A 136,344-nucleotide genomic window follows, 5' to 3' on the forward strand; every position below is an offset into this window, starting at 1 on the left:
ACTCCCCAAATCACAGCAATGGCTGGAACTGAGCCAATCTGAAACCTGGAGCCTCATCTGGCTCTGTCATACAGGTGCAGACGCAAGGATTTGGGGTATTCTCTGTTGATTTCCCAGGCAACAAATTAACATTCATATGGGATGCTGGTGCTTATAGGTGGAAGATGAGTCCATTGACCCATCACATCCCGCAAAACAAACAATTAAAAAAAATTATTTTTATTGCAAAATCAGATATACAGAGGAGGAGAGACAGAGAGGAAGATCTTCTGTCCAATGATTCACTTTCCCAAGTGATTACAGCGGCTGGTGCTGCACTGATCTGAAGTCAGGAGCCAGGAACTTCCTCCAGGTCTCCTATGTGGGTGCAGGGTCCCAAGGCTTTGGGCTGTCCTCAACTGCTTTCCCAGGCCACAAACAGGGAGCTAGCTGGATGAGAATGGGGGCCACCGGAATTAGAAGTGGCGCCCACGTGGGATCCTAGTGTGTGCAAGGTGAGGGCTTGAGCAGCTAGACAACCACGCCAGGCCCCAAAACAAGTAATTTTTTAAAGCTCCAAACTGCGCAGTAAAAATGAAAACAACCAGCTTTCCAAAGATACCAGGGTGACAAACAAGTACATACACACTCAATAAATCAGAGTGGCTAAAGTTAGCCAGAGTAACCAAATCAAGTGTTAGAATGCAGAGAAGCCAGAACTTGGATTTGCTCCTTGTGCACTTATAGAATGGCACCAATGGCTCAGGGAAGAGCTTGGCAGCATGTGCATGCCAGCATCCTGCTTAGGCACTGATTTCTTGGCACAGCTGCTCCACTTCTGATTTAGCTCCCTACTATTAGCCTAGGAAAAGCAGGTGAAGATGGTGCCAAGTATTTGGACCCCTATTAGCCATATTTACCTATTTTCTTTGAAAGTCAAGAGTTATTGAGACAAAGACAATTCTTCCATCCTGTGGTTCACTTCCCAAATGGCTGCTGTGGCTGGAGCTGTGCAGGTTTGAAGTCAGGAGTCAAAAGGTTCTTGTGGTTGCAGGCCTCAAGCACCTGGGCCATCATCTTCCACTGCTTTCTCAGACACAACTAGCAAGAAACCAGACTGGAGATCCAAACCAGGCCCATTGGGTGCTGGCACTGTAGGCCAACAGCTATGTCCTCTGCAGCACAGTGCTTGCCCCTCTTTGAACTTGACAGCCCCTGGGAAATACACAGGTCATCAAAGAGGAAGCTGCAACGCAGTGTTTGGAAGGACAGCTTGTGGAGCCTGGCTGCCCCAGCAGCAATCACACAAATCACACACCTGCTCCTCACCTCAGCAACCCTGAGCCTCCGTGATTTCCTCCGAAAAAGCAACTTACAATGGGACCTTGCCTCAGGCTGTTATCCCATGTGCTAATCGTAAAAACGAAAGCAAGGTCTTACTGCCAGCAAAACTCACACTGGGTTGCCACTTCCTGCCTGTGGCACCATGGGGCAAAGGCAAGCAATTTACTGTGGGTGGGGCTGAGCCCAGAACTTTTGTGTCAGGCAAGGAACTGCATCCCCTGAGCCTTTTGCGCGGGTGGGAGACCACAGACCACTGGGCTTGGAGAGAAACCACGCAGCTCAGCCCACTTGGGGGAGCTGGTCTTGCTGCACACCCAACCCTTGCATGAGACTCAACAACAGGACAATGGCATTTTTATTTACAAGTGGATAAAAAAAAAAAAAAGACATACAAGCATTTCTTTGTAATTAAAAATAATGACGATGATTTAAAAAGTCAGAAAAATCGACGAAGTTTGAACTCTTTAAGGAAGAACCCCACTCCCCCCAGAAGATAATCTCTTAGAGGAAAAAAAAAAAATCCAAAACTTGAATGAACAAAAGATTCCAATATCATCCTCTACTGTTTGGGCTCCCTGTTCTCCAACCTGACTCTTGGCGGATGCCACCGGGCGCTTGTGGAGTCACTATGAGGCAAGATTGAGAAGTTCACTGGTTTGATGAATGATTGATGGGGACCTGGGAGGGCTACTGTGAGGGTGTGGGTGGTCGGGGCTGGGCTGTGTTCCTGGAATAACCAGCATCTCGAGCTCTGTCTGGTGGTGGAAGTTTTAAATGGGCTGGAGTAAGGGTGAGGGGCTGGAACAGAACTCTATCCCGGGGGGATTTGGTCTCTTGCAACTTAAGAGCACGTTTCTTCCCTGTGTTGCAAGTGAACAGGACGCGGGAGGACGGGGAGTTTACAGAAGAGCCAGGCCTGCCTTGACACCCCCTTCTTTCTAATTTGGGGATGCCAGGCTTCTTGTCCCCTCCTGGCAACTGGGGAAGGAATGACAGAACTTACCTTTCATCTTCCTTTTCACAAGTAGTTTTCTGAGCATCCCCAAAATGAGGCGACATGAAGTTGGGTGAGAAATGGGAGGGTTTGGGTCTGGCTAAAAGAAATGGGTGTAAATATGGAGGCCAGGAGACATCAGGAGAATGCCCCTGCCTAGCCACCTAAGCAAAGTGACCCAAAGTCTGGGCCTCCTCCACGTTTCATCCTGGCAGTTGGAGAGAAGAGGGCCCCCCACCAGCACACGTTGAGGGGAGAGGTCCCCGGCAACCTTAGTTCCTTCTCAGACACACAAGACATATGGATGCTGGCTTCAGAAACACACGGCCCCAGGTCTGGGGTTTCTTGGCACAGAATCATCAGTTCACTGCAAGTCTCTGCTCTTTGTCCTCGTAGGGCCAAAATCCAGCTGCTCAGAAGACAGGGGACTCCTGCTGTCCTGGGGAGCCCTGCCCTCTGGTACTTCCCGAGGGCTTCCTTGGAGCAGCTCTTTGTGAGAACAAGACCCAGAGCCCGGCTGCAGGCTGGCCACAGCTGGGCCTGGTGGGAGGCTGGGGAGGAGAATAGAGGGAGCCAGAGGGGCTGGCAGAGGCTGGCTGGCATCAGGAGGCTGTCCAGGCTAGATCTGTGCTTTGTTGCGGCACTGAGGGTGAGGTTGAGCGGCAAGAAACTCAGACACCTCACTGAGGCCCTGGGGCTTCCTCTTCTGGTTGGTCGTGGGGCGGCCATCAGCTCTGAGAAACCGAAATGCAGACACTGACCAGAACCCACTGTTTCAGTGGATTCATCCATCTTGGATCCATTTGTTTAAAAACGTTGAGAAGGGAAAACAAAGCACCCAAAAAGCAACCCAAATGGAAACTAAACCTGAATAAACAGGTCAGAGTTCCTGTTGAATGGAACTTTTTTAGCACTGAGGAAAAAACAACCCACAAAAGCTCATTCCCCACAGAACTGGAATAAGATGAAGAAAATGCAAGATTTATCTACAGGCCCTCCCGCCCCACACAGCCCAGGACCCAGGAACACCGTGCCAGGAGGCACATTCCAAACGAGCAGGAGTTACTTTATTTCACGTGCCTGCAGTTTCCCACGAAGGGTGGCTTCCTGTCCGAGGACGGAGCGGGCCTGGCCATGGTCCACCCCAATCAGTCAATCTTCACGGCAGCATATATCTTGCGGACAAACATGTAGGCTGCATAGAAGCCAATGGTGCCCGTGAGCAGCCAGAAGGACAGAACCATGAGGGCCGTGTAGCCGAAGTACAGGAGAGAGGGGATGAACTCAACGATGTCCAGCTGGGGCAGAGAGTGGGGAGAGAAAAAACAGACGGATGCTTAGTGCCAGGCCATTGCAGCCAACTCATTGATCGCACAGTAGGCTCTGTAGTTAGAGTTCAAGAGGCGTGGGCAGAAGCCTAGGGCCCTGTGGTATGGAGGTTTGTGGGACAAAGGAAGCTAATATGGAACCCTGCTCTTAGGATCACCAGTACACTGAGGCCTAAGTGCGGCCAATTTCAGGGTTCATGGTCACAAAATTCCAGCAGCCCAGAAGCAAACAAGACAGAAAACCACGAGGTTCACCACCTGACACCATCTCCTAAACTGGAGGGATAAAGGCCACATCTTCAAATTCAACACCTTGTCTCTATGAGTATTCTCGCGTCTGGAAACAAGGGGACAGAGAATGAGTGGTCAAACCAGGAAAGGACAGAGAGGGCAAGGCAGCCCCCAGCTGTCATGTCACTGACAAGGCAGGAAGGAGGAAGGATGGGAGGCTGAGATACCATCTCTAGTTTTTGTTGCCAAACACTGTTTCCTGTCGTCCATCTCCTAGGGGTTTTGAGGAACACGGTGGTTACTGTGTGGTCGTCCTGTGTGGGCCATCAGTTTGAGTACAACCTAACCTTTCCCATTCTGTTGGGCCTAGCAAGCACTGAGCAACAAGGCATGACCGGAGCGGTCCAGGGAGGTCTTCCCAGGAATAGATATACAGTGGTAGAGGAGAGACCTTCTCTCGGTCCACTAGGACTGCCACTGACCACATTCCTACTTTATGGAAATGGAAAGATTCTGTCTGAAGACTGAGGCCACAAGATAATGCCCAGAGCTAGGGGCAGATGTACAGCCCTGGATCTAACATGCCTGACTCTACAAGTCTGACTTTATACACTTTTCAGTTAATTCAGCCAACAAACTGTTTTTCCTTAAGCTAGTTTGAACTGTGATTTTGGTCATCTGCTATTGCCAGGAGTTCTGTGAATGGGCTGTAGAGAAGGGGGATTGCATTTGCTCTGACCAACAATTAAGACTGAGGTCTGGGGCCCAGCACATTAGCCTAGCTGCAGAAGTCCTCGCCTTGCATGTGCTGGGATCCCACATGGGTGCCTGGTCTAATTCCGGTGGTCCTGCTTCCTATCTGGCTCCCTGCTTGTGGTCTGGGAAAGCAGTCGAGGACAGCCCAAAGCCTTGATTGAGACCCTGCACCCATGTGGGAGACATGGAAGAGGCTCCAGGCTCCTGGCTTTGGACCAGCACAGCTCTGGCCATTGCAGCTGCTTAGGGAGTGAATCAATGGATGAAAGATCTTCCTCTCTGTCTCTCCATCTCTCTGTGTATCTGGCTTTCAAATAAATCTTAAAAAAAAAAAAAAAAGTTAAAAAAAAAAAAGACTGAGGTCTGAAGTTGGAAGCTTTGGGGAAGCAGATCAAGGTGCAGATGTGAAGGATCTTGACAGTGACAGGAGCTGTCCAGAGAGAATGGGAGGTGGGGGTAGCGCCTGTCACTTGATGTGCTGAGGCAGGGATTAGGAAACCTTTTTCTAGAGGGTTAAATATTTTCAGTTTTATGGGTCGAATGGTCTCTGTGGCAACTATTTGACTCTGCCAAGGCAGTGTGAGAGCAGGTGCAGCCACTATATATTTTTTTTTTTTAAAGATTTATTTTTATTATTTGTTTTTTATTGGAAAGGCGGATATACAGAGAGGAGAGACAGAGAGGAAGATCTTCCATCCGATGATTCACCCCCCAAGTGAGCACAACGGGCCGATACTATGCCGATCCGAAGCCAGGAGCCTCTTCCGGGTCTCCCACGCGGGTGCAGGGTCCCAAAGCTTTGGGCCGTCCTCGACTGCTTTCCCAGGCCACAAGCAGGGAGCTGGAAGGGAAGCGGGGCTGCCGGGATTAGAACCGGCGCCCATATGGGATCCCGGGCGTGCAAGGCGAGGACTTAACCACTTGCGCCACCGCGCCGGGCCCAGCCACTATATTAACATAGGAACATGGCTGTGCTCCAACAAAACTTATTTTAATGAAACAGGCCTGCTAGTCCCATACCGCTAGGTGATCTCTGGTCATCTGGGGCTGGGACAAAGGAAGACATGGTCACCAGACTGAAAGCAGAGATGGAGCGATGCACTGAGACTCTTCAAGTCTTTTCCAACCCGAAGTCTGGGACAGGGCACTGCAAGCTCCAGGCCACTGAGATAGAATTCCAGATTACAAGTACATATGTACCCTGGCTACACTGGACAACTGGTTGAACTTCGGAGCCCCAAGGCACATGAGGTGGAAGTCTTTGGCACTGGTCTTGGAGCTGAGGAGTCCATCAGTGCCCCTCTGCCCCGTTCTCCATGGCCCACATGGTTCACATGCTATGCACAGAATCCATCAAAATGGTCAGGGGATCTGTCTGCATTCTTTGGAAGTGGTAAGCCAGGACCATGCTCACTAGGAGCCCACAAGAGCTCTGTGCCTCACATAGCAAGGCTTCGGAGATGCTAGTGAAGGCCTTGCGCCCGCTCTTCTGCCTCTGCAGGACAGAACAGTCCTTGCGGTGAAGGAGCCAAGAGAGCCTCCGGGGATGGAGACCTCAGGCCCCAGGGCCTGAATTTAGTTCTGATGGTTTTTCAGTACTTCCGTTCTCATCTTTATTAACTCCTTTTATCTCTACTTTTTAATGCTACTATTCCTTTTATTCAGTTTCTTGAAGTAAACACTGTATTAGCACTCCTTTATTTCCTAATTAAAGCAATGGAACTGACATACTGCCTTTAGGTTCTTCATTGCATAGGTTTTGAATGCAGGAGTCTCACTGTCATTTATCCGAAAGCATTTGTTCTCATGTACACAGAATTTAAGAGTCTCTCTTTTCCAGAGGTAGGCATCTGGCCTAGTGGCTAAGACGCCCAGGGCCCACATTGGAGGACCTAAGTTTTAACTCCTGGCTCCTGACTCCAGCTTCCTGCCAAAGCAGACACTGAGAGGCAACACTAATGGCTTAAGTAATGGGGTTGTTGGCATTCGTGTGGGAGAGCTGGATTGAGTTACCAGTTCCTGGCCTTGGCCTTGGCCTAGACCCAGTCATTGAGGGTGTTTGGGAGGGAAACTATTGCCTTCTCTCAAAAACATATATTTATGTTCTAGAGAGAAGCAGTTCTGGATGGTACTGGTCTACTCACTTTGGGAGGGAAGTAAACTCAGACAATTGGGCTTTTGTCCTAGCGTTCTCCTCTTGACCAGCCTGCCCGAAAAGGACCAAGCGGAGTCTCTGAAAGGGAGCAGTACCTTGTTGACGAAGTAGAAGATGGCGTAGACCAGAACGTAGAATGCAGATCCCCCGGAGACCAGGAAATTCCTCCACCACCAGCGGTAGTCCTGAGGGGGAAGCAGAGTGATGGCGGTGCCGTCTCAGGCAGAAGCCTTTCCTGCCAAATTTCATGGTGGCCTCAGCAGTTTAAGACGTAGGTAAGAGTAGTAACATTTGGGTGACAGAAATGCTTTTTACCATTTGTCTACGGTGGTTACACAACTGTACGTGGTTGTCAGTTACACAGTTGTAGGCTACAAAGTGTCAGCTTTAGAAATTATACTTCAATTAAAAAAGAGTAACACAAAAGAATCACCAACATTTCTTCAGTAAATCTGATCATGCCAGGCGGCACCTGTGAAACAGCTCAGTGAGTTGCTGTGGCAGCCAGTGGGCTGGCTCCTATCCTATCAATCCTGTCTCACTGAGAAGGAATAGAAGGCCATGGCAAACCACCTGCCCAAGACAAATCTGTCTTTCCAGCAAGTTGTGGTGATCACTGTCCAATGGTGCCAAGGCAGCTAACTGTAACCTCAACAGACAGCCAAGTACACAGAGGCTTGGAGAGAGAAGCTATGTAATGGTCCAAGACCTTGCCAACAGAATTGGGCCAGGGCACAGGGGCCCCAGCCTCTTGGTACAGGCCCAGTGATCCAATGCTGGATGCAGCTCTCCCAACCCCACTCCAGCTCTGCCGTCCTCACCTCTGCACACAGTTGGAAGTACACCATGACAATGCTGATCTGTGAGCAGGACACCACCAGGATGATGAAAACAAGGAACAGGAAGCCAAAAAGGTAGTAGAACTGATTTTCCCAGATGGCCTGTAGGAACATCAGAGCAGGCCTTCAGCCAGCCTTGTCACACTGCCTGCAGGTTCTCGGGGCCTGGCACTCAAGTTCTGATTGGCTTCATTTCCCTAGACTAGCAGGTGAACCACTTGGGCATCAGGAGAGCAGCTGGGGCACGCTGCCCTTGCTCCACGTGGGCTCCAGCCCCAACTCGTTCTAATCAACATCACAGCTAACTCCTGAATTACAAGAGTTTGAATTATAGGTCTACTTACATATGGCATCTTTTTTTCTTTTTGGTTATATTTTTATTTTGAATTTTGTGGTACAATTTCATATAGACTGGCATTCCCCCAAACACCCACCCCCCCGACAGATTATCCCCATGTTGCTACAATAGTATAGTCCTTCATAAGGAGTCATAATTCCATCAGTCTCTTATTTAAGTGTGCCGTGACATTGGTACAGACAATGTCAGGCAGTCCAGCACCTCATTGTCTACACATTTCCAAAAGTTTTATTGGGAGTCCATCTTTTGTTTGGAAGCAGGAATGCATGTTGCATTGTACCCCCACATCTGGATTATATATGGCTTTTAAGAGTGTAAGATTGGAGACCATTTGAGAAAACTTACAGATGAACTTTATAGCCTAGAATATCAAAAACTTAAGAAAAAAAAAGGAGTGGCATAAATGCATGAGACATGTAGATAATGGTCTAGTTCATCATTTACTCCCATAAAATACATGCAAATTGACTATGGAAGGTTAAAATGTCTCAACATTTATGCACACAGACTATTCAAGGCACCTGTGGCAGTGGAGAGAAGTACAAGCAAAACTAAGCACAGTGTGAAGTCACAGCTGTATGTGGGGCACGTATGTGTAGGGATTTTGCAGCCACCTCCCCGGGCTCTGTGGGGAGTTCTGGGCTTGCAGTGGATCACTGAAAGCATTGTGCAATGCCCATCATCTCCACGTGAGGACTTTGTCTTTCCAGCAGTCATATTGCAGTGAAAAGTGAATTCTGCATTCTTGTGTTTCTCACTGTACACAGTACTGCTAAGTACCGAATGGGTGCACTGTTGTCAGTGAGGCTTTTGGTCAACAGCAGACTGTCATCAGTGTTGAGAGGGGCTCAACACGCTACTCGCGGGATTTTCATTGTGTTGCTGCTGTTCAAGGGTTAGCTGTACAAGGGTGTCATAACCACTCAGGTGCACCTTGTCACATGTCATGGGCTGTGCTACATAAGTTATATTTTCCCACACATATGAAGTTTAAACTTGGCCTTTTGGGTCTAGCATGGTAGCCTAGTGGCTAAAGAGCTCGCCTTGCACACATTGGTTTGTACTCCCATCCAGCTCCTGGCCTGGGAAAGCAGTCGAGGATGGCCCAAAGCCTTGGGGCCCTGCACTCACATAGGAGACCTGTATGCTCCTAGCTTTAGATGGGCTCAGTTCTGGCCATTATGGCCACTTGGGGAATGAATCAGTAGATGGAAAAAATTTTTTTTCTTTGTCTTCTCTCTGTAAATCAGCCTTTCAAATAAACAAACAAACAAACAAACAAATAAATAAACCTTAAACAAAAACTTGGCCTTTCATTGCCGAGGCAGCAAAGGCTTGGAGTGGCTAGTGACTGGCACAGTCTCACAGGAGGGTGCCCCTGGGGGTGCACAGCAGGCAAAGGGCAGTCAACAACACTTGGGAGGAAGGCCTGGCAGAGTGGGGGAGTTTCTGCAGGGAGGGCCTTCACTGCTCTGGACTAGCACATACCTGTCCTGGATGGCCTGGCTGCAGGAGGCTGGATGCGCCAGGCCCCGAGGGGAGTGGCCCACACTTGCAAGGCCCCCAGGAGCTCGCCTGTCAACTCTCACCTTGAGGTTCCCTAGTGCAATCACGATGGTAGCAACGGCATTTCCTGAACACCAAACACCTTGACAGGTATTACTCCATGCTGGCCACACAGTGATCCTCACAATTTTGGATTATTCTCCTTTTCTGCGAGCTCGGAGTGCTCACCAGCCCTCCGCACATCTGGCAGCACCCTCAAGGCTGTCCTAGGAAGCAGCGCCATTACTGGAGCCGAGCGTGAAGGATGGGGCAGAACACTGGGTGGGGGGAAGCCCAGGCCTGCGCGGCTGAGGCTGCATGACCGAAGGGTGGACACACACGGACGGCAGTACTCACACTGAAGATGAAGAAGAGTTCGATGAACATGGCGCCGAAGGGCAGGATCCCGGCCATGAGGATGCTGCCGCGGAAAGAGAGGGTCAATGCTGCCCCGAGCCCCAGGTCCCCAGGAAGCCCCATGCTCCCTCCTGAAGCACAATGAGACTGAGTGCCAAGGGGTTCTAGCTTTCCAGCACGCTTCTGTAGACCACTGCCTCTTGAAAAGTGACCGGGTAGGTGTCATTGTCCCCACTTCAAAGAACACTGTGGTTCAGAGAGGTGAGGGTCTAAACCTGCCGAGCCCCTCCCCATCCCCACTGCCCGTGTTCCTGGCCTCCACCTGGTCCTCTTTATTCTTCATTGACATGAGGCCTATCAGAGCCACTGATACTGCCTGAACACTGATCCTGGCATCCCTGTGCAGGGTGGACCCTCTTCCATGTCCTCTAAGGGAAATGATTCAGGGGAGCTCTCCTGATCTTGTCCTGCTGAAAGACTCACCCCACAAATCGGTTCATGTACCACCGCTGTTCGGGGATCTGCCGGGGAATCTGGTTGGTGCGCACTGGGTTGTCATAGGGCTGCTTGCGGAAGCCGAAGTAGTAGCCCAAGTAGACGAGTGGCAGGGAGATGCCGAACCACATGCACAGCAGGGCCACCATGGTGGGGAAGGGCACCTACGGATCACAGCACTGTGAGGCTCCAGGAGCCCGAGGCCCAGGGTGAGGGCTCTGCCAGGGCATGGCATGCCTGCTGGGCTCCAGGGAGGGCAGTCCATGTGCACAGCAAAGCCACCACGGCAAGAAGGCCTTGCACAGGCCTCAAATGTGCCCCTGCCCCATTCTGCCTACTATGGTGCTCATGACCAGGACTGATCCCAGCACTGGAGCAAGGGAAGGGGATACATGGCGCCATTGGGGCTCCCAGTGAAGAGGAACCCCAGTATCCCAGAGGAGCCCAGCACCCACAGAAGAAGTGCGGAAGGGCAGGGAAGGAAGGAAGCACAAACGGGAAACAAAGTGGCTACGATGAAGGAATTTACATGGTAATTCAGCAAAGAAAGAAGAGTGAAAACATGCACATAAGGATTCCACTTTAATGAAAACACAACATCGTATGTCTGTGTGCTTTTACACAGACCTGCACCTACGTTAATAGTACTTCCCTGGAGGAGACACAGGAGACTGGAAGTAATTTATTATAAGACTCATGTAAAAAGAGGAAATTAATATAAGAATAGTGGTAAGAACAGTACTTACAGCAAAGTAAGCATCAAGTGAGTGTCTGTTGCTTCAAAAAATATTTTTTTAAATAATCACTGAATTCTATTTCAGATGTGTCTATAAAAAGGCAGAAAGACTGGAAGGACATATACTAAAGATCCCGATGGTCTTTATCTGGGTGGCTGGGCTCTAAGTTATTTTTAACTTCTCTGTACTTTCCAAAATGTGTACAGAGAGTACTGATGGTGAGCCACTGGAGATGGGAGGAAAATGTTGAAAGAGAGGAGGAACACAGATAGAAGGAAAGAGGAAGTGAAAGGAACAACACAACCCCCTGCTGAACGACAGCTTCTCCAGCCGCGTGGGACCCAGTCACCCACTGCCTGACTTGAAGCCTCCTCCCAGAATTCTAACAGGTGGCTCCACCTGCTCAGGCTGGGATGGCAAACTCCTGCCCACCTCTACCCTACTAACCGACCCTACTAACCAACCATCATGTGAGTTCAAACTCCTACCTGGTGAGACCTGGGCAGCTGCTAACTACAAAACAGCCCGGGACCAGCAGAACCCCATTCTAAAAACAACAAAACCTCCATCTCTCTCTTGTCTCCCCTTCAGTGGCTGGTGGAAGGCAGCCACAGACATGCTGGGAGAGCCCTACTTAATGATATTGCCCTAACATTCCCACTTTAGGCGGCTCTCAATTGAAACAAAGGGAAATTCCCCAGTTGGCTCCCATACTATGCAGACCTTCCTTTAGAGAAGTGAACGCTGACCAACTATCTGAGTCCACAGGAAGGCCAGGGCCAGGGCATGGGCAGCACAGGGGAAGTCCCAGCTAGCCCTCAGCCCCTCCCAGGCCTTGGGACAGAACTTTGGGAACTTCGAAGGGGGAAGGGAACAGCAGGAAGTGACTCTGCGGAGTGGGTTGAACACGCTGTGTTCAGGGAGGGGACTGGGCACTTACCGCTCCTGATGAGTGCTTTCCCCAGATGAAGCAATTCAGTATGAAGCAGATGCCAAAAACCACGCCAGGGTACAGTGTTGCCGTCTGGGAGTGAGAGGGTCAGATTGAGGAGCTGGATGCAGGGAGCTCTGAGACCAAAGGTTTCAAACCCTTGGTGTCCTCCAGAACTCAGCACAAGTATTACTTTTGCAGGAGGCCGACAGGACAGGACTCCCATCCCACGGCTCTCCCAACCCTGAAACGACCCCTTCCTCGCTTTCTTCCCAAGCAGATGTAATTACAGACAGTCAGCAACTTAATGAAAATTCAAGTTCCATTTTCCAACTTTAGGATGGTGTGCAAAGTGACGCCCATGCAGTAGAAAGCATAATGTGATATTCAGTAGATTGTGCAAAGCATTTCTGCTTAGGATATTTTCAGCTTACCACAGGTTTGTGGGACATAACCCTTGCAGAAGTCGAACAGTCTCAGTCTGTATGAGTGTTCCCTGACCAATATCTGCTTCTCCCCAACAGACTGAGCTCTGAGGGAACACTGTGTCCACCCCATGCTCTAGTGTTCCCATACTCAGAACATAGAAACTACTCAATAAACATGTCAAGTGAATAAAACATTTCTTCAAAGCGTGCATGCTTGGGCCCCCCACATCAAAGCACCCAGAAATGATGGTTAGGCATGAGCATGTCTGAGGGACGGCCGATGCTGGGCTCTGCCTGCCCTATCTGGCCTGATCCTCACTGCAGCCCTGGAAGGGCAGGACTCTGCCCCTGGGATGTCGAGGCTTGGCTGTCCTAACTGCCTGCTTCTCTCAGCTTCTTAGTCCATCAAGGAGCAACCGAGGATTACACCCGGGCAGCCTGACCTTAGAGCCCACGCCCTTGACCTACTATGGAGTCGTCTAGGTAGTCAGAATCTCATGGAGAGGGGTCCAGGCACAGGGAACAAGCCCTAGACTTCCAGTTAAGCCTGCTCTATGCTACAAGCAATGATAGGGTCACAGACTACTTAGGTAAGCCACGACAACTCAATGTCTGCTGCCAGTGCAATCTCTGGCCTGCTGCTACAGGCCTCCTCGGCTGACTGCTTCTGCCTTCAGGTGGACCATTAGCACTTTAGGGTTATCCAGTCCCTGTGTACCAAGGGCCTTACAAGCTCAGTCTCCTTCCACCTATACAACCTTTAAAGCTGGATGCAACTCTCCCCAAGGGAGAGATGAAGTCACTGAGACTGAGTGTTGTTCAAGGTCATCAAACAACACTGAGAGTAGGATGCAGGTAGTTCTAGAGCCTGAGGGCTCCTGCAGGCCGAGTCCTTCCTTGGAACTCTCCTCTCTAAAATCTAAAATCCAGTTCAGGTGTCCTTCATGTTGCTTTTTTCATGTAGCAGGTAATTCTTCACCTGCTTTCCTGGCTCAGGGTTAGACATGGGAATATGAACAGGGACAAAAATTCCAGGGAAAAAGACTTCAAATGGAAAACACAGTGCGAGGCAGAGTGTACAGGCATTGCCCAGCTCCTCTGGAGTGCTAGGGAGGACCAGAAGTCTGGACGTGGGAAGGAGGCTTCTCAAAGAGTGATGGTGGAACTAAGACTGAAGAGATGAGGCAGTGCCAGCCAGGGGAGGGGGGAGGCACAGGGCAAGCCTGCAGCAGAGAACGGCCATCCTCAACACCACCGTGGGCTACAGAAGACGCCCACCTGTGCAGGAGACCACGGAGGACCTGGAAAGTTCAAGTAAGAGACACATACACCTCAGCCTGGGCCAGAACCTTAGCGAATGAGACATGGAGGGGAAATCCACAGTACACTGGATGTCTTAAAGAGGAAAGGGATGAGAGGGATGAGGAGGAAAGGATGTGCTCATGTTTCTGGCTTGGGAGCCTAGGCAAGTGTTGCAAGGGGATGTTTGGCTAAGAGGTAGCTTTGGTGCAGGTCACTGAGGGAGATTCTTGCAGGTGGGGGGCGGTAACCTCACCAATGCAGAATTTCATCAGGGGAAGTGAGTGGTGGGTTTTATCCCTCTACGACCCTCACTCTTGGTACACAGTGCCTGAAGAAAATGCTGTCTTGGATCCTTCAGCATCACAGCTCTTTATTGGGGGCATGCTGTATGCTGGTGGGCAGAAGCAACAAGGACACAGCCTGAGCTCTTGGCAGCTGCAAGAATGGTTTTATACACTGAGATGAGAGGCTGCACCCGGCAGTGTTACTGGTCTTCTATGGGACTCATTTATTCTGCCAGGCTGGGTATTCTCCCCGTAGCTTGGCCATCTGAATCCAGTCATTCTGATTCTCTATTTCTTCTCTTGCTTCAGTCATCAGAAATTATGGCTAAATTCAAATCCCTCATTTTACGGCTGTGACCACAAAGGCCCTAAGAGGCACTGCTCCACCTGCTGTTGCTCAGCCTGTGGGTCAGGCTGTACTCCTGAGGAGCGCAGGAGGAGGGGCCTCAGGTCCCCAACTAACTGGCAGGAGGAGTGAGACACTTACACAAAAGGCTCCTTTTTTCCATCGGTGGCCTTTGAGGGTGCGGTAGAGACGGCCAGCAGAAAAGCCACCAAACACCCTGTGGGGGAAGAGATCCACAGCAAGGGTGCCTGTTAGTGCTGGGAAGAGACTTGTGCCTGCCCCCGGGACCTCCTCTGATACACCTACCCCATGAACATGAAGAGGAAGCAGGCTGTGGTCATGAGAGCTCCCCGGCTTGAGGGTGACAGCATCCCAAGCATGGCTACGACTGTGGAGGCAGGGGGCAGAGAGTCAGGATGGCTGATTGCCAGGCCCCTGGTTTTCACTTTGGTGACGGCCCTAGGCCCTGGGCAGATGGAGCTACATGAGGCTCCCTTCTCCCTTGGCCTTTTCAATAGTACAGTCCTTTCCCTCTATGGGACAAGCCGGGGTTTAGCTGGGACACAGAAGGGTACAGCAATAGCTGGGCCTTGATTGGCTGCATTTCAACAGCCACTTCCAGAGCACAGAGCACTTGCTTATTACAAACGCCAGCTCACTGAATGTGCTTTGTTACCTCTGCAAGGTGGGGACTTATTCTCCCATTTTTCAGACAAGGAATTGATGTCCATAGAGGTTAAATAAATGTCTTGTTTAAGGTAATAGAGCTTGGAGGCTTGAGACTGAGGTACAAATTTAGGCAGACTAACTCCAGAGCTCTAGCACCAATGTTTGTCCCTTGTTTAACAAAAAAGAGCTGACTGCAGTCTTAATCCTGGTGCCGCCTCTGAGTAAGTCACTCAACCAGCCAAGGCAGAAGGACACTAACCATGTACAGGGCCTGGGGCTGTGGCACTTATGGGGAGCTGTTTGGCCCAGAGGTGTGCATGTGGCATCTAGTGCAGAGTGCTTGGTCCCTTCTCCAAGAGGAAAACCCATCCTTTCCCCGCTTAAGGCACATGCCCCTGGACCAGGCCCATGCTGGCATAGGGACTGGACCCTACACCAGGCTACCCAGTTCACTCACAGATGACAATGAGGATCATACAGAAGAGCTGAATGCCTGAGCCAAGCAGGGAGCTGAGGATCATGGGGTACTGGGGGGGTCTGAAGACATCTCCGTGCACCAACTTCCATCCAGACTCCTCCATCGTGTCTTCCTGCAGAAGAGAGTCAGAGTGAGGCTGATTCTTAAGGATGGTGGCGGCTCCCACAGGCATCACTCCAGGGACCCCGACTTCCTGATCTGAACTTAACGGTCCCACAACTGTCAACCAACTCTGCCCTGACACAGATGTGAGTGGCAAGGAGAAAGTGCTTCTCAGGGCTGGTGCTGTGGCATCATAAACCAAACCTACACCTGTGATACTGGCATCCTATATGAGCATTTGTTTGTATTCCAGCTGCTCTATATCTGATTCAGCTCTCAGACTGTGGCCTGGAAATGCCACAGTGGAGAATGGTCAAAAGCCCTAGTCCCTTGCACATGGAAGACCCAGAGGAAATCCCTGACTTCTGGATTTGGATTGGCTCAGCTATGGCCATTGTGGTCATCTGCAGAGTGAACCCTTAGGTACAAGATTTCTCTGTGTCTCTCCAACTCTGTGTAACTGCCTTTTGAATACAAATAATGTAAATAATGTACAAATAATGTACAAATAAAAATACAAATAACGTAAATAAGATTTACAGAAAGAGAGACAGAGAAAGATCTTCCATCCACTGGTTCACTCCCCAGGTGGATGCAAAGGCTAGAGCTGAGCTGATCCAAAGTCAGGAGACATGAGCTTTTTCCAGGTTTCCCTCATGGGAGAAGGATCCCAAGACATAAGGCCATTCTCGACTGCTTTCCCAGACCACAAGCAGGAAGCTGGAAAGGAAGTGGAGCAGCTGGGACACGAATTGGTGCGCACATGGGATCATCCTGGCACATGCAAAGTGAAGAATTTAATTACTAGGCTACCACGTCAGGCCCATAAAATAATTTTGAAAAAATCTTTATTTCATTTTTATTAGAAAGTCAGAGATACAGAGAGGAGGAAAGACAGGAATATCGTCCATCCGATGATTCACTCTCCAAGTGACTGCAATAGCTGGAGCTGCACCAATCTGAAGCCAAGAGCCAGGAGCTTCTTCTGGGCTTCCCATCCAGGCGCAGGATCCCAAGTTCTTGGGCCGTCCCCAGCTGCTTTCCCAGACCACAAGCAGGGAGCTAGATGGGAAGTGGGACTGCCAGGATTAGAACCAGTACCCATACGGGATCCCAGGGCTTGCAAGGTAAGGACTTTAGCCACTAAGCTACAGTGCCAGGCCCCATAAAATAAATTTAAAAAAAGAAAGTACTTCTCAGAGGACTGTCATGTAGGAAGAGGCTACAGCATGATTCTTGGGGCAAGTGTCCTGGTGCAGCAAGCTGAGCTGCTGCCCACAAGGCTGGCATGCATGTCATCCTGAGCAAGGTTCGAGTTCTGGATGCTCTGCTCCCAATCCACTTCCCTGCTAATGCACCTGGGAAAGCACAAGATGGCCCAGGGGCTTGGGCCCCTGCCACCCATGTGGGAGACCCCGATAGAATTCCTAGTTTTACCTGGCCCAGGCCTGGCTATTGCGGCTGTTTGGGGAATGAATCAGCAGCCTGAAGACCCCTCTTTGTCACTGCCTTTTACATAAAAAAATCAAGTTTAAAAAACAAAACATGACAGTTACAGCTGCATAAAAGGGAGACAGGATAATTCTACAAATATAGTGCATGGAAAAATAACAAGCACACAGAAACACAAACATGTTACTTACAGCAGTTCTTCAGGGCCTGGCACAGTAGCCTAGTAACTAAATCCTCTCCTTGCAAGTGCTAGGATCCCATATGGGCATTGGTGCATGTCCCAGCTGCTCCACTTCCCTTCCAGCTCCCTGCTTGTGGCCTGGGAAAATACTCGAGGACGGCCCAAAGCCTTGGGACCCTGCACCCGTGTGGGAGACCCGGAAGAGGCCCCAGGCTCCTGGCTTCGAATTGGTGCAGTTGTGGCTATTGTGGCCATTTGGGGAGTGAACCACGAGATGGAAGATCTTTCTCTTTCTCCTTCTCTCTGAAAATCTGATTTTCCAATAAAAATAAAATTTTTTAAAGATTTATTTATTTATTTATTTATTTATTTTTATTGCAAAGAGGATAAGAGACAAAGAGGAAGATCTTCCACCCAATGGTTCACTCACCAAGTGGCCACAACGGCTGGAGCTGAGCTGATCTGAAGCCAGAAGCCAGGAGCTTCTTCTGTGTTTCCCCATGCGGGTGCAGTGTACCAAACCTTTGGGTACCTGCTTTCTGAGCCAGCCCACAAGCAAGGAGCTGGATGGGAAGCGAGGCCGTCAGGACTAGAACCGGTGCCCAACGGGATCCTGGAATGTTCAAGGTGATGATTTTAGCCACTAGGCTACTGTACTGGGCCCAAAAACAAATAAAATCTTAAAAAATAAAAAAGAAAAGGAATGATACAGAATGGATGCTTCAATGGTAAGGCACCTGGGTCTGACTCCCACTTCTAGCTTCCTGCCACTCTGGAACCTAGGAAGCAGCAGGTGTTGTCCGCACGGACTGGGCTCTGCCACCATGTAAGAGATCTGGCCTGAGCGCTGGACCCTGTCTTCTGGGCAGCCCAGTCCTGGCTACTGCTGGCATTTGAGGGTAAAGCAGTGGATGAAGACTTCTCTATGTGGACTTTCTATGAACTTTTTTTTTTTTAAATTTTTTTGAAAGGCAGAGTTAAAGAGAGGAGAAGACAGAGACAGCAATCTTGATCAGAAGTAGAGCAGCTAACACACAAACTGGCACTCACTCAGGGTACTGGTGTTACAGGTGGCAACTTAACCCACTGCATCACAACAGCGGCCCCTGTATGGGCTGAGCCAATCCAAAGCCAGGAGCCTCTTCTGGGTCTCCCACGCGGGTGCAGGGTCCCAAGGCTTTGGGCCGTCCTCGGCTGCTTTCCCAGGCCACAAGCAGGGAGCTGGATGGGAAGTGGAGCCATTGGGATTAGAACCGGTGCCTATATGGGATCCTGGTGTGTTCAAGGTGAGGACTTCAGCTGCTATGCTAACATGCCAGGCCCTAAGAATTTATATTTTTTTATCCTTTCCTAAGAAACTCTAGAATTGCGGTGCAGAAAGTTACCTATTTTACAAAGCCTGACATGAATTAACCATAGTTTTCTGAAAATGAGTAAAAGGTACCCCCAATTTTACCTGTCTCACATGAAACTTGCCAAACAATTAAAAACAAACAAATGGCATAATTTCATGTTCCCAAATTATCTTACAATGGCTTGGTACTGTTTTTTGGGGGGGGGATTAAACAGTGTTTCATGTGTTTGCATGTGTAGGGTGTGTGTAGTTCTTTACCTGTAAATTTTTTTTCTGCTGTTTTGGTTTCATTTTCACTTACTTATTGGAGAGGCAGAAGGAGACATGGCAAATCAGACCTGTCCTTTCTGCTGGTTCATTCCTTGCATGTGACTGGGCATGAGCTGGCCTGCAGCAAAGAGCTAAGAACTAAATCCACGTCTTCAAATGAGTGACAAGAACTTATTTACTTGAGTTCCCACTGTTGTATTTCGGGTCTGCATTCACAGGAGTTGCAGTCTGGAGCCGGAACTGGGAACTGAACCGAGGTGCTCTCACAGCACTTGGGCCTGTTAAGTGCATCCTCTCTCTCTCTCTTTTTTTTACATTTTTAATTTTTATTGCAAAGTCAGATATATAGAGAGGAGGAAAGACAGAGAGGAAGATTTTCTGTCTGATGGTTCACTCCCCAAGTCACCGCAACAGCTGGTGCTGCGTTGATCTGAAGCCAGGAACCAGGAACTTCCTCCAGGTCTCCCACAGTTTTGGGCCAGTTCAACTGCTTTCCCAGGCCACAAGCAGGGAGCTAGATAGGAAGTGGAGCTGCTGGGATTAGAACTGGCACCTATATGAGATCCTGGCGCATTCAAGGCAAGGATTTTAGCCACTAGGCCATCATGCCGGGTCCAAGTGCATTTTCTAATTGTTAATATGACTTACTGTGAAGTCAAGAGTTAGAGAATCTTCCATTCATTGACTCATTCCCCAGCTAGCCACAAGGGGCAGCACTGGGCTGGCTGAAGCCAGGCACTTCATCTGGTCTTCCACTTGGGTCTAGGGGATCAGGCATTTGGATCATTCTGCTGCTTTCCCAGGCCATTAGCAGGGAGCTGGATGGCAAGTGAGCAGCCAGGACATGGACCAATGCCCACAGGGCATGCTGCTATTGCAGGTGGTGGCTTTATGCCATGACACTTACTCCCTGTTAACTGCCATTGTAACTGCCATGCTAAATGTCCACCTGTGTTTTTGGTCTCCTTTTTTCTTTAAAGCAAAGTGACAGAGGTAGATCTTATGCCTGTTGGCTCATTCTCCCGATTTAAGACCCTACAAAAGTTAAGCTCTTGTTTTTGTTTTGTTTTTTTTTTTTTTTTAAGAGATTTCATAAGATTTTTTTTCACTTCTACTACATATTTCAAGCTAACATTCTAGTTGACTAAGGGTTTCCCCTCTCCTCCCTTCCTGTCTTTACCATGTATTAATTCTCTCTCAAAGGGCCTGCACCGGGACAGTGGAATAAGCTGCAACCCTGCTTCCCATACTGCAGGGCTAATTCCAGTCCAGCTGGCTTGCCTCAGATCCAGTTCCCTGATAATATGCCTGTGAAGGTAGTGGAAGAAGATCAAGTATTCGGACTCCTGTCCTCAACCAGGCCTGGCCCTGGCCATCGTGGCCACTGGGGAGTGAACCAATAGATGGAAGATCTCTCTAAGTAAATCTGCTTCTCAAATCAAGCGTATAATTCTTTTTCATTATTTTTGAGGTTTCTTCTGTGAATGATCTCTCTCACACACACACACACACACACGCACCAGGATCTAGCAGGAGTGCTACTGCTGCACTGTTCCCTTCCCTCTCCAAGCTTATCCCTCCCAGGCCAAGACCTCGTACAATGTCATCCTCCTTGTTATAGTTGGCGATGTCCTTCCGCAGGGTCCGAATGATAATCATGCTGAGGATTCCTGAAACAGACGGGGATGGGGAGGAAGGGTGTCAGCCTTGCTCACAGACACGTTTGCGCTCCATGTCTTCCACCTCTGGTCTCTGAGATGAAGCACAAAGAGGATCACTCCCCATACAGGAGAACAGAAGTGCTGCTAATAAGTGGGACAACCACAGGATGCTGCTTTTCATTCCAGCTGGAAGTGTGTCCCAGCTCCCCCATGGCTTGGCTGTACCAGCTTCTCCCACCTCCCCTAGGCTCCCTCTCTCCTCATTTGTTGCTTTTACTCACAGCCTCACCTCTTACACCTCCATGCCTTTGCCTAGGCTGCTCTCTGTGCCAGGAGTGCCTCCGTCCTGTCTCCATTCATGCCTCAAGACCCACCCTGAATGGCCCAAGTCCTCGGGCTCCTGCTACCCCTTGGGGGAGACCAGGAGTTTCAGATTCCCAGCTCTAGCCTGGCCAGTCTTGGCCACTGAGGCCATTTGAGAAGTGAATCAGCAGACAGAAGATATCTCTGTTTCTCCCTCCCTTTTTTCTGTCATTCTGCCTTTCAAATAAATCTTTGAAACAGTCAAACAAAATCCCCTCATACTGAGTATATCCACCCCCACCCCACCCCCTAGAGAGCCAGCTGTCTAGCAGCAGTGTCATGGTAAACAGAATGGATTGTAGCACAGAGCCCACTTCATGTCTTTAGGCTAACTGGCTTCCAGGGGTCGGTGTGGGGAAAGTGTCGGGTACAGCAGCTGGTCTCTTGGTAAGAATCTCATACAGTAGCAAGCACTGCTTTGGTTGCCGTGTGATACTGACAGGAGCAGCGCTGTTCCATCTGTCCACTGTCCTCCTGACATCTCGCTTCTTGCCGGGCTTGTCTCATGGCAGGTTGCGACCTCGGTGGAGCAATTTTTCCTTGGGGCTTGGAGGGGTAGCTCTTCCCTCTCATTCAAAGAGGGCTTTCCTAAAGCAGGTCTCCTCTGTTTCTCAGCTGTTGTGGGCCTGGTTACCCGTTCACCTGCTTCACAGCCCTTACTGCAATCTCGAATGGCACTGTTTACTTGTCTTCTTGTTTTTCTCCTACCCCTAGATTGTGGGCTGGGCAGAGAGGGCAGAGGCTGGACTGTGCATGAGAACCACAGCCCCAGCGTTTGGCTCAGTTCCCAGGACAGCATACAGCTCGAACCCAATCAATGACCATGTGCGAGAACACATCTGTCTTCCCTTGGCAACCTTGTAAGCAGAGACTGAACCCTGTTTACCTACACACAGATGCCTGGCGCACAGTCCTCTCGTCCATTCTGACCCACACCGGCTCCAAGAACACCTCTGAATTCCCCTGTAAGTCCACCCTACCTACACCCTGTAACCCACAGATTTCTCACCTGACAGGAAGAAGACTACCACCACAGAGTTAATGATGGAAAACCAGTGGATCTGCACGTCACTCATGGTTAGGTAGGTGTCCCAGCGAGAGGCCCACTTGATGTCGCTTTCCTGGCACGGTAAGAGGGAGCACTCAGAATCAGGGCCTCCTGCTGCAGTCCCACACAGCCTCCTCCCGTGCCTGCCCTTGATACCTCCCAGTGCACAGAGTAGGTGAAGTGCAGTTGATTCTCCTTGGTGGGATCAATTTCTTGGGGTGAGGAGTTGGTACCTTCAGGCAGGGTGCATGAGCTCTTCTCATCTGCTTTGAGGTCTGTGAGAGAAGGAGAGTTAGTCTGTTCCTGTGCAGCCAGAGCCTCTACCCAAGGACTGCTCCAGGGGATGCTCACGAAGCAGCCTGCTCCTGGGACCCTGGCCTCCAGGTCTGTCTGCGTGCAGCTTAGGGGGACAGCAGCCAACAGTGGTTTTCTTAAATAACAGACTCTCCAGGGTTCTGACCTTCAAAAGGGCCTCAGGGGCCGCCCACAGATACGTGCATGGTGCGAGCATGGGCCTGAGAAGCAGCTGGGTCTGAACCCCTCTTGTGGCTCATCAATCTCCATCTCTCAGTTCAGACATTCACTCTTTCCGTCTTGTTCAACATACACAACGATAGTGATTCTGTCCTGTTTAGGTTGGGCAGCTCTGCTCTACTCCCTCCCAAACCCCGCACTGCAGTGACCCCATCACTCAGAGGCACACTCCATTCATTCCCTCACTCATCCTGCTGTCTGTCCATTCTTTATCCAACACACACACACACACACACACACACACACACACACACACACACACACACACACACACACACACACACACAGTAGGTGCTGTCTTTCAGGTACTGTGCTGGGTACTGCCAATCACGTAGTCGGAAAAGGAGAAACAGACTCCAAGCTCAAAGAGCCAGAAAGGGAGTGGATGACCTCCAAATGACCACACACAGCAACACAAATCTGGGCTGACATTCATAGCGCAGGTGGTAAGACACTTTTACAAATACGGCATATATGCACATGGTTTTGTAGGAAAACCAGGTTTTGTCATTTTTAAAAGGTCAGAAAAATAAAAAATGGACAAAAGTAGAGGCCTGCTGCTGAAATGGTGGACAACTTTGGTGAACAAAGGCTGGCAGGTGAGGTGAACTAGGGCCAGATCCCAGGAGGACCAACAGGACTGGGCTGAGCTCACAAACTCTTATGCAACCACTAACCCTGGGCAAACTTTACCCTCTGCTGCCAATTACACAAAGGGAGAGAAACAAAGATAAACTCTGTGGCCCAACATCTTGGCCTTTCCCTTATTTTTCAACCTATGGAGACCTGCTGGTCCTCTGATGAGGCCTAACACAGTTCCAACCTGCCATATGGTCCCAGCTAAGTCACAAATCTCTGTGAATCTTTCTTTTTTTTTTTTTCTTAAGATTTATTTATTTTTATTACAAAGTCAGATATACAGAGAGGAGGAGAGATAGAAAGCAAGATTTTTCGTCAGATGATTCACTCCCCAAGTCACCACAATGGCCGGTGCTGTGCCAATCAGAAGCCAGAAGCCAGGAACTTCCTCCAGGTCTCCCACATGGGTGCAGCGTCCCAAGGCTTTGGGCCATCCTCGACTGCTTTCCCAGGCCACAAGTAGGGAGCTGGATAGGAAGTGGAGCTGACAGGATTGGAACCAGCACCCATATGGGATTCTGGCGTGTTCAAGGCAAGGACTTTAGCTGCTAGGCCACGCCGCCGGCCCAAATCTTTGTGAATCTTTAGGGTTTCTGTCAGTCAGTCACTACTACATACACTCTGGGGATTGTGGTAAGCTTGGCCTGCAACAAAGATGACAAGTCTCCCTTCACCCCACATTCTCTGCTGGGAACACAGGGACACCACCGGGGCTGGGCCTGCTGGGCCTACCAGCCAGGTCAGGAGTGAGAAAGTGAGAAGCCCAGGCCCTTCCAGCCCTGCCCCTCTGGTCCCACCACCCCACTCACCCTCCAGCCTGATGCTCTGGGGAATCACCTCGAAGCGGACGACACGGTACGTGTGCTCCTGGTCCTCTTCCATGTCCTCCCGGTGGTAGTAAAGGATGAAGGAGAGGTGGTTGTGCAGGTAGATCTAAAGTGCAGCAACAGGGAGGATGAGATAACTAACAGCCAAGCAACAGTCAACGTCAATCAGGTGTTAGGCTCCAGCCTCACCCCAAGTGCCTGGCTGGGCCAAACTTCCCTAAACACCACTCTCCCATCACTCCTTTGCCCAGAAACCCTCCAGGATTCCCTTGGACCAGTCAGAAACAAACTCCAACTAGAATCCATCCCCAACGCTACTCAGCTAAAGCCTACCTATTTCACAAGGCCCCCCTCCTTGTGACGAATAGAAGGCACAGAGAGCTTGCTGGGCATTCCAGGGTCAGGCCACTGAGGCCTGTCCTGGGTCTCATTCTGCCTGTTCTCTCCCGAGTTAGGATTGGAAGCCCTCTGAGGGCAAAGGCCATGCCCAAAAGAGATGCTTTTGTCTTCCATTCTCTGTGTTTGACTTAGAGAATGAGATAAAAAGACAGTCACAGTTGCAATGGCCTTCCTCAAGGGCTGTGCCGGTGAGCGCCAAAGCACCACAGAGGTGAGTATTACTATTATTACTATTATTATTGATAATTTTTACATAGTTGATTAGGGTGCAAAGGGTTAAGGGCTAGAGGAAAGTGGGTAAGACCATTGTTTCCACATTCTCTTTTCTTCCTTCCTGTATCTGGGGGAAGGAGGGAGATAAAGGGAAAAGCCATACCTAGCCTCCCAATCATCCCAGGGTCCCGGATGTGGGGCATGCTCCAAGGGCAGTGCTCAAGAGGTTTTGATAGTTCAACAGTTCTGAATTGCTGCCGATCCAGCCATTCCAAGCACAACGAAATCTCTCCAGACTCCACTGGCTAGCATAGTTCACCTGAGTCTCCATTTGCCCAGATTTTTACTGCCAACACTTGGCTGGGGTAGTTGATCAATTTGTTCTGACCTCCATCCTCTGTTACGGAACCAGGTGTCCTCCCTCTACAGATATGATGTACCACCATATCTTCCATATGCAACTGGCTATGCTGTTCACTGCTCCATCTAAGCCACTGAGGCGGCTCAGCTCTGACACATGCACTCCATAGTCAGACCATGGAACCTGCAATTCTCTCCATGGTTGGGGTTTTGAGTCCAGCAATGCAGTTGGAGGTTCCTCAAAGAAACTTCATCTGAGGTGATCCCAGACCTGATTCTTGTAGTGCTTGCCAATACAGGGTCTGGCATAGTCTGTCGCCCCAATCAGCCTACGCACACACTGGTAACTGCAATTGCTGGGACAGTTCTGCCTCCAGCCTTGTCTTCTATGCAAACCAATGGGTGTTGCAGCCCAGCCCAATCTTGACCACCACATTCTTGGTCCTCTTGCAGACCAGTGGGAACCGCAGCTTAGTCGGAGTGACCTGCAATAACCTCCACCTGCCCTGGTTCTCGTGCTTGCCAATGTGTACAGCAGACTGATCCAGTCTGTCCCATATCCCATTCAGCTCTTGCACATGTCAAGGGACACTGAAGTCTATTTCAGTCCAAATAGCCCCACTCTCCAGTCCACACTGGTACTCTCTAGCCACGCCTGCCCCTGGTCTTGGTTCTTGTGCTCAGCAGTGGGAGTAGCAACCCAAGAGGGAGATGTCCACTGTTTCCCTGGTGGGCCCACTCCCGGATCATGTGCTCTCCAGGTGAATCTGCAGTTTAACTTAACAGATTTAGCCCCCAGTACCAGCATCTGTCAGCTGATGCTGAGGCAAAGTCCAACCAACCCACACCCAATTTGGCTTATGCATGCCCCAGTAGGAACAGTCAGCCCAGCCTGTCTTTCTCCTGATCCAGCTCACATGCAGGCCAGCAGGTGTTGTATCCCTGCCCAGCTAGTCTGCCCCGAGTCCCAGCTTTCATGCTCACTAGTGGGAGTAGTGGTCTAGTAGTGGTCTAGCAGGGGAGCCCCATGCACTTCCCCTACTGTGTGTGCTCCCTGCTCTGTGGGTCTCACGTGTGCTGGTAGAGCACTGTGGCCCAGTCTGGCATGGCTCACCTTACCTTGGCATTTGTCAGTGGGTTCTGTGGCCTAGCCTGGCACCTCCACCTTCTAGTTCCAGTTCTCATTGGTGGGGGCTACAGCCTAACCTAGCCCAGCCCCCATCCCGGTCCTAATGAACATGATTATTCTACACAGGACACAGAGGGACAGACCGGCTCCAGGCCACTCCGAAAGGTGGAGGCAAGATTCAAAGCCATGGAGTTTGCAGGCTCTTGTTCATTTCTATGTGAAAATGTCCAGGCGTTTTTGGTCTGTTTGTTTTTAACAATCTTACAAAAGCATAGCCCCACCTGTTCTGTGGTGTAAGTCTAGAGCTGAGCTGTTTCCCCTTCTCTACAGCACCAGCCCCCGGCGAGGAGTGCAGTTCCTGCCCTCCGAGCATGCACTCTACCTTGTTGACATCCGTGAAGCCGAGCCGGTACCCATGTTCAAACTGCACGTCTTTCTCCTTCTTCTTGTCATCGCTGTCGCGGTTGGAGTAGAGCTCCAGCCGGGTGGCCACAGGCAGGTTGTCAGCAATGCTGGAAACCCAAGGCCTGCTCAGTTCCTCTGGCCATCATGCCGCCCTGAGGGTCCTCCCCTTCTGGGCTTTGGGCTGCCAGAAAGCACAGGACAACTTACAGGTGGACGTAGTAGTCCTCTGTGATCCGCTCGGCCACGAGACGGCTCTGCTCCACGGTCAGGGTCACTGGCTTGTTGGACTGGCTGCACAGAACCTCACACTTCTTCTCACTGTTCATGAGAACCTGGAAAGGGGTGTTGACAATCCGGTCCCCTCTCAGCACCTCTCCTGCCGTAAGAGAGACAGATCGAGCTCAGAGCTTCAGCCCTGAGGTTGCTGAGTTAAGCAGAGTCACAGAGCTGCAGGACAAGACAGCATGGCAAAAATGAACGTTGAGGGACCTCAGCAGTACCTCCAGCCGCCAACACTCTGCCCTGATGTTCCTCCTTGCCCAGTTTGCTCCCCTTGCCAACTTCTCCTGCCACTCGTCCCTCCACCTGTGCTTTAGTACCTCCAGCCTTTCACAGCACACCAAACATGCCACATGCTCTCCTGCCTGGGTCCCTCAAGTCGCTCCCTTCACCTGAAGCACCATTTCCCACTCTGCACTCCTGGCTTCAAGCTCAGTTTCCCCTTTACTTTCCCAGGAGATCCTTCAGACTTACTCAGCAGAGCTTGCTACTGGCTCCCAACTTCCTCCTGTGCAGAGCAGTCCTGGGCTCCAGCACCAGGGCACCTGCTACCACATCTTGTTTTTGCCTCTCATTAGCTTAGCAGTAAAATTGCTTAACTTCACTAAGGTAGTAACAGTACTCACTTCACAGTGAGGAATAAAGAAATTCAAGTGAAATATCAGACTCAGAGCACACAGGCAACACATATTACTCCACACCACTTTTATCATCAGCATCAACTCTTCACCTTTTTACTTTACATGCTGGCACATACACGTGCATTTCAAAAACTATTTTGCCTGAAAATACATTTATCTTTTAAATTTCTATTTACTTATTTATTTAAAAGTCAAAGAGACAGATATCTTATTCAAATATCATCAAAAATTGGAGTTGGATCAGGCCAAAGAGCTAGAAACTCAATCGGAGACTTCCATGTGGGTGAAAGGGATCCCTTATCTTCTGGTTCACTACCCAAAACTGCAATGATCAACGCTAAGTTAGTCTGAAGCCAGGAGCCAGGAGCCAGGAGATTTTTCTGGGTCTGCCACAGGTACAGGGTCCCAAGGACTTAGCCCATCTTACACTGCCTTCCCAGGCCATAAGCAGGGAGCTGAACTGGAAGTAGAACAGATGGGACTTGAACCAGTACCTATTTGCTATGCCAGTGCTACAGGCAGAGGCTTAAGTAGCTATTCTATGGTGCCAGCCCCCCAATTTTTTTTTCTCTCTTAAAGATTTACTTATTTATTTCAAAGGCAGAGTTACAAACAGAGGGAGACAGAGATATTCCATCTGCTGGTTCACTTCCCAAACGGCTACTGGTGGGGGTTGGATCAGGCTGGGTCAGGATTCTTGCACTCCCTCCAGATCTCCCGTGTGGGCAGAGGGCCCTAATTGCTTGGGCCATCTTCTGTTGCTTTTTCAGATACAGGGAGCTAGACTGGAAGTAGAGCAGATAGGTCTCGAACCGGTGCCCATATGGAATGACAACACTGGCCCTAACCATGAACTATTTAAGAGTAGCCATTGTTCCCTATTTCCTTCTGTGTCTTCTCATCTTGGTTCAGCTAGGGAAGAAAATTAGGTGAAAGCTAGCACCTGAGATCTTTTTTAAAGATTTATTTATTTTTACTGGAAACTCAGATATACAGAGAGAAGGAGAGGCAGAGAGGAAGATCTTCTGTCTGATGGTTCACCCTCCAAGTGACCACAATGGCTGGAGCTGAGGCAATCTGAAGCCAGGAGCCATGAGCTCTTCTGGGTCTCCCGCACGGGTGCAGGGTCCTAAGGCCTTGGGCTGTCCTAGACTGCTTTCCCAAGCCACAAGCAGGGAGCTCGATGGGAAGCGAGGCCGCCGGGATTAGGATCCCGGTGTGTTCAAGGTGAGGACTTCAGCCACTAGCCCATTGTGCTGGGCCCTAATTTATTTATTTTACTTGAAAGTCAGAAATGCTGAGAGGGAGAGAGATCTTCCATTACTGGTTCACTCATTAAATGGCCACTGTGGCCAGAGCTAGGCCAATCTGAACCGGGAGCCAGGAACTACTTCCATGTATCCCATGTGAGTAAAGGTGACCAAGGACTAGCGTCATCCTTCTCTGCTTTTTCAGACCATCAGCAGGAAGCTGAACCAAAGGTGGGGCAGCCGGTGCACCAGGCAGAGATGCTTAACCAAATTTTTTTTTTTTACTTTAAATGAATTGGCATACCCCACATGACCTTACAGTAACTTGCTGTCAGCAATTACTCTAACAAGCAATCAATGAACGGTCTGGGACTGCCAACGAAACCCAAGTGTGCTTTCATTGTGAGCTTTTCAACAATTCTACTGAGAAGTTGACAATGGAGTAAGGTGAAAGAGACCAGCCACAGTCCACAGGCGGGACTGATGCGAACATGGTCAAACACTGTCTCCGCTTGGTATGGTTCTCTTGTCACCCATTCATTCATATACGTGGATTAGGAACTGGCTACACGCCATATCCTACATTTGATCTTAGCCAAAAGACAGAGAAATAATATGTGCCAGATCCTGAAGATACAATGTTGAATACACACTCATGCAGCTTATGGCCCAGAAGGCAGACAGATTTTGATGAAGCAATCAGCATAAGCAGAAGACCTTGTAGACATGTCGCACTTGTGAGGAAGTCAGTTTAGCAGAGTGTCCCCTAGGAAGCAGTGTTTGAAGTGATGAGATGGGCGGGAGCTGGACCCCAGGGAGCATTGGGCCAGTGTGACCGCAAAAGACAAAAGCTGATGGGGGGGTTTTCCTCACAGGGGAGGGAGGAGACTGATGCTGGTTACAGAAAAGCATCACGCTGGCTGTTTTGGTAGGACACAGAGGCTGCAGGGAACTGGCTGAAGGATGCCAATGAGTGCTGCTGGTGGCTAGCACCGAGGGTGTGGGGAAGGTGAGCTACTGAGGAGGTGGAGTCTGGGGAAGCCAGTACTACTGACACATGATACTGGTGCTGCGCGAGGAGGAGTGGGCTGGCAAGACCATGAAGTTTCTATAATCGGGCTGTAAGTGGGAAAACAGAAGAGCCAATTCAGACAGAAGGCATTTTCAGTTTGAGTATGCTAATTAGGCAGTTAGAGAGTTAGGGCTCTGCTGCCAGTGTTGTGACGCAGGGAGCTAGGCCATCACCTGGGATGCTAGCAGCCCACGAGTGCCAGATTGCTATCAGCCCTAGCTGCTCCACTTCCCATCTAGCTCCCTGATAATGTGCCTGGAAAAGCAGCAGCTTAAGGTCATCCAGTATCACACCGAGGTGGCCCAACTACAGTGACAGGGGCTCCAAGGAACCCACCTAGCTGCCATGGGAAGGGAGGGACCTGGTGTCAGGCCCCTGGAAGACCTGGAGGGTTCAGCATCCCAAGCAGAGGCAAGGTGCCTGGGGATCAGCATGGGGTAGAAAGAAAGAGTAACATCAGGCAGGAAGAGGAACCTACACTACCAGCGTGAGCCAGCCATGCCTGAGGTCAGTATCTGTGCAATACCACAAGGCAAGACCCAGACACAGGTGGTGTTTGGGGAGGTGGTGTCACCTGCTTTTGGTTAAACCAGTTCCAGCCTGGAACTGACAACCTGCCTCCTACTGGTCCAAAACCCCCAGTATCTGGCAATAGATACATTTGTTGGCTATGAGTTCCAGAAATATCTTCAACCTTCTCTGCTACAAGAGAATTTGTTTTCTGCTTTTCTCAGGTCTGAGGGAGAAGAATTTTTTTTTTTTTGAGGCTGGGGAGGGTTTCTTTCCTTGCTTCTATCTCCATGATTTAATAGAGAAGCTGAGTCGATCAATAGCCATGCCCTGAATATCTATCTACAAATATCTTTTTGTCTGAAACCCTGCCAAATGAAGAATCTAAGCTAAAATCGCTCCTAGTTATGGAATGCTTGTGGCAGACACTGCAGTGGGTGCTTCTCACGGCATCCGAGGCATCCCTCATAGAGCTTAACAAGTAGAGAGCTGCCTCGTATGAAAGCTGAGGTGCTCACTTGCTGTTGTAAAGAAAGGCAGAGCAGGTAACGAAGCCTTGAGAGAGGATATCTAGAAACCAAGGAAAAGCAGGTCTGCGTAGAAGCAGTGTGTTCCAGCTCCTAAGACCGACCAAAGAGGACTCAAAGTTAGGCACAGTCATTAACTAACAGCACAACTACAGACAAGTCACTTTACCTGCATAATGGCAGTAAACACAGCAATGAAGGTCAAATAAGTTGGCAGGCATGTAACTGCGGGGAATCACTTATATAGCACACAGAAGTGCTGGGGAAGGGTTAACTGCTATGCTGCTGACAAGTGTGCTGGGCTCCCCTCCGAGGGAGGCAGGCTGAAGGAGGCAGGGACTTACCCAGGTTCTCGGCCTTGTAGGTTATTTTGCTGGGCTGGCAGAAGGGCAGTGAGTAGTATTCATAAGGGAGCTGGGTTCGCGAGCTGGTGAGCTTCACAGCCTGCAGGCGGGAAGAGAGGCGAGAGCCAAGTGACTGGCCAGTACTGCTCCCTGCCAGCCCCACAGCTTTCACGTACTTGGCAATAACGGCAAGCAAACTAACTGTGGCACATGTGATCACAGCACACCTCTTATATGTACTCCCTTGGATTCAGAATTTCCTCACATTTTGGTAATTTCTGAATGTATTCCAGAATTATAAGCAGACCAAATTTAACATATGCTGCCACTGCATGGTGCCTCGGGGGTTTGGGCAGAGGCCACGGGAGGAAGAAGTGTGCTGGGAAGGAAACGGGGCCCTGGGCTGGCCCTGTGTCTTCCTCACAGCATGACCTTGGGCAACCAGCTAATGCTCCTGGGCCTCAGTTTCTTCATCACTTCCACAAGCAAGCCATGTAAAACGTCTACCTATACAATCTGCCTTCAGGGGATTCTTCGGGGGCATCCAGAGCCAAGCCACACATAATGCTGGGCATATAAATAACCCTCAGCAAGCGGAATTTTAATGATGCTTCCTGCAGCTCACTCGACTGACTGCTAGGGAAGAGACGCTTACAGCACATGAATAATACGAGCAGATGCTATGAATTAGGTAGAAAATGCTGGTCACAGAGGAGGATGGAGCAGATAAGAGACAGAAAGAGATGTGTACACACACACACACACACACACACCAGAGACAGAACAGCAGACGCAAAAGTGAGCCTGAGGAGTTGGCATGTGTATGCACATGAAGCCACTTAGAAGGGCCCAGAACAGGGCGCAAGGACACACCCCCCAGTAGAGGTGCTGAGAGCTGGCAGCACAGTGGCCAAGTTCCTGGATTCCTAGAGTTTCAAGGATGCTATACTTCCAGCCCACACACTCAGAATGAATCCTTCTGATCCAGGGCAATTGGCTCTGTTGTTCTGTGCAACCACAGGATGGAATGGACAAGTCACCGTGGTGCTCAAGCCAGGCTGCCCAACAGACACTCCCACTCTGTGGGGGCACACTTACCTTAATTTCTACTGGATCATTTTGGTGGAAGTTGATTGGCGCAACACCAGGAACGTAGAAGGCGCTTGACTGACACATGAGCAAGAGAAGTAGCAAGGACCATGGCAACCAATCCTGCTCCGGAGAAGAGAGAACAGTTGGAATGGGGAGAGATCAAGTCACACTGATTGTGTCAGTGAGAGCCCCTTGTAAATGCTGTGTCCCAAGGTCCCCATGAGTGCTGCCAAGGCAGTTCCGCACTTCCAGAAATGGGTCACAAAACAGGTCAAGTAATTAACATCTGGGCCAAAGGGAGGCCAGTCAGGCAGCTGTCCACCTCCTCCCTTCCTTAACTGCCTCATAGTGTAGAGCTAGGGGAAGACAAAGTTCCACTCCGATTTAGTAACTGACTCTCTTCACAGAGACAAGCTCTCTGCTGAAGTCCCCATGTCACCAAGTACACCTTCCTGTGAGTCTTCCTGTTAGGCCCCTTTGGAACAGCCATTTGGCCTGTGATGAACAGGGCTGAGTGCCACACTGCAATGCCTGCCTTCAGTTCCTGGCTTGGGGGTCTGATTCTAGTTTCCTGTAACACACACCCTGGCAGAGACCTAGGCAGCAGCAATGGCTCAAATTCTTAGGTTTCTGCCACTGTTGTGGGAGATCTGAACTGAGTTCCTGGCTCCAGCCCAGCCCCAGATGTTGTAGGGATTTGAGTAGACTGGCAGATGCAAGTTCCGCATCTCCCTCTCCTCTGATTCCCCAAAAACAAACAAATCAATCACTACAAGGTAGAAAATTGATTCCTCTCACACTTCATCTTTTTTAAGTGAGCCAGGATTCAAAGAAGACTTACACTCTTCACCAGCTTCTGCTAACATGTTGCACAGCCACAGACAAGTACAGCTTTTAAGAAGCAAACAGCTCAAAGTGTTTTGAAACAATGAAACACATCAAGTCACTAGTTCAAGGGCTACAAATAAAGACCAGCTCTCTCCAGTCCAGCTCTCCAGGGACACTCATGCTTTCATTCTTTCTTTAAAGATTTATTTTTATTTTATTATTATTTTTAAAGATTCATTTTATTTTTATTGGAAAGTCAGATACACAGAGAGGAGGATCTTATGTCCGATGATTCACTCCCCAAGTGACCACAATGGCTGGTGCTGAGCAGATCAGAAGCCAGGAGCCAGAAGCCTTCTCCAGGTCTCCCACAAAGGTGCACGGTCCCAAAGGTTTGAGCCGTCCTCGACTGCTTTCCAAGTTCACAAGCAGGGAGCTGGATGGGAAGCAGGGATGCCAAGATTAGAACCGGTGCCCATATAGGATCCTGGCGGGTTCAAGGTGAGAACTGTAGCCATTAGGCTACTGCACTGGGCGCAGGCACTCATGCTTTCTGGCAAAGCCCATGCACAGCAGGGAGGGCATGAGGGATGGGCTCCCCGTGAGGGGCATGCCTTCCCTACCCAACCTCCCAGGACAGCTGCCTCCCATGCTCAGTGGCAGCACCTGACTTCCTCTCCACCCGAGGACTTCCTCCACTCACTCACCTGAAGACTGAACCTGCTTCTGGGACTCCTTTGCTGACACTCCCTTGTCACCTGCTGGACTGTGTGGGCTTCACAGGAGAAAAATAAACCTGGCTCTCTTTCTCCTTTTAATTTCCCTGCATTCCTGTATTCCAGATACTCCAAATGAAAGATGAATCCTATATTGTTGGTATAATAACTTTAAAAGTCTAACGGGCAGAGGGGAACAACCCTATTTTTTTTTTTTTTTTTAAATAACGCAGAGGGCCCGGTGGCGTGGCCTAGCGGCTAAAGTCCTCGCCTTGAATGTGCCGAGATCCAATATGGGCGCTGGGTCTAATCCCAGCAGCTCCACTTCCCATCCAGCTCCCTGCCTGTGGCCTGGGAAAGCAGTTGAGGACGGCCCAAAGCTTTGGGACCCTGCACCTGTGTGGAATACCTGGAGGAAGTTCCTTGCTCTGGATCAAAACAGCACCAGCCATTGCGCTCACTTGGGGAGTGATTCATCAGACGGAAGATCATCCTCTCTAGCTCTCCTCCTCTCTGTATATCTGACTTTGTAATAAAAATAAATAAATCTTTTTTAAAAAATGCAGAAAACAAGATAATCTTAGAGGCCAGCATTGTAGTGGAGTGGATAAAACCATTGCCTGTGATACCAGCATCCCATCTGAGTGCAGGTTTGATTTCTGGTTGTTCCACTTCTAATTCATTTACTAAGGAGCCTGGATTCCATATAGGTGTTGGTTAATGTCTCATCCAGCTCCCTGCTTGTGGCCTGGGAAAACAGCAGCAGATGGCCCAAAGCCTTGGAACCCTGCACCCACATGGGAGACCTGAAAGAGGCTCTTGGTTCCTGGCTTTGAATCAGCTCAGCTCTTCCCACTGCGGCCACCTGCGGAGTGAATAAGCAGGTGGAAGATCTTTCTGTCTCTCATTCTCTCTGTAATCACCCTTTACATTTCTGCCCAGCGCAGTAGCCTAGTGGCTGAAGTCATTGCCTTGAGCTCTGGGATCCCATATGGGCACTGGCTCTAATCCTGGTGGCCTCTCTTCTTATCCAGCTCCCTGCTTGTGCACAGCCTGGGAAAGCAGTAGAGGATGGCCCAAAGTCTTCAGACCCTGCACCTGCGTGGGGGGCCTGGAAGAGGCTCCTGGCTTTAGATCAGCTCAGCTCCAGCCACTGTAGCCACTTGGGGAATGAGCCAGAGGATGGAAGATCTTTCTGTCTCTCCTTCTCTGTAAATCTGATTAAAAAAAGAAGGTGCTACGTCTCTATTTTGTTCTGACCAGGCTTACAACTACACAACATTAACAGGGAGGCATATATGAGGAAAGCGCCGAGCTTGGGACCCCATGGTCTGGACAGGAGGGCTGTACTTCCCTCCTCAGCATGACTGGGTCCTGTGTCCTTGGCTGTTAGCATGGTTTGGAAAACAGGACTCAGCAAGCCACCATCCTCCTGTGTAAGGTATGATTTCCTGCTGATCAAAAACATGTGTTCCCTTAAGAAGCCTGACACCAGACCTCTTAGCCATACCTTATAAGTGATCTGAAGCTAGGGTAAGGTTATAATCTCCTCGCATTATCAAGCCAATTAAATCTAAGAAGTTACTCTGTCCTATCTTCTTGTGAAACAGAATCTTCCAGACTTAGCTGAAGACACCACCCTGGGGAACTTGTGAACAACCCAAGAGCTCAGGTGGTGGGAAAATGAAAAACAGGGCTGGTGTTGTGGTGTAGTGTATAAAGTCGCCGACTGTGACGCTAGAATCCCATTTGTCCACTAGTTTAAGTGTCTGCTGCTTCACGTTTGATCCAGCTCCCTGCTAAAGGGCTTGGAAAGGCAGCGGAAGATGGCCCATGTCCTTGGGCCCCTGCACCCACATCAATGACCCAGAAGAAGCTCCTGGCTTCAGTTTGGCTCTGGCCTGGCACCACCTGCCCTATCCCTTGAGACCATTTTGGCAGTTAACTAATGGATGAAAGGTCTTTCGTTCTCTCCCCTCCACAACTTTGCTTTTCAAATAAAATTTTAAAACATAAATAAAAGCAAATCCTGAAGGACTTCTACACACTTTTGTTCCCAAGTCTCAAATCAATGGAACAATTACATTAAAAAAAAAAAAAACAACAACAAAATGAGGATAATACCCGTCCTAGCAGGAAGGCAACTCCAAACCAGCAGTACGCCCCCCGATTCGGCAGGCCCCTCCTTAGCAGCAGGTGATCTTCCTTCCATGTCATGTTTATGGTGTCCCTTGCTTTGTGCTATCCTCACAATGACAACTATGTGGACAATTCTGTCACCCTTTTGCAGATGACTGCTAGTAAAGCAGACCTGTGAGAGATGTGGCTGAGTAACGTGTCCATGGCCATCCAGCCAGGACACAAAAGGAACAGGGATGCTCTTCTAAGGCAGGGGAACGTGGTGATGATGTTGGTAACATCGGCAGGAAATGTTTACCAGGTTCACTGCACGCAAGAACTCTTTCTTCAGAATAATCCTGGGAGGAAGGGATTTCCATTTGCAGCTGAGGCTGTATTACCACTGGCCAGGATTAGCTCTCAGGCTGTCTGAGCCCAAAGCCCCTGCACTAACCAGTACAAAAATCAGCTTACCAACTATTTACTGAATATCTATTATTGTCAACCACTGTGCTAGCCTCACAGGACACACTGGGGACCAAATTTCGAACACAGGAACTGTTGGGGTATGAACCATATCCAAACCATAGCAGCAGGGCTGGTGCCCAGCATAGTAGGCTAATTCTCCACCTGTGGCACCAGCATCCCATGAGTGCTGGTTCAAGAACCGACTCCTCCACTTCCCATCCAACTTCCTGTTTATGACCTAGGAAAGCCATGGAGGATGGCTCAAGTCCTTGGGACCCTGCACCCTTGTAACAGATCAGGAAGAAGCTCCTGGCTCCATATCGGTTCAGCTCTGGCCACTGCAACCATTTGGGGAGTGAATCAGCAGATGGAAGCGCTCTCCCTATTGTCCTGTCCTTTTCTCTCTGTAAATTTGCCTTTCAAACAATAGTCGAGAAAAATAAAACAAAGCCACGTGCAAGGTCTGTACCTTGCATGACTCCACATAAACAAGATACCTGGGAAAAGCATCTCTCAAGTAACAGGAGCAGACCAGCCGCTGCCTGCTTGTGGGAACAGGGCCTGACTGCACGTGCCAGTCCTGTGCCTGTAGAAGTTACTGGGGTAACACAAACGTTCTCAAACACTGCACCACTCGGTGACAGCTGCGTAACTATACACAGACCACAAACTCACAATGAGTGGTTTTACAGTATTACATCTTAATAAGCCTGAAGAGAAAAACAAACCAAAAAAGCAACAACAACAAAAAAAACCCAGCTAGCAGAAGGTGTAGATGACGCGAACTCGGCTTCTAATGCTAACTGTTAAAGCTGGGTGATAATAGGGATTATATTATTTCTGTTACTTTTGTGCATTTTGAAATTTAAAAAAAACTATGAGTTTTTATATCATTAAAAAGATATTTTAAAAATAAGACTATTTGCCTCTAACAAATGTATATCATTCTCTAACTTTTTAAATAGACAAAGAATGTATACATAAATGATAAAGAACATGTTTTCATGTTTTTATAGCTTTTAATACTTTTTTCCATGCACATGAATCATCCTTACTCAAATGAAATACATTTATATTTCAAGAGAAGAAAGAAATGAGCTGCCTCTGAAATGGGTTCTCCTGAAAACAAAGAGGGGGAGAGAGAAAAGAGGGGTGCAGAGGGAATCTGGAGCCAGCTTTGTCGGGAACCAGACAGACCAGCAATTCTTACTGTCAGGGAGACTATCGCAACCCTAGAATTTCCTGACTCCTGAGACAGGTTCCAAGGCATAGAATGTGATGTATCATTCCAGGAGAATCAAAGACCCAGCTGGGCCCCTGCCAAGGCCTCTGTTTCAACCTTTTGTGGTTCTGTGACTTCATTGCTCCTCCTACAGCCCTGCCCACCTCACAGAGGATGTCTGTCCCAGAGTTCACTTCTGTAAGCAGGTTGCTTCTTGGGAAATTCCTTCCCATCTGCTTTTACTTTGTAATTGATCACTTCAGCAGTAAACACCTTGACATGTTCAGAGCGATCAAAGGGGTGGGAGTCCTGAGAGATGAGTGCCAGTCGATTTGACATCATTTTGCCTCAACTGGTGTCCCGGTCATGAGACTGAAAGGCATCAAGTCAGGCAACAAGGTGATGGCAATCTAGAAGCCCGAGGGCTGTCATCGGACACTCCATCACTGGCAAGGTACAGGTGACCTGGAAAGCTGAGACCTGAGAATCAAGGTCTTTCTCTCCCCAAGTGTCTTTTTCCTGAGGGCTGCTCAAGAGCAGAAAAGAAGTCTTTGTCTGACAGCACTCTGATGACAGGTTGCCAGGACACGCCCCCTGACTCCAACACCAGCCCTGCCCAGTGGAAATGGTGTGAACAATTCACTTCCTCTCAAGAAAACAGGACGTTTCCTTGGACATTTCCTTTTATTCCTCTGCGACCGGAGCCTCCTGCCTTACCATCTCCTTCCCTCTGAACAGCATCTGCTAGCAGTACACTCCGGCCAATCTTAATGACCCCTTGGTTCCTGCTGCATGCCTTTGGAGCAATAGCACCTCCTTAACGGAAGGCTAGATTTTCCTTCCTCAAAGATACAATCTCATTTTAAGACCACATTAATAACTGCTCCCCAAATTTAAGGGGGAGAGATGTGAGAAAGAAAAAGAGAACCAAGACTTTGGGGCAGAGTTTGCAGCTAACAGAAAACAATTACCCAACCCTTTAAAGCTCCCTAAGAATTTCACCACGCAGGGCCAGAATGAGGACCACTGGCAGCTAAAGCAGTCCCCTGGAGCTAAAGACCTCAAAGAGGGGGAGAAAAACAACAAAAACAAAACCCAAGGACCAAATTAGCTGTGGGAGACAGGTTTATGTCAGAGCTATTGCATAAAGGAAAGCTGTTCAGCAGAGACATACAAGACTCAAAAACGGTTACTTGGGGGCCCGGTGCGGTGGCGCAAGTGGTTAAAGGTCCTCGCCTTGCACGCCTGGGATCCCATATGGGCGCCGGTTCTAATCCCGGCAGCCCCGCTTCCCTTCCAGCTCCCTGCCTGTGGCCTGGGAAAGCAGTCAAGGACGGCCCAAAGCTTTGGGACCCTGCACCCATGTGGGAGACCCGGAAGAGGCTCCTGGCTTCGGACCGGCATAGTATCGGCCCGTTGCGCTCACTTGGGGAGTGAATCATCGGACGGAAGATCTTCCTCTCTGTCTCTCCTCTCTGTATATCCGCCTTTCCAATGAAAAAAATAATAAAAATAAATCTTAAAAAAAAAAAAAAGTTTTAAAAAACGGTTACTTGGAAGTGGGGGGGAAAAGGGAGCCTGCTGGCCAGGACACCTGTGCATCCCTGGGCAACCAGGTTGTAGTCTGGAAGGGTGGAGGGCACTGGCCTTCCCCTCTCCCCTTGCTGGGCCAAACAGCAGGAGAGTTCTTGGAGACTTTAGACCCTGCATCGACACCAGAGTGCCTGCTTCCTTCTGGATACATTCATCTGTCATCCACTTTAGTTACAACAGATTTATTTCACGTATATTTATCTCAATTAAAGAAAAAGGATGGAAAGTAAGATCAGTGAGGCTTAAAGAGGCAAACAGTTGGCCTGAGGTCACAAAATCAAGTCAAAGTCACAGAAGCAATCAGTGTCAGAGCTAGGATTCCAGCCCAGGCTGTGGATGAACCTGAGACCAGAATATCCCAGCCTGGCAGGTGTGTCCGTTGAAGACAGTTCAACAGACCTCATGTGTCAGGGAACAGCAAGAGTTAGGAAGGGGTGTGGAGCAAGAGTCAGCAGCCTGGTTCTATGGCCTGGCTCCACAGGTCTGTTTTCCACATGGGCCACCTGTGAATTAAGATATGGGCTTGATTCCCAAACTGCAGCTTAAGGCACCAGGCACTGGTGAGAAACCACCAATGAGTGCAAGAAAAAGAAGCAATGATGAAAAATGAGATGAACTGCGAAGTCCTGGGAAACTTGGGAAATACAAGCGTCACCAGCCAAACGGTCCAGGGATGAAAGCAAGTTCGGGAGCAGCAGGTGGCTCCTGTCATCCTGTGGCTGGATGCAGATGGCCCTGCTCATCTGTGTCCTCTCCATCTCCTGGCACCATTCAGAGGCCAGCATTGGACTTGTTATGGCATTCCGCAGCCTGCTCTTTTCCTGCAAAGATCAAAGGAGAACTTTCTCCAAGTTGTAAAAGAGAAACTAAATGGCAACTTAATGTTGCACCTGGCTTCTCCCTCCTGAGGGGGAGAAGCACCAGGGGCGCTCCTTTAGCAGGATTCCTCATCGGGTCAGTGCCTTAGCACCAGGGACACAGGGGCTCCTACAGAACATGAGCCAGGTGGAGCCACCCAGGAGCCAGAGGCAACACAGGCAACCCCAGATCACAATTTAGGAAGATCCAAAGGACTGGAATCAGAAGCAAAGCAGAATTCACGTGATCTGATAGGCGTCTCAACACCAGTATTCTAAATCACAGGATGCTGAGCTTGGAATGTAGAGAACATCAAGCTCAAGCCTTAAGCCTCAGATGACAAGTAGAAAAAGACACCAAACAAGCCAAAGCAAGTCAAGCCAGGCCCCAGGCTGAACCAGCGACAGTGCTGGGACCAAACCCAGGTTTCCGACTCCTGTTCTGGGTGCCCCTTCCTGAAAGGATGCTCACCTGCACACAAGGGCTGGGAGGAATAGAAACTTACAACACACCGGCAGGCGGCAGAGGCCTGCCCCCGTTGCAGGTCCACACCACACAACCTGCCCAATAGTTAGCACCTGTTTCCAAATTAAAACAGTCCCCGTGCTTCCACCTGGGGCCAGGGCTGGCCAGCACCACCTCCATGCATCCAAGGCAACCCTGATACCTCTCAGTCCATTCCTCTGCCTGGATTAGACCAAAACCCAAGGAACCTCTCAACAGTGAGGTTGATCCAGCACTACCCCCACTGGCTATGCACCCAAGAACAGGGAAAACATCCTTACACAAAGGTCAACATTCCTATTGGTGTTGTTGCACCTAACAGCCCCAAAGCAGAAATAACATGAAATAACACAAACGTCCATCAACTGGTAAATGGGCAAATCAACTGTGGTACAGTCATACAACGGAGTACTATTTGGCCATGAAAAGGAATGAACGACACAAGTATGCAACTTGGATAAAATCTGCAAACATCATGCTAAGGCAAAGCAACCCAGGGGATGTGCTGGCCGGATAGGTAAGTCATCAGCTGAGCCACCTGCATGGCCCATTATGGTGCCCGTTCTCGGCTCTGCTTTGGATCCCAGCCCCTTCCGAATGCAGCCCTTGGAACCAGCAGGTCCTGGTTCAAGAAAAGTGGGCTCTGCAACTCACTAGGGAGACCTGGACTGAGTTTCCAGCGTGTGGTTGCAGCCTGGTCCAGCCCCAGCACCCGCAGCCCCTCAGGGAACAAACTAGCAGGCAGAGCTCCCTCTCTTTTTTAAAAAAAGATTTATTTATTTTTATTGGAAAGGCAAATATACAGAAAGGAGGAGAAACAGAAAGATCTCCCATCCATTGACTCACTCCCCAAGTGGCTGCAACAGCCAGAGCTGAGCTGATCCAAAGCCAGGAGCTTCTTCCGGGTCTCCCACGTGGGTGCAGGGTCTCAGGGCTTTGAGCCTTCCTCAACTGCTTTCCCAGGCCACAAGCAGGGAGCTGGATGGGAACTGGGACCTCTGGGACATGAACGGGTGCCCATATGGTATCCTGGTGCATGCAAGGCAAGGACTTTAGCCAGCTCTGTCTCTCTTAAGAAAACTAAACACAAGAGACCACATCCTATTTAATTAACTTTATATAAATGACCTGAAGGGGAGAATCCATTCAGACAGAAAGTAAATCCATGGGGTTTCTAGGGCTTGGGAGTTTGGGGAGAAGAGAGGAGTGGGGAGGGTCTGCTGATGTTTCTTTTTGGGGTTATGGAAATGCTGCACAGTTAGACAATGGTGACAACTACATGACCTTGTGAATACATTAAATACTACAGTATTATATAGTTTAAATGGGTGATTTTTAAGATATATAAATTATGTCCATAAAAAAATTACTAAATAAAAACAAAAACAGTGTGGATGGCAATACACGTGTGAGAACTACAAAGCTTCATTCTCTAAAGTTTCCAGGCCCCTGCGATGCCTGTAAATGTACTGAATGAACATTTCTCAAGTGGCACCAAAACAGTCCCCAGAGCAGCGGGCTTTCCATAAACTGTGAAACCTGAGCCTGCGTCTCTGTGTGCAGCTGGACCAGCTCTGCACCCTGCAAGCAGTGTGAAGGCCAGGGAAGGAAGAGCCCAGAGAACTTCAGTTCACACCAGCCATCCCAGCACTGGCGAGTCTGGCCTGGAGGTTCAGGAAACACCCACTGTGCTTACACAGACCTGGGAGGCAGCAGCCTCTCTCTGGGGAAGAGCCATGCTTTACAAGAAGGATGGGAAAGCTCATAAATACCACTTCAAATCTGTAACTCAAATCCAAAGCACAAACTCAGAAAGCCGGCCTGTTCTCACAGCTGGTCAATTCACTAGCTCAGTTCTTCTCTTTTAAGGCCTCCGAAGCCCGTACACTCCAAATTACAGTTATGCCCTGCCCACTGCCCCACAGTGGCTGTGAAGCAGCCTGCCTGTCCGACGGTGTGCAGTCTGTGCCAATGTCCCTGTGCCCGACACAGATGAAAGCCAAGTCTATCTTTCCTACGTACCTGCACAAACTTGGCTTCTCCACCTTGTTCCCTCCTACATCAAACATGGAAGTTTTTCATCCTCAACCCTCTACATTGGCCTCTGTGGGTCACTGTGTATGTTACCCACTTAGTTACTGTTTGCAGCCTGGAAGTGCATGATATAACGAGGTGGCATGGGGAAGGCTCACTCACCAAGCTCGCCTCACCCTCCCCTCCCTGGCCTCTCTGTAGACCAAGAACAAGCTGGCTCCCCCAACGCCTTGTTCTGGGGCCGGTGGGGAAGGCAAGTAGCTTGGCGGAGCCATCTAGTTCAAAATGCAGACTGCGACCCACCTCAAGGACAGACGTGCTCCCGCCAATGCAGGTACTCTTGGTGCGATCCATGTCCCTCCTATAGCCGGACCTCACCAGGCTGCAGCCCCTCCAACCTCGAGTGTGCTCCCCAAACCTTCCAAACCCTTTCATTTGCCATGGCCCCTGACATTTGCCATCCTCTGTGCATGGGACGCTGTGCACTGCTGGCTCCCTTTAGGCCCCCAAAATCTCTGTGCACAGCTCCCACCCTGAAGATGTCTAACCACTCACTCCAGTTGTCACCTGATCACCCCCAATCACTATCTCCCCGCCCCCCCGCCATCCTCACAGCATTCACCACCCTCTGACATCTTATTCATGTATTCATTTTCTCACTGTCCTTGAACACCATCATTTCCAAGTTCCTGGCAGAGCATGGAGGAAGCATTCAAATATTTGTTCATTAAATAAATGTGTAACGAAACACACATTGCTAACTTACGGCCTCCTTAAAATCTCCGAACTGGTCATAAAATTTCCTAGTGTAATGCTATAAACACACCTCATGACTGAGCTGCTTCCTTACGGCAAGAGAGCGTGAGACTTCCTGTTCAGTTCTTACACCATCCTTGTTCTCAATGCGGTACGGGGGATCAGGGGGTCCTTCAAATGCAACTTTCAGGATTTGCCCCAGTTCTGGTTCAGATCAAAGGCTACAACCACACAGGCCTGACCTCTGAGGTCCTCGGCATGTTAAGTCGCTCGTTAAGTATGCGCGGTTGGTCACAGACAGCTACCAGGAGGTAGACCTGTCCTCACAGGTCTGCAGAAGACCAAGAGGCAAGAATGTCAGCAAGAATGTTGTTCTGCTCAAGTCAAACCTCACGTCACTTCCTTCCCCTGCTACACACTCCCAGAAAGCAAGGGAGTCACTGTGCATCGAGCACCTTGCAGGTTCAGCTGTGGTCTCTGGAAAAGCAGAATGTGAGCGGAACTTCTGGAAGAAGGGCCATTCCCCAAAGGCTTTACTTCCAGTAGAGCTATTTCCAGCCGCGGCTTTTACCTCCACTCTCAACCACACACAGGCCTCATCCCAAGCAGCTTTTGTCCATAACCAGCTACGTGCCTTGGAGGGGCCAGGAGGCAGCCTGCAGGCAGGCAGTGAAGGCTCACCCCCTTCCACGAGGCTCACTGAAACGCTGGGAGACCCGAGTCCCAGCATCACCTAACTCCAGGGCATTGGCATCTTTGCAAGTGGGTCTCACAAAGTTGCATCACACGGTTCTCCCGTCCCATCCAGGGGTTCTTAGGAGGTCACAAAGTTTGAGAACCAATAGGATCTAAGATCTCTACTGAGAAACCAGACAGGAGGAATGGGGTGGATCAAGGGCTGCAGGTGAGGGGAGTGGCAGCCAAGAGGGGTGGGCACTGGGGGTAGCTGAGGTTGAAGACGAGGACAGCGTTTGGGTTGGGAGCTTGGCTCAGTGACGAGGCTTCATCCTCCGACAACTCAGGGTGTTGGGGAGGCCGGGAAGAGGGGGAGAGGAGAATGCGGAAAGCATGGAGAGTTCTAGGGAGGCGTCCGAGCACAGAGGTGATGGGGTGGGGACCAAAACAGGAATGGATGCAGGCAGAGGCAGTAGACAAGGATTCCCTCCGAAACGGCGCCTCGCTCCAAAACTCGGGGCCTCACGGTAGGGTCCAGCCTGAGGAGGAAGATCTGGGGGGGAGGGGGAACAGCCCCAGCTAGGGGCAACGTGAGCCAGGGGTCCCGGAGGTGACTCGGGGACAGGCACGGGGTGCCGGAAGGTCCTGAGATACCCTGAAAGGCCCCGCTCCAGCTCCGGCTCCCGGAGTCTCCTTCACTCACCATCGCCGGCGCCATCTTGGATCCACGTGTCGCCGTGATGACGTCGGCGGAAGTGGTGCTCCCTTGGTTACGGAGTTTAACTCGGTGAGGTTGTCATCTCCCGGTTTCGGTCGCGGCTAGCGGAGGGGTGAGTAAAAGGCAGCACCTGGTAAACAGTGTGACGTGGAGGTCAGGTGGCTGATTAGGTGAAAAGAGAGGTCTGTGTAACTAAGGGAGCCATGTTAGCTCCTGGCAAAAACTAAGCCTCCCTATGCCCACTGCATTATGGGCAATAGGGGTGTGTGGAAACGCGCTCCCGCTGCGGGCGCCATCTTTACTAATGGCAGGACGACCGGTTGCTAGGGTTACCTGCGGCTTTGATTTGGACAAATGGGATGGGTCTCTGGGCTCCAACAGCCGCCCTATTCCGAGGGTTATTTGTAATTATATATTTAATTCTTTACTTGACTATTGGGTGTGCTAATGCACTGTAATCCCTATGAGGGCAGGACGTTGTCTTTTATTTAACCTTGCTCTGCCTTACTTTTATCTGCCAAGTGGGAAGGGAGTTTTTATAGTATTATCAATACAGGATTACAGTGAGAAATCAATAACGTAGGAGGTACATCCAGTAACCAAGGATGAATACATAGGATTTATTCAGTAAGTCATTGTCACTGAATGTAAATTTGTAAATCTGCCTTTCCAATAAAAAATGAATAAATGTTAAAAAAAAAAAAAAAAAGAAAGAAAGATGAGCCTGGTGGCATGGCCTAGTGGCTAAAGTCCTCCCCTTGAATGCGCCAGGATCCCATTATGGGTGCCGGTTCTAATCCTGGCTGTTCAACTTCCCATCCAGCTCTCTGCTTGTGGCCTGGGAAAGCAGTCGAGGATGGCCCAAAGCCTTGGGACCCTGCATCCATGTGGGAGACCAGGAAGAAGTTCCTGGCTCCAAATCGGCTCAGCTCCAGTTGTTGCAGTCACTTGGGGAGTGAACCATAGGATGGAAGATCTTTCTCTGTCTCTCCTCCTCTCTGTATATATATCTGACTTTGCAATTAAAAAAAAAAAATCTTTGAAAAAAAAAAAAACCTATGGTTTGCGCTGCTATTTTACACACACACACACACACACACACAAATGATAAAGCTCTTTTAAAAAGATTTATTTTTATTGGCAGATTTATAGAGAGAAGGAAAGACAGAGAGAAGGATCTTCCATCCATTGGTTCACTCCCCAAATAGCTGCAACAGCCAGAGCTGAGCTGATCTGAAGCCAGGAGTCAGGAGCCTCTTCTGGGTCTCCTGTGTGGATTTAGGGTCCCAAGGCTTTGGGCCATCCTCCTCTGCCTTCCCAAGCCACAAGCAGGGAACTGAATGGGAAGCTGAATGCAAACCAGTACCCTTATGGGATTCTGGCACTTTGCAAGGGGAGGATTAGCCACTGAGCCATTGCATGGGACCTAAGTTTCTTTCTTCTTTTCTTTTTCTTTTTTTTTAAGATGTATTTATTTTTATTGGAAAGGCAGATATACAGAGAGGAGGAGACAGAGAGGAAGATCCTCCACCCGATGGCTCCCCAAATGACCGCAACGGCCATTACTACGCCGATCCGAAGCCAGGAGCCAGGAACTCCTCTGAGTCTTCCACGTGGCTATAAAATCCCAAGGCCTTGGGCTGTCCTCGACTGCTTTCCCAGGCTACAGGCAGGGAGCTGGATGGGAAGTTGAACAGCTGGGATATGAACTGTATGGGATCTTAGTGTGTGTAAGGCAAGGATTTAACTGCTGAGGCATTGTACTGGACCCAAATTATCCTTTTTTAAAAAAAGTTTTATTTATTTATTTGAAAGGCAGAGTGGCAGAAAGAAAAGACAAAACAGAGATCTACCCACCCCCTCCTTGTCTTCTCTTTCCTCTTCCTCTACCAATAGCTCCCCGTGTACAGGAACCAGTATCTCTCAGCAGCCACCTCTCCAGACTCCAGCATTCTTGCAAATGGTGGAGGCCACCATAATCATCATGACAGCAACTTGGCAATGGGAAATGCCAGGTTTCAGGCAGCCCCTGACCCTATGGGAGATCAAGCCCAACCAACCCGCATAGCGATGTGGCCTTGGAAAGAGAATTGGAATCTTGGATTCTGAGAAATTATTGTTTGCTTCCTGGCAGGTGCAGCCACCAGATACCAGGGAGATTGGCCAACTCCTGTGTCCCCTAAGATGTGTCTGTCCCTACACCCGAGTAGCTACAGAAACGTCTCCTTGTGTGGACAAAGGAAATTTGCCAGTGTGATCAAGGATCTTGGAGATGGAAAGATGATTCTGGGTGATTCAAGGCGGGTCCAAAACAATGCCAGGGATCCTCACAAGTTACGGCAGGAAGAGGGGCAGTCAGCATCCGAGGGAATGTTCCCAGGGAAGTGTGGAGTCAGGTGCACAGGGAACAGGGCGTCAGGGATGTGAGCGGCCTCCAGGCACAGGGAGAAATGAAGTTTCCAGAAGGAGGCAGGCCCTTGGCCCCGCAGGAGGGTGTGTGTGCTGTTTCAAGCCAACAAGTGTGTGGTCATCGTTACAGCTTCCTTCCAACCCCAGTGCAACAGTGACTATTTTGGGCCAGGGAGAAAACTCAGGGCATTGAACTGCTCTGCCTCTCCTCACACATCAGACCGAGATTTCTAACTCATACAGCAAGAAAGCAAGCCGATCCTCAGGCACTTCAATAACAGGCAACCATACCTGTCATTTAAATACTTATTTCATGACTTTCAACAGTTCCCATCCCACCCCTAGCTGGAAGAGGAATCCACCTGTCCTGGTTAATGGAAGTACTATTTTGGGGTTTCCTGAGAATGGCAGGGCATGACTTGCTCGAGTCAAAAGACATTGTCCAGTCCAACTGTGCATGTGGACACTGGAGTGGGGCAGAGTGACTGGGCCTGGGGCAGGAGAGCAGGCCCTGGTGGAGGCTGCTGGGGGAGAGAGGGGGCACCTGCTGGGGCCTGCATGGCTGCCTGACTTGGCCCTGGCCCACCCGTCATGGCTGCTGCTGGTATTGGCTCTCCGTGGCCGTGTAGAAGTCATCCAGCACACTCTGGATGTATTCGAAGGTGGGCCGTTCCTCTGGGCGGTTCTTCCAGCAGCGTGTCATGATGCTGTAGAGCTCCTCGGGGCAGTTCTCCGGTCGCGGCATCCGGTACCCTTGTTCCAGTGCCCGGATCACCTCGGGGTTCGACATCCCTGAGAATGAGTTGGGTAGTGGGGAAAGGGAAGGCTTGAGAAACAGGGCCAAGTGTAGGCAGACATTTTGGTTGCTCCAGCAGCCATCCCTCCCCGCTTCCTGCAAGCTGAGCTCCTCCCACCGGGAAGACCCCCAGCCAGCCTTGCAGCTTATGGCATGGCCATGGACCCCCTGTTTCAGCCAGTGGGAGCAGAAGGGAGAAGTATGCTGGGAGGCCTCCTGGCAAGGTTTTCCTCCCTGGATCGAAGGAGAAGTTTTGGAGGACCTGCACACATTCCCTTCCTCGCTTCCTCTGACACTAACAGGATGGCACAATCCTGGGAGGTGCAGCTATCATCTGACCGCAGGGGGAAGATAATCAGAGAAATTAGTCCGGAGCCCCGATCACCATTGAGCCACTAAACCTAGCAGCTACAGTGCCAAACTCCATGTGGCGGGGAACAACTTGTCTGCATTGTCTTCATTCTCAGGCTGTTGTTTTGTTACAGCCTGATGCATCCAAATGATTAAGGCTTCTAAGCCACTGCCTGGCTTTTACCCCACAGTCAGGTAGCCTTACTCTGTGTCACATTATGGGTGGGACCATTTCCCTGCCCATTATAAGTTTCTATCAACTTATCCTTAAGAATAACCACCATGATCCCAAACTGTAGATGATGAGCCTTGCATGCCAAATTTATGATCCAGTGTTCCGGCAGATATTTTTACTTTATGTGTGTAAATCACCTCAAATAGCACAGGGCTTAAGCAAACCTTAAAGTTCCACTCCCAGACCATTGCCCAGGGGAAGCCAAGATAATCTGGTTTCTCTCTCCCTTGCCTCCTGCAGGAGCAAGTCTGTTTCTTGTTTGAAGGATCACACCGCCTCACATCTGCCACTGTAGCACTGTATCCAGGCTATTGGCATCTCTGTCTGGGTCCTGGCTGCAGCTCTCCGCTTGCCTTCCATGCACTTTCCTTGGGCATGGAGACAGGTGTTGTAGAACAGTCAGTGAAGCTGCCACCTGCGAACTGGTGTTTCATGTGGGTCCCAGTTCGTGCTGCAGCCACTCTGCTTCCAACCCAGCTCCCTGCTAATGTGCAGCGGAGGATGACTCAAGTGTTTGGACCCCTGAATGCACATGGGAGACCTGGAAGAAGCTCCTGGATCCTCAGTTTGGCCTCTCTGTAACTCTGCCTTTCAAATAAAAAAAGTTAAAGATTTATTTAATTTTATTAGAAAGGAAGATTTATGGAGAGGAGAGACAGAAAGATCTTTCATCTGCTGGTTCACGCCCCAAGTGGAAAGGCAGATTTGACAGAGGGAAGAAGAGACAGAAAGCTCTTTAGGCAGAGCTGAGCTGATCCAAAGGCAGGAGCCAGGAGCTTCTCAGGTCTCTCAAGCAGGTACAGGATCCCAAGGCTTTGGGCCATTCTCCACTGCTTTCCCAGACCACAGCAGGGAGCTGGATGGGAGGTAGAGGATTAGCCAATCAATCCAGTGTTCCAGGCCCCAAATAAAATTTTTTAAAAATCTCTATTAAGTTAAAAAAGTGGCAACTGCATGATGCTGGCTGCTTCCTCACCCAATTTGTTGCACAGATTTCCTGCGTGGTTAGGCCAGCATCCCCACTCTGCTCCTTGACCATTGGCCCTGCTCACCATGTCATCTGTCATCTGCCCTCATTCCTTGCCTCTGGCCACATTAGCTTCCCCACCGCTATGCCCTACAAGCTGGCAGTGCCATCTACCTGGAAGCCTCTCTCCAAATAGTCACTCGGCTTTCGCTTGTCACAACCTGCTCTGAAGGGTGCCCTGTCTACCAGAGCTCCCTGCCACTCCCTCTCACAGCCCCTCAGCAGTGGTCTCCATCTGACAGAGCTTGTCCAGTAAGTGTGTCTTCCCCTGCCTTATGAACAGGTGCACTGAACGTGTAGAGACCCTGTCTCATTGCACCCACCGTGTGCAGCACACAGTAGGAACTCTGTAAATACTTCTGAATGAATCCAGTGTCTGCATCTGTTACTTCCAAAGTCTCTGTGCAAGGCATATATCACTCCCTGTATTCTTTTCACAGGTGGAGACACTGGGGGTAGGAGGAGTGAAGTGAGTTGGTCATAGTTTAATAGCTAATGAGAGAGGATTTACATTCAATACTATTTATATAAAAAAAATCAGAGGCTCTTTAAGTCAGTGTTGCCTCTCTCCCAGGGTTCTGACCATGGGTACTCCAAGACACTCAAGTGGGAAGAGGAACATGGTGTTGGGTGCATCTCTGAATAGCCTCATGGTCAGCTCAAAATGGGGTACTGCTCATCGGCAAGAGGGTGCAAGAGGGTGCAAACAGCCATTCAACAAGTGACATGCCAAACACAGAGGTAGGCCCAGCAGATTCTTGAGTGAGGAATAGAGACCTGGTTTCTGGTCCCATGGAGCATAGAGTCTGATAGAGAAAATCTGAAGCAGATACATAGTTATCAAGTGTGATGGGTGCTACCCATGAAACAACATAGGCTTTTCAGGAGAGAACCACTGGGCAGGAGTGTGAAGCTCTGGGTGATTGGGGAATAGCCACAGAAATGAGGTCCCATACCACCTTCAGGGCATATGAGGAGTTTAGGATTTTAATCTAATTGTGATGGAAGATCAGTCAAGAGAAGTGGAGAAGCAGCAAGACCTGATTCACGGTGTAGAAAACCCGTCTGGGTGCAAGTGGAGAATAGACCACAGGAGAGAGGGCGGAGAAAGCAGTGCAGCTGCTATGGAGGCCGGGCACCAGCCCTGTGAGAGCAGAAGCCATGCGGTGACAAGGGGGCAGACTTGGGAGATGTTTGGGAGTTGAGCAGCCAAGCACTTTGGAACTTCTTGAATGTGGTAAAAGATGAGAGTGAAGAAAGGGCCAGGGAAACCTCCAGGCTTCATGGTAGTGTCCCTGAGATGGGTGCGTCGAGGCAGGCTGGGGTGCAAACCAGGAGCTCCCCCCTGAACGGGATGTGATGATGAGAGGGAGCCACCCGTAAATGCCACCGGACTCACCTGGGTAAGGGATGCGGCCGTAGGTGACAATCTCTGTCAGCAGGATGCCGAAGGACCAGACGTCTGACTTGATGGTGAAAGAGCCAAAGTTGATGGCTTCCGGAGCTGTCCACTTGATGGGGAACTTGGCCCCTGTGGGGTGGGACAGAGCAGAGCTGGGGTGAGGGGTGTGCAGAGTGGTCAGGCCTGGCTCCCTGCTAGGGTGAGGGAATGGCGCCACGCGGCCCCTGCAGAGCTGCAGCTTCCCGCAGTGGGGGCTCTTGCTGGAAGCCAGGCCCCAACCACACTGAGGAGAACCGGCCGAGGTCCCTGTGGGGAAGGCCCAGGGCTGTGGCAGTGGCATGGGAGCTGACTCCGGGAACCACCTCACTAGCTCCACTGCTTCCCTAGGCAGCTCTAACCCCCAGGAGTAGAGTTCCCGAACTCAGAGACTTGGGGAGCAGAAGGCCCCTGGGGGCCTGGAGTCCAGCTCACAGACTGTGTCTTGGTCCTCTTAACTCTAGCAATGCAGAAGGGAGTATGTAGACTCCTGGCCACTGAAAGGAGCAGGTGCCTCTGCTTCCCTCCCGCCCAGGCTTGTCTGCAAAGGCTTAGTTAGCTGTTGGTTAGTGTTCCTGTTAACTTCATGATGGTTGCCAGCATTGTCTGCAGGACATAGGAGCGTGGCAACGTGATGAGACCTTGGCAGTTGACGCAAGGTCCAGCTGTAAAGGTGCCCTGGGTGTGGGTTTTTCTCTTTCCCTTTCCTCCCTTTGGATCTAGAGACTTTTCTTTATATCCTGCGTGTCCTCTGATGTACTCCACACCTTTGCTTTGTGTGTGTATGTGTGTGTGTGTGTGTGTGTGTGTGTGTGTGTGTGTGGTTTAAATCCTTAGTTTTAAATTTTTCATGGAGTCATAAACTTGAAATAGAGTGCGCAGATGGTTAACGTACAACCTGATGTCCCTGCAGATACACCTGTGTCCCTGGAGGCCCGTCTGACCAAGAGCCAGAGCATCCGCAGCTCTGCAGAAGGCAGCGCCCTGCTCCCGCTCGCTCGGCGCCTCCTCACCCAGGCAACCATTGTGCTAACCCCTACAGTTAGAAATGACGTCTGGTTCCCCATCTGCATTATTGACATAGAATTCACAGGCCATACAGCTCACCCATTCAAAGGGCACATTTCAATGGATTTTAGAATGTCCATGAAGTTGAGAACTTTAGAATATTTTTTCCCATTCCCTCCACTAGCGCCCAGAGCAGTTTCCCCTCGTTTCTCCCCAACATCCCATCCCAGCCTGAGGCAACCACTGATGGACTTTCTATGTATTTACACTTGCCTGTACTGGACATTTCATGGAAAGAGAGCCATACAACCTGCACCTGGCTTTCTCAGCAGCTGATTTATGTTGGGTCTGGATCAGTACTTGGTTCTATTTTATTGTTGAAAAATATTCCTTTGTACCACATTTTGTTTAATTGTTCATCAGTAGCTGGACATTGGGTCATCCCCAGTTTTAGCCTATGATGAATAATACTGCTAAAGATTTTGAGATACAGAGAAAAAGAGACACAGGAAGATCACACACACACACATACACATATATGTTTGTGTGTTTTCAAAACATTTCAGAGGGGGCCTGGTGCAATAGCCTAGTGGCTAAAGTACTTGGATCCCACATGGGCACTGGTTCATATCCCTGCTCTTCCACTTCCCATCCAGCTCCCTGTTTGTGGCCTGGGAAAGCAGTCATGGATGGCCCAAAGCCTTGAGACCCTGCATCCATGTGGGAGACCTGGAGGAAGTTTCTGGCTCCTGGCTTCAGATCAGCTCAGCTCTGGACATTGTGGCCACTTGGAGAGTTAATCAGCGGATGGAAGATCTTCCTGTGTCTCTTTTTCTCTGTAAATCTGCCTTTTCATTAAAATAAAAACATCTTTTAAAATTTGTTTTCAGAGGGAGAGAGTGCATGTACTTCCTCAATCTCTGATTTACTACAGAAGGAGGACATGGGAGGGTGTGAGCGTACGAGTGTGTATGTCCGCTTGTATTTGCTTCCCAAATGTTAGCAACAGTCAGAGCTGGGCCAGGTCAAAGCCAGGAGCCAGAAACTCCTTCCAGGCCTCACCGGCCATCTCCCTGCGTGGGTGAGCAGGAAGCTGCAGTCAGGAGCGCTAGCGGGACTCACTCCCAGGCGCTCCGGTGCGGGACAGGGGTCTCCCGACCGACTGCTGCACTGCCAGGCCACATGCCTGTTCCGTCTGCTTTGGAGTGTCAGACACATGGAACTGTCCAGCGTCTGTTCCCTTCTGTCCAGCTCCCTTCGTGATGTCGTCCTGTTGGTGGCAGGCATCCATCCAGTATGTGCTTTCTCACTGCCGCGTGAGCCAACCATAGCCATGTCCATCTGACTGTCTCTGGATTCTTGGATTCTTTCCAGTTTTTGCCTGTTACAAAGCCGCTCTGCCTTCACTGCCACACACCCACCCTCCTCGACCTGGTCTCAGATTTCCAGGTGAGATTCTGAGGTCTCTGCCCTCACCCAGACCTGGGCATCTTCCCAGCCCCTCTCATGAGTATCCATTCTCCACTCTCCCAGTCCGCCAGCAGGTGCACGGACCCACCAGGCAGCCTCCCCTACCTTCGCGAGCTGTGTACTCGTTGTCCTCGATGACCCGTGCCAGGCCGAAGTCGGCAATCTTACACACCAGGGATGCAGAGACTAAGATGTTGGCAGCTCGGAGGTCTCGGTGGATGTAGTTCCTCTGCTCGATGTAGGCCATGCCCTCTGCAATCTGCACCCGAAACAGACACCCTACTCCTCAGACCTGACCCAGCCCAAGCTACTTCCCGCAAGCCTGGGGCTCAGACTGCCATTTCTCTGGTCATCTAGGTTAGTGAGGAGGGGGCTTCTCGAGAATTCTAGAGCTCCTGGAAAGCACTTTGAAATGTTCTCGAGGAAGAAAGCAACAAGATTATTTCTCCAAGACTTTTATATATACACACACCCCAGTATGCTAATGAAGAGCCTTCATCCCCACTCCTCTTTCTCAGGACAGACTAGCTTCATGCCCCACTCTGCTGTATCTCTTAGATTTTCTTCATCCCCAAGTCTGGGCAGGAAAAATTCATCCACTCATTCATCCTACACTCAGTGTCCTGTGAGGGCAAGGCATGTTACCCAAACAGGTGCAGAGCCAGGGAAAGCCCTTGCAGGTAGCAGGTAGCACTAGCACCAGCATGGGGAGACAAGGCAGTGTCTGAAGCAAGAGGGCTGTCTGGGCTGGGCGCTCAAGGAGGCTACTTGGAGAAGGGGAGATTTGAACCAAGACTGGAATGACTGAGGAGGTTTCCTGATTGCACCACAAGAGTATTGTGAATGTCACACTTGCATCATCCGTAGATCCCCAGTCTAGAACCATGTGCGGCCTCTGAGTCTCCCAGAACTGCAGGGCTCTGGAGGATTGCAACTGGGCGCAAGCTTTACAAGATGATTTAGGAGGTGTGTGTGTGGTGGGTGGGGAGGATGGGGGACTTATCTGATGAGCCCAAACCCGGGCTGCCTGCTCCAGGTGGGAGGTGTGATGCACTTGCAGGGAGTGGACAGCAGGCGGCACCCAAGGTAATTGGAATCCAGATCCAAGCTTTTCTCTGAGACTTTTTTATAAGGAGTCGGTTAACTAATGTAAGGAAGTGATGGCAGGGCTAGTAGCTTATTTATATAACCCACACCTGTGCTTCACAGTATCGAAACCCATGTTTTAGGAATAACTCTGGTGGTCAAAAGAAATAGTATGCAGTGGTCACCTGTGCAACGGCAGGTGTGGTCCAGTTCCCTCCCTGATGAATGGGGAGACCAAAGCCCAGAGTAGGTCACAGGTCAACTGCCCATTGGCGACAGGGCTAGGCCCCCTCCCACTGCACTGGAGGTGAGACCCAAGCCCCAGGCCCACCCTGCTGCGGGTGTTGTGACACCCTTTGTTTTCTCGCTTCGGACTTATGCACAGGCTGTATCCTCTGCCTATAGCACCTCCTCTGTCCTCCTCCTTCTGGGAGGACTTCTCTGATTGCCCCTGGGCCAGGATAAAACTTGTAGTGAGTGGAGGATGGGAGAAAAAAATGGGTTTTCAAGAAGTGTTTCTGTGATCTGTGTACTTTATTCCCTTTGGTGGTTATTGTGCTATTTGGAGAAAGAGAAAGCTGTTCCATCTGATGGTTCACTCTGCAGACGCCGGCAACAGCTGGGATTGGGCCAGAAGCCCAGAACTCCTTCTGGTTCTCCCACATGGTGTCAGGGACCAAAGCACCGACCCCTTATCTGCTGCCTCTCACAACACATGAACAGGAAGTTGGAGCAGAAGCTGAGCAGTTGGGACTCGAACTGACACTCCAGTATGGAGTGTGGCCACTTGGGTCATCACTCTCTAAGAGAGCTGGACAGTCAACTCCATGAGGACAGCAACACTTCCCATCTCACTCACGGCTGTATTCCCCGTAATTAGTGCAACAAGGTAGGCAAGCTCACTAGACCTGATTCCTCATCTGGAGTTTATACCTCCATTTCCTATTCTGTTACTGGGATAACAGTTACCCAGCTATGGCCAGACTGTGATGAACCAGGCTGATGCCGGACTAGGTCATGTGAACCTGATCACTGTGCTCTAAAGGCTATCTGGATGGACTGTTTTCCCTCCTCCCTTTTTATTTGAAAGCTTCCATCTGCAAGCTCACTGCACAGATGCCTGCACCAGACAGGGCTAGGCTAAGTGAAAGCCAGAAGCCCAGACCATTTTAAACTCCTGAGCTTTGGGATACAGAATTCGTTACAGACGAACAGCTCACAGAGATCCCGCTCTGGAGGGTTGGCGTGAGGATTAAACAAATCATTATGTACAAAGTCGATGCAAAAGCGTGTATTCACACTGAGCGCTTCGTGCCTGCTCTGCATGATGACTGTTGGCAGTACAGTGTGCGGCGGGCGCCTGCCCGGGGGATTTATCACCACTCCGCCCCACCCCTCACCCTCCCCTCACCCAGCTTCCTCTCCAGCTCTCACCTGGGCTGCAAAGTCGATGAGCTTTGGCAAGGGCTGCTGGCTGCCCTCTGTGGTCTTCAGAAAGTCCAGCAGGCTCCCTGCAGGGGAGAGGCGGGCAAGGGTTACCACTCCTTTATTTTTATTGGAAAGTCAGATTTACACAGAAAAGGAGACACAGATCTTCCATCACGGGTTTACTCCCCAAGTTTCCGCAACAGCTGGAGCTGAGCCAATCCAAAGCCAGGAGCCTCTTCTGGGTCTCCCTCACGGATGTAGGGTCCCAATACCCTGGGACTTCCTCGACTGCTTTCCCAGGCCACGAGCAGGGAGCTGGATGGGAAGCAGGGCTGCCAGGACATGAACCAGCACCCATACGGAATCCAAGCGCATGCAAGGCGAAGACTTGCAGTGACTAGGTTATTGCACCAGGCCTTTTTTTTTTTTTTTTTTTAGATTTTATTTATTTATTTGAAAGGCAGAGTGACTGAGAGAGAAGGAGAGAGGAGGGAGAGCAAGTGTTGAGTCAGGTAGAAACGGGGAACCAGGAACTGCATTTGGTTTTCCCCTGTGGTTCTCAACTAGCCGAGCCATGGCCTGCTGCCCCCCAGGGTTTGCACTGGCAGGAAGCTGAACTGGAAACGGAGTTGCTGGAACTCCAACCACCATCTGCTGTGTTACAGCACAGGTCCCCTCCCCCACACTTCAGTGTGAGCTTACAAGGAATAAAGTTTTGTAACAGTGTCTCCCAGGACCCATGTTTGGTGCAGCCACGTGGCTGCATCCGAAGGCCTGGCTTTGAGTCCCAGCTCAGCTCCCAGTCCCAGCGTTCGGCTAACGTGCAAGCTGGGAGGCAGGAGGTGATGTCTCAGCGCTTGGGCCCCTGCCCCCCACGTGGGAGACCCGAATCGATTTCCCAACTCCTGACCAGTGCAGACATTTGGGGCATGAATCAGTAGGTGTGAGATCCCTGTGTGCCTCTCCACCTTCTAAACAGATAGAGCAAATACATCTCAAAAACCAGCAATGTTACTCCCGCATTCCCAGCATTGGAGAAATGGAGTTGGAGGGTTTACTTTTCATGAGGTTTTTGCTTGCGGCACAGGGGTCACTGGATGGGCCAGCCTCCTGAGCCTGTGGGATTGGGACCGTGGCTTTCTAAGGTTGACAGAACCGGACCTAGCACAGTTTTTCAGTGGCTAAATCCTTGCCTTACACATGCTGGGATCCCATATGGGCACTGGTTTGTGTCCCAGCTGCTCTGCTTCCCATCCAGCTTCCTGCTTGTGGCTTGGAAAGGCAGTTGAGGACAGCACAAAGCCTTGGGACCCTGCACCCATGTGGGCGACCCGGAAGAAGCTTCTGGTTCCTGGCTTTGGATTGGCTGAGCTCCAGCCATGGTGGCCATTTGGGGAGTAAACCAGCAGATGGAGGATTTTTCTCTCTTTTTCTCCTTCTCTGTAAATATGACTTTCCAATCAAAATAAATAAATCTTTTTTTAAAAAGCTGACAAAATTGTGTGCAGAGTTGGCTCTCCCGATCCATGGTCTCCAGCTCTGTGGGTTCAGTCAGCCACAGATGAAGAACATTTATAAAAGCTGTGTGTGGGATCCGACGCAATAGCCTAGTGACTAAAGTTCTTGCCTTGCATGCACTGTGATCCCATATAGGTGCTGGTTTGTATCTTGGCTGTTCCACTTCCCATCCAGCTCCCTGCTTGTGGCCTGGGAAAGCAGTCGAGGATGGCCCAGAGCTTTGGGACCCTGTGCCTGCCTGGGAGACCCGGAGAGGCTCCTGCTCCTGGCTTCAGATCAGTGTAGTTCCAGCCATTGCGGCCACTTGGGGAGTGAATCAGTGGACAGAGGATCTTCCTTTCTGTCTCTCCTCCTTTCTGTATGTCTGACTTTCCAACAAAAATAAATAAATCTTTGAAAAAAAAAAACTCGTGTGTCCTGAATATGCCCCGAGTTTTTCCCTCGTGGCCATTGCCTCACTGATATGGTGTATCAGCTGTATACGTGGCTGGCGTATCATGCCACTGTGCATTAAAGGTCACCCCGAGACACGTTCAGGTGTGCAGAGGCACATGTGTGGGTCACAGGCAGGTGGCTGCCGCAGTCCAGTATGTGGAGGAATTGAGCACGTTGGGGCTTGCTCTCCACCCCAGCTGAGAAGGAGGGGTTCCCAGGGCCGATTGCATTTGGAATGTGTGAAAAAGTTTTGAGATTTCAAATCACACGGCATGAGACTGTGTTGTGGCATGCATCCATTTGCCCAAAAAACGGGCTTAGGTTGAAAGCAACTGCGAATGGGGGCCTCGAATGATTCCCAAATTGTGCTGAATTGTGGTGGGGGTAGGGTGGCCTAGACCTGCTGCTTTGGCAACAGTCCCAGAGCACTGGTGCCCCAGGAGAGGAGGCGGGTTCCCTGCTACACTCCCTGGCCACGAAAGCGCCTGGGGAACCATGAGGAGCCCAGCAGCCTCTCCCTTCTCACTCGGTGTGTGTGTCAGGGGACCCCCTTGTCCTGGTGGCTCCCTGTGTTCCCTTCCCTAGGGGCCCCCTTGGCCTGATGTCACCCTGTCCCCACAGCAAGGCTGCATTGTTGCAAAGTGCAGTGTTTAGTGGATCCTTCCCAGAGGAGCTCCTGGCCACACTGGAGGCAGCTCGAAGGCAAGAAACACAGCAAAGATGGACAGACCAGTCCCCAGCCCCAGCCCCTTTACCTTTGGCCATGAACTCCGTGATGATGTAGATGGGCTCCTGCGTGACCACAGCATACAGCTTCACCAGCTTGTCATGCTGCAACGTCTTCATCAGGTTGGCCTCCGCCAGGAAGGCCTCCACCGACATGCTCCCCGGCTTCATTGTCTTCACCGCCACCTTGGTGTGCTTGTTGTAGATGGCTGGAGTGGCCCGGGGAGCAAGCAAAGAGGGTGAGCCCAGTAGTCCTCCTCCCACAGCCCTGCCTCCCCCAGGAAGCCTTCCCTGCCCATCTCAGTCCTTCGAGAGGGCAGGGCAGGCATGGCCTTGGCTCAGGCAGGTGTGGGCTGAAAGGCTGGTTTGCTGCTTCCTGCCTGTGTGCACCCTTGGGTGTGTCCTTTAGCCTTTCTGAGCGCTCCCTCTGAAGGGCTGCTGCAGGATTGAAAGATGACCTCAGAGCACCGTTTGGGCCACTCCCACCCCTTTGATCTTGCAAGGGCAGGGTCAGTAGATGAGGTGGACAAATGGGCAAAGCCAGGTCTTGCAGGACCTCAATAGTGAGTGTCAGCAGCAGTGTGAAGAGCAAGGGGCTTCAGCCCGGCTCAGCCCTGGCTGTTGCAGGCATTCAAGGAGTGAACCCATGGATGGGAGATCTGTCTCTCTCTCTGCCTTTTTATCAAGCTGAACTGTTGACATCTCCAGAAGCGATGTCTCTATTTCCGTTTGGACCCAATGGAGCAAAAACAGAGCGGGGAGCACAGGTTGCCAGGCCTCACATCTGCCCCACAGCGCTGTGAAGTTGACCTTGCTGGTCTTCGAGCGATTGGGGGGAGGCCAGAAGGTGTGGGATATGCCTTTTTCCTGCCCCACTGTGTACTGGCATGGCACTGGCACATGGCAGGGCTTGGAGCTGCCAGTTCCTAATTTACTCAGAAGTCTCTAGGTAGTTGTTCCCCCTCTGGGTACTCAGCATTGCCAGGGGCTTCGCCTTACCTCACCCTGCAGAGCTGTTCCAACCCCATATGCAAGGCAGGGGTCCTCGTCCAGGACTTGGGCTTCCCAGAGGGACACCTGACCCCAGCCAGCCTGGCCTTCAATGCGAACCGGGGTCAGCGCACAGGGGTTTGCTGTGGGGATCCCCCAAAGCTGGCATTCAGCCTGCCCCCTCTGCCCGGCGTGGCCTTGCCCTGCTTCACTATGGCCCGTGCTGCCCCTCCACCATCGGGCCCTGTGTCCTCACCCATCCAGACGTCCCCGAACTGCCCCGCTCCGAGTTTCTTCTCCAGCTTGAGGGACTCCCGGGGGATCTCCCAGGCATCCTTCTCCCACGGCTTCTGTGGCTTCGCAGACACACAGGGCACTGACAGCTGCTGGCACAGCCCGTCTCTCCCTTCTGCAACAGCACCCCCACCCTGGGGTCAGCTGAGGCAGCCAGCTCCCAGCCTGCAGGAGGCTCTCCCTACAGAGGCCGCCTGCCTGTCCCCTCCCTGCCACCATCAGGAGGCCTTCCTGGGGAAACAGGCATATGGCCTCTGCCCCGGTCCATCTCCCCACTCCCATTCACAGCCCTAAGCCCGCTGGAAAAACCAAAGCAATCCTTGAGCCAGAAAGCCGGGCGGGCAGCTGGCTTAGCAGGGCCTGGGGGCCGAGGGCCCACGGGGCATGGGTGCACTCACTCTGATAGTGGGCCACCAACTCCTGCAGGGTGCTGAAGGTGGTCCGCGGGGAGACGTAGAAGCCCCCGTTGTCCAGGGTGCGGATCTTGTAGTGCTTCACTGTGTCCCCGTGCTGGGGGTCGTAGTCCCGTATGGACAGAGAGTAGCTCCCTGCATCAGACCGGAAGGAAACACTTCAGAATGGCTCCTGCCCCTTTGCGTGAGTTCCTAGACATCCCTGCCCGATGCTACTGCCCCCAGCAGGGCATCCAGGCAGGAGCGCAGGTGGTGGCTGTGGCTGGGCAGTCAGGCTCCTGGGTTTGCATCCAGGCGCACCTGCGGGGCTGTAGGCACGTGACTGTATCACCTCTCTGTGCCTCAGGGACCTCATCTGTAGAGTAGAAATAGCAACTGTCACGCCTCCACACCTCATCATATCCCGTGGTCATCGGAAGATACAATCACAAGCGTATAAGATACCTGGGACCTAAATACTCAGTAAATGATAGCTACCGCCATTGTCTTTTCCATTGTTTAGTACTGATATCGTTACCTAACAAAAAAAAATCCAAGATACCATACAAGTTTGGTACGAAGTCAGACTACTCAGAAACAAATACGAACAGTCCAATCCGGTTACTGAAATGTGCACGTGTCGTGGCTGGCTGAGAGGCCCAATGCCCTACACCATGGAACCCGCGAATACTTGAGTGACTGCCCTCTGTAAGAAAAGCACTTTGCAGATGGCATTGGGGATCTGGAGATGGACAAGTAGCTCATACAGGTGGCCCTAATGGCCCGAAAGGGCAGGGTGTGTGGAGGTGGACGTGTCCGAGGTGCACGGCTGGAAATGTCAGGAAGGGGCTGCAGCCAGGGAGCGCAGGAGGGCCCCAGAGGCTGCGCTCTGGAGGCTGGGGCAGCGAGCGATGGGGGCCTCGGTTTTGCTGTTGTGTTGTGCATCCTTGGGCATGGTACCCGCCCTCTCTGCCCCTCAGTCTTCTCCATTGCACTAACAAATGTTGCTGGCTTTGGGAGAGGTTTCAGCTGTCCAATGAATAACAGGCCAGGCACCATCCTAAGCACCTTGGCAAATGGGCCGTGCAGTGGGTAGACTTAATATCGACTCCAGTGAATTAGAGACTGTATGGGTTGTCTTGCTTTCCTCTCTTCTGCCACTGTGTCCCAGGCCAGGGGAGGTCGATGCGGCTGACGGCCGGCAGGGGGCGAGGGGGCGAGAATACAGGAAGCAGCAGGGTGGGATCAAGGGGCCTGGCAGTGCACGTGCTGTTAGATTGGCAGAGGGCACAGGAGCCAGGCCGGCCCATGTCCCTACCACATGAGCCTGCCATGTTCTCACTGGCTCCCTCCACCCACACCCTCTGTAGGCTGGACCAGCCCTGGACTGTCTGTACAGCTTCCCTTTTTTTTTTTTGTCTCATTTCTTTCCCCCTGGGGTCTTGCTGGGTGGGAGGAAGTAGAGCCTGAGGATTCACTGATCTGCAGCACCCAGCTGGGAGCGGCAATGTCCCTGCCACACTCAGCCCCCACCACATCAGAGGGCTGGGGGTCGAGTCAAAGGCCACAGAGAAGCTGCTGTTAACCAGCGTCCCCCAAACCACGTACTGTGAGGTCACACTGCACGAGGTGCCTGAGTTAAATATGGAAGATCTCTATCTTCGTCTCCCCCTCTCTCTGTAACTCTGCTTTTCAAATAAATGAGTCAGAGAGAGAGAGAGAGAAATCGCAAGAAGCCCACTGAGGGGCCCTGCCCGGGACAGCTGGCCTCAGCTGATGCCCATGTGCGCTGTGCTGCCCTTGGGTGCTGTTCTTGCCTCCCATGCAGCCACCCAGTATGTAGCCTGCAGGAGCACTGTGGGTGCTGGCTGTGTCTCCTCCTGCAGCCTCACCCTGCCCCGAGGGAGGGAGAGAGGAGTCAGGCTTATGGACAAGAGCTGTGCTGAAGGATTTTTTTCTTTTTTTAATGACTCAGTTGTTAAATCTTTCCCGTGAATGCACCGGTATCCCATATGGGCACTAGTTCGTGTCCCAGTTGCTCCATTTCGCATCCAGCTTCCTGCTTATGGCCTAGGAAAGCTGTCGAGGACAGCCTAAAGCCTTGGTAACCTGAACCCACGTAGGAAACATGGAAGAAGCTCCTGGCCCCTAGCTTTGGATCAGCTCAGCTCCAGCCGTTGAGGCAGATGGAAGATGTTTCTGTCTCCTTCTCTCTATCCTTTCCAATAAACATAAATCTTTAAAAAAGAAAAAAGGCATCTAGATAAAACCCAACCTCAGCAAGCCCACCAGGCACACGGGATGGCTTTTGTTATCCTGTGGGGCTGAGGACCAGCACAGGGGCCGAGAAGGGGCCTTTCCTGGCACAGAACCTCAAGAGCTGGGGGTCAGAAGGGGTGGACAGGTGTCACCTTTGGTGGTCTCGCTGTCCCGGATCATGAAGGAGCCCAGCATGTTGCCTGGAGCCAGCAGGTGGCGCTCTGCATCCTTGCGACTTGTGCCCTTGAAGAACCACCTGTTTGGGGGAGCATAGGCAGTTAATGGGCAGCTGAGGCAGGACACTTGTGATCACTCAAGGGCCCAGGCCACAGTCAGGACACGGAGGGCCTGGCTTCTGGAATCATATTCATTTAACTCTAAGTGCTGGGAGAGAGAGCCACCCCTTTGCTAGCAAAACATGTATTTTTAGCAGGGGCACCTCTAGTTTGCAGAGTAGGACACCCTCACAGATCAAGAGGCAGGCTGTCCTGAAGACGAGCAACACGGCATCACAAAGGGGAGGAGGACAGACAGGCAGCAGGTGGAGCTGTGGACACTGTAGCCAAATGCCGAAAACTTAGTGGCTTCACACACACACACACACACACACACACACACACACACACACACACACTCGACAGAAGGATACATTGCAAGGCCTCAGAGGCCCCCTGGGAGTGCCAGCTGGCTCCATTAGCCTCAGGATCAATCCCTCTCACCCCACACACTTGGATAACAAGTTGGCATAAATTTCAGCTAAAATGCGAAACTGCAAAGAATTTTGAGTTTGGGGGTGAGGATGGTGGGTGCTTGGTGTGGCTGTCAAGCTGCTGCTTGGTCTAGAGTGCTTGGTTCCAGTCTCAGCTCCACTTCCAATCCATCTTCTTGCCAGCATGCCCGCGGTCCCTGCTGCCCATGGCGGGGCGGGGGGGGATGGGTGGGGGGAGACCCGGATTGAGCCCCAGGCTCCTGAGCTTCAGCATGGTCTTGCCGTGGCTGTTGCAGGCATTTGGTGGGGGGTAGGTAGGAAGTGGTGAATTAGCAGATGAAAGATCTTTCTCTTGCCTCCCTCCCAGCCTCTCTGTCTTCAAATAAAATAAAAATGAATAACTTAAAAAATATTTTTTGAAAGAATTTAATACTTGGGGCCATCTCCTGGGAACATCCCTTCCTTCTTTGTGGAACCTTGGCATATGAAGCAGAAAACTCAAACCACAGGAGCAGAGTCCACCCCCGGCCTCACGTGGGCAAGGAGCAGCTCATGTCGTGCTGTGATGAAAAAAAAGCCAGAGACCCAAGGTCAGCAGCTTGACGTTCCCCCGCTGTGTGACTCTGAGCAAGATCTGTCTCAGGCCGCTGTTCCCTCCACAGTCAACAAGAGGGAGCGACAGCAGATAAGTCATCAGGATCTTGTTAGTCCCCTCAACCACAAGATGGAATCAGCGCCCTTGTTTAGTCCCATTTTACAGATGAGAAAACGGAGAACAGAGAGAGGCAGGTACACAGCTGGGAGGTTGTAGATGCAGGATTCAGTTGCAGCCCAAGCTCTTACAGAGCTGTGTTGCACACCCACCTTCCCTGCTCGGGCATCTTCAGCTGATTCATGCTATGGAAAATATTCAGTGGTGCAAACGTAGCACTTCACAGTTTTTGGCGGAGCCAGCTTTGGCCTAGTGGCTGCTGCGCCTGTCGGGAGACCCGCGTGCCATGTCGACGTGCCTGGGTTTGGCTTGTGGCTCCTGACTCCAGCTTTCTGCTAAGACAGAGTCTGCGAGGCAATAATTCCTCGGCTCCTGGCTTCAGATCCTGTCCTGGCCATTGCGGCATTCGGGGAGTAAACCAGTGGCTGGGAACTTTCTCAGTTACATTCTTCCTGTTCACTAGTTCTCTCAAATCAATAAATAAAAATTTTAAAATTCATTCAGAAAATTGCAGGGAAAAAAATGGAATGAAAATACAAACTTATTTTGGAGCAAAGTAAAAAAAAAAAAACTAACCCATGCATAGTTTTTCCATAATGCACCTTTTTCATGTACTTTTTAAAGACCCCTCCTCATTGCCACCATACAAGGACTGCTGTCACCCTGGAAATCCAATCCTGCAGGAAATAAGTTATCCTACAGGCCTCGCACAGGAAGAAACAACGTGTACAGAAGGAGGTTCCTGCTGAAGCAAGCACCAGGGAGTATGGCTGTATGCACAGTGGGGCATCTCCAGGCCTGACATAAGGGAAGCCCTCAGCTCTTGACTCCACATTCCTCTACGTCGTTAGCATTAGGGGACACTCAAAAATATCATCTATTTCAGGATGGGGCAGGAGGAAGGACAAGTCCATTCCCTGCTGGTCCCCAGCATCCCAAGGACCAGTTCTGTTAGCAGCCGGGTCTTGATGCAGACACAAGAAGCTGTGTGTTCACTACCAGGACTGGTGACATGTGTCCCAGCCAGCCGGTCCCAGGCTGGGGACCTGGACCAGCTGCCTCTCCTAGGGACAACTCAGGAGCGCCCATTCTCCCATCCAAGTACATCCGACCCTGCTTAGCTTCCTAGATCAGACGAGATCGGGTACGTTCAGGGTGGTATGGCCGTAGAAAGGAGTGTCCATTCTCCATCAGCGACTTCACCAGCTCCCCTGGGACGCCGACCCCTGTTGGGTCTGAGAACCGCAGGAAGAGTGTGCCAGGTAGGGTGTGCTGGGCAGGGTGTGCCAAGGCCCCGAAATGCGAATGACGCTGGTTCTCCCTGTGCTTCTGGGAGCAGGAGATGGAATACTCACTCCTCTGTCTCCAGCGAGTTCACGCGGGCCACATAGTTGCTGGGGATGTAACCCTCTTTCCGAGTGGCCAGGGACCGAGCCTTCCACCACTCTCCAGACCTGTGGGGCAGGAGGAAGAGCTGGGCTCAGGGGCAGAAGGAACACTCCAGTTCCAAGCCTGGGCCCAGAAAGCCACCCCCTCAGCCCAGTAGGAAGCCACTGGGGTGAGGGGTGGGGCCACGACTTTCCCCAGCCCCCAACCTGTGCCCCACCACTAGGGCAAGGGCTCAGCATCCACCTCTCCCCACCTCCCCCACAAGGATCAGCAGTCAAGCCCTGATTTCCGGTTCTTTTCCCTGACTTTGCACCTTTGGCCTTTCCCGCCAAACCCAGGGCAGGACCTTGTACCCATGGGAGGCCCAGGGTATAGCTGACCTCTGCAATGGGAGGAGGTGGGCACAAGGACCAAGCATGTCCTCTTGGACACCAAACCACTCACTGATGGTGAGGGCTGTGGGAAACTGGAAGTGGCCAGCTCAAGAGAGAGCCAAAACTTTCTGACTGTGAAGTCACTTGGGGAGTACCTAGTGCCCATGTCACTGTGACATGGAACCCTGGGGAAGGCTCCTCTGAGACAGTGCTCCAGCCATCCCTCTCTGCCTGGATGGGTACCACTGGCACCTGTGCAATGCCTTTACTCTGGCACTCCTCCAGCTCAGCCAGCAAGCCCTTCCTCCTCTATGGTGGTTGGCTTCCCACTGGACGTTTTACACCCAGGGTGAGACAGACAGCCCTTTGGGCTCCCTGTGAGAGAGCACAGTGGAGCATCAGTGGTGGCAGTGGGGTGGTGGGGTGGGGCGGGGGAACTCACTCCTCCAGGACCACGAGCTTGTCTCCCTTCTGGAAGCTGAGGTCTTCACGGTGGATGGCTTCATAATCATACAAGGCAACCACAATGATGTCCTCACAACCTGGTGGCAAGGGACACACACATAAGATGGTGGGCCCACAACATCTGCAGCATCTGGCACCTTGCGCGGGACCCACTGTGCATGCATGCGGAAGGCTTTCCCATGCTGAGTGTGTGTGTGGTGGGGAGAGTCACTGTGTGTGTTCCAGGGACCCCCGCCTTAGAGCTCACAGTAGCAGGTTAGGCAGTTTCCAAGGCTGCTTGTGGCTGTTCAGAATTTCTGTCTCTGTCTAGGACCGAGAACTGAACCGACAGTCCAACAGCTGTGTGACCCCTTGGCTCCGGGTACTTACCTACCGCAGGCCCCAGGGAGTTGCTCTGGTAGTTGCTGGATCCCTGTAGGGAAGAAATGGGAGCAGGGAATGAATCTGGTTGCAGGAAAAACCATGGAAGGTCTTTGCTGACTAGAAAACCCAAGAGCATCCTTACCCCTGTTCAGTAAATCCTGGGAGAAGACCGCAACAGGGCAGGAATGTGCTTGAGGTGGCATGGCATATTAAGCACAGAAACAGCCTGAGCATCTAGGTGGCTGTTAGTGTGGCATCCCCACCCCCACCCCTCCGTTCCTTCCCAGCAGAGACAGGCGAGAACTCCACTTGCTGGTTCACTCCTCAGACACCTGCACTAGCCAGGCGCCAGAAAGTCAGTCTCAGTCTCAGGTCCCTGGTCCCCCTGGAGGGTGGGTGGCAGCGCCAAGACCTGAGCCCCACCTTCTAGGGTCTGAGCCCCACCTTCCAGGGTCTGCACTAGCAAGGAGCTGAGACCTCTGATGTGAAATGTGGTCTCTTTTTAACTGGCATTGGAGCCACTAAGCCAGACCCCCATTCCAGGGTCCTATTTCCGAAGTTGTGGCCCCACTGCTTTTGGCCTGGGAGATCCTGGGAGTGCACTGGCTTGACTCTTCTCCTTGACCTATGGTGGGAGGGTTGGTCCAGACTGGTGTTTCCAGAGGTATGTTTGAAGAAATCATGGGTCCACCCACATGAGCTGCGAATAGAGACTCCATTCTGTATGTGAATGAATCAAAGTGTCCACGCAGAGAGAAGCAGCTCTGAGCAGCTGCTAAAAGGGGGGCGGAAGCTCGTTCACATTAACACCTCGACCCCAACGGTGCAGCACTGGATGAAGACAGACTCCTGTGCAGAACGATAAACTCACCCATTCATGTGAAACATGTACACACATGCCCCAAGTATCCCCATGGATGTGTCCTAGATCATGTAAATCTAAATTCAGGGAGAAAGGTTTGCAAGGATCCACACCAGACTGACAAGGGACGCCTTGGGAGGAAGGAAGCATGGTCAATAGATACCGTAGCTTTAACTGCTGGTTCACTCCCAAAATGCCAGCCAAAGCTAGGGGCCTATAATTTAGTTGGATCTCCCGTGTGGGTGGCAGGGACCCAAGTCTTGGATCCTCCCAGGGTCAGCATTAGCAGGAAACTGGAGGCAGGAGCTGGAGCTCGGAATGGAATCCAGGTTCTCTCTCTCTCTCTCTTTTTTTTTTTTTGTTATGGGAAAATGTAGCACAGCATTTTATTTTGAACTTCTCTTTGAAATGCTTTCCAGTTTGCAGAAATGGTACAAGAATAAAATGAACACCAGTGCACTTCACCATTAGCTCTGTAAATAAATCTCTTTTAAAAAAAAACAACATATTTACAGAGAGGAGAGACAGAGAGAAAGATCTTCCATCTGTTGGCTTACTCCCCAAGTGGCTGCAATGGCCGGAGCTGAGCCAATCTGAAGCCAGGAGCCAAAGGCGAGGATTAGATATTCAAACCATTGTGCAGGGCCCAAAACAAACAAGCAAACAAACAAACAAATTTATATAAAATATAATTATATTATAATATAAAAACAAACATATAGTATCTTACAATATAATATATGATATATTAATTATAATATAATTTTAATATATATATCCAGTGTGATAGCATAGTGGCTAAATGATTACATTCATTGGGATCCCATATGGGCACTGGTTCGTGTCTCAGCTGCTTCACTCCCCTTCCAACTCTCTGCTTGTGGCCTGGGAAAGCAGTACAGCACGACCCAAAGTCTTGGGACCCTGCACCTGCTTGGGAGACCCGGAAGAAGCTTTTGGCTTCTGGCTTTTGGATTGGCTCAGCTCTGCCTGAAGATCTTTCTGTCTCTCCTTCCCTCTGTGAAATCTGCCTTCCCAATAATAATAATAAATCTTAAAATGAAATACAAACACAAAGGAATTCTACTGGTATGACTGCCCATTCTATCACTATTCTTGCTGTGTCGCTGATGCTGCTGAGCAGGATGCACACAGTGCTGTGGTCTACTGCCGTTAGCTTCTCCTGGTGGGAGTTCTTACTGAAGTTGTGACTGAGTTTTCACCATGAGGCCAATATCACCATTATAGCTGTGATTTCAGCTGCCTGGACACTCCCCACACTTGGCTGGAGGCTCGCGATGCTTCCCAAGCCCAGGCCGGAAGAGCCCAGGCTGATGGGCCCAGAAAGTCCGGGCTGCAGGTAGGACAAGGGAAAGTGACTTCATGGCTCTAGAAGGATCCTGGGGGCATAGGCTGGAGCATGTGGGCCCTGCTGCTGGCCCCTGTGCATCCTGCCCAGCTGGGGGAGGCAGGAGGCTGGAAAGCGACACTGGGGCAGCACCAGAGCAGCCATGAGAACACGCAGGCTCCTCCCCACTCACCGGCTTACTGGAGGTCATGGGATCTGGCACGTACATGGTGGTGTGTGGGCCGGCGCAGGGCTCAGTCTTGGAGATCTTGCCTTCATCCCGGAAGAACCTGGATCTCACACATCCCATCCTGTAGCAGACAGATGGGAGAAGAACCTGGATCCCACACATCCCATCCTGCAGAAGGGAGGTGAGCCTTGGCCACCCAGACCCCCACACAGCGGCGTCCTCTGATGCCCGCACATATGTCAGGCACCTTAGCCCCAGGCTAGTGCCCACTTGCCTTCTCTGACTTAACTCCCTCTGTCAGCCCCTTTCCCAGAGCTTATGCACCCTACCCTCTCCACACTTCCCCACATCCATGCTAGCCACGGGGCTGGCCCAGGGCTGGCAAACTGGTGTGGGGTGGTGAGAAGAGGAGGCAAAAAGTAGGCAGAAGAAGCTCCTGGCTCCTGAGCGGCCCAGTTCTGGCCATTGTGGCTACTTGGAGAAAGAACCAGCGCATGGAAAATTCTGTCTCTCTTCCTCTCACTAACTGTACCTTTCAAACAAACAAAGCAACACAAATATTTAAAAAAAAAATAAATGAGTAAGGAAAATATGTTTGCCGGGTCGGAGCCGAACCGCACTGAGATTTCTGCAGGAGGAATTCCTGTCTGTCCTCCAGATGTGCACAGGTGCCTGCGCTGGCAGGGAGGCAGGGTCAGAGCAGCCAGATACAGCATGGCTGCCCCCCTTTCTCTCTGCACCTGACCATCTCTCTGCTCCTAAGGCAGCTAGAACTTGGCTATACATGACTTGTTTCCGCAGGGCAGGTGTTAAGCTGCTGCTTGGGATGCCCGTATCCCCTATAGGGCCGTGCCTGGTCCAGGTCCTGGCTGCCATGCTTGTGGTTCAGCTTCCTGCTAGTGCAGTCCTGGGAAGACAGAGGAGGACGGTTCTAGGATCTGAGTCCCCGACACCCTCATGAGAAATCTAGATGCAGCTCTAGGCTCCTGGCCCTCTCACTCATTTCCTTCTCTCACACACACTTTTGAGAAAGGTGCATTCCATTTCTGGGGAAGCTAAGCAGCACCTTGTGTGGTTTTATATGATGTAAGATTATATCACATTTCATATGTTTGATTGGGAGTTTGGTGTCACGATGTAGGGGGTTAAGCCATAGCCTGCAACACTGGCATTCCATATGGGAGCATCAATTCAAGTCCCGCCTGACCTGCTTCTGATCCAGACCCTTGCTGATGTGCCTGGGAAGGCAGAAAAGATGGCTCAGGTGGTTGGACCCCTGACACCCGTGTGGGAGATCCAGGTGGGGTTCCTGACTTGGCTTCAGCCTGACTCAGCGCCAACCTTTGCAGCCACTGGGAAAGTGAATCAACGGATAGAAGCTCTCTCTCCATACCCCTCTTTCTTTCAAATAAAAGAGATTATAATACATACATATTTAATCAATGCTAATGTGTTCAGAAGAGCATTGCTGTGTGCCGTGGGGCAGCTTCATCTACCGCGTCACAATTTCCCATCCCCACACACGGGGCACCTGTGTAGTGTCCGTTGCTGAATCCCCACATTCAGAATGGCCTAGTGGGCTGAGACACCAAGCACCCAGCACACAGAAAGCACTACATCAGCGTTCACCAAAACCATGTCTGTTTCTGTGAGCTCAGTAATCAATGTGTTTATTTGACAGAGAAACATAGAGAGAGCTCCCATCCACTGATTCACTCCCCAAATGCCCACAGTGGCTTCAGTCGGGCCAGACTGGAGCCAGATGCTGGGAACTCAATCTAGGTCTTTCACTTGCACTGGGGATCTAGTTATCTGAGCCTTCACTACTCAAATTGAAACCAGGGAATCGAAACCAAGTCCTCTGGTAGAGGGGTTTGAGCATCTTAACCGTCCTAGCTACTAGGTCACAGCCTGCCCACACATGTTTTATTTTGTTTTATCATAAATCTTCAACTGTGTATTTTACACATGCGGCACCTGGCAGTTATGACTCGCTGAGGGGGCTTAACAGCAGTGCGTGGCACCTAGTTTCCGAATCAGGCAATGCAGACATACAACAGCCCCATCATCGCTGACGAGGAAGGCTGTTTTGTTCATGTCTGTGGCCCTTGGTGCTTGCCAGGAGCACAGCGGGAGAGCTGTGCATGGTGAGGGAGTGATGGCACGTCCAGCCTGCCATTCTGGGAAGTGGAAACATCAGGATGTGATCTGTGCTTCAGGGACCAACTGGAGAAGGGAAGGTTGTTGTGCAGAACTGCCTCCCAATGCCGCATGCACAAAGGCTCTTAGAGACCAAGTGGGATGGTGAAGAGCCAGGGTCGTGGCGCAGCGAGCCGAGCAACCACCTGCAAGGCCAACATCCAATCCTGGAGCACCAGCTCAAGTCCTGGCTGCCCCACTTCTGATCCAGTTCCCTGCTAATGCGCCTGAGAAAGCACCAAAGACGGCCCAAGTACATGAGTCTCTGCTACCCATACGAGAGGCCCAGATGTAGTTCCAGGCACCTGGTTTTGCATGGATTAACCCTGGCTGTTGTGATCATTTGGGAAACAAACCACGCATGGACGCTCTCTCTCTGTGTCATTCTCTCCTTCAGACAAATAAATATATCTATATTAAAGAAAGTAGAGTATGGTTGTTAGAGTCGGGAGTATGGATGTTGGGTTTCCATGTGACAAGGTGGGAGGAGTTACAGAGGTAGATGGTGGTGGTGACAGGTGCACAGGACTAGTTCCTGACAACGCCATGGAACCATACCTCCACAATGGTCACTATGGTGCTCTTTATGTCATTTGTGTTTTATCATCATAAAAGATTGGGAAAAAAAAACTAAAAGGGAGTGGTAAAGGTGATGGGAGTAAGCCACAAATACTGTCAACTCATTTTTATAAGATGAATAGATCTGTGGAAAATGGATTTAAAAGAGAAATTAATTTTGGTACAAAAATCTTGAAATCCATGTTAGTACGTTCACAGACAAAGCAACTTGCTTGTTACAATAATTGAGCAAAAGAATAAGAAGTTTGAAGAACGGAGTCTACTGATAAAGATGAAAGTCAAGAGTAGTCCAGGAATAGATTTCCTAAAAAGGATTTAAAGGAGCTAAAAATCTCAAGCCACAGACAGAACCCTACCAATCAGAAAGGAGCCACTATTGAACCACAAACCCAGCTGCTGCTAGACTCATCTCTGAGCTTCCTAGCAGCAAAGTTAAAAATGAAAACTTAGGGCCCGGCACCATGGCCTAGTCCTTGCCTTGAACACCCCAGGATCCCGTATGGGCACCGGTTTTAATCCTGGCAGCCCCTCTTCCCATCCAGCTCCCTGTTTGTGGCCTGGGAAAGCAGTGAATGATGGCCCAAGGTCTTGGGATCCTATACCCATATTGGAGACCTGGAGGAGCCTCCTGGCTCCTGGCTTTGATTGGTTCACCTCCAGCCATTGTGGTCACTTGGGGAGTGAACCATTGGACGGAAGCTCTTCCTCTGCCTCTCCTCCTCTCTGTGTATCTGCTTGTTCAATTTAAAAAAATGGAAACTTGTACACTGGCCCCATAAGATCTCAGGAAACATGGCACGTTATTGAGAGAAATAAATGCCTTAAAATATTTTAAAAATTTGTTTTCATCAGAAAGGCAGATTTACGGAAAGAGAGACAAAGAGAAAGATCTTTCATCCATTTTGGTTCACTTTCCAAATGGCTGCAATGGATTGGCTGTGCCAATCCAAAGCCAAGAGCCAGGAGCTTCCTGTGGGTCTACCATACAGGTGCAGGATTCCAAGGACCTGGGCCACCGTCCTCTGCTCTCCCAGGCCATAGGCAGGGAGCTGGATTGGAAGTGGAACAGTTGGGACACAAATGAGCACCCATACGGGATACCAGTGCTTGCAGGTGGAGGATTAACCACTTAAGCCATTGCGTTGGTTCCACAATGCCATTTTGATCACTAAATCCAAAAGCGGGTTTACTACCTGTACCCTCACACTGCCAGGCTTGACAATTTCTCCCGCCGTGACTCAGCAATCGAGTCTACAAAATGTCGGGGAATAATTCCAAAGCAGATGATGAGGAAGTACAGCTGGGTCAGGGAGCTGTGGTCTAGAATAAGGGGTGAGGAGATGATAGAGGAGGTTCACGCAGCTCCCCGCCTCTGTGCAGCAAGTGCTGTGACGGTGACAGTGGCTTCAGGTGAGCCCCAGGGAGCCTCAGGGGGTGGCCTCACGGGGGCGCTCTCGGGAGGACAGGGTCGCACGTCCCAGGCAGGGATGCGTGTTTTGTTCAGATCTTGGGGTGTGCTTTCCACTTTCTTGCCTCCTCAGCGTCCGTCCTCCTTTGGACAACAGCTCCTTGGTATCCTTTGGGGAGATCGGCCTTTGGCCACCCTTGTCTGCCTGGATTGGCAACTTAACACAGGCTTGGCTGATCAAAGTGTCCCGGGCAAGTCCATCCCCTCTCCCCCTGGTTGTGGAGACTGCTTCAGCTGGGGGCAAGCACCATGTGTAACCGTGCCCAGGCATGCAGAATCTGTATCCTGGCATGTTGAAGAATGGGAACCTGGAGCTGCTGGGAGCCTTCATGATATCGTGCAGGCAGGAGATTGCTTGAAAGCAAGGCCAGCACAGAGCTGAGGGCTGGAGACCTCAAGGTCCTGAGGACATGTGTGAAGACCGGGATCCAGCTGTGCCTGAAGCTTTTCACCCCAGACTTCATGAATAGATACATTCTCACCTTTGCCTCAGTCAGTTTGAATTGAATTTCTGCTACGTGCACCCAAGGATTCTTCACTGATTTCTTATGTATTCCTGAGACCCAGTCCAGACTGAACAAACCAGCATCTCTGGGAGTCAGGACCTAGAATCTGCACTCCTAATGGTTTGGCAGGAAATCCTCTGCACCCCAGAATTTGAGACACTCCTCTAACCTTCTGTCAGAATACTCTCACTTGGGGACCTGGTCCTGCCACCTGCCCAAGGTCCCGCTGTGGGGTCCTCTGGGAGGGTTCGTCTCTTTCCTGCAAGAGGAGATGGGGCCTGCTCTGGCCCGACCCTGGGACCTGTGTGACACGGGATGTGAAAGACTTTTCGAAACCTCTGCACACACATCCCTGTCCAATGCAGTTCGAAGACCAGGCTCCAAGGCAGAAGTAGCCCATCTGGCTGCTGGGCTCAGAACCGCTGGCCACGAGGGGAAAGACACTTCCTCAGGCCACAGTGATTCTGAGAACCTGAAACCTGCTCCTCACCACCACCAGCCCCCCACACCCCTACCCCGCCTCTGCAGGCGCGGGCGGTGTGGGAGGGAAACGAGAAAGGTCAGCTCACAGGCTCTGGCTGCTTCCCACGGTCACCATGTGGGTTGCACTCTCAGAGCCAAGTCCAAGGGGCGGGTAGGGGGGAGACCAGGGCCAGCTGGAGCACCTGTGGACTGGGTCCGAGATGGTTTTCTGGGATCATTCTGGAAAGATAGTGTCCGAGGCTCCCCTTGACCCAAGTTCAATGTATGAACTCAGGCACGCCTCTGGGTCTCTGGAGCCCTGCTTTCTCATCGGAGCCAGCTCTCTGCAAGAGACAGTCATGACCTGCGGTTTCATCTTGCCCTGGGCACACGCTCTCCACAGGCTCAGTCCATGGGCCGGAGACAGAGCCCACTACACCCTGCCTGGAGAATGGGTGTGTAACCAACCGAGCCAAAGGTGAGCCTATGACTCAACCCTGGCCAAGGAGACTCCGCCTCTGGACTTTGTCTAGAAAAGGGCCTTGCAGCCCCAAGGTGGAACCAAGAAATGGGGAAACAGAACCCCAGACTTGGATCCAGTCCTGCCTGAGGCTGGTCTCTGCTGGACTCTCCTACACCTTTCTCTTCTGCTTGAGTTGGATTTCCATCCCCTTAAACATGCAAGAGTCCTGTCCACTGTGTGAACAAAGTTTTAAGAGGGACCACAGTTCACGCATTAAGGGGAAACCAGTTAAAAACAAAGGCTTCCGGGCCCAGCGGCGAGGCCTAGCAGCTAAAGTCCTCACCTTTAACATGCCAGGATCCCATATGGACACCGGTTCTAATCTCAGAAGCTCCACTTCCCATCCAGCTCCCTGCTTGTGGCCTGGGAAAGCAGTCGAGGATGGCCCAAAGCCTTGGAATCCTGCACTCGCATGGGAGACCTGGAGGAAGTTCCTGGCTCCTGGCTTCTGATTGGCACAGCACCGGCCGTTGCAGTCACATGGGGAGTGAATCATTGGACGGAAGATCTTTCTCTCTATCTCTCCTCCTCTCTGTATATCTGACTTTGTAATAAAAATAAATAAATCTTTAAAAAAAACCAAAGGTTTCCTTGATATATTTTTAAAGTCTATTTTCATCTGCTTAAAAGGTGGAATGGAGCTGGAAAAGAAGAAAGAATCTTCCATCTGCTGGTTTACTTCCCAGATGCCTGCAGGGGCTGGGACTGTGTGAGGCTGAAGCTGGGAGACAAGAACTCTGGGTTTCCCCTGTGTATGAAGGGGCCCAAGCACTCGAGCCTTCATCCACCACCTTCCAGAAGCTTTGGTAGAAGAGGTTAAGATGGTATTGGATCCAGAACTGGCATTGTAGGAAGTGTAGAGGCATCCCACTGGGTAGTGCCAATTTGAGTCCCAGCTGCACAGCTTCTGCTCCAGCTCCCTGCTAATGTACCAGGGAAAGCAATGGAGAATGGCCCAAGTACGTAGGTCCCTGCCACCCACATGAGAGGCCTGGATGTAGAGTTCCCAGTTCCTGGCTTTGGCCTGGCATAGCCCTGGCTGTTGTGGACATCTGGGAGTTGAACAAGCAGAAAAGAGATCTCTGTCTCTGTCTCTCCTCTCCTCTCTGCCTTTGAAAAAAAGATGCTACTGGTTCCAGTTCCGTAAGTGGAGATGGGCAGATCATGGACCGTGTTATGCTGGTGGCATTGTGGCTATGCCCACACAGTGCCCAGCAGGTCACAGGCCTCCAAAGGCATTTGTGCAGAGACTGTCGTGTGTTCTGCTTTGCACAATCCCCATCCCAGCTGGCTGAAGTCAGCAGACTGGAATTATGACCGGACTTTTTCAGAGAGGAAAATAGAGGATCATGGCAGAAGGTCAGTGGCAGGCAGGACCAGCACCCAGTTCTCCTGCCTCTTGTCAGGTCCCAGGATCAGCTCTAGCGGTTGCAGACAACAAAGGAGGAGGAACTCGAATGTCTTAACTGTTGTGTCCAACTCCCAGAAGAGTTGGTCAAGCAGCCAAACACACGGGGGACAAACTCAGCCCCTCGCTCATTTACCTGGCTCATCTAGAGTCAGGCTGTGTGAGCTGAGCGGGTTCATACCACCTGCTCCGATGACATGGTCCCCTCTCAGTCTGCACAGCCACTACCCAGGAATCCCAGGACAGCTGTGAACCTCCTTGGAAGAAGGCAGGGAACCTCCTAGGTAGAGGGCAGGGAAGCCTGGGACATACAGGGTGAGAGCTGAAGTCTGGCAGAGTTGGGTTTGACTCCCTAACCCACTTCCAACAGTAAGAAAGTCTTGAGACTTGCAAGCCAGACCACACCCCTCCTCTGGAACTTCCCTGGGACGGAGGGGCTGGTGCCCTCAGTGGTGGGCAAGACCTCCACTGTCAGACCGCCCCTCGGCCTCACGCACCACTCCTCTCTGTATCCACACCTTCCTCTTGCTGTTTTCAACATGCCAATTATGCTTGTAGTCACAGGGCCATTGCACATACTGCTTTCTGGAATGTTCTTCACCCGGAAAGCCTCACTAGCTTCAGCTCTCTGTGCAGTTCTCCCTTTCTGGGAGAGGTCTCTCCTCGCCCCGCCCCGCTCTCATTCCCAGCTGTCCCTGTCCTCGTGGATGCTGAGCCGCAGTGACCTCTGTGCGCCCAAGTCTGCTCCCAGGGACACGGAAGCAGCCCAATTCTGGGGCCTGTGGCAGAGGCCGGGCTTGCCAAGCCTTGCTTGGATCCACACTGTAGTCCAAGGTGCTTCTCCCCGCCTTCTGACCTCCCCCAACACCCTTGCTATCCCGCCCCACACCCATCTTCCCTCCCCCACTCTGTTTCACAGGTTGGATACACCTGTTGGTTCTCAATGCCTGTTGCTTGTCCCCTGGTTTCTCCCACATTCTCTCAAGACTTACTGGTAATGAATTTCTAGCACATTTCAGCCTGTGGGAGCTTGCTTCTCAAAGGCCCAGGGTTAACGCCCCTGTGGCACACCCAGCACTGCAGGGTTCGTCTCCCCCGCTGAGATGCAGAACATGCGAGAGCAAGGGCCTGTCCAGTTCCCCGCTTCATCCCCACTGGGTGAAACTAGCACATAGTCATTGCTCAATAAGTTCCTGCTGAATAATTCAGGGAAGTCCCTTCAGGCTTCCTGGACACCCCAAGGACGTATGTGTGTTTAAAGTGAGGGGAGGGGATGGGACTAGCACTGTGGCGCAGTGGGTAAAACTGTCATGTATAAGGCCCCACACGATGGCTCAATTGGCTAAATCCTCATCTTGCACGTGCTGGGATCCCACAGAGGCACCAGTTCATATCCTGGCTGCTCCATTTCCCAACCAGCTCCCTGCTTGTGGTCTGGGAAAGCTGTGGATGACGGTCTAAAACCTTAGGGTCCTGCACCAGCTTGGGAGACCCAGAAGAAGCTCCTGGCTCCTGATTGGCTCAGCTTCAGCTACTGTGGTCACTTAGGGAGTGAACGAGCAAATGGAAGATCTTTCTGTAGCTCCTTTTCTCTACAAATCTGCCTTTCCAATAAAAATAAATCTTAAAACAAAATAAAACTACCACCTGTAGAGCCAGCTTCCCATATTGATGTTGGTTCGAGTCCTGGCTGTTCCACTTCCAATCCAGCTCCCTGCTGATGCTCCTGGGCAGGCAGCAGAGGATGCTGTCAGGAACCCTGGCACATGGGCCATCTTCCCAAGGGGCATTCAATATTGGATGCCAGTGTCGCAAGTGATGGTCTAGCCTGCTGCACTACAATGCCACCCTAAATGGCTCATTTTAATAAAGGCATCTGCATTTCAGCTTTATTAAAATATTTTTAAATTGCAACCTAAGTAAGAGTGCTCCGTGAAAAAGTTTAAACAAATATAGTGCTTCCAAACAATGGAATATTATAAAGCCATTAAAAATGCAAGACTATTTCAGTGATGTAAAAAATATGCTTACAATAAAATACTAAGCAAATAGGAGAAGAATGGTGCATTCAGCATTAATTGTGTTAAATCAAAGGTGCATAGTAAAGAGTACTCTATGGGCCTGATGTGGTAGCCTAATGGCTAAAGTCCTCACCTTGCACGCACCGGGATCCCATATGGGTGCCAATTCTAATCCCAGCAGCCCTGCTTCCCATCCAGCTCCCTGCTCGTGGCCTGGGAAAACAGTCGAGGATGGCCCAAAGCCTTGGGACCCTGCACCCACATGGGAGACCAGGAAGAGGCTCCTGATCTCAGATTGGCACAGCTCTGGCTGTTGTGGTATCTTGGGGAGTGAATTATGGAAAGGAAGATCTTCCTCTCTGTCTTTCCTTCTCTCTGTATATCTGACTTTTCAATAAAAACAAAAATAAATCTTTTTTAAAAAGAGCACTTTTTAAAATATGTTCAAATGTTGGCCCCTACCAAGTCTCAGCCACATTGAACAGGATTCTGAAGCTGCTTGTATGAGGCCTGTGAGCCAAATGCGTCCCCTTCCCGGGGGCAGAGCACCTTCCAGGCTCCTCACTTAAGGTGAGGGTTGACGAAGCCTCCTCTGCAAAACCATCTAACCCTTAGTGCTTTCCTCAAGAAAGAGCTGCATCCTGAGCATCCAGCTCAGAGACGTGAGAACGCAGGATGGCCACCTGCTCGGGTGTTCCCCGGTGCTTAGAAGGGATGATGAGATGATGTGTTCACCCAGGCGACACCCCGGAAGTGCGTGTGGCGGGGCGGGGCGGGAGCGGGGGGAGGGGGGCTGTCATCAAAGACGCACCCTAGGACCCAGCAGATAAAGTCCTTGCTTTGAACGCACTTGGATCCCATATGGGCACTGGTTCTAATACCACAGCTCCACTTCCCATCCAGCTCCCTGCTTGTGACCTGGGAAAGCAGTTGAGGATGGACCAAGGCTTTGGGATCCTGCACCAGCGTGGGAGACCTGAAAGAAGTTCCTGGCCCCTGGCTTTGGTTTGGCACAGCACCGGCCGTTGTGCTTACTTGGGGAGTGAATCATTGGATGGAAGATCTCCCTCTCTACCTCTCCTCCTCTCTATATATCTGACTTTGCAATAAAAATAAATAAATCTTTAAAATACATCTTAAAAAAAAAACCTGTTATGCTGGTTTCCTCATCTGTGATCTCACTCTGCCTGGTGGCTTCAGTTACCTATGGTCAACCATGGTCTGAAAATATTAAATGGACAATTCTAGAAACAACAAACGCCTAAGCTTCGCTACCAGCTGTTCTGAGTAGCGCATTGAAATCGCACAGGGTCCCCTTTCCAGTCTGCCCCTGATGCAAGTCATCCTCGTCCATTATATCCAGGCTGTCTAAACTACCCGCCAGCTGTCTTGGATCTCAGGTGCACTGTTGAGCTGTCTGCCTGCTTGTGCTCAGGTTTAACAATGGCTCCAAAGCACTGGTGCAGTGACGCTGGCAACCTGGAGATGCAAGCCAGACGCTGTGAATTGCTGAGGTTGAGGAAAGAGGCTCAGTGCTACCTGTGACTGTGGGCAGCCCTCGGTCCTGGGGACGTGCTCCCCATGGGTCAAGGGCAATGACAGCAGTTCTCCAAGGCACGGGAAACAACTCTGGCTTGCTTATGCATAAGTATATATACAGCAAATGCATCAAGGGACAGCCTGGGGACTGGTACTGTGGCATAGCAGGTTAGGCCACTGCCTGCACAACGATATTGGATAGGGCACTGGTTTGAGTCCTGGCAGCTCAACTTGTGGTTCAGCTCCCTGCTAACGCACCTGGGAAAGCAGCAGAGGCTGTTCAAATGCTTGGGCTCCTTGTCACCCAGGTGGGAGACCTGGAAGAAGCTCCTGGCTCCTGGCTTCAGACTGGCCCAGCTCTGGTCATTGTAGTCATTTGGTAAGTGAACCAACCAGCAGATAGAAGATTCTATCCTTTTGTCTCCCCCTCTCTCTGTAACTCTGCCTTTCAAATGAGTGACTTTTTCTTTTCTTTCTTTCTTTCTTTTTTTTTTTTTTAACAAAAGCCTAGACTGGAAGGGCTAGAATCCGTGATAGTGGTTGCCTCTGTGGGGAGAGACCAAGAGAAACACGGAGGGCTGCTTCTGTTTCATCTGCTATTTTAGCCATTTGTTTTTATTTATTTGAAAGGCAGAGAGAAAGGGTGGGGGAGACAGATGCTCTCATCCTGCTATCCCCCCTCAAATGCCTACAGCAGGCCCAGCCTCGGGCCTTGGATGTACCAACCTCACCCAGGTCTCCCACGACTGCAGCATCACATTTGCAGAAATTCGGATTGTAAGCAGAACCCGCACTGGAACCACACATTTGAATGTGGGGACAACCTAAGCGCTGTGCCAACATGCAGCTTTGCTACCGAGAGTGTGACACGTAAATCGATTTGGAACGCTGACTTAGGCCCATCCCTGAGGCCTCTCAGTATGTAGATGCAAATACTCCTAAGTAAGTCCAAATCCTGCTGGACCTGAGCATGCCAGCAAGGGTGCCGCCACCTGTATTCCCAGTGTGATTTCCAGCCTGCCCATCCAGGAAACCAGGGCACAGGAAGGTCAGGTCCCCTTCCCAGGGCCGGGCAGGCAGGCTGCCACATACATCACCTGTCACAAACCATTGTACAGACCAGAATTCCGACAGACAGCTGGACTGACCTGCCCAAGGACTCTCAGAGGGTAAGGGCCAAGCAGGCCCCCGCTGGTCTCGGTCCAGGAGTTTGGGGCCCTGGCCTAGAACTCGGGGAGAGGGACAGGTCGGGCTCCAGCTCTGAAGGGACTCAGCTGCAACGGGGCGCGTCATGCTCCACCCAGCTACAGCACCACCGCCTCCAGTCACCGAGGCAGCGGTCCGGGCTCTCTGCAACCCTGTCCCTTCCTTCTTGCTTCTGATTTTTTTTTTTTTTTTTTTTCATTCTGAGAAGGGGAACCTGGACAGAGCCGAGAAGTGCAGCTCCAGCAGCCTCGGCGGGCGAGGCTCTGCTTCCTTCTTGGGGTCCCTCCACTCTCGTTCACCCCTGGCGATCATCCCCATCCATGGCCCATCCCTGTGCCCGGACTCCCCGGCCAGGAGATCCCCCGAGGACCCGCCCGCGGAACTCACCTGGGCGCCCGCTCTTCGCCCCGCGGGCTGCCCGGATCTTCGCAGCTCGAGCGTCCCCCCAGCTCAGCGGTCCCCGGAGCCCGGGAGGCGCCCACAGGGAGGAAGACGGACTTTGCAGAAGGCCGAGCTGGGGGGCCTCCACCGTGGGCTTCTCCGGCACCGGCCGGCAGCGTTCCCACTCGCTGGCCTCAGCCTCGGCCAAGTTCCCGGGCTGGAAGCAGGGACGCCTCGGGCCCTCGGGCCGTCCGCGCACCCGGCCGCGCCCCGGCGATGTTGACCCCGCCTCCCAAGGCTCCTAGCACCGCCCGAAAGACTCGAGTCTACCGGGGGATCCTAGCCCGGTTCAGGGTCATCCTGGACCATTCACCGCCCCCCAAGAAACCTTGCACGCGGCGGTAACACTTTCCTAACATGTTCTAATTGCGCCCTGACCGGTCTAACTCATCCTTAGGGATTCCAACCTGGGGTCCTGGGACCCCTAAAGTCTGATCTCCTTCCATCCTAACAAAGCCCCCGGACGATTTACTTTAAATGTTCTAAAGCTTTATTTATTTTTATTGGAAAAGGCAGATTTACAGAGAGGAGATAAAGATCTATTTTTCATCCACTGGTTCACTCCCCAAATGGTAGCAACTGCCAGAGCTGAGCTGATCTGAAGCCAGGAATCAGGAGTTTCTTGTGAGCCTTGCACGAGGGTGCAGGGTCCCAAGGCTTTGGGCTGTCCTCGACTGCTTTCCCAGGCCACAGGCAGGGAGCTGGATGGGAAGTGGGGTAGCCAGAACTCCAACCCGCTATGGAATGCCCACATTTTTGGCAGCAGCTTGTTTTACCTGGTAGGCCCCAGCCAATTCCTCTAGGAAGGATACTCATCCTGCCCTCTCCCCCAATTTAGGGTCCCAACATTGCCCCAGAGTGACCCCATCCTTTCTCTCCCAAGGAACTCCTCCTCCTCCAGGATTTCAATCCTACTAGCCAAAGCCACCAACTTGGGCCTTAAAATTAACTGCTCTTGCTCACTGGTCCTACACGCCTCTGCTGGAAACCACCACTCAAAGATTCTGACCCTCCATCCCAGGCTCTCCACCCCTGGCCAGAACCTTTGGCCTTGATGTGGTCAGCGACTTCCCTGAGCAGGCCCAGCATTATTCAAACACCATGCAAAGCTCCTCACCCATGGGGACCTCCTTACTGGAGCTGGGCCAGCTTCTGGGCAGCCCCAAAGATCCCTTGAGTCGAGGGGAGAAGAGGCTAGCTGATGGGACTGTGCCCTGAAGGAGGCCGGTGGTGGCAGCATGCCCGCTTCCAGGAGACCCAGGGACTCTGCTATAATACGGCGACATACAGCCCCACTGCGCCTCTTCTTTTGGCCATTGCCAGCCAGGCCAGCCACCCCTCACCCAAGCCTGCACTCCTTCATTCATGTTTTTTTTGGGGGGGGCTGTGCACTGCGTGGGGGCTCTTCAGCCTTGGCGCTGTGGCTGTTGGGCCACGTAACTCCCGGCTGGGGCCATCCTGTACTGGAGGAATGTTTGACAGCGTGGCTGCCTGCACACAGCAGCAGTGACCCCCTCCGCAGTGACAACCAAAACGGGCTCCAGACTCAGTCATTTGTCTCCAGGGGCATGGGAGGAGGCAACAAAAGCATAAATGAAAGACAATGACCCTGATCTTAGTACTAGGTTTAAATCTATACATGTACTTTTGCTTTTGGATTTAATTTATTTGAACGGTACCATTTCAATGCTGTACTTTCTCTTATTTCACTATTGCTAAAAATCTGGCTCTAGGTTAGATTTAACAATGCAGGCTAATCCACCCCACTCAGTGCCAGCATCCCATAACCCAGCACCAGTGCCAATCCTGGCCACTCTGCTTCCCGTCCAGCTCCCTGCTAAGGAGCCTGTGAGAGCAGCAGATAATGGTACTAGTACTTGGACACCTGCCACCCATGGGGAGGCTGGATAAGGTGCTAGGCTCCTGGCTTTGTGGCCATTTGGGGACTGAAGCAGAGGATGGAAGATAGTCTATCTCTTCCCCCCCAAATAAATAAATAAAAATTTTTGAAAATGACAGTCAGTCCTGGCAAAGTTGCCAAAAAAAAAAAAGACTAATTTTGCCAAGAGTAACAGGTGTTTCCGGCATGACCATTGTCCTGCCCTGTCCTGTCCTCTCCCCGGATCTTTGTTGATGGTCATCATCGTCCACCAGATTTTACTTGAGTTCCCAGAAGTGTCCCGCTGACCTGGGTGGTGAAAGGAGACTGTGGGCAGGGGAGTGGGTGATGAGCAGAGGAGGCAAGGAAAGGAGCATCATCCAGCAAGTGCCCATGGTGTGCACCAGGAGTCCGTCCTTGCCAGGGCATCCTGGAACCGCCACACCAAGTCCTGTCAGTTCCTAGAGGGATATCTGGAAGCATGTTCATGTTCCTGCATCTCTGGCCTGCCCCATACCTTCCACTTCCCAGAAGAGAAATATACTTCTTGATAAAGGCCTAGGGCACCTTAAAGGGTCAGCACAAGCAGCTGCTGCCCCCTGTCCTTTGCAAAACGTCACCATTTGGGGCTGGTGTGATGGCTCAATTGGCTAATCCTCCACCTGCAAACACCAGCATCCCATATGGATGCTGCTGGTTGGTGTCCTGGATGCTCCTTTCCCCATCCAGCTGCTTATGGCCTGGGAAAGCAGTGTGGATGACCCAAAGCCTTGGGACCCTGAACATGCATGGGAGACCCAGAGGAGGCTCCTGGCTTTGGATCGGCTTAGCTCGGGCCATTGCTACCATTTAGGGGAGTGAAACAGTAGATGCGAGATCTTTTTCTGTATCTCCTTCTCTCTGTAAATCTGCATTTCAAATAAAAACAAATAAATCTTTAAAAAAATTTCACCATTCTAATGGCAAAGGACCCAGGAGAACTGAAGTGTTTCTCTATTTATGGGCAGTTCCTAATGCTTTTGTAATTAAAGTAAATGGCAGTTGGAATCCCTGCATGTGTTCCTAAAGCGCTATCAGGCATTATCATGGAATACTTATAAGTAAAATGCACCTTTACAAGTGTCAGCTTGACACACATTTCACTCTTGAGTACTCATAACCCCAATCGAGACACAGGACATTTCTATTCCCAGTGCCCTGCTGCCATTCACCCTTCTCACCCTCAGGTGGTCTTGGGTCACCACTGACTGGCCTTCTGTCATTGGGTTTGTGTTTTCTCGAATGTCACCTAAGCACAATCATACCGTATCTTGTTGTTGTCTTCTTGTCCTCACAAGTCAGGATGTGTTCCGTTCATTTGTCCCTTTCTTCTGCTGAGTGCTGATACATGGCATGCGTGAACCCACATTTGTTCATCCCCTTTCTTGTTGATGGCTGTATGGGTTGCTTTCCGCTTTCGCCTGTAAATAATAAAGCTGCTCTAGTCATCCAAGGGCAAGTGTCACATACGTCACTTCTCTTGGGTAAATGCTTGGAACTGGACTGGTCGTAGAGTTAGCATTCGGTTAGCTGTATGATCAATAGCCACATTGGTTTTTCCAAGTGCCTTTTCTCCTTGGGAATGCCCACCAGAGACGCACAATTTCCTTGCCCGTGTTTGGTGTTGTCATTTTTTAATTCAAAGATTATCGCCTAACTTTGGTATTTGCATCAAAGAACAATTACACAACTACATACTCTCTTCGAAAGCAGTGCTTTTATCAGTTCTCGAGGGAGCAAACATTGTGTCACAGGAAGCAGAGCTGAATACAAGAAGTACTGCTACCTGCTGCCTCCTTGGAGTTAAACCGGAGCTGAAACACTGGCACTGCCATTTGAAACAACTTGAATGCCCCGAAGGAATGGGAAAATAAATGCTAGCACATGGGTGGAATGGGAAACACTTGTTGGAAAGCGTGTGGAGGGAGGGCAGGCGTGGAGGCACAGGAGTTAAGCCACTCCCAGGTGGAGATCTTGGCTACAGTCTTCAGCTTAGAGTGGGAGGAGCCGGGCAGGGCTCAGAGCCCGAGGAGGCAGGACTAGTGGATGTGGGGTGCTTGGCTTTGCATTGAGTAGGACACTGATTCTTCCCAGGTGTGTGTGTGTGTTTGGGGTGGGTGAGTGCTTGCATTTCCTGTTGCAGGTTCTCTGGGCCCACTGTGGATTGTTCCATAGTCAAAGCAGGCTGGGGGATGGGAGAGTCCAGCATCACTTGAGGGCTCAAGCGTTTCCCCTTTTCTTGACCAGTCAGTGTCTACATCACAGCTCTGCCGGCCCGGGCAGGGCCAGTGCCACCCTCCTTGTCCAAGAAAGGACAACAAAAACCCAGGAAGCCCAGCGCTGCGGAAATGCGCCACAGCCCCCAGCAGGCCCGTGACTGTATCTTCAGAGAAGGGTGCTCTGTCCCCCGTCTTTCGGCCTGCATGCTGCCTAGATTTCCCTCCAGAGAACTACCAGGTGCCACAGGACAAGCACCTACAATCCACCACAGTGGATTGCTTTCTCTCATTTGGACCAGTTCCGTGTGAGTACTATGTACACACCCATTTTACAGATAAGGAAACTGAAGCTTCAGGGTTCAGGACAGCTAGGGTGTTCATGCAATGAGATTTAAATGCTTTGTTCTTTGATTAATTCTGTTAATATTTATTCAAGGTCTACTGTACACATTTCTGTCAGAGTCTGTGAGCAAGAAGTTGACAGGGAGCCTTGGTCCTCCGATAATTTACAATTCCATTAGGGAGGCAATGGGGCCAGTCCTGTGGCATAGCAGGTTAAGCAGCCACTTGTGATACTGACAGCCCTTATGGGTATAGGTTAGAGTCCTGGATGTTCCACTTTTGATCCAACACCATGCTAATGTACTCAGCAGAAGATGTCCCAAGTGCTTGGACCCCTGCACCCATGTGGGAGAGTGAGATGGAATTCCAGATGCTTGGCTTGGATCTGGCTCAGCCCTGGCCAGTTGTGGCCATTTGTGGGAATGAACCAGTGGATGGAAAAAAATCTCACTGTCTCTTCTTCTCTCTGCAACTCTGCCTTCCAAATAAAAAACAAATCTTAAAAAAAATTAGAGAGGCAAACATTTAAAGCACTTACTTAAATACAAAGTGGGAAATGTTGCAGGTAGAAGCAGAGAATGAGTTGAAAGAGAAAGAAGAAGGCAAGAGAGAAGCACGGCACTGTAGGACTGAGTAGGAGGAATATTGAGTCCAGCAGCCTGGGGGCACCTTGGAGGACTTCTTGAAAGAGGCAGTGCATGGGTTGGTCCTTAACTGGGCAAACAGTGCTCTGGATAGAAAGGGCAGCCTGAGCAAAGCTTGAGGGCGGAACAGCCTGGGCTGTTACAGGAACCACAAATGCCTCCACGTGGCTGCTGCCGGGAGTCCCGAGCTTAGCTTGGGAGGTGAGAGCCGGAGAAGGCAGTGGCCACTGCTGAGGAGCTGGGCCTCCTCCTGTGGGTGATGAGTAACACGGGTTCCCCACCCCAGGAACCTCGTGTGGGGCCAGGGATGGGGGAGGCCCAAGAAACTGATTTTCTGTCCCCAGCTGTGAAGTCGTCTCCAACAGATGGGTCCTTTTAGGTCAGGGAACAGCTCTGTTTCACAATGTGCACCCTGTCTTCCCACAGTGTCCCCGGAGGCCAAAGAAAGAGGAAGCACTTGGTGGACTTCCTCCTAGGCCCGGGTGCACTGGAGCCTGGGCTGGTCCTGGCAACCACAATTTGCCAGAAAAAGGGGCCTGGGCCCAGTGGGCCTCCACTCAGTCAGGGACAGGATGCACTTAAGCAGGGTTCACCCTGGCCCAGGGACTGGCTGGGGGACCTTGAGTCCCGGCTCTTTCAACTTGCTGTGTGTTCCTGAGCAGGTCTGAGCTCATGCCAGGGCTCCCAAGTAGGTCGCAGGAAGCCAGCTTCTTCTTTTTTTTTTCATTCTTCTTCTTTTTTAAAGCATTTATTTTATCGGAAAGGCAAATTTACAGAAAAAAGGAGATGCAGAGAACAAGATCTTCCATCAGCTGTTTTACTCCCTAAGTGGCCAAAGCGGAGCTAAGTCTGTTAGAAGCCAGGAGCCAGGAGCTTCTTCCAGGTCTCCCACACGGGTGCAGGGTCCCCAGGGGTTGGGACATCCTCAATTGCTTTCCAAGGCCACAAGCAGGGAGCTGGATGGGAAGTGGGGCTGCTGGGATTAGAACCGGTGCCCATATGGGATCCTGGCACATGCAAATTGAGGAGTTCAGCCATTAGGCTACTGTGCCTAGCCCTACATTCCTCTTTTTAAAACATAGTTTTAGGGCTAGCATAGTGGTGTAGTAGGCTAGGACTACAACTGTAGTGCCAGCATCCCGTTTGGGCACCGGTTTATGTACCAGCTGCTCTATTTTTGATCCAGCTCCCTGTTTGTGGCCCGGGAAAGCAGTTGAGGATGGCACAAAGCCTTGGGACTTCGCACTCACATGCGAGACCGGGAAGAAGCGCCTGACACCTGACTCCTGGCTTCGGATCAGCTCAGGTTCAGCCATTGCGGCCACTTGGAGAGTGAACCAGTAGACAGAAAAATCTCCGTGTTGAATCAGCACTCAGCACCCGACCCCATATGTATGCTGTGAGTATTCCGCAAACATTGGTCCAAGCGGGCAATGAGAGCAGGAAGGAACGTGAACATGGCTCACACCCCTGAGGGCAACACCTTGTCTTTTTCTCTTACTTTCCCCCCAGAGAATTGGTATCTGGAAAGCGCTGTCCAAGAGCCTGAGGGAGACAACAACCTGGGGCCTTCTCGGGGAAGGTCGGCATGGTGGAAACGCACTCCAGTTTGCTGGCTGAGGGCTGATGCCGTGTCAACTCTAAGGAGTACAGGACTGGTCACAGCCGGTTCTCTCCTTCCGAGATCTGCGTGCTCGGAGTGGGGCGGGGCTGGCAGGTGTGCAGACAAGCGCTGCCTGTGCAGTTTCATCACTACACAGTAGGCAGGAGCGGCTTTGAAAACTTGACTTTGCTGTCGCGCCGCATCATGGCACAGCCTGGAGGCACGTGGTGGGGGTGGGGCGGGTGTCTTCCCTCCTTGTTCTGCAGGCACATACTCCCTGGTCCATGACTGACTCTGTGTATCCTTCTAGAACTAGCCCACGCACACACCCAAAGGCATTTTCTATCTCTTCAAACAAAAAGACAGCACTGTCTGAAACCATTCACTTGGCTTCTCTGTATTTATTTTCTCATTTACTCATCCTGGAAATGATTCTCCAGCCAGGACACACAGAGCTACCTCATTCTGACTAACGGTGCAGACATCAGCAGGCTTCCACACAGCCCCCATTGCTGCGCCTTCGGTTTACTTCTAATCTCTTGTTGTTAGAGATAAACCTCTAACGATTTCCTGCCACATCCATCACTACTCCAGTGGGTTTAACCGGGGGAGGAGGCTCTCTGGCAGTGGAGTCCTCGTCTCCAAGGGTCTGTGAGTTTAAGATTCTCGAATCCTGGTACGCGTTGCTTTGCCAAGACTCACTGTCAAGACTCACTCTCTCACCCACGGCGTGTGCAAATGCCCGTTTCCCCACACCTACACCTACGTGGCGAGCTACCTACCCAGCTTTCTGAACCGTGCCAATCTCACCATTGAATAATGGTTTCTAGGAGTGCTCTGTGAATTTCCACTCCTCTCCTTGTCACCGTGTCACCGTGTCGTGGCAGTCACCTGGGTTTGCATTTCTGGGAGTTCTACAAAAATGCACCTGTTTCTCTGCCAGCCTGTGGGTCTCTCCCGTCCCCTTGCAGCCCCCCTCCTCACTGCCACAAGGCACCAGCCCTGCCTCATAAAAGCTTCAAGAGCGATTTTTTATATATATAAATAATTTTTATTGGAAATGCTTTTCCAATTGTCATTTTTTTCTTTTTAAAATTTTATTTTTAATATTATTTACATAGTTGGCAGGCACGCACGCCCACGTGGGTCTCTGATTAGGATGGGGAGGGTCCTGTATGGTGGAAGGAGGTGGGTGGAACACATGTTTCAGTCTTTTTTTCCCTCCTGTAAGACCAACTTTTTAAAATTCATTATTTAGTTTTCACTGGAAAGGCAGATTTATAGAGAAGAAACATAGAAAAAAATCTTCCATATTTCTCTTCACTCTCCAAGTGACTACAATGGCTGGAGCCGAGCTGATCCAAAACCAGGAGCCAGGAGATTCTTTGGGTCTCCCACGTGGGTGCAGGGTCCCAAGGCTTTGGACCTTCCTCTGCTGTTTTTCTGGGTCACAAGCAGGGAGTTAGACAGGAAGTGGAGCAGCTGGGACATGAATTGGTGTCCATAAGGGGACCCTTAGAAGGTGCTTAGAGGTAGAAAACTAGACAACTGAGTCATTACATTGGGCCCAAGACTGATTTGTTTTGTTTCAATATAAGCAGGCTAATTAGACAGAAATGAGAGGTTTCTGCAGGTCGCACCATTTTCTGCTACACTGGCCAAGGGCTGAACTATGTAGAGCTCTGGATGGTAGCACTAGCCTGGGCAGGGTGGAGGGCGGGGGCAGTGGAAAAGCAGGGAAGGAGCCAGAGTTGTAGTGTATCCGGTTAAGCCACCACTTACAATGTCAGTATCCCATATGGGCACTGGTTCAAACCCGACTGCTCTACTTCTTATCCCTTGCCAATGTGCCCGGGAAACCAGCAGAAGATATTGAAGTGCTTTGTCCCTGCCACCCAAATGGAAGGCACAGAGCTGATTGTCAGCTCCAAATCTGGATGGAAGGAGCTGCCACAGAAGGCAATGAATTCACCCCTTCTAGAAAGGGCAGAGGGGAAAGAGAGGCTGGCCTGGTTCGGAGAGACCTTTGACCTTCATCTGAGGTAATGGAGGTAGCTGGCAAACCAGGGACCAGAAGCCTCCCCACCACTCCGTCAGAAGAACTGTCAACTTTTGGTCACTGAGATTAGAAGCTTGGGTGAGGTGGGGGAGTAGAGGGCCCCAAATGGGAGAAGCCTCCAGGAGGGAGCACCCTTTGGTCAGGCCTGGCCTTGGGGGTCCCGGCTGAGGAGGAAGTCCCACGATTGTGCTGCCCCAGAAGTCCTTGGGAGCCAGCAGGCCTGCAGCCAGGGGGTTTCCCCTTTTTGCTGTGCTAGGAATGGAACTGTGGTGGGAAACAGCCCTGGCAGGGTCTCCGGATGTCATGGGAGGAAGTGTGGCCAGAAGCCCTAAGCTCAGCTTAGGGCCACCCAAGCACTTAGAGCACTCTGGGTCTCGGGAGCCCAGGGGTTACACAGCCTTGGTAAGATGGTGTTTCCGGGGTGGGTGGGGACTTCCTTGGGTGTGAGGGAAGTTGCCTCACAGCCAGAATGATGGGGTAAGAAGGGCCTAGGATTTCTCACTGGACTCCCCATGCGCTCACAGGCCCCCATCTCTTAAGAGGGGTCCCTCCTTCTGTGGCACCTGCCTCTACCCAACCAATTTCCCACTGTGTAGCAGCCCCCTCGGGGACAGATCCCGCTAACCTCCAATTACCATCACTACATCCTAAAGGCCGGGTGATGGCAGAGTGGAGCAGCCAGGAGCAAAGACGCTGGAGTCAGGTGGTGTGAGTCCGAACACCAGCTCTCTACGTGACTGTGGACCACACAGAGCCCCAGCTCCCTGCTCTATGAAATTAACAGCAAGTCAGAGAGCATCAGAAAGAAGGGATGTGCCCAGCTGAAGTCACCACGGACTGGTGGCTCTCCAAGTGTGGTCCCTGGACCATCAGCATCACCTGGCTACGAGTTAGGAATGCAAATTCTCATCCTCCCTCACCACACCTCTTGTTCTGTTGAGTCAGAAATGAGAGACAATCTGTGTTTCAACCAACCTTCCAGGAGATTCCACTGCATGCTTAAGTGGGAGAATCTTCTACAGATAAACTAACCCAGGAAGAACAACAGTTAGGCAATATCAACATCCACAAGGGATTCATCCGTAAATTTTTTTTTTCAAAGATTTCTTCATTTTTATTGGAAAGTCAGATTATAGAGAGAAGGAGAGAGAGAGAGGAAGATTTTCCATCTGCTGGTCTACTCCCAAAGCGGCTGCAATGGCCAGAACTGTGCTGAGCACATACAGGCTCTGAGCTCCGTGGGGTCAAGCCCAGGTTCCCCAGTCGCCCTCCAAGTCAGGCCGTCCCCACACTGATGACACGACTCCCATCAGCTGCAAGGGAGACCTATTTATGCTGGGCAGTGTCTCCCTGGAATCGCCCCTCAAGTCCTTTCCTCTACTCTTGAACTTGAGTTTTCCAGTCTCCCAGGAAGGTTCTTGAAAAAGTTGATGGAAAATAGAATGATTAAGTTTACTTTGGTGCACAAGAGATTCTTATTTTAATCTATGTGCATGAGATCTGCAGAGTTCAGGGGAAATGTGTATTTTCCAAAGACCATGCAAGGATTTCAAAATCCTCCCACAGCAGAATAAATTCATTTTTAAATTCTATTGTTCACAAACTTTTTAAAGTTCTCTCCTAAAATTTAGATAAGGGGATATCTGCCCTGGGAATTCTTTTCTCCATTTGCCAGCAGCTACAACCTGCTCTTCAGCCCTCTCCCTGGGCTTCCAGGAAGATATGCGGGGGTTCTGTAATAATGGGATTACCTTGGGGTTCCCGGCTCTGCACAAGGGCTGGGCAGAGGAACCCGCGAACGCTGCCCAGGCCGCAGCCCAGGCTGTTAAGGTCCGGCCTCGCTCGCCCTCTGCAGGACACTCTTGGCACTGCATGTACCTGAACTCCAGCTCCCAGCTGGAGAGGAACGTGGGGACCATGATGACTCCAAGACGGGCAGGCGTCAGGACCACTCCTCTTCCGGGCTATCTACGTGGACGGGAGGCTACAGGTAGTTGTCCTCGGCCGCGTCGCCCTCGCCCTGGGCTTCCTCGTCCTCGTCCTCGTCGTCGGGGGCCAGCGCCTCGATGTCGTGCGTGATGTCGGCCAGCAGCCGGTGGAAGGTCTGCGCCTCGGGCGGCCGCGCCGCGTCGTGGTAGCTGCGCACGGCCGATGCCGACGTGGAGCTCATGCTCCGCTTGATGCGGCCGAAGCTGTCGGTGAGGATGCCGCCCTCGCGGATGCCCACGCCCTCCAGGAAGCCCTCGAAGTAGCCGATGTCCTGGTCGGGGATGAAGGGCCGCATCCCTGCAGGCCGCAGGGCAGGCTCGTTCCCTGGGGTCTCCTGCCCCCTGACCCTCCGGCCACCCCACCCATCACGGCCCTCCAGCTTGGCTGTGTGGCTGCATTCCTGCGTTTCACTGGGTGGAAATCTCCGCCCCCACCCCTCTGAGCTGCTTCGCCATCTCCTTACACCTGCGCCTAGTTGACGGTGTGGTGTGAGCTGTACCCAAAAACTACCCCAGGCTGTCATCATGTGGCGGCAGGAGTGACTGCACCTGTGCCGCCACAGGTACAGGTGCAGGTTGGGTAACAAGGTACTGAGCCTGAGCACTACCCACAAACCTTACTCCATACCTGCTCGGCAGCCAGTGGGACCTGGGGTTCTGCTTGGCTGCCCCGGGCTTGGGATGGACTAATAATGTGGTCATCTACTTCCTGTAGACAGGTTCCTGGCTGATGTGGGGGCTGCCTAGGACTTTGGCTATTCTGGGCTTGTTGGCTGTGTGCCTACGGCCAGTTCCTCAGCCTCTCTGAGCCTTGGCCTCCTCCTGGGGTGAGACAGAGAGAGGAGCTCTGTGTCCTGGCTTGGTTCTAATCTAATCTATGCACCTTGGCCTCCTTGTCTGCGCCAGGAACCTCATGGCCTTGGCCATGGCGGAGGTTGATGGTACACTGTCTGAACCCAGGAGGGGTTCCTTGCTGGGGGGATGCAGAGGGGATGACTCACCGAGTAGGAGGAACTTGCGTCGCTCCCCGTAGAGCTTAAGCAGGCCGGCGCAGTAGTCCTGGATGGGCAGCCCCAGCCGGTACTCCCGCAGCAGAATAGCGAACTGCTGGATCTCCGGGGGCCCCAGTTTGCTCCGCAGCTGTGGACGCCCCGCGGCTGCAGGTCAACATGCCTGATCTCTGCCCACAGGACCCGGAGCTGCCACCCCCATCCCACACCATGAAGGGCACATCTGTAGCCCTGTCCTCTGAAAATGTGCCTATGGCCTGCTCGAGGGACATCCAGGCCCACAGGGAGGTAGACTCCAGCTGCCTGAGTTCAACTCCTGGCCCAGTCCCTGGGCAGTTCTGTGCTCCTGGGCCCACCTGGGGCTGTTGAGAGAGACCAGGTGAAGTGATAGGTGCTTGGACAGGGCCTCACTGTAGACAGCAGGTGCTCAATGAATGCAGCTGCCGTCCCTCAAGTCCTCTGGCCTGCTAACCTCCTTTTCTGCCCTGACTGCTGCAGTGCTAGGCTCTGGTTTGCCCAGGACAATGTTTGATGCCTGAGAATGCACCCAGCTTTATCCCAGCTTCAGGGCCTCTAGCTAGGGCCGCTTCCCAGCCTGCTCCTCTCACCGTGACCATGTAGTCCTGCAGCTGCTCCAGGCCCAGGCCGCTGTGGTCGCTGCTGCAGTGGGAGCCGTGGAAAGAAGGCGTGGACGTGCCACTGTAACATGCTTCAAATGTGTCCTGGGAGCCATTGCTGCAGGCACAGGAGGGAAGGAGTCTTGGTTCACCATGCTCCAGCTCCTCGGCCTGGCCGGGCTGAAGGTGGGTGTCCCTCCTAGTCTGGCTCCCTGAAGTCCCTGGCCACTCTGCAGGCCTGCTCTCTCATTGTCTCCACCACCTGCTCCTTCCAGTGGCCTACCTGCCTCCTCACCTCCGGGTCTCTGCCGATGCTCTCCCTTTACCCAGAATGCCTCTCTCCTCTTACCTGTTGCTGAAACTAACTCTTGTCCATCATGTCCTGAATGTCGCCATCAGACTGGGCTAGACCCTGCTATGTGCTTTCGAAGACTGCAAGATATCCACAACACACAAGGCCTTGCCCTGCCGAAACAGCCTCCCCCATGCCCACAGCTGGCCACCTATCGTCCTGCAGGGGACACAGCACATGCTATTCCTCTATTTGGCACGCTCTTGCCCGTTTCATCCTGGAGGTGTGGGGCCCAAGCATCAAACTCCCAGCTCCCCAGGGATGGTGGGGTCTCCCTTGGCCCCTGACACTGACAACCCCCTTGCTTCCTGTAGTGTGTGTTACCGTGAGTGCCTGGTGACCTCATGCCTGCCTGTGTTCAACTGTCATAGATGGCCTGAGTCATTTCTTGAATCAGCTGCAATTTTGACTCTGAGGCCCCTGTGCCCGGTGATCAGGCTGTGTGGACCCAGCACCAGGTTCCCTGCTCTGGTCCCTCAGGGGTCCCCTCGCTAGCGCAGTGCCCAGGGTCATGGCACGAGGCCAGCCTAGGTCCCACTGTCCTCCCCTTGTTAGCAGGACTGTGAGTGCAGGACCTGGGGGCAGCACCTACAATGAGCTGCAGCAGCTGAAGTCGGCGTCGTAGGCGTATGTCCCATCCGTGCGGCAGCTGTCACCTGTGAGTGGCAGACAGAGGTGCCATCAAGGCCAACACAGCAAGGCTAGCGCCTCCAGCTCCCAGAGCCACAAGTTTGGCCTTTGCAAGGAGACCTATGCCTGCCTCCCATCTCCTGTACCAGCACAGCCGACATGGGCAACTTCCCCCCGGGGCCAGAACTGAGCCACCTGCCTGCTCATGGGGCCTCGAGAAAACGGAGGAAGGACCAGGTGAGGGTGTGTCTCAAAAGTGGCATGTGCTAGAGGCCAGACAAGAGCATTTTGTGTATGAGAGGGAAGGAACTCAACATCTTCATGAGAAAGCAGTCTGTCTTTCCCCTGGCCATCTCCCCGTATGTACAGGTGCCAGCCTTGACCTTCTCATCTTGGCTTGCTCAGGTCACTGCCATGCCCTGATTCCTCTGGTGAGGCCAGTCCCTGGGAAGCTCCCGCGGCCTAGCCCATGATGACATGCTTGTTTGTTAAGGGTTTAATTGTTACCTGCTGGCCTAGTGTACCAGTTTGCTAAGGACAGGATTGTGGCTGGGTCACTTGCCTGGAGACTAGCAATTGGTTGCAATATGGTAGATACTCAGCAAATGATAGTGGCCGAACAACATCACTCATTTGCCTGTCACCCCCAGGGGGTCCCTAACTCTTCCCTACTTCCCTCCAGCCCTCTCCATGCTGTATAGGTGGGAAGGCCTAAGGGGGGGGGACAAGAGCTTGTTATGGCCAGGCGGCCAGGCCAGTGGGGGGCTGTGATGGAGGGAATCTCTCCCCCACTGGCCTTGAAGGCAGCATATTGCGGTTAGAGCCATTGTACCCAGACACACCTGGGTTACAATCTGACCTTGAACAATGTGTCGATTCTTCTGAGCCTGGTGATTTTGGATCCTAAGGCCTCAGGGTTCTTTCCCCTATCTGTGGCCTCAGGGGATACAGGGGACCCGTGGAACAGACTAGCATGCTGTGAGGATGAAGCAAACCCCTGGGGAACAACCAGTGCCCCTTAGCAGCCTTTGCTGACCATCTCATCTCCTGGCTGCCTCCCAGGATGGCTGTGCCAATGCTGACTCTGATCTGGGGTCGTCATAGGAAGCATCCAATATAGGTGCTTGCATTTCAGCATTCACCTGTCTTCAGGAAGCTGGTGTGAGGTCAGTGTGGGAGCTAGCAGTGGGTGTCAGCTGTAGGTCAAGGTCCCTGAGGGCAGAGGGCAGGACTCGGTACTCACTGCGGCTGCAGAGCCACGGCCGTTCCGGCGTGGACGTGTAGTGGTAGCCAGCCCGGTCCACGCACTCGATGCTCTGGTCCCCATAGATGATCTGGAAGACCTGGCATATGAGGGCACAGGACTCCTCGGCGGCATCCTGGCCCAGGGAAGGGGGACAAGGTCAAGCCCGCACCGACTTGGTTCCCCGCCTCCCCCCCCATGCACACTCAGCCACCTATGGGAGTTAGTTCCCATCATAACCCCGTGCCTGCTCTCCGGGGCTTGGTGCTCCTTTACACAGCCCTGCGACAGCTCTGATTCCTCGGCCCCGACAATGCACCCCACATTAGGTATGGCGAGGTACCTAGAGCCTCCTGAGGCTTATCTAAATCCTAAAGTGAACACGTGGAAGCTGAGGACCTGGGAAGGAGGGTCGCCAGCGCTTGAATTCCTGAGGCCGAGGAGGAGGAAATAAAACTTCAGGCTCATCTTAGTCCTCCTGGATGGTGTCTCTCCATAGGAGCTTCCTTCCGGTCCCTGGGAAACCGGGGTGGCCACCTAAGCTTCCGTCTCTGGCAGAAGGAGTTTAGGCTCTTGGGTGAAACTATCTTGAGGCAAATTTCAAGATAAATTCACTTCTTTGTGTCCCTCCACAAGAGAGAACAATGGTGCTCCCAGCTCCACGGGGGACGAGCACTTGGGCTGGTGGGATTCACTGAGCATCCCACCCAGGTCAGATGCTTACAGAGACCCCACAGGTCCAGCAGAGCAGAGGGGAGCCTCACTCAGAGAGGGTGAGTGACTCGCCTAGGCTCATGCAGCAGACTCATGTTAGCATATCCATCGACAGCCTGGTTTTATGACTATCTCCTATGCCCGTCTTGGGATTGCCATGCCTCACATAGGATGGCAGAAGTTCCTACCCCGCAAGAAAGTCACCATTTATTTTCTTGCTTTATCCTCTTGGGTGGCAGGTGCTGGGCTGGCTTGGCAGAGTGCTCGTGGCTCGGCAGTGCAAGTGAGACCCACTATGTCTGGCATCCGACCCCCCAGGCTCTGCTGACCCCTCCCCTGTCTGCAGGGTCCTGTTTAAATGCTATAGACTCACTTCCCTGTTAGAGACACCTCTCCCCACCCCCTCACTGGCACGGAAATCTGCTGGTTTTCCTCCGGGTCCCTGTCACAAGCTGTCAACTAACAGTTGACTGGGCCCTGGGCAAGGTGTACTGGAACACATAGACATTCTGCACCCTAGGAGGAGGCCAGCCTGGCTGGGGTGGGGTAGTGGAAGTGGGCAGAGGAGGACCCAGAGTGAGCTGGAGCGGAGGTGGGGTGGGGGTGGCTGCAGCTTGGCTGGCCTCGGGAGTCCCCCTGAGTGAAGGGGTGCACCGGCAGACTTGGAGGGGTGCGTTGGATGTGCCTTAGGCGTGAGCAGGAATTGTTGACTATGCAGAATGAGCAGACTGGGAGGGAGACTGTGTGACCCAGAGGGGGCCAGAGGGGGCACATGAACCTGGCTGGGGACAGTGGGGGTGGGGAAAAGTGATTTGGTTGCATTTGAAAACAGTTATTGACAAAGTGGATATGGGGTGTGGTATGAGTGAGACAGGAGTGGTAGTAGATTCATTACAAACTTTAACCACAGCCACGCAAGGACGACCCTGCTGTTAAGAGACATGGAGGGGAGGGGGGTGCGGCATGGTAGCCTAGTGACTAAAGTCCTCACCTTGCACACTCTAGGATCCCATGGGCACCATTTCTAATCCTGGCAGCCCTGCTTGTGGCCTGGGAAAGCAGCTGAGGACGGCCCAAAGCCTTGGGACCCTGCACCCGTGTGGGAGACCAGGAAGAGGCTCCTGGCTTCGGATTGGTGCACCCCCAGCCATTGCGACCACTTGGGGAGTGAATCAACGGATGGAAGATCTTCCTCTCTGTTTCTCCTCCTCTCTATATATTTGACTTTCCAACAAAAATAAAATAAATCTTTTAAAAAGAGAGAGAGAGAGACATGGGGAAGGCAAGGGAATGATAACAGCAGGTTTGAGGGCGGAGCTTCCGGGCTCAGCTCTGGACCTGTTAGGGGCTGAGAGTGGATCAGGTGACAGGTGATTTTAAGGCTATGTGAGTGGATGGCAGCCAGAATATAGGGCTGACACCAGAAGGAAGAGGGTCAGGGGTGAAGGCCAGGGTACCCTAACTCTAAGAGGCTGTGGAGAAGGGGAGGACCCAGCTGCTGAGGGAGACCAGAAAGGATGTGGGGAACCGGATGCCAAGCAAGCAGGGCCAGGGGTCAGCTGTGGGGCCCCAGTGTCCACTTGCCCCCCAGACCAGTGCCTTGTGGTGTGCCCAGCACTGGTTCCTTACAGATCTGGAGGTGTGGCTCCAAGGGGCCTGCCAGACAGTACCAACCCAGTGCTCAGCTCACAACCCAGTGCCCAGCACGGCTAGAGTGAGCAGAGCCACCATTCTCACCAGAGGTGTGTAATGAGGCTCTTGTCCTGGGGCCACCTTAATTACCAAAAACACCTGCTCCCAGCTCCCAGGTTTCCACCAGCTGCTTCTTGCCAAGTGTCCATCACTTGGGTAAGGCGGAGGGGCGTGGTGTCGCACTCACTCTATTGGCCACAGCCAGGATAACCAGGTTGCAGTAGGCATCGGGGCTGGGGTTCTGAGGATCCAGAGGGTTGGGTCCCGGATGGCGCCGCTCCCAGCTGCCACCGACGCCGCTGCCCGCCTGTCTGCGCTCCCAGCTGCCTCCGGGCTTGCCCGTGCCACCGCCGCCGCCGCCCGCGTGCCGCCGCTCCCAGCTGCCGCTGAACGTCTGCCGCCGCTCCCAGCTGCCGGACGCGCGCGGCCCGGCTCGCTGCCGCTCCAGGCTGCCGCCGCCGCCCCCTCCGCCCGCGGCCGCCCGGGCCTCGGCGCCCGCGCCCCCTCCCCAGGCCACGCGCCAGTCCAGGCTGCAGATGGTGTGGCGCCGCTCGGCGGTGCCCACCCGCCGCTTCTCGGACACTGCGCCAGGTGGACCCGGGTCACGTCCCGCGCCGCCGGGGCTGGCGTCCACGCCGGCTGGCACTGGATCCACGCCCAGACCTAGGAGAGGTCGGGGGAGAAGGGGCTGGGGTGCATGAACTACGTCGGGATCAGGAGATAGGGACTGAGACGGCTCCTGAGGTCACCTGGAGGATCCGACCCACCCCCAGCCTCAGGCCGAAGTGGCCATGCCTTCTGAGCCTTCACTTCCCAGACTCGGTGTCTAACTGTGGTTACTCGGTGGCCAGGTACTTCCCACCTCACCCCTGGACTCCTGGCCACGGACTGCCCTCTAACCTGAGGGTGGTGGCCAGACTGTCACCTCCCTCTGTAGCCCTTATACCCGACGCTTCCTAGGCCAGACTCTGCCTCTAAGGGACACCTAGCATGGGCCCCACTCCCTGCATGCCTAGCATCTGGCCTCGGTACAGAGGGTCAGCCCTCAACCTCACACATCTTTTTTTTTTTTTCAGCCAGTGCGCGCTCGTCTCAGGGAGTGAGGTCAGGCCTTTTCCATCACCTCCTCTCCCAGTGGGAGGACCCCGCCCTGCCGCAGGTCACTTCCTCTTTCTGCTGACCGCGGGCAGTACCTGTCTTAAGCACTAGCAGGTGCAGCGCGTCGTCCTGCAGGTAGGAGGCAGCAGCGATCTCGTGTGTGGGGATCCGCAGGATGAGCTCCTCATTGTCTCTCCAGGTGAGCAGCAGGCAGCGGGCCGAGAGGCTCAGGATGCTGTCCTGCTCGGCCGTGGTCTTCAGCGGCAGCTCCTTCAGCTGCTGCGGGCCGGGGCAGGGCAGGGCAGGTCTCTTTACCCTTCCCCCCTAAAGAGAGGGAGAAGGGGCAGGAATCTGCCCTCCCTCCCCAGAGCCTCACCCTGGCCGTGTCCAGCAGCTGCAGGAGCTCATCCCGACTGGAAGGATTCAGAGAGGAAGTCACCCAGGTGAGGTGGCCCAGAAACTGGATGGGACAGAAAGTGGGAGAAGGGTGCAAAAAAGTCACCCTGGTGGGCCCGACACGGTAGCCTAGCAGCTAAAGTCCTCGCTTTGCACACTCCAGGATCCCATATGGGTGCCGGTTCTAATCTCAGCACCCTGCTTCCCATTCAGCTCCCTGCTTTCATCCAGCGCCCTGTCCAGGATGGTCCATCCAGGTGGCAGACCCTGAAGAAGCTCCTGACGCCTGGCTTTGGATCAGGTCAGGAATTGCAGCCACTTGAGGAGTGAATCAGAGGACAGAAGATCCTCTCTGTATCTCCCCCTTTCTGTATATCTGACTTGCAAATAAATAAATAAATAAATAAATAAATCTTTAAAAAAAAGAAGAAGAAGTCACCCTGGCCTCCCCACGATCACAGCTCTGCCAGGACCATGTGGAAACATCTGAGCTTATAATGTAGTCCAACGGTTTTATGAAGCTCTTAACAGAAGCCACGGTTCTGCGTACTTCTGTTCCACTCATTCATTTCTGCTTTGTGCGTGAGAAGAACCAACGTACAACTCAGCTTGTTGGAAAAAGTGTTTCCAGGATTGTATGATTACAAAGGGCAGAACTTGGACCTGGCACGATGGCTCAATAGCCGAATTCTCTACCTCCACGTGCTGGGATCCCATATGGGCACCACTTCGTGTCCCAGTTGCTCAGCTTCCCATCCAGCTCCCTGCCTGTGGCCTGGGAAAGCAGCAGAAGATGGCCCAAACCCTTGGGATCCTGCACCCACATAGGAGACCCAGAAGCTCCTGGCTTCAGATTGGGTGATGGCAAACTGATCCAACAGGTGGCTCCTGGCTTGCTAAGACTGACAGCCCTGCCCCCATGTGGCTAAATGTTTATGAGAAAGAAGGATGGCCCTGGGCAGAGGCAGAGCCCTTAACGGGGACCCTGTCGAAATCACATGAAGCCACTGCACCAAGATAGCCTGGGAAGATAGGGCTTCTCCGAGCCAGGCTCCCCCTGGGCAGAGGGTCTGAGCCCCTTCCTGAGATGGGAACACTGAGACCTGGTCAATGGAACCTACTGGTTAGGCCTCTTCCCAGGAACTGCAGCTTCCCCTGGGTGAGGCAGGGCAGGTCAATGTGGAGGATGGGGAGGGGAAGGGAAGGACAGGCAAGGTCTCTCCTGACCCCAAGGGTTGCCCTTGTCCCACACTCACCTTGACCTCTTTCTCCAAGTAGTCACACAGCAGAATCTGAGGGTCGATGAGGTAGTCAGGTGGGTAGAGGGGCAGGGAGTGCAGGGGCCGGCGGCTCACACTGGTCCGACAGGCCGCCCGGCGCTCAGCAGCCTTGGGGAACACGAGTTTCCGGATAGGGGACACGAAGCCCTAGGAGGGTTGGTGGTGGAGGTGGGTAATGGGGTTATCACTGGGGTCTTTGCTGAGCACCCCCAGGGCTCACTTGATCCTCTCAAGTTCCATTTTACAGGTGGGGAAACTGTCAGAGAGTGTTGTGGGCTAAGGAGTTGACTAGCACTCGTTAAGCCGAGCACTACAGGCAGTGGGCTGGGGCTAGAAGCACCTGGTCTCAGCTATAGCCAATCTGCGCTAATGAGGGAGTGGGGTAAAGCCTAAACACGAAGTAGGTGAAAGGTCAAGAGAGAAGGCACTAAAGGGAAGCTTCGGGGAGAGACTTCCACCATCCCTGTCTCCGGTAGGTGCCTCAATCCCTCGGACCCTCACCGTGTCCCCGTTACTCGTGCGGAAGGCCGCAACAAGAGAGGGAACAAGCTGATTAAGTCACCAGCTGGCAGTCATGGAGCCGACGCTTGGCCCTGGGCAGCCATGCTCTGGAACCTACATTCTAAATGCCCGGGGGATGGGGTGGGCCTGCCAACCAGGGCTAAAGGATGAACCCAGGCTGGGGGAGATAAACTCCTAAAGGTTGGTGTGGCTGAGAGGTGGGCACCAGTGATTCTCTCTGCTTCCTTAAAAGTTACAAATAATTAATAGGGAAACGTAAACACCACCCAGACCAGCAAAATCTGAATGTCAACAGAGTCTGACCTGAGCAAGACTCTAGACCACTGGTCCTACACACAAGGTCTTGGGATCTTGAGAGAAATGCAGGTTCTCAGGCCCCACCCCAGGCCCTCTGAATGTGGCTCTGGGAGTTGAGTCCAGTAGTAATTCAGCCAGAGAACCTCCTTTCAGAGCCCCCGACCCTGGCTGTCTTTAATGGCTGCCTGGGGGAGTTTCTGGGATGTCAGGCTTCTGTGCAGGGTCTCTCCTACTGCACCTCTTCTGGAAACTTGGCAGACAGCCCCTTCCTATGCGTCAATTTCCAAAACCTTTTGCACCCCAGTCCTTGAACTTCTTGAGGTGCCATCCTCTAGCCGCACTGCTGTCTGAGCCTCCAGCCCGATACGCCCTCGCACAGGCGCCTTTCAGAACAGATCTGACCCAGGCTGTCTAGAAGAAGAGCCGGTGAGGATAGGTAGGGGCTGGAAGCTGGGGGACAGGAAAAAGAAACTAACCACAGTCCCTGAGCCCTCAAAGACAGCTTGGTGAAAGGTCTGGAGAAGCAGACTGGGGAACTGAGGCTTGGGAAGGGGCAGCAGCCAGGGACTTGGGGACAAGGACTCCTGGGCTGGGCCCTATGTAAAGATGCAGAAGGCAGGGTATGGCTAGGGCAGCAGCTGCAAAACTCGGACGCCCGGAGAGAGACACTCCCAGCCCGGGACCATCCTGGCTGGGTCCCCTGTGTCAGGGGTGGTGGGGTGTCTGTCTACCCCTCTATGTAGGACGTGCAGGCAGAGGCCCCCAGGAGTACGGGGGATGAGGTTTGGCCACCTGCATGTTCCAATCTGGTGGCTTTCCAGAGAAGGTTCTTATCCATCCGCCTGCTGCCGAACGGCCTGGGGCCACCGAGAGTTGGGAGGGAGAGCTCAGGGTGTTTACAGCCCACATGTAAGGCTGCCCACGAGTGGCAGGCAGGCCTTCCCACTGGAGAAGCAAGGCTGCGTTGGTGCCATCTGCTGCCCCCATTCCCAGGCTTGCCCCTTGGCCAGCTCCAGGGACATTTCTTTCCCCATGCGTCTGTCCCCAGCTCCCACCTACCTTCTTCCCTTTCTTGACTTCATAGTCCATGGTGCCGTGTCCTCTCTACGCCTGCTGCCCTCCTGGCCACCCCTCCTACCCTGCCTCCCCCCCACCAGCCCTTTGTTCTTTTTCCTGCCTAGTCGGAAACTCCACCAGCCCCGGAGTTCCTGTCCCTCCCATCTGATAGTGGTGGTAGTAGTGTGTGTGTGGTGTGTGGTGTGTAGAGGGTAAGAGTGTAGCTGGAGGACCCAGCATGGTGACCCTCCACCCTCCAGCTAGGGAGAAAGTCTCAAGGCCTTTGCCATAGTGGGTGCTGTCAAGGGGCCTTGGCGGTTGGGTGAGCCTGGGGTAGAGTCTCCTACATTTAGAATCTGAGTTTGAAAAACCCCAAATTTCAGGCCATTGGCCTCGCAGGTGCCATCTTAGGTGGCTGCTACTCACACAGGAGGGCTGAACCGAGTTCCTGGCCCTGGCCCTGCTATGGGGAACACCTGAGCAGTGAACCATTGGATGGGAATTTCCTCCTCTCTCGTAAGTTAAAACCACAAGCTGTTGCTCTCTCGCAGAGCCTGGCTCAGGGCAGTCACACAGTGAGTCCGAGGCGGTGCCTGCTGGGACTCCAGGCTGGTCCCAATCTGAAGCTGCACGACCCTGACCTCCAAGACCTGGGCAGAGAGGCTGTGAGTGGCCCTTGCACACCTGACTACAACCCCTGGATTCTAGAGGAGTCAGCTAGGACCCCAGGCTGGAGGTTCAGAGGAACCACTCTTGGCCTCAGCCTTCTCAGTTTTCCAGGAGGGGACCATGACTGCCCCTCCACCCTATAATTCTCCACCAAACCCTCTCCTACTAGACAGAGGAGTGATGAGGAAGACATGAAGCCGGGGATGAGGAGGCAGGTGGTGAGAGGCGGGTGCCAGTGGGGAGTGCCGGGTTTGAGATCATAGATGTGACAGCTCAGCATAGCAGCCGGTGGGGAGGGGCAGCCTGCCCTGTGGCCTCTGGGCATGACTCCCAGGCACTAGCCGTTCTTTTCTCTCTCTCTCTCTCTCTCTCTCTCTCTCTCTCTCAGGGGAAAATCTCAGGCTGGTTAGTGCCAACTCTCCAGCCACTGCCTCCTGCTAGCCTACATCCTGCCAGGCTCCTCCCAGCAGCAGGAAGTGAGCTCAGCCTGCAGGGCCAACAGGAAGAGGTTGGAACTGAAAACCAAACATGGCCCCACCCTGGACACCAAAACTCCCACTTAACCCCTTGAGCCAATCCGGAGTGGCAGTGGGATGTGGGCTGTGCTCTCTTGCCGTGGCACCTCCCTGATAGGCTTTTGCCAGCCTTTCCCTTTCTTTGGGCCTCATGTTCCCTGTCTATGAAACAGGAGCTCTCATTATTCCTAGACCAACTATAAGCATCACTGCGTTGTCTGCATTCCCTTACCCACAGAGCCGTGGGCGCGGGTCGGACTTAGCATCCCTGGAAGTGATTGCAGACAGGCGGACTTACCCTGAAATGGGAAAGGCCTTGAGCAAGCTGCTTTGTCTCTCAGGGCCTGAGAATCACCCTAAATGTGGCAAAAGCAGGCAGCCTCTGCTTCAGAGGCTGCTGCAGGAATTAAAGTGAAACAGAATGATACAATGATAATGCATATTTTTAAGATTAACAAGTAACTCAGGAAGAGGGTCCTAGGGTAGTAGCCTAGTGGCTAAAGTCGTTGCCTTGCGTGGACCAGGGTCCCATATGGGCACTGGTTCTAATCCTGGCAGCCCTGCTTCCCATCCAGTTCCCTGCTTGTGGCCTGGGAAAGCAGTTGAGGATGACCCAAAGCCATAATACCTGGGTGGTTAGACTCTGGCTGTATGGGTGGATGATGCCACCAAAGGTGGCTTAGCCGGGAGGGAGGTTTGATTCTCTCTCAAGACAAGAAGTCCTATGTTGAGTGCCTTACAGGGCTGGTTAATCGAGCACCGAGCAAGCACCTTGATGATGGCATGGAGGTCCTTACATTTTTTGCTTTGCTGATGATACGAACTGAATTGTGCCTGCTCACATCCAGATTTATATACTGAAGCCTCATGCCCACCGTATTTCAGAATCTAGTGGTATTTGAAGATAGAGTGTGAAAAGATGTGAAGGCTAAAATGAGAGGTTAAGATGAGGCCTCCTTCAACTGGATAGGTGCTCTTATGGGAAAAGAAGATGTGCATCCACCAAGGGACATCGGGGAGTCTTAAGTCAGCTGGCTGGGCTTGTTGAGCAGCCCTTGCCAGCTAGTCCAGCTGGCTGCTTGGCAGGAACTGGACATGACTCCATCGACAAGAAGGGGCCAAGCATCTCTGCTGGAGTACCTTTTTATTCTGGAGGCCAAACCTTTCCTAGAATCTCCATCAAGATCGTCCACTAGGCGTCTGCAGGCCAAGTACATTGGTTTGGGCCATAACAAGGACCCAAATAACAGTGGTTATCACTGACAAGATTTTTACCTCTTCCGCTAGCAGTTGAGCCTGCCCAGCTCCCTGTGGCCAGGCATCTCCTAACTCCCTGGCCCACCACACTATGATTTTGGACTCAACTGCAAGATGCCTTTGTGCATGCTGCTGTGCAACCAATGGGAAGCAGAGAGCTGGCTGCTAGGATCCCTCTGCGATGACCCAAAGTAGCACAGAGTTCTGCTCACGCGTCATTGGCTGGAACTTTGGTCCGTGATCACCCCTTAACTTCAAGGGCAAAGACCATCTTTCACTCTGAGTGGCCATGTCATTAGCTAAAAAATTTCTTCATGGAGAAAAGTGGGATGGGTTTTGGGTACAAAGTTTAGCTGCCCCTTGGGATGCCTGCGTCCTGTACTGGGGAGCTGGGATTTGACTTCCACCTCCACTTCCTACTCCTCTGTACTCTGGGAGGCAGCAGCTGATGGCCCAAGTGTCTGGGTTCTGGCTACCCACATGAGTGACTTGTGTGGAGCTCCTGGCTTCTGGTTTCAGCCTGGCCCAACCTTGGTTGTTGCAGGCGTTTGAAAACTGAATCAGAGATTGAAAGATTTCTCTCCATGTGTGTCACTGTGCCTTTTAATAATAGATAAAAATAAACTAAAAAAAAAATTGCTCTCAGGGCCTGGTGTGATGGCTCAATGGCTCAATCCTTATCTTTTGCACATGCAAGGATTCCATCTGGGCACCAGTTCATGTCCTGGCTGTTCTACTCCCAACCAGCTCCTTGCTTGTGACCTGGCAAAACAGTAAAGGATGGCCCAAAGCTTTGAGACTCTGCACCTGCATGGGAGATCTGGAAGAAGCTCCTGGCTCCTGGCTTTGGATTGGTTCAGCCCTGACCAACCATTGCAGCCACTTGGGGAATGAACCAGCAGATGGAAGATCTTCCTCTCTGTCTCTCCTTTTTTTTTTTTTTTTTATAAAGCTCTCTCCACACCTTTAAGGGCTGATTTAGTAGGTTTAGGAAGAGGCCTGAGAATGTGCATTTTTAGCAAGTTGCCCAGTGTTACTGGCCTGGGGATCAGACTTTAGGAAGCACGGTCATAGGCCAGTCGAGTTTTGCCTCCTGGAGACATGTAGGACCTACAACATTCCTGGAGCACTTCAGAGGTGGCAGCCCCAGCAAGCCAGTGCTCCACTTGCACAATGATGGAAACGGGGAGGCTAGAGGTTTGGAGAGGCTCTTTGGGTCAGGTAGGGGCAGTGCTGGAGACCAGATTCAAACTAGGCAGAATCTGTGACACGTCAGTATCAAGCCAAAAGACTTGACCTTGATCCTGAAGGTGCTGGGCAGACAAAAAGGAGTCTGCAGTGAGGAAATTGCAGGTGGGAGGGTGAATGGAAGGAGTGGTCCTTAAAGAAAGGTCCTTGAGGGTCTGGCACTGTGGCTTGATGGGCTAAACTTCCTGTGGTGCTGGCATCCCGTATGGAGCCAGTTCTTGTACTGGGTGCTCCACTTCTGCTCTGCTTCCTGCTAATATGCCTGGGAAGGAAGTGGAGGATGGCCACTGCTACCCAGTGAAAAAACCCAGATGGATTTCCTGGGCTCCTGGCTGCAGAGTGGCGCAGGGCTGGCTGTTGTGGCAATTGGGGGAATGAACCAGTAGATGGAAGATATAGTTCTCTGCCTGTCTTCCCCTTTCTCACTGATACTCTGTCTTTCAGATTGATTTTTTTTAAAAGGCAGCCTTTTCCCACCAGTGAAGTGAGGCACTTGCAGTTTGGAAACCAGTACTGGATTGGAGTGGGGCCCTTTAGAGGTGACACCACTGAGTGTCCCAGTTATTATCACTTTGCTCACAAGCCTAGAATTTTGCTGTGGGTGCTCCATAAGCATCCATCCCCATGGAGTTAGGAGTCAGTCTGGGTCCTGATTTTGTGATGGAATCATCCTGTCATCTCTGGCAGGTCCACGCCACTCCACATCCATCTCTTTTTTCCCCCCTTACCTAGAAAATGAATTTGGAGATCATCCCCAGGGGATCCTGTTTGATTGGCAGAGACTATGTCCAATCAATAGGGAACTTTGTGCAATGTCCTGCCCTCTTCCAACCAAGGGTCTTTTTCTCTCAAATGGAGCCCCCTAGATTGTTGCAGGTGGCACCTCCCCCAGCACGCCTTCCCCAGGGGCCCAGAAGAGCCAAACCAATAGGACACAAGCAGCACGTACTGAAATGACTTTTAATATCTCATGTCGCAGCAAAATTAAAAATATACAAAAAGTTTGTGGTGTACAAAAAGGTCTCAGTCCAGGGACCCCAGCTTGGGGCCCCTCCCCCTCCCGGGGGAAGCAAAGAGGGATTCAGTAGGTGGAGGCTGGGGATGGCACAGACATTATAAATACAGCAGGTGAGACCAGAATGGGAAACAGAAGTGGGCCGGATCGGGGCTGGATGGGGAGGGCAGAGAACACCGAAGGAAGAAAGGTCACCCCAAATTGTGCTGACTGAGGGGGAACTCAACCCCTCGGACATGGCTAGTGGTTCCTGGAGTTGGGAGAGTGGAGAGGATCAAAGCTGGGCGTACCCCGGGCAGACTCCCAAACACCTGCATTCTGGTCCCACCCTACCACTACCTGGCTGTGTGACAATGGCCCATCTCTGGGCCTGCTCTTGCAGACACTGGGTGGCTGAACCACTGAAGCTCTGTGGGGACGGGAGCAGGTGCCAGAACTTTCGAGAACTCTGTATGTAGCAATCCAGAACACTGCCTGCTAGACCCTGGGACCCAACTCCAGACCTGGGTGGCTCTTAATTCTGTGTAGGAGCTCAGCTTGAGTTTACTCAATTCTTCAAGAAATGAGTCTCGTTTGAACACCAAGCCAAACCCCCACACTGTGGGATCTCCAAGGGCAAAAAAAGACCAGCAGTACCTTGGGTCTCTTCCAGTTGGCTTACAGCTTGTTTGCAAAACTACCAGGCTTGGGTCTGTACTCATCCCGGGCCTTTCCAGGTTTAGTAGGGTAGTCCACGGGGACACGTTTAGGAGGAGGGTCATGTCTGGTCTCCAGGGGTCTGGGATTTTGGGGAGAAGCAGCCAAGGGTGCACTCCTTTGTTACCTGGTGCTTCTCATGCCCCCGCTTTGTCCTATGGTATTCTCCACTCAGTTATTGCGAGTGCCCTGGGACACCCCCCACCCTTTCAGCCTGGCCTGGGGGTGCCCTTATAGTGATTGTGCATAGAAAAGAAAAATAAATAAAAAAGGCCAGAGCTGGTAAAGAGGGCGGGGTGGAAGGGGCAGAGTCCAGGCCCTCCCCCTATTTCCCCTTCCCTAGGGAACTTCCTGTCCCTGGGAACCAGACCATGCCTGGACTGGGCCTTCCTTTCCCACTCCCACCATGCTTCTTTCTTCCCCTGGCCACTTCCTGTCTTTACCTATTGCTCCGGAGTTCACATTCCTTCTACCACCAGAATGGCACCTTGCAGGCCCCTTGCCCCCAAGCTCAGAAGCCTCTCTGGCCAGGAATGGGGATTCAGGCCCTGTCCCTGTGGCTTGGCAGCCCCCTCCCTCCCCAATCCTCTCTTCCCAGGAGACTTCACACAGTGCTTTAATGCAGATACCGATAGCTTGCCTTTGCTACTGGCTGACCCCCAGCCCAACCTGGGAAGAGGCAGGTATAGCAACTAGCCATGCCTTTTTCCTTTCCATTCTATACCTGGTCTTTCCCTGTCTAGCTGATGCAGGTACCTCCTACCTGAAGACTAAACTGTTGCCCACTCCAGACAGTAGAGGAACATGGAGCCCTTATCAGGTGGGTGATGGTCCTCAAACTGGGGACCCTGCAGATTCCCAGGCTGGTCCCTTGCCAGCTGAGAGCAGGGGATCAGCTGTCAGATGACTGTGTGATAGCTCAGGCTTGGACCAGCAGGGTTCAAGGTGTTTCCACACTCTGGGGCAAGGGGGTGCTCCCCAGAAGCATCTCAACATTCTGAACCCAAGACCTCTGAGTGGGCCAGATACGAGGCCTGGTCTGGCCAGCACAGTGCTCCTCACAAATTGAAGTGTCAGCGGCCAGAGGCAGGACACATGCAATCCTGTTGGCCAGAGTCCCTGCCACTCCCTCTTTCTAGCACCTCTGCTTCTCTCATTTCATTTGTGCTTGCAACTCAGACATCCCTGCCCCAGCAGATCATCTTCCAAAGGGTGAGGGCTATGTGGCTGTAAGAGAAAGCCCTGCAGAGTGCTCATGGGGGCTGCCAAATGAAGCATCACTAGATATTCCCAAGCCCCACGCCCTTAACTGGGAGACCTGGACATTCCCTAGCTTGGTCCTCTAGAGTCTCTCTTTCCCCAGCTCATGTGGGTGGGTGACATGCCCCAGGAGACACAGACGCAGCAGGTGGGATAGGGAGGGGAGGGGTCCTAGAAAGCCCCCCTTGTCGGGGAGGGTGGTGTCTGCTGCTTGGCTGGGACAAGTTACAAGGCACGTGGCAAGTTGGTGCTTGGAGGCGCCATGAGTGTGTGGCGGCTTGCCAGCATAGCAAGCCCAGGGAGCTTAATTTGAGCTGGGAGAAGCTGAAGACAAAAGGAAAGGGGGTACGTGTCCTGGGCTAGAGCTACAGAGGGCACGATGCAGCCTGCCTGGTGCTTTGGTACCAGAGTGTTCTGTTTTGGCAAAGAAAGATGGACTTAAGCCCCTCCTCACTCCCGGAACACCCTAATGTGCACCACCTTCCTGTGTGGTCTTGGGCAAGTCCCTGGCTGTCTCTGAGTCTCAATTTCTCATACAAGGAATGGGAAGGGCAGGTGGCTTAGGGGACCCGGAAGGCCCCTTGGAGATGTGGCTGTGTCTCCCCCTCCATCACCATAAGGCCCTTTAGGGATGCTGGGAAGACTAAGTGTCCAGACTGTGGTGGAGGGACAGGCAGTCGGTTCTGGCAGGGGAGGGAGCAGCTGAGGTAGACTGTGTCACAGAAAGGGAATAACTCCTCCCCCACTGACACCTGCATCCCAGCATCACCCCAGGAGCAGCAGGGATGGCAGGAAGTATGAGGGACAGGCCAGCGCACCTGGGGGACCTCAAGCTTGGGAGGGACAGTCAGTGTCCAGGGCGCTCCAGAGGAGATGGCACAGCAGGGACCCTTGATTGTAGCCATGCTGTGACTTAGGGTTGCTTTCTAGCCGTGGCCCCCAAAAAGGTTTCTAGCATTGTAATGCCAGGGGCAGGGGCTGGAGCAGAGACCAAGTGTATGGCTGTAACGTCCCTGTAAGCCTCATGCCACCTGCTCATTGCTGCTCCCCAGGCACCTTGTAGAGTTGCAAGGTTTACTCCATGGCTGGTGGGAGATTCCCCACTTTTCCACGATGCTGGAGAGTGGAGCAGTCAGCCAGGCTGTTGTGGGGCATTGGGGTGTAGCACCTGGCATGCTGCTTCTCTCGGTCTCCCCTGTGAGATGGGGAGGAGGAGGTCAGGAAAGTGCTCAGGGAGCAAACTCCCAGCCTCGGTCAGCGCTGGAGAGGCAGCGGCGTCAGGGGCCCCATGCCCAAGTTCCATTTCCTAGAGGTGCTGATACACGCAGGGTGAGCACTCAGATAGGTTCGGGCAGAGGATGAGGGGGATGGTGTGGGCCCTGGGGCAGCCTCAGTCTGGTTCCCCAGGGCTCAGGGAAGTAGGCAATAGAGGGCAGAGTGGCCTTCTATGTGGGCAGGGGAGATGGCCACAGCACCGTCTGCATCGTAGTGGACCACTGGGGGTGCAGTAACCCTGTCACTACCAAGAGGTGTGTTCATGGTGGTGGGGGTGGGGTTTTAGGGTCCCCCTTGGCAGACCCGCCATTGCTTATTACCATTCGCTGGCACAGCCTGGAGTCCAGGGACTCATGACACCAGCTGCCCCATCAGGGAGCCCCTAGGGTCACTGAGCCAGGGAGACCTGAGCACTCCCTCATTTGCATAGTCTAGGGTTCCTGCAGCCAGTCCTGCCCCCCAACACAGGATAGCAGCAGCTGTTCTTTATACCCCCCACCTAGGACCAGCCCCAGGTGAGTGGCCCCATGGGCACCCCAACATGTCCAGGCCATAGGAATGACCCCATGGCCTGGATGTCGTCACATGGAAGGGCAAGTCAGTTTCCCACATGTGACACCCTGGGAGTTGTAGCTGCAGCTGCCAGGATTCACTGCCCAAAGCCTTACACGTCTATTGGACCTTCTGTTACCTGCTGGTGCCCTAGAACTTTGTCTAGAACCACGCACGGCTTGGGAGTGGTCCCTCTGAGGAAGACGGTAGGGCCTCATCCTTCCCAGGGCCTCACAGAGCATCCTCCAATGCGTGCTACCTGCTGGCCTCAAGGTCTTTGTAGAGAAGGAATGTTCCAGATCTGGAACCAAGAACGGTTCCTGGAAGACTTTCCCCTGAGATGGCTGGCACCTTGTCCATAGTGGAGCCTCCCTATCCCTACATAAAGAGGAGGGGGGTCTGTGGATGAAGGCTGTGTCCCTCACTGCCCACACTCTGGAGTACAGGTGCCCTACCCCCAGGCTGCCCACCCCTTTGTGCTTCTGCTCGCGTGGATCCCTTGTGGGTCTTACCCCATCTATCCCTAGCTCTGCTTCCTACTTTAACTCCTGCCCACCCTCCTTCAGCCCCCTCTCCTGGCCCAGCTCCAGGCTTCAGATCCCTCAGGGGCTGCGCCAAGCCCTCAAGCAGCACCCCTCTCCATCCTTCTCAGAGATCCGCCCCTCTCCACAGGAAGAACCCACTCCCCACAGCCCAAGGAGCACAGCTTGTGTCTCCTGGACGGCGCTCTTTCCCTGGCAGGTCCCTGGGGCTCGTCCAGGGGCAGTGCCAGGCAGAGGGGGAAGTTGTGAGGCCATCCCATTTCCCCGCCGGGGTGAGGTGTAGCACCAGTTATTCCCCTGGGCCTTGGGGAATAGGCCAAAGGGGCCTTCTCAAGGCTGCTCCCTCGCCATGGATGCACCACTTGCACTGGGCTTGGTAGCTTTGCCATTCTGGGCTCAACGCCGTGGTGAGCGCGGAAATAGCCCAGCCCAGTCTGGGGCCTTGGCAGGGGGAGCCTGCTGCCTACACAGTGGTCTCATACTCCAGTAGTTCCTGCGAGGTGCCCACGCTCCGGTATTGCACGCGGGGCGTGACTGGCGAGGAATATTCTAGTGCCAGGATGGTCTTGCGCAGCCGTCGGTCGATGAAGTGAGCATCCCACGCCGGATACTTCTTCCGAGGCAAGTCAATCCGAATGACAGGCCCCTCTGTCCGTAAGGTGTGGGCCACCGGTGTAGGAGGCAGGCCAGGCCGCACCTGGAAGACGGGTAGAGTGGGGGTCCCGGCTCGTTCACCCCCCACAGAGGTCCCATCGCGCTCAGCGCCTGTAGTCCTGGGCAGGGACCTCGGGGGGCTTGTGATAGCATCAGCTGGTGGCCCGCAGGGCTGCGGGGACTCAGGGCAGATACATCCAGGGGGGGCCTGGGGACCCAGCATGGGCCCATTGGGGTGCAGGAGGCAGTAATAGACGCACATGAAGAAGATGCCCAGTGCAAAGCTGGAGGCTACCACGCAGACCAGGATGAGGGAGTGGAAATCGGTGGCGAAACTGCGGCTGGAATACCAGAAGCCGGTGAGCACTGCGTTCTCCAGCAGCACGAGGCAGTAGTAGAGCGCCATGCGGCGGCGGCTGCGGCCCTCCTTGACGTTGAACCAGCAGAAGATGTAGATGATGCCCACCACCATGTTGTAGATGATCTCCTCCCACTTGGACATGCAGAAGTCCGTCTCGCCCTGGATGACCCAGAAGGTCATGACACACCAGTGGGCCACGATGAAGATGCCGAAGTAGAGCTTGTAGATGCTGGCGAAGAGCGCAAAGGCCAGGCTGCGGGCCGCAATGGTGAACAGGTGCCACAGCACCTGGGCCACGGCACCCTTGTAGGACAGGGGTCGCTTGTCGTCCCGTGAGTCCCGCAGCACCTTCTGGTAGGAGGCCAGCGTCCAGGCCAGGGACACGAGTGAGGCCGAGGTGGACAGGGCTGTGGAGATAAGGCAGGGGGTGGGGCGGGCTGGGTTAGGGGTGGGTCCGGGTTGGGGTCTGGGGAGAAGGTAAGGGGTCTGGGTCAGGAGCTGGGTTCTGAGGTGTGAGGGGAGGCAGTGTGGGTGATGAAGTGGGGGTGAGGGTGGACAGGACTGGGGGTTTCTGTGAAGGTAGGGGCATCAAGGGAGGGTGGGTGACTTGGGTCTCTTTGGGGTCAAGTCTCATATGAGGGGGTGCCATTGGGTTTCTGTGAAGGTAGAGGCATCAAGGGAGGGTGGGTGACTTGGGTCTCTTTGGGGTCAAGTCTCATATGAGGGGGTGCCATTGGGTCTGGGGTCTTGATGGGAGGGTGGGAAGTTGGGGTCTAGGACTGTGGGGGTAGAAGACGAGGTGAACAGGAGGGGGTCTTGATTAGGGCACGGAGGAGCCAGTTGATGGCCCATTAAGATATTGGGGACCCCTGGAGGGGGTTGGGTATGGAGAGGGACATGTGTAGCTGAGTGTGGGGCAGGAAGGGACCCAAGTCCCAGGCCAGGAATTCGCAGGGGCCTGAAGAGGCCGAGGCTGTGGACAGGGTGAACCTGGGTGGGATCAGCAGGGCACTGCAGCAGGCGGCTTCTCTGTGAGCCCAAGGGCTTGGCCTTGCGGGGAACAAGGGACAGAGCCAAGGACTAGGTCTGGAAGGGGTCCCCAGTGAAATTGACTGGGACTGTGGGGCAGAGGGGGCTCCAGGAGGTGCCCAGTGGAAGGTTTGGGGATTGCAGAGGGCAGGGAGCTTCCCCCAGGGCTGAGCCTGTTCACTCGGTGCAGTGAGAGTGGGAGCACCCCCAGGGGGCCGGATGGGCAGTGGGGGAGGAAGGGCCCTGTGTGGGTGGAAGGCAGGCTTACCAGGCAGCAGGTTGGGCTCGTGGTCACGCTGCAGCAGCAGGATGAGCTGCAGCACAAGCTGTGGGGCGCTGCGCAGGAAGGTCTCCAGCAGGCGTAGCATGCTCACGTCTGCGCTCTCAAACAGCATCTGCCAGTAGAAGTGGCGCCGGAGCTGCTCCCCGCGCCAGCGGCTTTGCAGCCCCAGGTAGAGTGTGCGCAGGTACCTGCAGGAAGGAGGGCAGGGCGGGCAGCAGTGCTCAAACTCCCAGCGTGCAGGGCTCAGCTTCTCACCCTACCAGAGCGTCTCACCCCTAGCTGCCGAGGGGGCCAATGGAAGGGACCTCCCACCCTCTGGCTCCTTTGGAAAGCACTTCTGTTCCAGGCACTGGCATAACGGAAGCCCTTATGACTGTTCTTGCGTGACCTGTTTTCTTTGCTTTAATTCCCTAGACCACACCATCCCTATTTCACAGGGAAGCAAACTGAGAGGCCCAGAGAGGTATATCATTAGTCCAAGGTCACACAGCCAGGAAGTAGGGGAGCTGGGCTTCAAACCCAGGCAGCCACCCTCAGGGCCCACAACCTTCCCCTAACTGGCAGCCTTACAGAGTTTTTTGGGGGACGATACCTGGTGCCAGCCTCCCCAACGCCCCGTTCTGCTGTCACTAGCCGCTTCCTGGCCCCTGAGCTCACCTCTGAGCACCCGACCTCAGAGCTGCTTGGAGGCTCAAGCCCTGGGCCAGGACTCCGCTGCCGTTGCTGCCCCTGTCCCATGCCAGCTCAGGGAGCTGCCTGCTCCAGAGCACTCAGCGCCCTCCCTCACCCCTGCTCTTCTGCACCTGCTCTGCTCACCCTCTCTGGATGACCCTGGCTTTTTTCTAAGGAGTCTCTCTGCTTTCCTCTAATGTCCCAGGTTCAACTCCTGGTTGTGTTTCTAAAAAAGTGATGATTTTGAGCCAGACTGGCTCAGCGCCCTAGAGCATCCCCTCCCATGATGGCCCAGCACACGAGAAGACTTTTTGCATACTGCAAGGTGCAGCGCCCATGCATCAGTGCTCACACGAGGCCTGGCCCCTCTTGCTGGTCATGCATCTCCACCCCTGACTTTTGTAGCTACAGATCGTGCCCCTGGGGACAGCCTGGGCTCCCCTTAGTCACCAAGGGTGAGAGAAAGGAGAAATCATTCTGAGGTGGGGGAGCCCAGAACTTAGAGGCCCACTTCCAGATGTGGTAAGCTGGCACTTCTGGGACCCAGTTTGGGACTAGTTGCAGGCACCAAGTGTCAGCAGCCCAAGACAGGAAGTTGGGGCCCATGGATATCCAGAGCTCCCCTAAAGGGGGATCCTGGTCTTAACTGTCGTGTGGCTCTCTCTGGCAAAGGGGTCAGGGAGTACATCTTGGAAGAAGAAGCATTTTAAAGTGTGGGTTAGCGTTTAAGGGTATACAAGAGGTAGAAGGGCACACCAGGTGGAAAAGGATGTCAAGGCTCAGAGATGTGGGAGAAAGTAGCCTGGGACGGGGTGGTCCTGGCTCACTGGGTCTGGACAGGGGGGTTTTCATGGGCAGGGTAAAAGTAGACCAGAACTGGGAAGGGCATCGCGTTCCAGGCAAGAGAACTCAGGTTTGATTCCGAACGTGAGCTACATCCCAGAAGCAGGAATGATGGGATCAGCCAGGAAGCTTGTGCTGGGGGCCAGCTTGGAGGAACGCCAGGAAAGACTAGGATTTGCTCCAGGCCTGTGACGACTGGGCTGAGCCAGGGGCAGGAAACCAGGCTGGGGACCAAGGTGGAAAAGAGAGCAGGCCTGAGGTGGCCAAGATCGGGGTGGGGGAAAGACCAAACCAGCCAGCTGCCCACACTGCCCACACCTCCGGCTTTGAAGAGGAAGTGGAGGCCAGCTGGCCCATGTGAAGGAGCCCAGGGAGGTGGGGTGACACCCGGGAAGTGACTGTTGGACTGGAAGACCATCTGTTTCCGGGCCTGGGTCAGCGTGAGGGAGGCCCCCGGCTTCCAGCCAGCATCCATCACTATCTGACAGCCTGCCTGCCCACCTCCCCGCCCACTCCTGTCCGTGCCTCTGCCAGGGCCCAACTCATGGCAGACAAAGGGCAGCCCACATCCAGGGATTTCGGAGGCCTCTGGGTGCCAGGTGGGGAGAAGGGAGAGCCTACAGTGCACAACTGGGGCGGGAGGGTGAGGTTCCAGGCCTGCATGCCACCTCACTCTGCCTCTTTGGGCAACGGGATCAAAACCAGGGCTCAGTGATCCTCGCCAAAGGTCTAGGATTAGAATGTTTGGGACCTGAGAAAAGCTAAACCAAACCAAACCAAAACCTATCTACTGTGACACATGGCAGAAAGCTGCAGGATCATAATGAATACGGATTTAATTAAATGCCTGCAAACCAGAACATGATGTTGGCCAGTCAGCTGCGATCTGGAGTTGATTGGATTATGTAATTGATATTTGCTGTCTGATGTGGTTGTGTTTTCATATGCTCCATCGAGGTGGAGCCCATGGAGCCTGTCCAACAGTCCCACCCAGGACACAAGGCCTCATTTCTCTGCCCTTACTTTTTCCTTCTTTAAAATAGCTTACCATGCTGGTGGCCTCACAGCTGCTGGGGGCAAGATCAGAAAGGAGGTGTGGTGTGTGCGCCCTTGCTCCGCCCTAGCTGTGTGGCTGTGGTGGATTTGGAAATAATTTATAAACTGTAGAGGGCAGTGCGCCTAGAGGGAGGAGCGCACACACTGAGTGGAGGCTTCTGGCTCCTCCCAATCATCAAGCATCTTTCCTGAAAACTAAACCTTCTCCAGGAAGCCTGCCCTGCCTCCCCCTCTATGGAAAGGAAGTTGATTTTCACCATGAAAGGGAACCATCACACAGCAGGCCCGAGTCAGGAAAGGGAACGTGGATGTGAGGACCAGGCGTGCACCTGCTCTTTCCCAGAATGCATTCCTGCTCGGCCCACCTGTCTGCTGCCACAGTGCTCTCCTGCCTGGATGGCCACATTGAGCTGCCCCGTGAGCATCCCAACCCCTCCGCCCCCTACTCCGCCCTTCCTCCTGTCCCCCTTTCTCAGTAGAGAAACCCTGCAGGATGTTTTAAAAACTGGCAGATGGCGTCATTCACCCTAGCAAGCCTTCCGAGGGTCCCCATTCCTCTGGAACTGAATCCTAGCATCTCTTCTGGCTTGCAGACTCTCCAGCCCTTAGGCCCTGCCCTTTTCCTCTCCCATCTCAAACTTCTGTCCCATTTGCACACAACCGGACTTCTTCCTGTCATGGGGCCTTTGCACTGGCAAGCTGCCCTTCTGGCAACACCCCTGCCTGGGTCCTGCTGTAATGGACCCTTGGTAGCTCCCCTGTGCCCTTGGAGAGGCCTCTGTTGGCACCTCTACCCTCACCATCTCACCGAGTGTCCTCCGATTTTATCTTCTTGGCATGTACTATGACAAGACCTTATTCATTTCTTTACACGTTCATTTTCTGGCCTACCGTGCGGCTCCATGAGGGTACTCTCACCCCAGACCCTTGCCCACGTTGGCCACCCCTGAGTCCCCAGTGCCAGCTTGTGTGGTAGACAATTTTAAGATAATTATAGAATGAGCAAATGAATGTGTGTGTCTCCCTCCTGGCCTTGCATGATGCTACACTCTGCCTGACTTTTCAAAACTGGGAAAGCAGGAAAGGGGACATGGTTGTGGATGGAGTGGCAGCCTGGGTTTCTGTCTTGCCGGGCCCTGTTGCCATGAGTGAACAGTAGTATCTGAGACACCTGGTAGCTTGCTCCCTCTGCCCCAGGCCCAGCTGCCTCTGGCTCCCCAGCACCCTTTGGGGGTCCAAGGCTCCTTTCAGGTGGACAACAGGAGCAGCAAAGGATGAGGACCAGCTCCACAGGTCCTGGGTCAGGACTTCTGGCCTAGATGGCAGTATCCATTCCAACCCGTGCCTGAGTCGGGAGCCATCAGACCCTGGTCACTATGTCTGTCCCTTGAATGCAGGTTCAGTTACCTATCCATCCCTCTGGTACTTCTGGTCAACCAGTTGGTCATACAGGCCCTGGCCTTTCCACCTGCCTCTTGTCTGTTCCCAGGGCCCCTGGCTCTGCTGCTTGGGTGCTTCGGGTCCTCGGCTGTGCCCACCTGCTGCTCACTTGCAAGGTGCCTGCTCCTCCTCTCCCTGACTCTGGGTCTCTGTCTGTCTGTGTCTCTCACGTCCTCGTCTCCTCCATCTGTCAGGCTCAGCGCTTCCGAGTTTTCTCGCCTCTCCCCACTCCCCCTCACAGCTCTGGGCCAAGTGCTCCCCCGCGCCTCCCGACTCCATCCAGGAACAGCTGCCTGGCTAGCAGCTCTCTGCTTTGCAGCAGAGCTGGGCCCTGCAAACCCCAGCAGCTCCCAGCAGTCGCACCCTACGGAGCTAGGTCCTGCAACCTCCTGCCAGCCCCCAGCAGCCATGCCCTGTGCTGCTCTGGAGGCCTGGTGGGGAGATGCAGGGGTCAGTGAGGGAGGATAGCAATGGCTTGTACCACCAACCCTCTGGTGACCTTGGACACAGGGTGATCCAGCCTCCCAAGCATGCTGTCCACTGCCTGCCTGGTGCCTTCCAAGCCCGCCAAGCTCTTTCCAGCCAAGAGCACCTGGGAAAAGGTCCTCCTTCACAAATGCCCAGCAAAACACCCTTTCTTCCCATTTCAACACAGGGACACCTCCTCCAAGCAGCCTTCCCAGATGCCCTCAGGAAGGGCTCCAGAAAGCAACCAGGATGGCTGCAGTTCAGAGAGATGAGGTGGGCCTTGGTGGGTCATGATGGAGAACCTAGGAGGGTCTCACACAGAGGCAGGGGTGGGGGAAATGGGTGTGGCCAACACTTGTGCATGCTAGAGGGAGCACTTCATGGTTGGCGAGGTGGCGGGGTGCAGAGTGTGTGGTCTAGGCAGGGGGACAATAAGAGACAGGGTTTCCGGGTGAGAGGTCAGGATGGTTCTAGTAGAGCAGATGGCCACCCAAACATTTCACAGATGATGGGAGCCCAGGAGAGGCCAAGTTACAAGGCTACGTCTCACCACGGGGTGCAGGCTGTGGGACTGGGTCCAGAAGCGGGGGTTTCTTCAACACAAGGGACCCTAGGTCACAGTGACTCCACCCCTGCAGGGTGCCCCCCCCCCCAGCTATCCCTCAAGGCCAAGTACTCCAGCAAGAACACAAGAAAAGGACCCTCTTGGGACCTGTGCAGGAGCTGGGTTAAGCCTCTGCCGGCATCCCCTGTAATCACTGGGCCGAGTCTCGGCTGCTCTGCTTCTACTCCAGCTCCCTGCTTGTGGCCTGGGAAAGCAGCAGAGGATAGCCCAAGCCCTTGGGCTCCTGCTTCCACGTGGGAGACCCAGATGGAGCTCCTGGCTCCTGGCTTTAGCCTGGCCCAGCAGGTTTATCTCTCCCTCCCTTTTCCTCTCTCCTTAACTCTACCTTTCAAATAAATAAATCGATTTTTTTAAAGGACCTTCCCTGGAGTTGGCAGCTGAATGAGTCATAAATGTCAGGAAAGAGCGCGAGTTTACACATTTGGCTCTATCTCATGTGGCACTGGGAGCTAAGCCACCTCCCTCCTCCGCGGCAGCCCCCTGCGGAGTCACAGCGTCTCTCTCTCTCTCTCTCTCTCTCTCTCTCTCACTCGCTCTTTTTTTTTTCCTTTTCTTTTTAGCTGGGCTTGGGGGCTTGGGCCAAACCTTTTCTAGCTACTAATTTTAAGCCAAGACCTCTTTCCATCCCAGCCCAGCACTCCCATCAGCTCCCAGCCAGGGCTGCTTTCTGCCCTTATCCAGTAGAGCCATGGCTTCTGGGTTCTGGCATCTCACAGCCCTGCCACCTCCCCGCCTCCCAGTCCAGGGATGAGGGCATCCAGTTGCCATCCCTCTCTGGACCTCAGTTTTCCCATTTGTGAAATGGGCTGGTAAATGGGTGCCAAGTAGAGAGCAAACCCCAGGATTCCATCTTCCATCTCAAGGCTGTGTGTTCCCCGTGTAGAGCTGGGGAGGCGGGGGGTTGGCAGAGGATGCAGCTGCCTCCTGGGGACACTGCGGACAGAAACCAGCCCCTCCACCCATCCCTGGGCTATGGGCATCCACACAGCACAGCCAGGGTCCCCAATACCAGTGCTCAGGGCGGCCAGGCGGGCCTCATTGGAAGGGACTCTGGGGAGCCTTAAGGGTGCCCCCAGCTACATTCCACCCCTGAAGGCAATGCCAGCCCAGTGCGGCTGGAGCGACCTTTGCCAAGACGAGCCAGACATTCGGGGCTTTATGTCAGAAGAAAAGGAGAAAAGAGTAAAAGAAGTGAACAAGGAAGGCAGCAGGGAACTCGCACCCTGGAACTGTCATGGAAGCAAACCTAGCACACCTTCCCGAGGGAGTGCTGCTCCTTCTGCAGTGGGACGGCACATGTCTTAGCTCTGGCTTCCCAAGTAGCTTTTTGGAGATGCACAGAAGCACTCACAGGTGTCCCACACACCGAGACGCACTTCAGGGCAGGAAGTGAGTGGGGACTCGAACACTTATCACTTGGGTCGGCTCAGGCGAGTGTGGAAAGCGTTTGGCTTGGCTGTCAAGCCCTTGGCAGAGTGCCTGGGTGCCAGAGTGCTCCTGGTCCCAGCTCCGCACCCATGCAGACGCTGGGAGGCCACAGTGATGGCTCAAGTCCCTGGGCCCCTGCCACCCACGTGGGAGACCTGGAGTGAGCTCCTGCCTCCTGGCTTCGGCCTGGCCCAACCTGACTTTTGTGGGCCTCTGAGGAGTAGGCCAGCACGTGAGTGATCTGGTCTGTTTGTCTCTGCTTTTCAAATGAATACTTTTTTTAAAAAAAATTAAATTTAATTAAAAAGTAATACAATAAAAAATTCAGCTGCTTAGTCACAGTAGCTGCATTCCAGGCGCTGAGCAGCCATGGGGGGGGGGAGGGAGGGGCTGTTGCCATGGCCGCAGTCAGTTCCACCCGCTGGTGCTACCCTCACCCAGAGCAAGGTTGCTGGAGTACAGTCTTTCCCAGAGAGCAGCACAGGAGTTCACTGTCCCGCTCTCACTGCTTTGTACAGGATCCAGTTAACATTCTCTGTAACACCAAATTTCACTCCAAAGTAGGAGCACGGCTAGCTGGTGGAGCGAGTTAAGCCATCACTTGGGATGCCAGCATCCCACTCAGGTCCTGGTTCAGGTGCTATCTGCTCCACTTCCCACCCAACTCCCTGCTAAGGCCCCTGGGAAAAGCAGCGGAAGATGGCCCAGGTGCTTGGGCCTTTTGCACCCACATGGAAGACACAGACAGAGTTTTAGGCTCCCAGCTCAGCTTGACCCTCCTTGGCTATTGTGTTTATTTGGGGAGTGAAACAGTGGATAGAAATGCTCTTTTTCTCTCTCTTTTTGTCATTGTCTTTAAAATAAATAATAATAATAAAGTAGAAAGAAATATGTGTGCTGTGTTGGCCAAACTGATGTCTCCAGGGCTGGGTTCGCCCAAAGCGGTCTGATGGCCATGGAGTGAGCATGTCAGAGCCCTGGGTCCTTGAACCCAGTAGGTTTGAAGATCGTCTGGCCTGTTCCTGGCTGAGACAGGTGGCCCTGTTCCGCTGTCCCTGCCCCAGTCGGCCACCTGCATCTGCACACCTGTGGTGAGGCTGAGTTCACCCCCCAACCCACCCCTGGGGAAACTTCTGGGCCATCTGATTGACAGGGTCACCTTCTCTTCCAAGGACTCTGCCTCCCTTTAACCTGGCATTGTCACCTGTCCCCATACTACCTCTGGGGCTGCAGAATAAGCCTCTGTCCTCGATGGGAGACCAGTGGGTAATGGCTACTGAGAGTTTGGGTCCTGAGGCCCCTCTCCCACCCTACCGTGTTACTGAACCAGCAGGGCTGAGGGGAGGCTAATTCTTTCCATGCTTCAGTTTGCACGTCTGTAAAGCAGGGCCGACACAAACAGCACCGCTGTGTGCAGAGTGCCACGCAAGACACCTTCTGTATGTCAATTCACTGCACTTTTCCAAAGGTCGTTTGCATAGAAACTGCTCTTATCCAACTGAGCCAAGGCCCAGAGAGGGTAAGTGCCTTGCCTAAGGCCACACAGCTCTTTATTACTGCCCTCCCACCTGACATGGCAACAAGTGGAAGCAGTACTTGCTACAATACTTTGTAACAAACAGGGGAACTACACATGTTTCTTGGCTAATTCAAAACCAGCAGTCACATCTTCAAGCAATGCATAAAAGTCTAACTGGTAAGCAGAGATCGTCTCCCACCCACACCGCTGTACCCCAAGAGGCCAGGAGCCAAGAGGAGCTGTCTTGATGCCCTTTCTGCTTCAATTACAACAAGAGCTGGTTTTCCACAAGCAGACGAAGCAGCCCAGCAAGTTTTTATTTTAGACGGAAAATGACTTTTGCCTGGCTGAGGGAGTGGGAGGTGGGGTCACAGGGGCAGAGGATGGTGTGGGTTTGCTCAGAAGGGGTGGCACTTGAGCTTGGCGTTAAAGGATGGGCAGAATTTCATGAGTTGGGGAGTCGGAGGGGAACGCAGGTATCAGCCTAAAGCTCCACGGGCTGAGGGGACCCAGGGCTGCTCCTGGCCTCTAGGATAGCGTGGCCAGGTGGAGGAGGGCAGAGTAGGGTCCACAGTGGAGGCTGAGAAGATTTCCCTGGGGGCAGAATCTGGATGTGCAAACAAAGACCCTGTGGCCAGTGGTGAATGGAAAGACCGGAGTGAATCCCAACGGCCTTCTCTTGGGACCTTCACCCCAGCTGCTGGGGGTTCAAAGCCATTTCCTGGCAGCCCTCCCCTTCCTGGCTCCCCAGGGCTTCTCCTGTGTGGTCTTTATAGATCAAACAGAGGACTCTGGGCCCAACTGCCGCCTCCAAGTCTGTTAGGAGGAGCGCTAATGGCTGGCCGCAGCCGGCTGGACAGGCAGAGGAGGTGGGTGGGGGGTGGACAGCAGCCGCAGAGGGGGCTCCCAGGAGATGGGGGTGAGGCAGTCACAGCAGACATGGCCTCTGCGGATGGTCACAAGGTTCATGTTGCAGCTGGGGACCAACTCTCAGACATGTAACCCATATGCCAGAAAAGACTCGGCTACCAATGGTGATAGGAGGGTGAGGTGGTTTGCACTTCCTCTGCCCCTGGGCCCCTGGGCTCAAACCAAGCATTTGTCTCTCAATGTACTCTCCTCCAAGTCACACAAAATAGGTAGGAATGTGTGAATGCCCAGTTTGCAGGGGAGAAAAACGAAGGTACAGGCAAGCTCCACCACCTGCTCCAAATCACACAGAGTGGCAGACATCAGGATAGTCGGTCTGAGAGAGTGGTTTCCTGAACCACCACTCCTTGGGGGCCAGAGGGGTAACTGAAAGCCAGAGAAGGAAAAGGGGTCCCTTATCATGGCCCGAGGCAGACCCTGCCCCACACTGCACCTGTACTTCCACAGGGACCATGTGTGTGGGCTCTGGCCTCCTACTGGTCTACCTCCATCCCACAGGCAGGGGCAAAGTCATTAACATAAGTGAAGACCTTGTGCCTCTCCCGGTCAGCGTCTCCTGGGCTTCCAGTTTCTCCTCCTTTGAGGCCTGGCATGACGTGGCCCCTGCCAACTCGCCAGCCATCACCCCCTACCCTCACCCTCTCTGCTTCTGCCACTTGGTTTTCTTGATTTCCTCCTTTCCTTTGCTTGCCACACCCTTGGTAAGACCTGCATGTGGCTCCCCCTCACCTGGGTCCATCAGCCCCTTGCCCACACATCCCTTCCTGCCTTGACCCCCTTACCACAGCACCATATCTCCTCCTGGCATGCTGCAGCACTACCTCCCCCACCCTAGTCTCCTGCCCTCCTTCTTTTGTCCTCAGTGCACTGACCACCATCTGGCCTATTACACTGTACACTGAAGATACTCTGCTTGCTGGTCTCCCCACTAGGCTGCTGAGTGCCAAGAAAGCAAGGATTTTGTCTTGCTCACCGCTCTCTCTCTAGTATTTGGAAGAATGTCTGGTATACAGCAGGTGCTCCATAAATATCAACTTAAAGACTGCAGATGAAATGAATGGCTGCCTGTCACTGGGCCCATGCTCTGTGAGCAAACCTTTGTTCCACAGGGAACAAAGCCCGGGCTGGTGGTGCTAATCATTGCCAACAGTTCAGGAGCACTTAACGACAGGACCAGCTCTTGGTGCAACCCTTGGTGGACACCACTCCATTTGAAACAACAGACCCTGGTCTCTAAGGGGTGAGAGATGATGTGGCCCAGCAAGGTCACAGCAAAGAAGCAGTAACAGGCTCTGAACAGAGCATGTATATGCCAAGAACATATACACAGAAGAAGCACAGCTTCTTCCAGGAGGCGAGACCAGAGCATGAGCTGCATGCCTGGCAGGTTCTGTGCCTCTCCGAAGCACAGAGGAAGCCACGCTGCAGTCTACACAAATTTGGGAGGGGAATCAGAGAGAGGACCTCCCAAAATCCAGTGGTCTTCCTCCCCATTTGGGGGATCCACATATCCTGACAGCCTTGGGAGGAATCCCGTACCAGATCAGCTCTCTCTAATTGGCTTAGCAGTCCACGCTTGCCCAGGCAAAGCTAGTGCCCAGTGAGTCCAAGATTAGGGAGCGCAGGATTCATGGCTTAGTGCTCCGCTGCCCACAGGGTCTGAGGAGATGCAGGGAGGACTTTAATTGGCTTAACAGCTGTCAGTAGCTTAACAGCTCAGGGGGTTGAGGAGGCAGAGGGGTGAAGATACCTGCTGATGTCCAAGCAAAGCCAGCTCTGTGCTCCACCAAAGGCCCTGTCTTGTCTCCTGGGGTTCTGTCTGTCTCTGCCTAGCCTTTTAAGAAGATTTATTTATTTACTTGAAAGGCACAGTTACAAAGAGGTGGGGTTGGGGGAGGGGGAAGATGGAAAGAGATCTTTCATTCGCTGATTAACACCCTAAGTCAATGCCAGCGGCTAGTTTCTAGAGTTTAGCCAGTCCAAAGCGAGGAGCTTCCCGGAGCACTTGAGCAATCCTCCGCTGCCTTCCCAGGCACATGAGCAGGGAACTAGATCAGAAATGGAGCAGTCGGACTTGAATCGGCACCTATATGGAACATAGGCACAACAGACAGAGGCTATACTTGCTATGCCACAGCGCCAGCCCTTCTACATAGCCTCTTGGCCCTGGGATCCTCTGCCAGAGCCAGGGACAGAGCTGGGCGTGCAGCTCATTTCACTTCCTCCACAGCAACTCTGGGCAACTTACTTGATCTCTGTATCTGATCAACAGGTGAATCAACCACCACCAGGGGAAGTGAGACCCTAAGTCTGGACCCCCTCACGCAGGACATTTGAGGCACTGCTAGTACACAGATCCCTGAAATCCCTTCATGCCTTCCCCTTCCGCAGGGCCTCCTGTTAGCTATGAAATAATAAGCCCCTTTGCGTAAAAGGACATCATCAACGGTGCAGAGCTACAGCAGAGGGCACACAGGAGACAGTCCCTCGGATGTGTTTCCATCCTTGATTCTACTGTTAAAAAAACATCACAAATTGGGAGCATTTCACCCCAAAACTCCCAGCCTCCCATCTCTCTTGAGAAGTCAAAATTTGCCAATACTGGCTCTGGGACTTCTCCCAGCAGCCCAAGGGGAAGCAGGCAATGGCTTCCTCTTGTCTAGGACACAGCTTGGCCCATCCTGACCTTTCATCCCGCGTTCTGCACTGCGTGTTTCCTTCCTGGCTCCCCAGTGCACCTCAGCTTGTGACTCAGCATTGTGCAAGCCTAAGAATTTCCCTCATCACCCTGGGGCTGCCACTTAGAGCAACTGCAGGAAACTTGCATGGGGTGAACAACCATGTGGTGCCAACACTGCTCAGCTCCTGGGAATGTCAGCCCCAAGGGCCTCTACCTCCTCTCTGCTTCCTCCCACCTGAGCAGACCCTTGGCTGTGTTGGAATCCAGGGCTCTCGGGGGGAACAGGTGTCAAATTCACAGTCAGCATCTCAGCTCGGTGAATTGAGACTTTCTCTTATGTCTGTCTCACTTCCAATGACCATGTCTACGTCATGTTTTCTAGCAGATCACAGAATTGAACTCGGAGAGAGACTCCACCACTGGCCACAGGCCCTTGGTAGCTCTCTGCAGTGCCCCAGTGCTCAGAGTTCTTGAGGGAAACAAAGCACTGAGCAGGCCATTCTCCCGGTTCAGGACTTCTCAGGAGTGTAGGGGCTTTAGAGTAGATGGAGGCAGAAAGGCCGCGGCCTTGACAGAGTGGGGGCCCCCAAAGCCAACTGGATCATTTTAGTGCAATACAGGCAGCAGACAGGGACCCAATACCATGCCAGAATTGTGGGGCACCAGAGCTCTTCCCACCCCTCAGCAAGGTCATCAAATTCCATCCTCCCACTGCACACACACAGAAAATGAGCCTAGTCCTGGGTTGCCTAGCAAGCTGGTTATGAACCAAGCTGAAGAAATAGGCACTCACCGGCCATTCCTCATGGCCCCCCACACACTGCTTTTCATCCTTCCCCACAAAACTCAGTGCCCTCCCTTCCTCACACAGTGTTATCTCAGCACAGCAGAAGCCACGGAAGTCATCCTTGAATCTCAGGCTCTCAGACTCATCATTCTTCAAGGTTGGGGGACATGTTAGTGGCAGAGTGGCATGGCAAGGCGGATCCACTGAGCTTGAGCTATGAAGGCAGAGTCCTCAGGCCCAGCTCTTCCAGACCCTAACTGTGTGACCTTGCGCCAAGAAGGCCCCTCTTGTGGTCCCCATCCCTTCCTCTGTCAAGGAGGAATTATTATAATGCCAGCCAAATGGGGAGACAACATTAAGGGAATTCAGGAGATAAGGCTGGTGAAAAAGTTTAGTACAAAGTGGGTGTTTAAGAAAATAATTACTTCAGAACCGTAACTTAGAGACCCTGGAGCTGAAGAATCTGAAGTCAACACCTGCCTTTCAATTGTTTTGGCCCTCAAACTGCTGGAGTCGAATGTTTGCTGGACTCTGGGTTTGAAAAAAGTACTATTTAAACCACACAAAACACTTCCGTAAGGCCAAACTCAACTCCATGGTCGGTTGATTGCTATCCTTGCAAAAACTGTCTCATCCCAGTTGCCCCACTTTACAATTCCGGAAGAGTGGAAATGGCTCTTCTAAGAAAATACCCGCTCAGCAGTCCCTCAGCCATTCCCAGCCACCTTCTTGGGCCCTCCATCCCTGACCCTTGGCCTCTTTTTCTTTTTTTTTCCAGTTTGAAGGAAACTCAGTTTATGTCTAAGAAACAAGAGAACTCTTCATATTTTTTTTTTGCAAGTGGATTATGAATGGGGGAGGCAGGTAACCGGTGAGTCAAGGGGCAGCTGGCCCACTTGAGGTTGAAGGGAAAGGGGAATGTTGCTTTGGCTACCAAGAATAGGAAGTTACCATTTCAGAATCTAAAAATACCTCCTACCATCTGTTCACTCGGGCACAGAATGATAAATGCAGATTAGTTCCTGGATGTAGACATGAAAATTTCTGTGTGTCAAACTAATAATAATAATAACAATGTCTTGTGGAGCTAGAACTCCACCCCATTCCCCCGAACCCCTCTCCAGGACAAACACATCCTCTTGGCAGGCATCGATGGGGAAACCAAGGCAGAGGGAGAACCGAACACAGCTCACGTGACACAGCAAGGCAGCAGGTGGGACAAACCCTGGGAGTTCTGTTTCCAACCCTCAGCCCAGAATGGAATCCTCTGAGTTAAGCAAAATGTGTTAACAAGTAGCAGGACAAATGTAACAGCAGCAGTCTCCCTGGGCATCTCGCAAGGGGCTCCTTTCCCCATCTCGGTCAGGATTGTCATAATAACTCATTACATCTCAGAAAGAGATGACCATCTCAGAACCCGTGCCCAGACCTTTCACCTCACTGTCCCAACAGCTTAGGGAAACATGATGGTAAACCAACAGAATGCAAAGAAATGCTCCCTCCTTTCATAGGTGAGGAAACTGGGGCTCCAACAGAGGAGGAGTGTGCCCGGCTAAGAGCACACACTAAGTCCCTTTTGTCACTGCAGGATAGAGCCCACGGTACTACATTCACGGGCGGGCGCAGTCCCGAGTTCAGAATTGCCCTTCTGAACACAGCACAGCAGGTACCCAGCCTCCTCCTGGCAGCTTGAACAAAGCCTCAGTTTTTGCCTTGCTATCCTAGGATTAAAGGGAAGCTGGCAGCCCTTGAACCTCAGTTTCAAGACTCCAAATTCCTTTGGCCCCTGTCAGAGGGAGAGGGAACCGGGGGAGTCCTTAGGACACGGGAACCAGTGCTTTCAACTCACTCTAAAATACATGTTTCCAAAAAGTTTAGGCGGGATATTCATTTGGTTGCCTCAAATGCTGACTCCCCTGGGAGGTTGGGGACAGGGCTGTGATTGCAAACAGAGAGTGTCTGAGAGCAAGTAAAGTCTTCTGAGAGCTCAGCACTAGGGCAGGAGCCAGCCAGGGCTCCGGTTCCTCCTCTCCTACCACCCTCAGGTCTCTTTCTGTCCCGTCTGATCCCATTACCTCCTCTCTTAAGAGCAAACGGTCAAGGTTTAGGGGTAGAGGTGAGGGAGGAGCTGAGTGAGAAGAAATCAGTTACAATGACTGGAGGGGAGAAGAAGGGGGCGGCGTGAGGGATCGGGACAGGAGACTGGAAAGGTCAGAGCAGGACTGGGGAGGCGGCAGTCCCTTCGCGACCCGCCCCCAACTCAGCCCCTGCACCTGCTCTTTTCCTACCTCCAGACCTGGCCAAGCTGCAGGAGGTGGACGAGGGTCTGCAGCAGCCAGACGCAGAGGCGGCAGCAGCGGCGGCGGTAGGTGCCGGCCGGGGAAGGCGCGGACCCGGGGCCCAGTTCGGGGCTGCCTTCTTTGGTCCTGAAGGCAGCGGCGGTGGCGCTGTCCTTGGTGCTGATGGCGGGTCCCGGGGCCCCCGCGGGCTCGGTGTAGTCGTAGACGAACCAGCGGAAGCTGAGCAGCTGCACGACCAGCGAGGGCAGCAGCACGAACAGCAGGGTGAGGCCGAAGTAGGTGTGCTGACCCTGCAGGTAGTAGGAGGCCGCCAGCCACAGGTCCGTGGCGCCGTCGGAGAAGAACACGAGCAACGCGCACAGCACCCAGCAGCAGTCCCGCAGCTCGTAGCGCGGGCCTGAAGCCCCAGCCCCGGCGCCTCCTGTCACCGCGGCTGCTTCCCCGCGCCCGCCCGCCCCGCCGCGGGCCCCGCCGGCCGCCCCCTCCGGCCCCGGGCCGGCCGCGGCCGCCGCGCCATCCGACTTCGCGGCCATGTTGGCGGAGCAGGCGGCGGGGAGCGACTTCCGGGCGGCGGAGGGAGTGCGGTGCGCGGCGGGGAGGACCCTGCGCGGGCGGCTCCCGCCTCCTCTCCTCCCTCCTCGCCGCCGCCTCCTTCCCCTTCTCCTCCTCCCTCTCCTTTAATTATTCATCCCTCCCGGCGCCGCGCCACTCGCACCCGCCCCGCGCGCGCGCTGCTGCTGCCGGATGGGAGCAGCCCCCCGGAGGGGAGAGCGCACCCCGGTCACCTCTGTCCTTCTTTGGGAGGTGGGGCCCCGGCCTCTGGCTTTGCGTGTCCTACCTCCCCCTGCCCCGCCACCCTGCCCAGACTCCACTTCCTTTCTTCTTGTTCGGGCTCCTCCCGTACTCTCTCTTCCTTTGATCTCCCTTGGCCTGAGGTATTCAGGGGTAGGAGGGGTCAGGGTCTTGGAAATGAGGGGCTAGGAGCATGGCTGCCTGGACTGACACTCTTATCAAGCCAGTGACAGTCGTGCATGGAGAACGCACCTTTCCTGGTGACCCCGATGTTTGGCGCGGTGCCACCCCCTCGGTGATCTTGGGTGGTCCCTCTCCTTATTGTTTTCGTTTGGAAGCAGAGAAAAATGCCCTGCTGAGAGTTGCCGCCTTTTCCTCCCTCAGGGACGGCTAGCTCCTGGCTACGGACCTCCTCGGAGAGGAAGGGACAACGTGGAGGGGGAGAGGAAGGGAGCAAACACCTGGTGGGCGAGAAAGGGCAAGGGCGCACACCCGGAGGGCGGGTGCGCTTTCAAGGAAGTGCGGACCACAGATGGGAGCGAGTGGGAAGACGGGGAAGAGCTCTGAGGGGTGCATCCTGGAGGGCCGGAAGGCGGCTCTGCTCCAGCAGCCAAACTGGAACCGCTGCAGAATTTCTGCAGGGGAGCTGTGTGACCGTGCCAGGATTTAGAGAGTCAGCAGGTGGGGTACAGAAAGGACCACAGGGTTGGAGAGATCAGGGGAGATTAGAGCGGTGCTGTGCGCTCCACTCACCTTCTCTCCCACCCCCAGCCCTCTGGTCCCCAGACCTTTGTTCCCATTGGTGTGTCGGGACATTTAGGATACCCTCGTTCCGGAGCACTTCCTCTTGTCTAAGCACTGCACAATTATTAACTCCTTTTATTCTCTGGGTGTGTGAGAATGTTTTGCATCTTTCCTCTCCCATTTCACTGATGGAAGCGAATCACAGGGAAGGCAATGAATTTGTTCCGAGTCATGCAGTTCGTACTGGAGCCAAATCCAAGCTCATTGTCTGGCTCCAGAATAGACCTTGCTCCTCTCAGGAGGAGAGGAGGGCAGGAAGAGGCAGGTGAAGCAGCATGAAGGGAGACAGCTGCCCTGGGCCTTACGCAGTCATCTGCTGTCCGGCAGCCTGGCATCCTGTGAGTGCCCAGGGACTGTTTTGATCTCAGCAATGCTTCAGAGGTGGGGGTAGCAGCTGTTGCCCAAAGCTGGAAACAGGGGTTGGGGGCTGGGGCGGCGGGGGCGGGGGGGGGGAGGGAGATAAAGAGTTAAGGATTCAGGGAATTTTCCAGGCTGGATTCAAGACCGACAGTCCCTTATCCACCAACATGTTCAGATTAGCAGGAGTGTGTGTGTGTCAGTTGGGCTGGAAGCTCCGAATCCCAATGTGCGTTAGAAAGCAGCATCTCTGGCTCCTTTCTCCACTGCAACACTAGGCTGAGTGTTTCCCTACTATAACCTGGAGCGTGCAGAGCGCTGGGTGCTGGCAAGCAGGGGAGAAGCTGTACACCAGGTTATCCTCCTGGTCGTGGCCAAGGTCCTGTGTGTGTTTGACCTCTGCCCTCTGACAGCTGCCCCGGAGTGGGACCTGGCAGAATTAGATTCCCACCTAGGGGCCCTACCCAAGTGGAGGCAGCCCCACCAGAACTAGCAGGAGGAGTTAGGTTTTCATGTTGGAGACTGTACACTTTTGAAATCCACGCATCCCTTTGGACAAATCACTGAGTTTCTCTCAACTTTAGAGAAAGCTAAGATTAGAGATAGCAGGTGCTTTCCTGCAGGAGTTGTGGTGAGGATGAAAAATGGTCATTATTCCTGGGGGTGATACCTCCTTGCTCCTGGGTGTCCCTCATGATCGTGCCTTCTGCAGCCTTCAGAGAGAATGCCCCTTACAGTCCGCTGTTGTGAGCCTCCATAATGCCTTGGTGTTTTTCTACTCAGCATCAACACAGTGGCCTTTGAGTGGTTGCCTGTTTGGAATTGCTGGGAAGCTCCATGGGGATTGGGACAATCCACCTGCAGTTGTACCCTGCGTCCCGATTCTTTGATTAGTGAAAGATCACATATGCGACAATGATCCCATGAGATGGCAAGTATCTGCAGCTGAAACATTTCTGTCACCTGACCTTCTTACTTTACCTTTCTGTGTTTAGAGACAAACATACTTGGAATTGTTTTATCACTGCCTATAGTGTTCAGATGGTAACCTGCTACCCAGGTTTGTAGGCTGAGAGCAGTAGCTTGCACCAGAGAACCTAGGTATGTGTGGTGGGCTATAGCATCCAAATTTGTGTAAGGGGACTCGGTGAGACATCACTTAACACACCTCTCAGAATGAATCCCTACCGATAACTACTCACGACTGTATTTTCTTCACCACCAAACCTCCTCGTGCCCTCTGCTGTCCCTAGCCCTCGATAGGTACTCTACAAAAGTTATTGAATCAATGAATGAATGAGTGAGTGATCAACCCTATGATACAGTCTTCATGACCCTCTCCAACCTTGGTAACTAAGTCAGTTGAGGGGTAACTTAGGAGATCCTTAAGCCGGTCTAACTTCTTGGGTTTGCCATGTTTTGCTCCAAGTATCCATTTTTCAAGTGGCTACAAGGACTCAGGACACTGCTATCACAAAGCTGGTGATTGGGAAGTAGCAGACTCAGAGAGCTGATACTGGAGGAGGAAATGACCTAGAGAAAGGACTGGATGGGGTATCTGATGTGCGGGTCAGGTGTGGGGGCCACCTGCCTCTTGGAGGGACTCTTGAAGGACCTCTGGCTGGAAGGGCATGAGTGGGTGTGTTCTGAGCGGCCATCAGTTCAGAAATTCCCACTAGAATCAATACATGGTGTTCCTGTGGCTCGGGACGGGCAGGAGATGAGGACGGGGAATGCAAAGACTATGAAATAGAACTAAGCCAAGCACCTTCCAGGGAGGGAGAAGGTGACCCTGGCTGGCCAGAACGGAGCAAGCCCTTGGGGACCTCCACTCAGTTCCCCAAGCCTCTCTCCTGTTACAGAGGGGGATGCTGAGGGCCAGAGAAAAGTTCCACACTTGGCATGTGGCAGAGGCAAATCTGGGGGTGCTTCTGTAAGGATGCAGCTCCTGAGGGTTTTTGTTTTGTTTTGTTTTTTGGGTTTTTTTTTTTTTTTTTTTTTTTTTGGTGGGGAAGGGTCCTCTTAGGAACAGCCCTCTCCATGGCTCCAGGCTTAGTCTTGCTTCGAGATCCTGCTGAGAGCGCCTGTACCCTGTACTTGGATCAGATCCTAAAATTGCCTTTAGCGGCTGTGGTAATGTTTGTGCCTGTGCAAGCTATGTATGAAACCATTGATTGTTTACCATAGCAAATATTGGGAAGGGCACAAGGGTCCATCAGAATACCAGCTAAATAAGTCACAGTATTTCCTGACAGCTGAGTGGCACATGGCAGTAAGATCTACACTGATCCAGACAGGCCTGTCCAGGAAAAAGAACAGGGGGTGAGGCAGGGAGAAAAGAGGGACAGGGAGAATAATCTCTAGTTGAAGGTGCTTCTATACACACAAATTTTGGAAGTTTACATAAGAAAATAATAGCTTGCTGCAGTGAGCAGTGGACAGAAGGGAGACAAAGATGGAAGACTTCATTAGTGTAATTTTTCTGAACCATGTGAATGTATTAACCTATTAATAAACTAAAATAATAATGAGGACAGCTGCTACTCCGCTCCTGCTGCAGATTGCAATAAGGGAATTGGCCATCAGCACAGTCAAGATTCACGGGAAGGCAGAAATCTGGATTTGACTGAAAAATGTCTTGATTTTGAAACTCGGGCTTTAATTTCTCTCAAGGACTTTTTTGGCCAAGGAAATGCATCCGTGAGTCAGACATGGCCCGAGGGCCACCGGTTTTGAGCCACAGCCCTAACAGCTCTCAGCACAGGTGTTCTTGGTACCATGGGCTTTCCTTTGCCAGGCGGGCAGCTGTGAGACAGAAAGGGATCTTACTTTGCCCATCTCTTGACGCCCTTCAACCCTTTCCCCCTTGGGGCTGCGGCATTTGGGGCTTTTAACTCAGGATCTGGAAGGCAGAGAGGGGTTGTGAACTCTCGGATAATTCTCTCCTCTGGGGCCCTGCCTGCTTCAGGCCCAGCTGCCTCTTGCTCTCCACCCATCTGTCCCTGGGAGGTGGGGACAAGAGTGGGGCTGGCTGTACTGGCGATGGGCTGGAGACCCCATCTGATGCTGGGCTGTGTTCTGATGCAGAATCCAAGGGGCAAAGCCCAAAGATGGAGCAGAAAAACAGCAACTGGCTGCTCCTCATTGGTGTACCAAACCACCAAATTCCCAAGCTGAAAATTCCTTAGGGGATATCGCATCCCATGTGCTTGTTGAACAGATGGGAAGACCAATCCCTGCCCCACACCACACTGCCCCAGGCCAAGACCTGGTCTCCCTCCTTGAGGACTGGCCTGTCCCATCCCCCTCACTGACCTCCCAGCATCTCCTTTCCCCTCCTAAGGTTGAATCTCCACCCTCGGCCAAGTCAGCCCTAAAACATTTTTTTTTTTTTTTAAGTTTATGTAAGAGGCAGAGACAGAAAGAATGAGCTCCCATCTGCAGATTCATTACCCAAATGGCCAAGCTTGGGGGTCCCATCGAGGTCTCCTACATGGCTGATAAGTGCCGATAAGGATCTTATTACTTGAGTCACCACCTGCTGCTCCCCCCACCTCCCTGCCCAGGATCTGCACTGATGGGAAACTAGAGTCCGGAGGCAGAATGGAATACTGAACTCCAGCCCTCCGGTGGGACGTGAGCATCTAACAGCCAAGCAAAACGCTGGCTCTGGAGAGAAGCCTGTTTTTTTTTTTTTTTTCTTTTTTTTTTCTTTTCAGGAAATCTGAGTAGGTGATGCCTCCAGGTCTCACCACTCCCTATTCACCCCAACCCCTAGCCCCGCTTACCCTATCCTTTGGCCTCCCCTCCCACCCTCTTTCCTGCACTCATTCTGTTCTAGCTATACTGACTGTTCTTTTTTTTTTTTAAAGATTTATTTTTATTATTTTTTATTGGAAAGGCGGATATACAGAGAGGAGAGACAGAGAGGAAGATCTTCCGTCCGATGATTCACTCCCCAAGTGAGCGCAACGGCTGATGCTATGCCGATCCGAAGCCAGGAGCCTCTTCTGGGTCTCCCACGCGGGTGCAGGTTCCCAAAGCCTTGGGCTGTCCTCGACTGCTTTCCCAGGCCACAGGCAGGGAGCTGGAAGGGAAGCGGGGCTGCGGGGATAGAACCGGCGCCCATATGGGATCCTGCAAGGCAAGGACCTTAACCACTTGCGCCACCGCGCCACCTTGCCGGGCCCTATACTGACTGTTCTTTAGAAAGTCAGTCCTCCCAGCTCCTCCACCTTTTGCTTCTGCCTTTTCTTCTAGAGGTCTCAAGGCTCCATCGTTTTCTGCACTAACCTGTTGCCTCTTTGAGTGGATTTCCAGGACCACGGACTCTCCCTCTTAATCCCCTTGTCCCTCCCCTACCTGCACGCCGGAGGTGGTCACACCCAGCGCTTGTAATGTTGGGAGAAGGTTGCCAAGGGGCCCACACTGAGTGTTTGGCGGGGCCTGGCGCAGGGCAGATGCTCAGTGGTCCTCCACCAGTGTGAGAGAGAAGGGCACAGGTGCAAGCCAGAGTCTGTGTCACCTGCTCAGGTGACCTTGTGCAGGCAACTTCGCTGCTGCAGGCCTCAGTTTCCTCACTTGTATCAATGCCTTCTGTAGATGCTATACCAATCTTTTCTCCACACACCAGCAATTGTAAAGGCCTCTCTTTTTTTAATGTTTAGGCTTATTTTTATTGGAAAGGTAGATCAGATTTATGGAGAGAGAGAGACAGAAAGATCTATCCACTGGCTCATTTCCCAATGGCCACAATGGCTAGAGCTGAGCTGAGCTGATCCAAAACCAGGAGCTTCTTCCAGGTCTCCCACGTGAGTATAGGGTCTCAAGGCCTTGGGTCATCCTCTACTGCTTTCCCAGGTCACAAGTAGGGAGCTGGAGCAGCTGGGACACAAACTGGTGACTATATGAGATCCTGATGCTTGCTAAGTCTCAGATTTCTCTTCAATCAAAAGCGGTGGTGTTCTGCCCACATTCTATATTGTAGTGCCTGGGTTCGGATCCTGGCTCTATCCCTGATTTCAGCTTCCTGTTATTGTGGACTCTGAGAGGCAGCAAGCAATTGCCCACATAGCTTATGTGGGAGACCTGAATTGAGTTCAAGCTCCCAGCTTTGGCCTCAGTCTGGCCCTGTCCATCTCAGGCACGTGAGGAGTGAAATGGCTGTAGGGACCTTCCTCTCCAATACATAGATTAATTTTTTTAAAGAGAAGCCTCTTCTGCTTCCTCGCTCAGCTTTAGGCTAGGATTCCTCTTTATGCTATCTCCCTGGATTCTGAGCCT

The 136,344-nt window shown here is 52.6% G+C and overlaps 4 protein-coding genes across 7 annotated transcripts; all 4 read right to left on the minus strand.

Moving 5' to 3' along the window:
* Nucleotides 1-1,662: 1,662 nt before the first annotated feature.
* TM9SF4 (transmembrane 9 superfamily member 4) lies at nucleotides 1,663-44,923 on the minus strand. 3 transcript variants are annotated; one of them, XM_040981659.1, is made up of 18 exons: nucleotides 44,684-44,923; nucleotides 32,215-32,328; nucleotides 31,117-31,216; nucleotides 26,701-26,869; nucleotides 26,471-26,600; nucleotides 23,970-24,093; nucleotides 22,144-22,262; nucleotides 21,949-22,060; nucleotides 20,515-20,585; nucleotides 15,536-15,668; nucleotides 14,716-14,797; nucleotides 14,551-14,626; nucleotides 12,059-12,142; nucleotides 10,370-10,545; nucleotides 9,887-9,950; nucleotides 7,609-7,728; nucleotides 6,883-6,972; nucleotides 1,663-3,615 (listed from the first exon to the last, which is right to left on the minus strand). In XM_040981659.1, exons 1-18 carry the CDS (start codon nucleotides 44,696-44,698, stop codon nucleotides 3,466-3,468), a joined length of 1,929 nt encoding a protein of 642 aa, XP_040837593.1. In that variant the 5' UTR covers nucleotides 44,699-44,923; the 3' UTR covers nucleotides 1,663-3,465. The 3 variants fall into 3 exon arrangements, with proteins under 3 accessions (XP_040837593.1, XP_040837594.1, XP_040837595.1); XM_040981660.1 differs by lacking the exons at nucleotides 31,117-31,216; nucleotides 44,684-44,923 and having other exon boundaries at nucleotides 32,215-32,275; XM_040981661.1 differs by lacking the exons at nucleotides 32,215-32,328; nucleotides 44,684-44,923 and having other exon boundaries at nucleotides 26,701-26,825; nucleotides 31,117-31,202.
* A 1,562-nt stretch (nucleotides 44,924-46,485) lies between these two features.
* Nucleotides 46,486-81,443, minus strand: HCK (HCK proto-oncogene, Src family tyrosine kinase). The gene is made up of 13 exons (XM_040981662.1): nucleotides 81,271-81,443; nucleotides 68,976-69,093; nucleotides 66,579-66,621; nucleotides 66,187-66,286; nucleotides 65,337-65,435; nucleotides 62,713-62,816; nucleotides 60,308-60,457; nucleotides 59,872-60,024; nucleotides 58,655-58,834; nucleotides 55,953-56,029; nucleotides 53,538-53,691; nucleotides 50,916-51,047; nucleotides 46,486-47,899 (listed from the first exon to the last, which is right to left on the minus strand). The coding sequence occupies exons 2-13, from the start codon at nucleotides 69,090-69,092 to the stop codon at nucleotides 47,697-47,699; spliced, it is 1,512 nt and encodes a 503-aa protein (XP_040837596.1). The 5' UTR covers nucleotide 69,093; nucleotides 81,271-81,443; the 3' UTR covers nucleotides 46,486-47,696.
* A 10,650-nt stretch (nucleotides 81,444-92,093) lies between these two features.
* Nucleotides 92,094-103,037, minus strand: CCM2L (CCM2 like scaffold protein). 2 transcript variants are annotated; one of them, XM_040981663.1, is made up of 10 exons: nucleotides 103,008-103,037; nucleotides 101,106-101,276; nucleotides 99,830-99,913; nucleotides 99,549-99,732; nucleotides 98,543-99,018; nucleotides 95,950-96,085; nucleotides 94,669-94,732; nucleotides 93,716-93,842; nucleotides 93,099-93,237; nucleotides 92,094-92,395 (listed from the first exon to the last, which is right to left on the minus strand). In XM_040981663.1, exons 1-10 carry the CDS (start codon nucleotides 103,035-103,037, stop codon nucleotides 92,094-92,096), a joined length of 1,713 nt encoding a protein of 570 aa, XP_040837597.1. The 2 variants fall into 2 exon arrangements, with proteins under 2 accessions (XP_040837597.1, XP_040837598.1); XM_040981664.1 differs by lacking the exon at nucleotides 94,669-94,732 and having other exon boundaries at nucleotides 92,276-92,395.
* A 9,459-nt stretch (nucleotides 103,038-112,496) lies between these two features.
* Nucleotides 112,497-129,641, minus strand: XKR7 (XK related 7). Its single transcript, XM_040981131.1, has 3 exons — nucleotides 129,097-129,641; nucleotides 114,346-114,548; nucleotides 112,497-113,455 (listed from the first exon to the last, which is right to left on the minus strand). Exons 1-3 carry the CDS (start codon nucleotides 129,639-129,641, stop codon nucleotides 112,497-112,499), a joined length of 1,707 nt encoding a protein of 568 aa, XP_040837065.1.
* Between the last annotated feature and the right edge of the window lie 6,703 nt (nucleotides 129,642-136,344).

Source organism: Ochotona curzoniae, unplaced genomic scaffold, assembly GCF_017591425.1.
Source record: "Ochotona curzoniae isolate NIBS_2020 unplaced genomic scaffold, NIBS_Ocur_1.0 contig_3520, whole genome shotgun sequence".
NCBI classification, from domain to species: Eukaryota; Metazoa; Chordata; class Mammalia; order Lagomorpha; family Ochotonidae; genus Ochotona; species Ochotona curzoniae.

Excerpts from the sequence above, each read along its gene's own strand:
- TM9SF4 (XM_040981659.1), bottom strand. Across the intron at positions 14,798-15,535 it reads TATGATCCTCATTGTCATCT|TCGTAGCCATGCTTGGGATG; the intron begins GTGAGTGAACTG and ends CTGCCTCCACAG. Across the intron at positions 10,546-12,058 it reads GAAAGCACTCATCAGGAGCG|GTGCCCTTCCCCACCATGGT; the intron begins GTAAGTGCCCAG and ends TGTGATCCGTAG.
- HCK (XM_040981662.1), bottom strand. The coding sequence starts at position 69,092 with ATGGGATGTGTGAGATCCAGGTTCTTCCGGGATGAAGGCAAGATCTCC. Across the intron at positions 66,287-66,578 it reads CTCCCTGGGGCCTGCGGTAG|GTTGTGAGGACATCATTGTG; the intron begins GTAAGTACCCGG and ends CCTTGCCACCAG. Across the intron at positions 56,030-58,654 it reads CACGGAGTTCATGGCCAAAG|GGAGCCTGCTGGACTTTCTG; the intron begins GTAAAGGGGCTG and ends TCTCCCCTGCAG.
- CCM2L (XM_040981663.1), bottom strand. The coding sequence starts at position 103,037 with ATGGACTATGAAGTCAAGAAAGGGAAGAAG. Across the intron at positions 99,733-99,829 it reads AGCTGCTGGACACGGCCAGG|CAGCTGAAGGAGCTGCCGCT; the intron begins GTGAGGCTCTGG and ends CCCGGCCCGCAG. Across the intron at positions 92,396-93,098 it reads ACGCAAGTTCCTCCTACTCG|GGATGCGGCCCTTCATCCCC; the intron begins GTGAGTCATCCC and ends TGCGGCCTGCAG.
- XKR7 (XM_040981131.1), bottom strand. The coding sequence starts at position 129,641 with ATGGCCGCGAAGTCGGATGGCGCGGCGGCCGCGGCCGGCCCGGGGCCG. Across the intron at positions 114,549-129,096 it reads CAGCTTGGCCAGGTCTGGAG|GTACCTGCGCACACTCTACC; the intron begins GTAGGAAAAGAG and ends TCCTTCCTGCAG. Across the intron at positions 113,456-114,345 it reads CGAGCCCAACCTGCTGCCTG|CCCTGTCCACCTCGGCCTCA; the intron begins GTAAGCCTGCCT and ends TTATCTCCACAG.